The following is a 144,179-nucleotide window of genomic DNA, read 5'->3' on the forward strand; positions in this document are numbered from 1 at the left end:
GCCGTGTTCACAGGCACATGCACATGCACAGGCTGATGGAGGCGATGGCCGCACTGTGATGAGGGCTGTACGGCTGTGTAGCAGGGAAGGTGCCCAGTGCAAGTTTGGGGTCTAACTGAACAAAGGGCGTCCCTCAGGGCGTCCCTTAGAGACACAGCCCTTCGTCTGGGACACAGCCTAACAACCCAAGGTGTGGGGAGGATGGAGAGATCAGAAGTACACAAAGAACGTTAAATAAAAGGTTTTGCTTTTATTTAAAATAAAATGCATTTATACAGTCTTTAAATCATGGATCACTGCACAATCCTGGTAAGTCCAGCTCTCCCTGGCGCCCTCCCGGGCGCGTGAGCTAGGGACTGCCTAACTAGCACCAATGGCAGATGGAACAGCGCAGCAGACTACAACACAGGCGGTCCAGGCTGTAGAGTTAAGGGCATCATGGCAAGTCACGACCTTCATGAAGTCATTCTTCATTTAGCAGATACTGAAACTGCATATTAATTACATACTTTAAAAGCATTTAATTAATGCAAGGACGCTACATTTAAGCCATTTCCTAGTTGTGAATAGTTAAAAAAAAAAAACTGTACAATTTTATAAAATTTGTGTTTGTACATTAGTTACACAAAAACGCATACTTCATAGATCTTCATATTGTAACACAAAGGCTGCATATTTTTAGGCAGACAGTGAATATGCTGGTGAACACTAAGTGTTGTAATACAGTTTGGTGTAGAAGTAAACACACAACAACGTACAACATGCTTAACCAAGGACGAAACCCACCCAAGCCCAACAGGTTAACAGTGTTTCCTTCAAGGTCAATGACATCATCGAATACCGAGCATCCACCGCAGACCTGACTTTATGGGAGAAGGGGTTAACTGGCTCCCAGAAGTAAGGTATTTTAAAAGAGGGCATCGAATTAAACATACATTAAACACATGCATTATACATGATAAAACAGACTCCGTAAAGGTTACGGTCGCCCTGGGTAACCTGGTAGTAGATGGCTTGTTGAGCTGTTTCCTGGTTCACCCACTACTTCAGCTTTCAGTTCGTGGCCCTAAGGAACGTGCGGTGCTCCACAGGCCACGTACTGTATCAAGGCAGGCAGCAGATTAATAACCGGGCTTGTTAGTGCACATACTAACTGGTATGGTAAGGCAAGACATTTTTCAGGATAAAATGGTAAATTTCAAGCTCACTTTATTAAGCAGCATATAGGAAATAGCCTTGAAGTTAAATATGGCTGCGGGGCTCCTTCACCCAGGCCCCGCTCACACCCAGCCACTGGTGAGCTTGTAGAACATTTCCTCATCTAAACTCTCGTTTTGGTCTTTCGCACGAGTAGAGAGGAAGATGTAGCCACCGATGAACTCATGGACGACCTTGCAGTCTACTTCAGTACAGATGAAGGACAGCCGGACCTCGTCTGCAAACTCCACAGTCACCTGGGTCAAAGACAAAAGACCCATGGTCTAAACGGTAAGGAAAGCGTGTCAGCCCACCCCGCCCCGCACTCTGCAAATTCTCAAGGGGCCTAAGTCACAAAGGTCCCAAGTGGTCTCTGCTGATACAATTAATGAGAGCGTCTCTGTTCAGGTCCTGGGACAAAAACCTACTTCCTGTGTTTTATTTAACATTTGTTTCAGCATCTAGCCTTTAGGTATCACGCTTAAATATTTCAGAAAGATGGGTTTTTCTGATAGCAAGTGATACGCAATGAATCCATTACATGCCAAACCAAACAGCCTGCTGGCAAGGCGGTTTTATACGATGCCCATGTAACAGAGAAAAGGGTCCCAAGCCACACAGTGGTGCATGCGCCAGGGTTTAGAGACCCCCAACTACTGTTGTGAATGCTGAGCCAGTCACTAAGTGTGTGGGCACGGACAGTAATCTGAGCATAAGCTTCCAAGCAGGAGTATCCCACTTGTGAAGCGCAGGCAGCCTGTCTGCGGTAGAGAGGAGCGCGAAAGCGGCCTAGACACAAACCCCGAGTGCTGTTATGAGAAGGGAGTTAGCTACTGCAGAAAGATAAGCTTACCACTTCATGGTTAAGGGTGAGTGAGAAGTGAGCAGCCCACCCCCGAGTCTACACTTTAATCCTAAAGATTATTTTTCACTATTTATCTTTAGACAGTCTTCTGTGACCCAGGCTGGTCTCTTAATGCCTTGCATTTCTGCTCCTCCCCAAGTGCTGAGGTGACGGGCGTGCTACACAACAGGGCTCAGGAATGTCAGGTAGGCACTCTGCAAGCTACAGCCGTGGCTGTTTGTATGGACGGAGATGACTATTTGGGGTGCCGCGAGTGCTAGCTCACCATTTTGATCTCCCAGTTGACGTTCCACTGTTTCATGTTGCTGAACCGCCATGTCTTGATGGCGTCCCCCGTGCTGGCGTCCATCCGGATCAGTCTGTTGTATGCGATTCCAATAAGCTCCTCTCTCTTGCCGCCTTGAAACCTGTGGTGTCAAGGGGAAGACGCTCAGAACGGGCGGAGGGGTTTCCTCTAACTCTCAAGAGCAACTGAACACCCTGTCATCTTTTAAGCCGAGACAGAAAGTCAGCCACTGCGAGCTGTTAATGAGAACTGGGAGTCTAGGGTACTGTTGTTTCCGGTTAGTGTGGCCAAGCTGGACACGCGTGGACACGGCAGCACACTGACCTCGCGATGAAGTGCGTGATGCCAAACTCGGGCAGAGACTGCCAGGCTTGAATGAATCTCATCTTGGCTTCGATCAGACTCATCTGGGCTACATTCTGATGGGCCTCCAAGATTCTTGCTGTGATCTAAACACAATTAAATGTTTTATTAAACAATCAGACACTATAGATTTTGTGATAGAATCGAGATTTAAAAAAAAAAAAAAGCAAAAATTTTATTATGTGCCCTGTTTAAAAAAAAACTGGAATTAAAAAAACGAAAAACAAACAAACAAACAAACAAACTGGAATTAAAAACTATCTAAAGCTTTGTTTGGGAATACCAATAAAAGCGACAATGTTACTTTCACTTGTTTTTTTGTATCACACAAGAAGCATTGCTGGGATTCTAGTGTCTGGCTGCGGAGTGACGATAAAGTAACACATCCCAATGGAGACACAGATGCCAGTTCAAGTTCAGCAACAATATGCTAGGGTCCCAGTCCAGAGACCCAAACACAAAGAAACAGTCTCATCCATGTGTCTGTGGCAAACAGAACTGAAATAATTTACTTATATTCACTTTAGGATGAATTCTCCCATGGCAGGGCTAACAGGTTGGAGTAGGGGTGGCTACAGATCATGGCTCTGCAATGTTTAATTTCTTTCTCTTTGTAAATATGGAAAACTTACCAAGTCTCTTATATAGCCTGGCTGCAGATGGCAATGCGAGGAGAGAAAAAGGAAGCAGAAAGAAAAAAAAAAAAAAAAAAAAAAAAAAAAAAAAAAAAAAAAAAAAGAAAAAGAGAAAAGGCGATCAGAAAAACTGCAATGAAGCAAAGAAAAGACAAGACTGGTACCTGCAACCCAAAGTTCCAGCAGAAAACCATGCAGAACAAAAGGCCACGCAGGAGGAAATGAAAGCCAACACAAGGGTGAGAACGGAGCCGAGGAAGCAGCAGGTACTGTCCATTTGGAATACACTGCAGATGCCAAGTGTCACTCAGACTGAAGGTGGAAGCTCGGAGAAGGAACCGGGAAGGGGCACATCCCTCCCCTGTGTCAGCTCTCACAGTGAGGGTAAAGCTAATTATTTTAGTAGCAAAATAAGGAATGACTAATCCAAAGCCATTACAGCGTTCTCAGATTTAGTCGATGGCAGGGTGCATGCACTCCCTTTCAGAAGGGAGCTAAGATTGCACATGAGCTCAGGGCTACACTGTGCCTTTGTTTGCACAAAGAGGCAGCAGGCCCTTCAATTACCATCTGCTTTTTGCATCCTTTTTCCTGGAAGGAGAAACAAAAGGTTGCCGTACAGGTCCCTGGGAGCTGCTAAGTTTAGCTAGCATGTGTATAATTTGGGGGGATTGAAACAGATTAAACATGAAGCTATGCTGATGGGTTCCGCGCCCTGGCAAGCGTCACTGCAGGGAACCTTGTGCCTATGAGCACTCAATAGGGACCAGGGCAGCAATGCAAAGGGAACAAGCCTCAGAGGCCACTTGAGAGAGGTGTCTATTGTACTCAGTAAGACCAAGGCCCCAGAACGGTGCTTAACCACAGGCCCACACACTGCTTTCTTGTCTCCGAAGTCAGACCTGAGGATTTTACATCACGTTTTTGTCTACAACTCAAAGACAGGTGCCTGGCACCTGATCTGGAAGTCATCAAAGCACTCAGGTTTGAGAGCTGAAGGCAAATGCGTTCAGTTTTGGAAACTAGCCTCCTCGCAGTCAGCTCTTGGGTGAGGAGGAAGAGTCAGCGCCTCCTCCCTTTCCCTACTTGTCTGCATTCCACAGGGCTCCACAGGGCAGCACTTCCGCCATTCCTGACCACTCACTCCCACTGCCTATCACGCGGGCATAAACAACATGCCTGTCCCTGACACAGCCTCTGAGCTGCACAGCACGGACAGGCCATTCCCGAGGAAAGCAAAACTGTTTCAGACTTGTTTAATAAAGCTGTGTTTAAAATCAAGGAAGGAAATGTTCTGTCTGGACTTTAATGTTTTAAAATTATTCTTGAAAGATAAAAATGAAACTCGATAAAAATGATTTGTTTATTTTAGAGGTCTTCTCTGCTCCCCCACTTGATCTGAATCGCTCCTTTTATGGCGTGCTGTTCAGTGGAGAGAATCCTGGGGGCTCCCAAGTCAAAATTCCCCTGCAAAGGACCTTTCAGGATGTATCAAAGAGCCACTTTCCTGAATAGCAAGCCTTTTATGGTATTAATTTCCAGGACAGGAATTGTAAAGAGAGTGGACAAAGGCAGTGGATTCTAAGTTAAAATCCATCAAGCTTTGTAACCGGGTAAGAGTCTGTTATGGTCTATTAATGGTAAGACACAGATCGAGGACAAACTCCCTCCACCACTTAAGAGAAAATCTTCTGGAAAGGGCTGACTGTGCTTTTCTGTTCTGTTTCCACAGGGGACAAAAGAATCGGACCTTTAAGAGTGACTCCTTGGGCTGGGTAGGACAGGCAGGCAGCACGGCATCCCAGGACCCATCCGACCAGCTTCGCAGACGATCTAACAGGTAGTTTGAAGTGACCCACGCACCCCCCGGCCCCCAACCCCCATTTCCTCTTTTATATTCTACTAAAGCTGGTCTCATTTCATAGGAGCACTTAAAGTGAGTGCACACAATTACAAAACCAGCGGAGCGAGCGCGACGGAGTACCTGTTTACTCTTATATTTCTTCAGGTAGCGAGGGGACACCAGGCACTCGGGATTGATGTCGGTTGTGATCTGCTCAGGAATCAACTGGGGGTCTGGGTTCATATGCTGCATCTTCAGGAAGGATAGAATGTTCTGGACTTCTAGGTTGTAGGAGCTGTCGGCCATGGTCTTGCCTTTGGAGGCTAGTCTGCAAGCTGCCATCCAGTGTGCGTACTGCTTCTCCTGTAGAAGAGAAACGCTGAGGGAAGAAGTCACCAGGAGCTTGGGACCCAGGGTCAGACTGCAGGGACAGCTGGTCAACTCACACAGGAATCGGAGTCAGAGAAAGGTGAGGCTCATGATTAACTGGAAAACTTACATTGTCACAACGAAGCCAGATTTCATTCATGCCTTCTGCAACTGGAATTAGGAGTTTTATGTTGAATTTCTGGCCTGAAATGTTTACATCGGGGGTAACTTCACATCCTGTAATAATAAATTTAATTATAGAAGTGCATAGAGGAAATCCTGAGCCAATATAAGCGCCTCCTTTTGTGGGGTCTTAATATGTTGAATTCTGACACAACATTTTAAGAACACCTCTATTTAGTGGATGGTGACCTGACACAGCTTTGGCACTCAAACGTGACACACTAGACTCAACAGTTCAGAATTACGTACCTTCATGAGATATAATAATCCAAATGGCTTCTCTAGAATCCAAGAGGCATCTCCACCCCTGAGTAAATGTTTATTAAAGGAAAGGGCACTTTAGGAAAAGTCCGCTGTTCTTTCCAGGAACATCATTACCTAGAGTCACCTTGTAAGTCCTTTTGTAGAACTTTCCAAACAAAGGAAAAGTTGTGTGGTGGAATTAAAACAAATGTGTGAGTATGCGCAAGGTGATTTAGAGTTCATAACTCTGTAATTGGTCCTTAAAAAAAAAATCAAGAACTAAAACCAGTGAGCCAACCATAGCAAGTGCTTGCGTTTCCCACATCAGTACCTGTAGCACGGATCCCCTGGATTCATTCTCCACAATCTAACTATTTGCTCTCCAATCTCCTTATCCCCTTCTCTGCCCAAAGGACCCTGCATGGGAGTTTCTCCAGCGCCTGCCTTCGCTCCACAGGCCTCCCAGGCTTGATTTAATTTGGCGTTCAGGGGGAAAAGGGAGCTCTCCCAGGGTTCCTCTCTGCGCCTTGAGCGAGACCCCATGTACACCATGACATCCACACCCTCACGGCACAATAATCACAGGCAACCTCCACCACCTCTTCCCCCTGAGCCAGTGCACCCATCAGGACAAAGAAGTGAAGAAGCAGAGGCCACCAAAATGACAAATGAAGACACATAACTCCATCCATAGCCCAAGTGAATCAAAGATACAGCTAGGGGCTGGAGGGGACATGGCTCAGCAGTTAAGAACGCAAAAGGACAGGAGTTCAGTTCCTGACTCACAACTGCCTCTCATTCCAGCTCTGACACCTCAACTCCTCAGATACCTGTACACACACAGACACACTTCAAAATGAGATTAAGCTTTAATAAAGCTTAAAAAAAATAAAGCTGAGCCCTCAGCAAGGGTGGCTCAGGCTGCAGTTGCAAGCCCACAGGTGCTCAGTAAGAAGGCATGGAGGACTGACAGAGACATCTCGGCTTCCCTCAGGAGCTCGGGAAGAGCAAAAGTGGTGCACGCCTTTAATCCCAGCTCTCAGGGAGTTTGAGAACTCTGTGAGTTTGAGGCCAGCCTGGTCTACACAGCGAGTCCAGAATAGCCAAGGCTACACAGAGAAACCCTGTCTCAAAAAACAACATCAACAACAACAGTAAACAAACAAACAAAAAACCAAAACAACGGAACACCTGGGTGAGGGAGGGTGGGGCTGTACCCCCAGAGGCTATGGCCAGGGACACAGGCGCAGCAAGCTGACCAGGGCCAGCCTGTGATCACAGGTGAAGAACAAGCAGGATGCCAGTGACCAAGGGAGAGAGCGGAAACGCAGCCGTGGTGACTCCCTACCTCTGAGGTTCATCTGATGTGCGGGTGTGCCACTGGACTCCTCTCGGCTCTTATAGCAGGAGATGGATGTGTCTTTGAAAGTGCACCAGTACTGCTTGTACCCTTTTAAGGTCAGCTTTTTGGGCCTATATGACAAACAGAATTGAGACAATACCACTTTGAAGTAACTCTGTCAGGGCTACATTTTAGCAGCTAAATTTCTCAAGTGTTGAAAAACCCAAGGCCAATTTTACAGGGCTGACATCATCTTGCTTTGGCCAGTCTTTGCTGGTCAAGATTGCAGGTGAGCACCCCACCCTTGTCAGTCTACTCCAGAGGATCCCACACAGCGAGAGTTGGAGAGCCCACAGCCCCGAACTTCTCACTTAAGGCTGTCCACCTGGAAAGGGCCCTGTGGACCAATATGTAAACAGCATGACACGGATGTGCCACCTCAGTGCCGCACACAGAAGATGACACTGAGGGTAAAGTGTGGAAGGAGGAGGAGGGTGGAGACAGTGATGTTCTGAACTCTTTTTTTGTTTGTTTTTTGAGACAGCATTTCTCTGTGTAGCCTTGGCTGTCCTGGACTCCCTTTGTAGACCAGGCTGGCTTCGAACTCACAGCGATCTGCCTGCTTCTGCCTCCCGAGTGCTGGGATTAAAGGCGTGCACCACCACTGCCCTGCTGACATTCTGAACTCTTGCCCTTGTCTTAGACGTGTTGCCTGCCGCGAACTATGGGATTATACGCGACGGTTTCGCCCAGCACACAGCAGGAAGCTCCACATCTTTGTTTCCCATCTGCCTTGCTGCTCAGCTGTAAATTTTGAAGATTAAAGGTGGACTGCTTAAAGTCTAGAAAGATTCACTGGCACCTTAGAGGAAAGGGTCCAGGAGCACATGAGCCTAAGGGGTCTAGAGCTCTGAGTGAGGAGCTAATGCCGGCAGTCACAGGGCACTGTGTGAACCCACTGGGGCCAGCCACTATCTCCAACTATATGATACAATCAGCCTTGATCATTTTATGATCAAGTAAAGCAACGATTGCTGTGGTTTTAATGTAATGAACATGATTATTTTAATTTCAAGTATTTAACTGGTAAATCTTACAGAGTTGTTTTACAAATAAATTTGACAAACTTACTGCAGGCTTTAGAATACTATGAACATGACTGTACAACTGATAGATTTTCGTACTCACTTGAAAACTTTAATATAGTCAGCAAGTTCTGGAATTGAAGTAATGTCACCCTAGGGAAAGAATTGAAAGATACACTCCGGTTATATGGTATCACAGAACTAACAGACATTTGAACAAAATGACAACTTGTACAACCCCAAGACCTGGTTGCTGCTTCTAAACACAGCTGAAACGGTCGCGGCAACACAGGGAGAGAGTAAAAACGCAACGGCAGTGAGGAGAGTGTGTTTTTCAGTGATAAGTCATTCATTAGCTTTAAAAGTAAGCAGTATTGCTGTACGTGGTGGTGCAGGCCCTTAATCCCAGCACTTGGGAGGCAGAGGCAGGTGGATTTGTAAGTTTGAGTTGGTCTACAAGGCGAGTTCAGGACAACGGGCTGCACAGACAAACCCTGTCTTGAAAAACCAAAAATAAGTTATTGTGAGACCTATACCTCCAAGTAAGCAGACTACCATATGAATCTTTTTGTTTGTTTGTTTCAAGACAGGGTTTCTCTGTTTAGCCCTGGCTGGCCTCAAACTCACAGATCCACTTGCCTCTGCCTCCCAAGTGCTAAGATTATAAAGGTGTACGCTACCACACCTGGCTTTCTGTGACATGATTATGCTTTCCCCTGTAGAAATGCCTTCCTACCATTTGCAGAACTAGTGGAGGGATGGGATTGGGGGGGGGGGTATGGGGAGAGAGATACAGAGAAAGATATCTTCAGTGCTGGAAGCTCTAGCTACTGGTAACACTATTTCCTCAGAAAAGGTTTCCTGGGCTGAACAGTGAGACCCAGGAGTTGCTCCTCCCACCACAGAAAACACCCCTGAAACTTCCTGGTACTCTATGACTGACTTCTGTGAAGGAGCTACCTTCCAGGTACCTCATCTGGCAATGGGAAACCCACACAGAGGCAAGCCTCGGCTAGATCCACCCTACCAGAGGCAAGCCTCGGCTAGATCCACCCTACCAGAGGCAAGCCTCGGCTAGATCCACCCTACCAGAGGCAAGCCTCGGCTAGATCCACCCTACCAGAGGCAAGCCTCGGCTAGATCCACCCTACCAGAGGCAAGCCTCGGCTAGATCCACCCTACCAGAGGCAAGCCTCGGCTAGATCCACCCTACCAGAGGCAAGCCTCGGCTAGATCCACCCTACCAGAATGGTTGTCGTTCTCCCGCCTTCCAAGGTGATCTCCAGGTCGGAAAGGGCAGCATCAACTTCGTCAACTTCTTTGTCACTGTTGTTTAAATGATTTTCTGATGTCATGATTGACAGCTTATTGATATGATACTGAAACCACAATAACATGTTGTTGAAATGGCTGTTTAGTTGCAGAACTTTAAGATGAAATTACTACTTGACTCTATATTGGATTTTTTTTTTTTTTTTAATCATCTGATTTGCAAAAATAAAGTGTCAGGGCAAGAGGGCTGGAGAGGATGGCTCAGGGGTTAAAAGCACTTGCTGCTCTCACAGAGGACCCAGGCTTGGTTTCCAGCACCCTACATGGCAGCTCATAACTGTCACTGTCCTCTGGTCTCCACGGATACTGCACGTACATGTGCACAGACAGAACTGCTGATGAAATACCCATACACGGAAAAGTCAGCAAGGAGAAAGGGCACGGGCTACCGCAGCTGGCCTCAGTGTGGCCTCCCTGCTCTCGAACACTGAACCAAAGCAAACACAGGCCCCGCACGCACACAAATGGCTCCTTGGTGCAAAGGGGATTTGCAGTTCTGTGGGAAGCCATGTCAAATTCTGCCATGTCAGAAATCCTGTGCTTAGGCTGTATGCTGTGACCTTCAAGTTGCTGACCTTTACCTCATGAGGTCTTGTGTTCTAGGTTATCCTTGGACCTTTGAAAGAAGGAGGGAAGTCCCAACTTGGAACCACCCAGAGGGTCAAGTAAGTTCTCACAAGGAACTACTCAGAAAACTAGGGAGTTCTACAGGGAGCGATTCAGGCTATTGTATTCTTGCCCGGGGGCTAGGGTGAGTGGGATTAGAACAGATCCTATTGACCTTGCTCTCTCTCTATATTCTTACTAGCAGGACATTAAAGCGAATCTTTATCAGAAATTTCCTGACTTGATTCGTGATTTCTCGCGTCTCTGTATCCTACTCTCAATCCCCACTCCCTCTTTCAGGTGAACCCTGATTCGATTTTCCCCGCGGGCTGGACCCGACACAGCTCCACACCACATTTGCATGAGCAGAGTCTGAGTCGCCTCTGTTGTTGGTTGCTTGGTTTCCAGGGCCCGGAACAGGGCCTTGGACACATGCACGTCCTGTGAAGGTCCAGGCCATGCACGAAGTCTTCTGGGGGGTGAACGAACTCGCTTGCCTTACATCACTGGAGAAATCCACCCTCACTGCCCTACAACCCCAATCACTCTGGATAAAGGTGCCGCCATTATAGCCGCAGGAGAGGGCGGAAGCTAGCTCCACTTTCCTTGGTTCCAGATTCAATGTTTCAGTCTCGGCTACCTAAGAATAGGAAACTGTTTCCATGTGTGATCAGACAGTGTGCGGTGCAGAGAGGCCGCCCTTCTAGCTAGCGAGGAACAGTCTCCGGTTTAGAATTTTCTAAGATGTAATATAGTGGATTCTAAGTACACTCAGTGGCTCCGAATACTAAGTCTGCTAAGTTTTGATTCAAGCTTGAGACTTTGCACAGAGATCAAAACATCTGGCGTAGCTGCAAGTCAAAGCGTAAGCAGCTCTGAACTTGTGAAGAACCGATTTGCCTGATGAAGTCTGTGAGGACAGTCAGTGCATGGGCCAAAGCCTATCACCAGTGCCCTGCATTTCAGGGCTCGGGAGCAAACTTTCTGGTTATACGAGGTCTGCAGACACTGTGAGGCATGGCCCCAGATGTTGAGAATCATGTGTTTAAAACGCAGACACCCAGAGACCCCGACTGAACTACTGTGGCTTAGCCTGCAGTCCGCATTTTACAAAGCACTCTGGCTGTTTTGGACACAAAAGCCCTTCAGAGTCCACTGGAGGAGTCTTGGCTAAGAGCAGACCACAGAGTCTAACTTTGCTTCTGGAGGCAACTACAATTCATGCATGTATCTAAAGGTTTCAAAAACTATCTTATTAACTTTGTAACTTTTTAGTCTACAGTTTATCCTGAATTTTCTTTTTTTCTTGCTAGGGTAAGCTTATTTTACAGAGGATCTGGGTGGCCCAAGGGCAGAACAATTCAGGGTGTGGGCTATAGGCTCCTCACCATACTTTCTTTATACTGTGTTTTCAATGGTAAAACATTAGCAGAAACGCGAGTCCTTCCGAGCACGGTCTCAATGGGGAAGAGCCTGCCTTCCTCTTCCCAAAGTTTGCTCCTTCCACAGCCTGCATGTCAGTCTTTTGGATTTGTACTCCAAAACTCCATTATATCTGGACTCTAAGATGGTCCAAGAGGGCTGTGCTTTGAGGCCCTTCACCTACCGTGACTACACTCTAACTAGATCCTGCTGTGATGTTTGTCAGCGGTAGAATGCTTGCGAAGGCTTTTGGGCACAAACTCTAGTACAATACTAAAACAACAGAACTATAGAAGATCAATGCCATACAGTAAAATCTACAGCCATTAACAGATGTCTTATGCTTATTTTTGGCACACAGAGGTGAGTCTGTGTCCAAAGTGCAAAAGATAAATTTAAAGTGTCACTGAAGTGAGAGATGACCAATGAACTGTACAGACTTAGCTCAGGAAATTCTCCAGAAACTTTAAGATTCTTCATCTCTCTAGAACAAATGATGAATTCATCCGTTGGCAAAAAATATGCCTTACGCTGTTCTGCCTTCCAACAGAGACTCCGGGTTGTCACTGCGAACTTCCTGAAGCTTTGGTACATTTGGAAGGCTGAGAGCGTTTTTGTGTTCTGAGAAAATAAGTAAAGTCTTTACAGTGAGAGAGCTTCTTCACTGAGGTCAGGCTTGCCTCTCTTGCTTCTATTGAAAGAATATCAATTGCCCTGGGACCTTAGGGAGGACTAGCATCCCATCATAAGGCAGGGACACTTGCCAAAGCCCCACTCAGACATACTGAAATCAAAGAGAAGCAATCTGGTGACAAAGGACCTCATTGCTTCTAAGAACTCTGATTTGTCTAAAGCCATTTCGCTAGAGGGTGAATCAGTAATGGGAGTGTAGATTATTAATTTTTTAATAAGTACCAGTATAATTTGGAAGCATGTGGTATCCAAGGCTCACATTTGGAAAAATACTAGTTTAAAGTAATATTAGCTTTCATTTGATTATTAATATTTTTAAAAATTATGTTTATCCTAGTCTCTTGAACTCTTATTACTTAAAAATCATTACTTCTGACACAGCCAGGGTGAAATGTGCCTCACCATCAATTTAATATTGTTAGTATTCTATTTCCAAGAGAAAACTGAGTTAACTTCAAGTTAGTGTATAGAGAGAGGGAAAAGAGCAATTCCCCCACAAGGTTCAGGAAAATAACCAAAAGTATCATTCATTCTTAAATATTTTAAAGCAAAACAAAAGTCATGTTTTACTTTCCTAAGTGTCCACTTTCAATGTTTAAATTTTTCATTCACTTATTGTGTCTGCAAGCATGTACCACACAGTTTTGCACATGGAGGTGAGAGGACAACCTCGAAAACAAAGAAACAAACAAAAACAAGCAAGCGAGCAAGCAAACAAACAAGGGCAGTGGCAGCACACACCTTTAGTCCCAGCACTTAGAGGGCAGAGGCAGGCTTGCTCTGTGAATTAAAGGCCAGCCAGGTCTATAGCAGTAGTTTCAGGACAGCAGGGCTACACAGAGACTCACAGAAGCCCCCTGCCTCTGCCTCCTGAGTCCTGGGATGAAAAGTGCCACTATGTCCAACCTCAGAGGACAGCTTGGGAGCTGGTTCCCTCCTTCCACCAAGCAGGACCCTGAATATCAAACTCAGGTTAGCGCCCTTGGTAGCAAGCACCTACCTGTTGAGCCATCTTGCCAACCCAAAAAAGTGCTACTTTCTACATAGCAAACAAACAAACGCTCGGACAATTACCACACCACTCTCCTCCCCCCGCCCCCTGCAGAGTCAATGGGTTCTTCCGTCTACCTGCAAGGCTGCGAACATCATCATCTCTTCTTCCGTGCACTCAATCTCTTCCAGGAGCAGAGCCCATTTGGCCTGCTCGTACAGCTGATTGATTCTGATGGCGTCATACTGCAGAACAAAGGAAACATGGTCTGTAACATGGTGCCTTCAACAGCAGGAAGTTCCCGACGACAGGTGGCTCAGCAGTTCAGAGCGCACTGTGCTATGCGGGAGAACCGAGCTCAGCTCCAGCCTCCGTGTGAGACGGCTCACAATTTTGCTCGTGATTCTAGCTCCAGGGGGTTCAGATAGCTCTGGCCTCTAGGGCCACCTACAATTACATACATCTAAATTTTAAAGTAATACATCTTTTAAAAAAGTATTCCATGAGCGTTTTACTCTGGGTATGTGTGTACACTAACTGCACGCCTGGTGCCTGTTGGGTTGCCTGGAACGGTTATTATAGACAGCAGTGAGCTGACATGTGGGTGCTGAGAAGTGAGCCCCTGTGCTCTGCAAGTGCTCTCAACCCTGACCCATCACTCTGCCACCGCGTCCCACGTTTCAGAGACAAGGGTCTCATTATGTAGCCTTGGATGGCTTGCTATCTAGACAGACTAATCCTGAACTCAGAGAACTCCTGCCTCTGCCTCCTGGTAGTTGCCATTAAAGGCACACGCCACCACACCCAGTTAAATACTTTTATTCTGCCCACATGTGTGCCTGCAGGCCAGAAGAGGGCACCAGATCTCATTATAGATGGTTGTGAGCCACCATGTGGTTGCTGGGAATTGAACTCAGGACTTTGGAAGAACAGACAGTGCTCTTAACCTCTGAGCCATCTCTCCAGCCCCCTAAATACTCACTTTTAAAGCATGGCAAAAGTGAATGTAATAGTTTTTTTAGTCTTTCATTATCAAAATAATTAATTCTAAAAAAGGAAGATATCTATTAGTGTTGTATATAACTATAGATACATCTAATTTTCCAAGGAACAAAAGGGGGTCACGTAGCAACTGTCTGCTACAGTTTCAATGTAAGAAATCTAACCTGAAGCGGGGTGTGGGCACACGCCTGTTATCCTGGCACATGGAAGGCTAAGGCAGGAGGATCCTTGATTTCTGGGCCATCCCAGACTGCACAGCAAGATCTTGTCTCAAAAACAAACAAACCCTACAAAACTGAGTACTGATACACCCTTGTAATCAGCACCCAGAGCCTAAGGGACTCACAAGTTTGAAGCCAGCCCAGGAAAAAAATTCAAACAAGGTACAAATAGAATGCTTTTTTGTTTTGTTTTGTTTTTCAAGACAGGTTTTCTCTGTTACACAGAGTCCTGCTGTCCTGAAATCACTTTGTAGACCAGGTTGGCCTCGAACTCACAGCGATCAGCCTGCTTCCGCCTCCCAAGTGCTGGGATTAAAGGCCTGCACCACAACCCCCTGACTAGAGGTTGTTTTTAACAATGTTGTTTTTGACTTGCTACAATAAAACCCAGTGATAACAAACTAACTATTTTGGGAAATACTTTGCTCATGGAAGAGAAGCCCTGAAGAGGTAGGTCCTTGGAAGGAGGAGCTATTTTAAGTATCCAAAGCCGACAGTGCATACACATGTTTGAAAAGTATGTTTATCTATGTTATTAGACTGTCCACTTAATTATATTAGCAAAAAGTAATACTCTTAAAATGTTAATCAAACATTCCACTCCCAACCTACAAGTTAAAGTAGATAAAATGGGGCCAGAAAATATGTCTTTTATAGTTCTATTACATATAGTTTGCTTTATATGTGTTATGTAAAGGATTATACAAGCAAATAATGAAAGACACTAGATTAGAGGTTCTCAACCTGTGGGTCACAACTCTGGTGTGTGTGTCAAATGACCCTTTCACAGGGGTCACCTGAGATGATTGAAAAACAGATACAGTCTATATAGAGAATAGAGAGTTCCAGGACACCCAGGGCTACATAGAAAGAAAAACAAAAACAAAACCAAAAAAAAAAACCAAAAAACAACAACAACAAAAACCCACATAGAGCAATCTATGTATCTACCTCCCTACCTACCACCAATCATACTGGTGTTTTGCCTGCATGTATGTCCGTGTAAAGATGTTAGATTCTCTGGAACAAGAGTTACTGTGAGCTGCCATGTGGGAGCTGGGAATTGAACCCCAGTCCTCTGGAAGAGCAGTACTTTTAACCACTAAGCTATCTCTCCAGCCTCAGAAAATTATTCTTTACTTTACAATATAGTTGCAGGAGGTAACCTTTTTTTTTTTTTAAATCATCAGTATCTTTGAAACACACATCAAAGAAAATATAATTACTTAACAAAGAGAGAGAAGAAAAAGTTTAAACATGGTTTCCAACCTAGGAAAACACCAGATTTATTCAGAACACAAACACCTTTGCCTAAAGGGCTGGGTTTTGAGTGTTGTTCAAAACTAGCTACAGTCTCTTAACACTCAATATGAGAAGAGGAATAGAGGCTGAAAAGATCCTTTAAGTCCTCGGTACCTTTGGATTCAAATCAAAAAAGCTGTAGTACTTGAAGCGGAGCAGCAGCGCCTCGTTCTCCTTCACGTCTTGCTCCATGAGGGACCTGGAGGAGTCAAGCCACCTGCACAAAGTGGACACGGGCACTGAGGAGCGGGGAGAGCACAACCAGCCAGCCCCACCCCACCCCCGCCAGGGGCGCCTGCACTCCCACCCGGCCGGGCCTGCTGCTGCATGCCTTTTTAAGACTAATCCCAAAACTCGGAAGGCAGAGGCAGGTGGATCTCTGTGAGTTTGAGGCCAGCCTGGTCTCCACAGAGATTTCCAGGTCAGCCAGGGCTACACAGAGATGCCCTGTCTCAAAAACAAACAAAACCAACACCAACCCAAACAACCCAAAACTTACCCTTGGTTGGTTTTTGCTTTATCAAGAAGAGCTTGAGGCTTGAACATTTTTGCCAGTATTTCTGGTGATGGTACTGGCTGACTGACAGCAAGTATCCCAGGATTGCCTTCTGACAGGGCACTGTCGCCAAACCAGGCAGAGGTTGGTGACAAGGGGCTCCCATCGTGAGCATCGTACGTGGGCGTCATTGTCTTGCTGTAAAGCCCCGGGCTTGAGTATATGCTTCCTGGTAAGCGAGAAGAGGTGGCCGTGAGGAGCTGGCCAGAATCTTAGTGCGGCAGCGACACACACCACGGCAGGAAGCACACTGAGCCACAAGCTTAAATCTGGAAGGAAAGCGTCTCTGTGCATTATTTACCTGCCTCAAAACACGGAAGAACTCCGCTCGCACACTAGAACACACAGTACCAAAGCGTGACAGTGTAATTAAGTTGGCAGAAACTCTGAGGAAAAAGCCACTTGAGGGAACTAGGAAGTAGGGCTACAGCTGAAGCGCGCAGACCGACACTGTGTGTCACTGCGGTGAGGCTCACCTTTCAGAGGTCCAATGTAAAGGACATCGGTGCCTACAGGAAAGGAAAGACAGCGTTCAGAAGGCAAAGGGAAGGCTACAGCAGAAGACGAGAGAATGAAAAGGCAGCGGGAAAACAGGAAGACAGAACCGTGAGGAAACGCATCCAAACCTCGGGAGCTCCAACATAAATACAACGTCTTGTCCAACTGGAAGCGACACTGCGCTTTAACCAAGAACAGCGTGACTTGTGTATGTACAGATGGACTAGGAGAGTCAGGGCGCCACAGCGTGACATGTCTATGTACAGCTGAACTAGGAGAGTCAAGGCGCCACCTCACTGATCTCAGGACCCGTCGGTGACAGGTACAGTAGAGGCTACGTAGATAAAACAAAGAAGTCAATAGAAGCACTGTTCTGTGGTACATCTGGTCCTGTCCTGGCTGGTTGGTTTGTTTGATCTTGGTCCGGGCTGTCTCAAACTTACGGTGATGGATCCTCTTGACTCAATCCCTCGCTATAGTCACGATTTTTATAAAGAAAATGTGGAATTGCTATGACATTGTTACTGGATGGGAAAAGAAGAGTGGCTCCCACTCTCCCCGCAGCTACCTAACTGAAGACGTGCTTAGGAGTCCTCTTCCCTCCCAGCCCCACACTGTGAAGAAGCTACTCGGAAGGACTTTCACTGAATATGAGCGAGTCTTGTCGGTCATCCACAGCGACCTGTGCCTTGTGTTGTGATCAAACCACCTGTGGATCTGAGTGCTGGGAGGCAGAGGTCTGAACTCTGCTCCGGCCTTTAGAGCAGACACTGGGACACAGCTTGAGGCATGGTTCACTAGGGAAGTCATTTTCAAACTTAAAATCATGTCGCTTCTGGGTAACGGTGACTCACACTTACGAAAGCCGGGGATCACTCCTGCCCCCCAAACCTGGGCTGAGATTGGCTCTGCTGTGGGAGTCCACAGAAATGCAGGCCAGGGAAATACTAGCTTCTAGGCAGAAGCTTGTTTATTTAAAATAATTGTTGAATAAGCCTTTCCCCAAGAATGTCAGAATTTTGACCTTTTCCACTCCCCTTAGTACGACGCACCTGAATTACTTAGAACTGAGTAGAGTTACAGTCGACCATTCCTCATGGCGCTTCCAATACAGAAAGTATGTTTAACAGCGTCCACCCAGGCTGCTTCACTGTTGTCTGTATTTTACATATCACAGTCCTATTTGTCTGATGGATACTACAGGATTGTTAATTGGTGTCCCAACAAATCTGTTTTCACCCTGGAGAATAAGCTGAGGCACTGAGGCTAAAGGGCTTGGTCACAGCCAAGAGCTGGCAAGCTGCAGAGCCATGCCAGGCACCAGCCGTCTCGGCTGCCTGCACGCAGTACAGCTCACACCATTCCTGACTCCTCTGTGTCTGACTGCTCAGGACCTTGGTGCCCTGGCGAGCGAAGCTTCAGCAAATAGTTTTGTGCTTATTTCCCAATTCTGGTTGCACTGCTGGGTCAGAGGCACACATAGTTTAAATTCCTTCAGGCCCAGCTCAAAGGCTAACTCAGCTATCTTGTTTTCCTATTTGTTTGTTTTCTATCTATTTCAGGCAGAAATCAAATGCAGAGTAAGATGAAGTAGCAGATGTAGCCAGCAACAAAATATGGAAAGATAACTTAAAAACTACGTAGAAGTGGCCCAGACATCACCGCATTCTAGGCTGTCACGCTCAGTCCTCTACAGATACTGAAGGCCTCACATGGCTCCTGCGAGGATTGCTGTATTAAGACACAGTAAAAGGGCCAAAAGCAAATGTGCAGGTGAGACCGGCTGAGGTAAGCATAATATCACTAAAGGCCAAGTTATCAATAAGAGCCAACAGTCTAGACATGTGAAAACCAATGGACTAAGAAGCACTGATGGCTAAAATAGGAAATATTCTACTACCACAGTGTTTATAGTGTTTATCAAGGAAATGAGATACTATTTGTTGTCAAAATGGTAAGAATGTAGAAAGATGTACAATGTAAGAATGCGGAAACAATGTAGAAAGATGTGGGGGCTGGAGAGATGGCTCAGAGGTTAAGAGCATTGCCTGTTCTTCCAAAGGTCCTGAGTTCAATTCCCAGCAACCACATGGTGGCTCACAACCATCCATACTGAGATCTGGTGCCCTCTTCTGGACTGTAGGTGTACATGCAGGCAGAACACTGTATACTTAATAAATAAATAAATCTTAAAAAAAAAAAAAAAAGAAAGAAAGAAAGATGTACAATGTAAGAATGCGGAAACAGTGCAGAAAGATGTACAGTGCCGAACGCTGGGCAGAGTGAGGGAAGGGGGCATAGTCACATACTACTGATGGGAGGAAATGTGAGCTCCAGCAGCTTCCTGCGTCTATACTACACAGGTAGAGAAACCGTTTCTCTGAAAGCCTTTAGAAGGACTTAGAAGAACTCTCTTCTCTGCTGCAGAAAAAGCATCAAAATCCTGGTTAGGGGTGGGGGTGAGGAATGGGGGTAGGGGGAACCGAGTTTGAGGGCTCCACAGCAAGTCCCAGGCTAGCCAGCTTTGGGCCTTGACATATATTCTCTCTCCCTCTCTCTCTCTCTCTCTCTCACACACACACACACACACACAGTACCGTCACCTTGTATTACACAGTGTTACAATGTGGTTATCAAGAAATGGCTGATTTCAGGGCTGAAGCGATGGCTCAGTAGTAGTGGCTAGGAGCATCAGCAGCTCTTCTACAGGACGGAGTTCAGTTCCCAGCACCCATGTCAGTCAGGAAGCTCTTAACTGCCTGGGACAGCAGCTCCAAGGGACCCAAAGTTTAAAAGCAACTTTCAGCATTAGCTTAGCATATTTTCTGTATTATTTGAGTTTATAAGAGTGAAATTATATTCAGTGTGTTTCTGTAACAAAATATAAGGTTCATTAGGATATATTACTGATTGAAGGAAACTATATCTGTATCTATATATATAAAATCCCATTTTAGTTGGCAAAATAAATTGAGGAAAATTTTAACCTTTAATATACATACACATATATTCTTTTGTTCTTTAAAGAATAGGTTTTGATACTTTAAAGAATATTTTGATACTTAAAGTCGTAAATATACAATTAGGAAAAAAACTGCTTCCTACACAAATACTTTTCCTAATAAAGTGAAATAGAATATTTATTATATTCTGTATTAATGTAGAACCTAGATTTTTTTTCCTTTCCTAGATGCCTTCCTGCCTTTTTTTTTTCCCAAGAAAAGTTTTTAATAAGATAATTTCCACTTGTGTAATAAATTCGGCCATTGGGTTTTTAGAAAATCGGTGACTACACTACAGAAAGTGTTCTTAGCTTGAAAAGCTGCTTTGGGTCTGATGTGGTAGTGCACAGCGCTGGTCCCAGACTGGGCAGGCAGGAAGGCTGTGCAGAGTTCATCCGTCCAGAGGCCATCTCTGGCAGCACAGTGAATTCACACCAAGCAGGGTGATGTAGCTGTCAGAATTTACAGTGTATGTGTGTACAGCTGTTGGCCAGGCAGAGTGGACTCTGACACACAGGTTATGCACACACAGTCTCCATAAAAACCACATGCTAGCCAGTGCAAATCAGAGAGCTACGAGGGGAGGAGCCTGCAGGCTGCCTCAGGGATGCCGATTCCTCTACCAAACCAGGGAATCTTCTAAAAGGGATTAGCCATTAACCCAACCATGACAGCCCAAAGCCCAGGAGCCAGTGAAAGCGAGTCGTGTGTGGGCGCAGGGGGCCTCCTTCCACGGTCACTATCACAACTCAGGGAGTGGGAGGGGGAGGGAGAGGTGGGGGGGAGCCCAGATAAGAAGCCACAACCAGATCACCCAACGCTTCGACTCTGCTCGCATCCACACACACAGTTTTCCTGTGCTTCTCAGACCCGGAAGCTATTCCTACTCATTTCTGGGTCTCCGATACCTCTGCACGCTGAGAGGCACCATTGGTTTCTGGGCTCCTGAGGTCACTCAGCTTCCCAGACTCTAGTGCCCGAGACTGACAAGACCTTCCATGTTGCGGCTTCTAGTGTGGATGACCTCACACTGCTCGATCACTGCACACACAGTGTACAGCAGAAAGATTCCTTGCGGAATTGAAATTTATTTCTTTTTCTTTAATAATCAAAGTTGGCGGGGGGGACCAGCAAAAGCTGGATTCTGGCCTTTGGACACTGGAGCTTTGGTAAGATTAAGGGTCTTTGTGTCCTCGGAAAGTGGGTAGGGGCGTGTGGCTCGATGGTCAGAGCTTGAGCCTCGGGAAGGACAGACTTGACAGACCTTAGCTACCCTTTACTGGTTGCCTGGCTGCAGGCAGCTGACTCAGCCTGGGTCCTTCGTGCTGCCTACTAGTCAGGGCTGGGTGAGATGGAAACATTAGCATTGCACGTCCAGGAAGTTCAGTTGCTCAAGGAATGCGGCCTCTGGCAGCAGCAGTCTTTCATTACAACCCTGAGGTCCATTCTTTAAAAGGTATGATGGAGCTGGAGATGGCTCAGTGGGTAAGAATGCTCTTCCAGAAGAGCAGGAAGATTCCCAACGTCCACACAGCAGTTCACAACCGTCTCTAACTCCAATTCTAGGGGCTCTGACACCCTCGTCCAGCCTCTGTGGGCACTGCACACACATGGTATGCACACATGCAAAACACCCACAAACATAAAATCAAATTTCCAAATGAAAAAAAAAAAAAAGAAAAGAAAAAGATCCCTTGCAAAGCTGTCCAGTAGTATCCTTAGGACACTCAGAGCTGCCGGAAAACCAGGCCTGAGAGAAGAACTGAGGAAAGACACAGAAATAAATAGCAACTCTGAGTGAAAAGGAACTAGCCAGAAACTAGACAGAGAAGGGGAAGATCCTGAGTTCCGAGCAAGAGTGAAACCCTCATCTCCGCCCCAGGAAAAACCCCATCAGGTGTGGTGGCGGCGCAGGCCTGCAGGCAGCGGGTGTGAGGGCCACCACCCTCTGTGTGGGAGGTCAGAACTATGAGCACAGGTAGCGGGCCACACCACCAGGCTCCATTCAACTGAAAACCAAAACCGAGCTGCTGAGTTTAGTGAGGACCAGTAATTAGAAAAGAGCACGAGGGAAGAGATGTAAGGACTGGGCCTTGGCAACTGGGCAGATAGCTTCCTGTGGACCGGAGCTCTGTTCCCAGCCCCCATGGTGGGCGGCTCACAATCGCCAGGAGATCTGACGGTGTTTTGGCATCTTCTGACACTGCACACATATGTACGCCTCTCCCTACATATACTTATATAAAAAGATTGGGAACTCTGGCCAGCAGACACACACTTTTAGTCCTACATAAAGTGAGAAAAAGCGTACGTATGTATTTATGTTTTTAAGACATTATTGGCTCCTCATGGCTGAAAGAGACCTTCCACTGCTTTCAGTTAACACTGGGAGACTTCTGGGGCCAGGGGTAGTCCGTGTGCTCAGCTGAGCTCCTAATGCTGGCTGTACAGAGCTCCAACTGTCTTCAAAATTTGCTAGAGTGGCTGACAGAATTCAGAAACTATGTCATTAGTCCCTAAGAGGCACAACCTGATGGGAGAAAGGCACAGTACATGGGGTATTTCCATCCGCTCCGGCGGCCATGCTCAGCACCGGGATAAGCCGCTAACCTGGAAGCTGCAGCTCACTTTCTTTTGGGTAGTGGTGGAGGCTTAACTACAGAGACAAGATGGTTCCTGGTTGTCACTATGGCTTAGCTGGGACTGTCTTCCAGGGACAAAGGGGTGAAGTCTGGCTCTAGTGTGGCAGCATGGAGGAGGAGACAGACAGCCCCCGGTCACTGGAGCAGTGCCTTCAGAAGGGGATGAGCTAATGCGTGGAGAACTCCGAGTAAGTTCTCTTGAGGGGTTTTGTTTTAAAGGTCTGGCCTCTGAGTCTTCCTCTGGTGTCCTCTCCTTCATGCATGGCAATGCACGTCATCAGCTACAAGATCTTTAACCACGCTGGCATCATGCCCTGGAGCCAGGACACTATCAGCTAAGTAAAATGGAGCTCCCAGCCACAGCCATGTCCCAACTGTAGCAGTGACCAACACGGCGTCCAGCCCTTCTCCCCGGGAAGTGCGGGAGGTACCAAGTCTCTAATCATATAGTTGGTTTCTCAGACAACCAGTCCCATCCTTCAGAGCTTTCCAAAAGTTACCTCATTAACATAGACTCGGGTGTGGCTAGAAGGTCCTTGTGAGCAACAACCTCCTTCATGGCTTTTATTATTATTACAAGAGGTTTAGAGCCTGGGTCAGTACCACTGAAGGACAATAAAATGTCCTTTTAAAAATTATGTCACACCGGGCATGGTGGTGTACACCTTTAATCCCAGCGCTCTGGAGGCAGAGGCAGAGGCAGGCAGATCGCTGTGAGTTCAAGGCCAGCCTAGTCTACAAAGTAAGTCCAGGACAGCCAAGGCTACACAGAGAAATCCTGTCTTAAAGAACAAAAAAAAAAAAAAAAACAAACAAACAACAACAAAAAAAAGTCACAACTATTCTTTTTAAAGTGTGTGAGAGCTTTCTACCATCCACTTCCTCCTCCAAAATTACTGATTAGAAGTAAATTCAATAATCTTTCTAAAATAGTTTTCTCTGTAAATAATTCAGAAACCCACTGCTCTGTAATGCACTGATAACTTCAACTTGCCGTCAGATACCCTCCACTGTGGTCTTGAACCACTCTGGAGGCTTCTCCCCCGCGAACTGGCTCCAACATGATCTTCGTCAGTTATGCTTTCTGCCTTTTTTTTTTTTTTAAACAATAAAACTATGACCTCTGGCACACCTTTTTTTTTTTTTGGTTTTTCGAGACAGGGTTTCCTCTGTGTAGCCTTGGCCATCCTGGACTCACTTTGTAGACCAGTCTGGCCTCGAACTCACAGCGATCCGCCTGCCTCTGCCTCCCGAGTGCTAGGATTAAAGGCGTGCGCCACCACGCCCGGCTCTCTGGCACACCTTTAATGCTAGCATTCAGGAGGCAGAGGCAGGTAGATCTCTGTGAGTTCAAGGACAGCCTGGTATACAAAGAGAGACCCTGCCTCAAAAACCAAACAAACTTAATTCACAAACTAAATTCCTGAATATACCCCAATTGAGGCGAGTAATATTGGCCCCTGAATTCCTAGCACACTTTCTAATTCAGTTAGCATGTATGTGTAACTTCTTTAAATATAAAAACTGCTTTTCAACTAGCCTGAAAGCAGCCTAAGTAGTGAGTGTATCATCTTGTCTGCATTTCCCAGAGCACCAGCACTACATGAGCATTAGCAGAACACATGCTTTCCTAACTCTCTTGTGCCATAATTCTATCCTCCTTGAAATGCGAGTAGTGACACATCCACCCCAAAGGACAGGGTGGGATTCCAGTTTCCACAGGTAAAGTGCATTACGTGGCTGTGGACACTGCATGGCTTGCAGCACCGTTGCACCAACAGGCTTTCCCCATCACCATGCCAGAATTTAAATGGCCAGACATGAATTACATCAGCAAACTGAGTTCAGACATGTGCAGCATGGGTGGCCAACGGAAACATGGCCGACACGATGTTGACAGGGCTGAGTCCAGGACTACAGGACTATTAACCTATTTAGTCTTCCAGTGACAAATAATTACCTCACTGCCTGATGTATGCCATAGGCTGAGCAGGTCTTAGTTTAAAAAAAAAAAAAAAAGGTGAGAGACTCCCTTTGTGCAGGGAATGTACAATTATTAGAGGACACAAGTCAGTATAGAGACAGAAAGTCTTAAGATGGGAGGAGACCTAGTTCAGCTGGGAAAGGAATGGGTGGGAACGAGAGATAGCTTCTCAAAGGACTCCTAAGGAGAAAAGTAGGGAGCCAAAGAGACCAGGATATGCAAAACACAGAAAAGCCTTATGTAACTAAGTAAGGTTTTAGGTATACTGTTATCAACAAAACAGTGATTTCCCACCCCCACCCCCCAGGTCTACCTATCAAAAAGCTTTCAATTTCTGCCAACTAAAGCGCTAAGTCCAATCCTGGGACTAATAACGTGTCCAGACTTTGAGCAAAGGACCAGGCTCCGTCTTCACTGATTCAACGATCAGCATATGAAACGATGACCAGCAGGTCCTTCATGGCACTATGACTGGAAAGGGGCTGATGGGGACCAGACCACCCTCCTCCTGACCTACAGTATGAGCCCTGTACCCCTAAGGAAAGACACACAGTTCAGGCTCTGGGCCTCACCTGATCCAGGAGTGATAAGAGGTCCTTCCAACTCAAGCGCTTCGTCTTCAGAATGGTCATCTAGCTTTTTCTTTTTTTTCTTTGTGGGATCTCTGGGTTTTTTTAAGAGAGAAAGTTCTTCAGGGTGTCTTATATCTGTTAAGGAACGGATTAGATGAAGTTAGCACAATGAGTTTACTTAACCTATTTCAAGGTATGAATTTGTCACTTCCTTCTGTGTTCGCGGCTGTCAGCTTCTGCCCAGCACTGCTACCACACTGACGTTTGACATGCTAAAACTCCCCAAAACTGTATATAGCTCACACACATCTTCCATTCTCACACTAGAAAAGAAATCCATCAAAGCTCTCTTAATTCATTATTAGCTAATAAATATAACGGCCTCAAAGCTGTCAGAGAATCGACAGGACACAGATGGGAACTCCACTGGAACTGGTGGCACACGGCTTCAATCTCAGGCAGGTGGATCTACGTGACTTGTAGGCCAGCCTGGTTTACACGGGTTCCAGGATAGCCAGGGCTACATAATTGGATGCTAGAACTCTTATCTGGTACCAATCACTCTCTATGTCATAAAGTACATATGGTACATGAAGCATATGTAATGATTATCTTATTAACAGGCATTTTCCTCTAACTTCTTAGCTGTGAGTGTTTTGTCTGCGTGTATGCCTGTGTGCTGCTTAGGGTTGTGAGCTACCATGTGGGTGCTGGGTGCTGAATCCTAGTCCTCTGAGAAAGCAGCCAGTGCTCTCAGTTTCTGAGCTATTTGCCAGATCTTATGCACCAGCACGCCTCCAGAGGGACTGGCGTGGGGATGCACGGAGGAGAGAGCTGCTGAGGTAGTGGGTGCTGAGGTAGCGGGGGCTGACGGTAGCGGGGGCTGACGGTAGCCGGGGCTGACGGTAGCCGGGGCTGAGGAAGCGCGGCTGCATTCTGGCCATTGTCAACTGACTATTGCCCGCACCCTCTGCCATTAGCATGGTGGCTTAACCAACGGGCTGTAACACTGCAGTTGTCACCGCCGGCTTTGCAACTCCGAGTTTCCGCTGCCACCTGGTACTGGCAATCTCTAAAAAGAGCTAACTGTAATGCAGTGGAAAAACACTCTTCCACGTCTCTGGTGATGTCATGAGTCTTGCGCATGGACCTTGCTCCGGGCACTCCAGCAGTTCCTGAAGGAATCCCACCTGGAAGCCGGTGATGCTCGGAACCATCCCACGAGAGAAGCGTACACTTCCGGTGCTGTGCTTGGCAACCCGGCGGTGAGAAATGCAGAGCCACACAGACCCAAGCAAATATTTCTTACATGTTAGATGCAATACATACTATGTCCTGAATTGCAAGACTCAATATTATCCCTCCCACAAAATTAGTGGGACCTTAGTCAGCTCTCCCTTAGTTGATAAGCAGGTTCAAAAAGCGTGGGTGTGTATGTGTGTGTGTGCAGGCATGTGTGTGTGCCCATGAGAGCATGTGTAGAAACCAGCAGTCAGTCAACATCAGGTATCTTCCTCAATTGTTCCCAACATTATTTTTTAAGATAAGGCCTAGCACTGAACTCGGAGGGTAGTGACTGGCTAGGCTGGCCACCCAGTGAACCCTCGCGCCCTTCAGCTCCCTGCACGGGTGTTACAAGTGCACGCCATCATGCTTGGCCTTTTACATGGATGTAAGGGACCCAAACTCAGGTCCTCACACTTATGCAACAAGCCAACTGCCCACCCTCACAGAGTCTATGAAAAACAAAACAATCCGTAAGAGACATTTTCTTTGAAAATAATAAAATGGAAAAAAAGAAAAAGAAAATAGTAAAATGGGTGAACTAAACTAATTGATCTCGAGTCATCATAAAGTTACAGCGCAAACTGAGGAAAGCACCAAAGCCGTTCAAACGGAAGGGAATGCCTCCCACAAACACCGCTAAACAATGAGTGATTCGCAGAGGCTTTCAAAGGAAACATTAGCATTTACCTAACTCCATGTGTTAAAAATTAATTCTTAATGAATTGTGGGCCTGCATCCAACAGTAAAACTGGAAGACACAGGCAGGACAGAGGCAGTCTGAGGAGAATGTACCCGCTCCTCCCCTGAAGCTCACGTGTGTGGTCACTTGGCTTCCACTGGTGGCACTGTCTGAGGCGGCTGCGGAGCCTGGGTGAAGGACTACATCACTCTGAGCGTTTATAGCTTTGCCCCACTTCCGCTTCACGTGCGTGTGAAGAGGGGTGCTCATCGGTTCCAGCTCCTCCCACCCCGCCTGCTGCTGGCTGCCATGCCTCCCTCATGATGGACTCTTATCTTCTCAAGCCATGGGCCAAAATAAGTGCTTTCCTCTGCAAGTTGCTTTTGGTCAGGGGCACTTTGCCAGAGCAACAGAAACATAACCAATACAGATGCAAACCCTCCCACCCCACAAACTGCCTTTGGGGCTGGAGAGCAGTTGGGAGCTCCTGTTATTCTTGCAGAAGACCCATGTTTAGTTCCCAGCACCCATTCTAGGTGGCTTACAACCAACTCTAACTCTAGTTCCTGAAGGTCTAGTGCCCTCTACTGGCCTCTGCTGGCACAGGCACACATATGGTACACACATGCAGGCAGGCATTCACATATAAAATAACAATACATAAACCCTCTAAAAATTGCCTCTTTCTTAAAACAAATTAGCCAAGGGGGCTGGAAATAAGGCTCAGTGGTTAAGAGCACTGCTGTTCTTCCAGAGGACCCAGGTCTGAGTCCCAACACTACATGGAGGCTCACAAACCTCTGTAATTCCCTTTCCAGGGGAATCCAATACTCTCTTCTCACCTCTTGAGGGCATTTGGCACACAGATCTACACACAGGCAAAACATACATACACATAAAATAGAAATAAATAAAAAATTTAAATTAACCAACCTGCATTTTGAAAGGCACTGTTCAGAAAATTAAGAGAGAAGCAATATATTGGTATCAAATGTTTGCAAGCACACCTAAAAGACTTGTATTTAAAATATGTAAAGAATATTTACTATTCAAGAAGAATAAAGCCACTGGGACTAAAGACTGGGACAAACTTTTCATCAATGAATGGCCCAGAAGATAATGGATTACCACTCATCAAAGAAATGTGAATTAAATTATAATGAGATAGCACTCTAATACCCCACCCACCATACCCACCCACCCTCCCCCACACATACACATCAAAGCACCTTCAAAGATGCACAGGTGGGAACTATGAGAGGAGGTGAGAGCCATCTGCAGCTCTCATACGCAGCTGGATGGGCTGGGAAATGAGGGACTACGTGGAACAGTCCCCCAGTTTCTTACAGTTTAGACATGCAGCTGGCACACAGCTTGGATACCCTCCTGTACACCCAACAAAGTGAAAAGCACATCTACAGCAGCTTTATTCATAAGTTCCAAACTGGGAGTAACTCAAATGGATTTTTTTTTTTAATGTGCAATTTGCATATTATTAGAAACAATGCTCATACAATGAGGCCCATTCACCAGGAGGAAGAAACAACCTATTGACACATACAGCACAGTGAACGGGTCTAAATTAAGTGGAAGAAGCTAATCCAAAAGGAGAAAAATCCATGATTAATACCTATGATTCCACTAATAAAATTTCAAGAAGCCAACAGATCTCAGTGACGGACAGCAGCTGAGTGGTACCAACAGGGAAAATTGACAGAAGATGGAAAACAGTTTGTTTTTAAACTGTGGTGAGTTTGCAGGTGTAGACACAGCCCTCAAAATTCAAACTGAATGTTGAACCAGGAAGACGGATGTTTAGTCCTTAGAGCAAGCTCCAGCGCAAGGCCGTCTCACAATCCAAACCAAACACTTCACAGTTTTACAGTTTAAATGGGTATGGACAGTTGTGTATTGGTCACATCCCAATCTACTTAATTAAGGGCCAGGTATGGGGGTGCAGGCCTTTACTCATCACCGAGGAGACAGAGACCTCTGTGAGTTCAAGTCCAGCCTGGTCTACTATAGTGAGTTCGAGGCCACCTAGTGAAACACTATCTTAAGAAAAGAAAAAGTGCAGAGAGATAGAAAAGCCAAAAATAAGGAAGAGGGAAAAGAGCTGCACAAAGCAGGCTGTGACAGAAGCTCACTCACAGCACCACGGTCCTTTAAGTGGCAGCCTTCTAGCTCACATCTGACCCACTAGGAAGCTCTTTGTTTCAAGGAAACCCGAAACTAAGATCTGCCATCTGGCTAAAGGGCCAAGAGACACAATTTAAGGTAAGAAAACACAGCCAAATTACCTGAACTCAAACGAAAGACCTTTGTTTACCAGAACTCAGGCAGGCTACCCAGTCTGCCAAGGCCTGAGCTTCCTCATTAACTGCTGTGAAAAGTAAAGGATAAGAACTGTTTTGTCTTATTTACAAGTTTCCTTTTGTCCATGAGACATACATTCTCCTACCCCCAATGGGTGCCCAGCAACCTCCGATGGTAGCAAACTCTACAGTGGTTCTTGTATATACATAGCTATAAGAAAGCTCACAGCACAGATTAAATGGCAACCAATAATTAAAGGACAATCTCTACATAGACTCTAACAAACAAAAGTTACATAAATAAAATATTGCCAATTTCACGCTTGTTCTTCCTGTGGTATCTTAGACGTCCTCGAGGGCACTTTTAGGCTTCTTTGCAGACCCACTCCTGCACTCTGAGACCACTCAGGGCTAAACACAAACCACGAGAGCTGATGTGCTAACTTGACGGCAACTTGGTGGCTAAGGGCAGTGTGTGTGTGCGCAACTGAGCAAAGGGTGAGGCAAGGGGAGGCTTCACCATCCTGCTTAGAAGGCTACAAAACTTATAGCTGTCTATTTCTGGAAATTTCCATTCAATATTATAGAACTGTGTCTGACCAGTGGTAAATGGAATCTTGGGGGGTGAAACCACAGGCACAGTGGGAGTACCATCTCATGTAGTGTTTTCTTCTAATTGTTAAAAAAAAAAAAAATACAGTTGTGGTAAAAATAGAAAAAAAGTATGATTTATAAATGTTTTGGGTTTTTTGGGGGGGGGGCAGAGACAAGATCATACTATGTAGCCTTGGCTGTCCTAGAACTCACTATGTACACCAGGCAGGTCTTGAACACAGGGCATAGAGATCCGCCTGTCTCTGCCTCCCTTTAAGTGCTTCCTTACTGAAGCATAACCATGTAGATAATAATTTTAACACCTACACAGTCCTCTGTAAATATAATGACCATTTCTTCTAATACTGATGCCATTACTAAATTCTTCTACAAACACCTGGGTTCATCTTTCTTTATGCCACATTTCTCTTGCGAATGACTGATTCCCCCAAAGGCCATGACAATCTTAAGGCAAAAGTGGAGCAAGAAGACCTGTGTCTTCCTATTAAAAAGCTGGCTGTGAACTCTGTGTGTCGCTCAGGATGACCCCAGGTCGTCTTGCATTCACTACCTTCCAAACACAGGGACGACACATATGACGGCTAGTTAGGACAGGGATGACACATATGACGGCTAGTTAGGACAGGGATGACACATACGATGGCTAGTTAGGACAGGGATGACACATATGATGGCTAGTTAGGACAGGGATGACACATGTGACGGCTAGTTAGGACAGGATGACACATATGACGGCTAGTTAGGACAGGATGACACATATGACGGCTAGTTAGGACAGGGATGACACATGTGACGGCTAGTTAGGACAGGACGACACATATGATGGCTAGTTAGGACAGGATGACACATATGACGGCTAGTTAGGACAGGGATGACACATACGACGGCTAGTTAGGACAGGGATGACACATATGACGGCTAGTTAGGACAGGATGACACATATGACGGCTAGTTAGGACAGGATGACACATATGACGGCTAGTTAGGACAGGGATGACACATATGACGGCTAGTTAGGACAGGGATGACACATACGATGGCTAGTTAGGACAGGATGACACATACGATGGCTAGTTAGGACAGGGATGACACATACGATGGCTAGTTAGGACAGGGATGACACATATGATGGCTAGTTAGGACAGGGATGACACATACGATGGCTAGTTAGGACAGGGATGACACATATGATGGCTAGTTAGGACAGGGATGACACATACAATAGCTAGCTGTAACTGTTAACTGGGCACAATCTAAAAGTGTCTGGGAACACTCTGGTCTCTGCAGATCATATAAATCTTTTTCTTTTCTTTTCTTTTTGTCTTTTTAAAACTACCTGAGAAAAGGGTCTCAGTGAACGACTGTCTAGATCATGGTGATCTATTGGTACGTCTGTGGGGATGGCCATGATTTATACGTCTGCAGGGATGGCCATTGCTTACATGGGAAGATGCAGGCCACTGTGGCCAGCACGCTCCCTGGGTTTGGGTTCTGGAAAGTCTCATCTGGCAGGAAATTAATATGTAGAATATGTTTTTTAAAAAACTCAAAACATTAAATCCTTCCCCATACACCATCCAATCAAAAATGGGCAAAGAATTTCCACTGAACACACACAGAGAGGCTGGAGAGGTGGCTCTGTGGTCAGGCTGCTTTTCCGAGAGCCGAGGTTTGAGCACCTCATGACGGCTCACAACTGTCTGAACTTCAGTCCCACAGGATCCAATGTCCTCTTCTGATCTCTAACAGACAAACATAATAAAAATAAAGATGAAAAATTCTAAAGGAGAGGAAACACAGAGAGCCAATAAGTATTTATGTATTTTTTGGTTTTTCAAGACAAGGTTTCTCTGTGTAACAGCTCTGGCTGTCCTAGAACTCGCTCTGTAGTCCAAGCTGTCCTCGAACTCACGGAGATCCACCTACCTCTCTCTCCCAAGTGCTAGGATTAAAGGCATGCGCCACCACTGCCAAGCGGCCAGTAAGTATTTAAAACAAAACATTTCACATCATCAGTAGTCAAAGAAACACAAATAAAAAACTTCACTGAAACCTCATTTCAACCCAGTGAGAATATCTATCATCAAAAAGTCCAGTGTGGGACTGGAGAAGTGGCTGAACAACTGAAGAGCACTGGCTGCTCTTCCAGAGGACCCAGGTTCAAATCCCAGCACCGACACGGTAGTTCCTGTCTATATAAACTCTAGTCTCTCTAGCTTCCTTGGGTACCAGGCACAGACATACACGCAAGCAAACACTCACATCCACAAAATGAAATAACAGGAACCTTTATTACTAGTGAGTGTGGAATAGTGCAGCTGCTCTGGAAATTTGTGTGGGGCTGTCTCTGAAAACTGACAAATGGAGCTACCATCTGTTCCAGCTCTAACAGGCTGCGCAGACACTCGGGGCCTTTGGTAAGTCAGCATGCCACAGGGGTCTGGGCATGTAATGTTCATTGCTACACTATTCATGAAGATAACCATGTTAAGTGAAATAAGCTAGTCGAAGACAAACATTCCACGTTTTCTCTCATAATCAGACTCTCTCTTCCCTTTCTCCCCACAGATGAATGTAATCATATGTGTGTTGAACATGAAGGTAAAAGCGGATTATATGGGAGAAGAAGGGACCAAAAGATATGCAAGAGAAAATAAGAGGTGACGGAGGAGGAAGAGACCAACACTGCATTTAGTGGAATCTGGATTCATCAATATACATATAGATGACCTACATAGAGAGAGAAAGTATGAAAATAGAAGAAAGAGACTATTGGGGAGGAGAAACAATGGGGCGGAACATGAGTAAAGTACACTAATACATATTTAGGAAGATGTCATATGGGGCCCGATATTTTATACAACTAGTGATACCAACAAAAAGGATATGCATATTTTAGTTACATAACCAAGAAGCAAGGGTTTCTTTCCTTTTTGAGATAGTGTCTCCCTCACTGTGCAGCCTTGGCTAGCCTGGAACTCATTACGTGGACTAGGCTAGCCTTGAACCCATAACAATCAGCCTGCCTCTGCCTCCACGTGCTGTGATTAAAGGTGTGCACCACCACGGCTGGCTCTTCACTCTTGTATACTCAAGAGTTAACAGGAACTCCCCCTTACCTGTGGCTTTTGGGTCTGGTGCCTCATTACGATGACTGGGTATGTCCGGAAACCCAGGAGATATTTCAGGGGAGCTTTCTGACCTGAACTCACCTGACAACCGAGTCACTGTTCCCCCAGGTTTTTCCAACTTCATACAAATGCGTGGTGTGTATTATCTGTGCTCACGTGTGTGGGGGGTGCATGGTGTGTGTGCACAGGCAGCGAGGAGGCCCTAAGTTGTTGTGGGGAATCTTCCCCCATCATTTTTCTACTTACCTATGCAGGAGAGTTTTTACATCAAACTCAGAAATGCAGCGAGTCTCACTAGCCAGCTTGCTCCCAATCCCCGGTCTCTGCCTTCCCTGGCTTGTACAGGCGGGTCGCCAGGCCCACCCGGAGTGCAGGTGGGCTCTGTAGGGCTCTGTAGGCCCTCTTGCTAGTGCCGAAAATGCTTTCCGCTGCTGGGCTATACCCACAGCCCCACACAGAGTACTTTCTAAATGATCGAATTTAACATCCGAGGGACCTTATATGGTGGCTCTCACGAGTTGCAATTTTGGCTTGAAAGCTTAGCACAAGGGAGTAGCAGAGCACTCCTCTGGTCTGTGTGGGAGAGCAGTTCTGGGGAGGATAACTCAGGAGGGAGTGACTGCCCAGGAGGTTGGCAGCCTGGGGCCCAAATGGAACAAGATGCAAAGAAGAAAGTCCACCGCACACGCGCTCTCTGCTTCCTCGTGGCGGAGTTGTAAGCTGCTCTGCTCCCCCGCGCCCTCCCTGCCACAATAAGCCTCTAAAACTGATGCCAAGCTGCTTCTCCTGGGTATGTGTCACAGTGACTCTCAGCACACATAGGTATTTATGAACTGTATTATTTTCCCCCAAGACAGGGTTTCTCTGTGTAGCCTTGGCTGTCCTGAACTTGCTTTGTAGACCAGGCTGGCCTCGAACTCACAGCAATCCGGCTGCCTCCGCCTCCCGAGTGCGGGGACTAAAGGCGTGCGCCACCACGCCCGGCTTGAACTGCACTTTTAACTCTCAGCCGGCACTGTCATGTTTGGACAAGAGAGGGGGATAAGGAAATGCCATGCTGGGCTGGAGAGACGGTCCAGCAGTTAAGATGGCACACTGCTCTTACAGAGGAGCCACGTTTAGTTCCCAGCACCCACACCAGGCAGCATGTAATCACCTTTAACTCCAGTTCCAGGGGAATCTGACATGTCTGGCCTTGGAGGGAACCACACTCCCAAAACAAACAGCCAATGCGTGTTCCTTCAAGCTTCCATCATGTGTCAGTACTAAGTGGGGGCAGGCTGGAAGCAATCTCTCCCCCCTCCAACAGTTGTTTCCACTTAGATAAATTACATTAGCAGACAGTTAAAAAAAAAAAAAATCCAAAATACTGGAGGACACAAAATGAGTCACAGGTGAGCTATGACACAATTCCACCACTTCTGTGTCACTGTCCAGCTGAGAGATTGGAAATCAACCATGTGTCATCTGAAGTCTTCTCAAGTGTTTTTGGCATGTTTCCTGGGTCCTGAGAATTTCTGCACTGCACAATTCATACATTGAGAATTTTGTTCCTAAGTCATTTCCTGTCCAGCTCACAGCCTATGAATGTAACTAAAATAGCAACAATATTAACTACTATTAACTACTCAGTGGGTCATAAACAGACAAGTACTTTTGAACGAGCTAGGCCAATGCAAGCTGCTTGTCAAGTCAAAATGGTGGACAGAATGCTTGGAGACCTTCTTGCTCCAGCATTCTTGTTCTTATAAAACTTCTATAAAGTTAAGTTTTATTCCTGCTTCTTACAAAGTAACTAGAAGTTCAGAAGAGCTCGTCTCAGTTTCCTAGTGGTGCGAAGTCCCATCTGTGGTCTGCACAAGCCACTGGATGCACATGCAGTAAGACTAATCGGTTTTCCTTTTATTATAGTGACAACAAAAAGTAAACCTAATCATTCATGTAGGAGACTGCTTTACTAATGAAAGGATTTAGAATGAACTGATTTGTGGGCTGGAGAGAGAACTCAGGGACCAAGAGCTCACACCGCTCTTGCGGAGGGACAAGATTTCACTCCCCCGTGTGTCAGATAGCTCACAACCGCCCTTAACTCTAGTTTCAAGGGACCCATCACCCTCTTCTGGCCCCCACAGCACTGCCCTCACGGGTGTAAACCCGCACACAGACACGCATCTACATATTCAATTTTTAAAAATAAAAGTATAGTCTACTGACTTTGTGCCTCTCATCAGGAACTAGTAAATTTTTAAAAACCTAAACTAACTATAAGAGTGGGACTGGAGCAGCCGGGTGTGGTGGTGCACGCCTTTAATCCCAGCACTCGGGAGGCAGAGGCAGGCGAATCGCTGTGAGTTCGAGGCCAGGCTGGTCTACAAAGTGAGTCCAGGACAGCCAAGGCTACACAGAGAGACCCTGTCTCGAAAAACCCGAAAAACCAAAAAGAGTGGGACTGGAGAACACTATGGGACTCCGTGACATGAAAATGTCAGACATAAAACATACTGTCTTATTGAATAATAAACATAGCTGGCATTCGTGAGGCCCTACATGGAGCAATGTCCTTGTACTTTTGTCACTATATAAACCTCTATATAACGCTGGCATTTAATGCTTATGAAATCAGATTTATCAAACTAATGTAGATGGACTACATCAATACTGTATGTGTGTATATAACACACTTGTGTTGTACACATACACACACACATAAAATTATAGGGGACCTAGAGATAGAGGAACTAAGAATTAGTATACTGAGGCTGTTTGAGGAAAATCATTTTAGATTTTCTCGAAAACATTTCTTGTGAGTTTCTGGTTTAGTAAGTATAATGCGCCCCTGCATTTGTTTTTACTTTTCCAGAATGACACACAAACACACACCTGCCTGTAAAGAGTTTTCAAAGGGGGAAGCACAACAGCAGGAAAGAGTGTCAGGCAGATGGGGATGGGACACACTTATAATCCCAGCGCTCAGAAGCTGGGGCAGCAGGATGTCTACAAGTTCAAAGCCAGCCTGGGCCACAAAGCAACCTTGCCTCAAAGAAACAAAAACACAAAGAAATACAACAACAAGTCAAATGGAACAGCAGGATCGGGCTGACCACTGTGGACAGTATCAACAGGAGAGAGCAGTGAGGGCCAGATGCTGGCAGTGAGGAGGCAGCAAACCAAAGCGCAGTAGATGGAAACACACTTTGCACTGGTCTCCTGCTCCGTTACTCTGTTAAATTCACCTAACCCACCATCAGGATGCTGTCAACAGAGAACTGTAACAGTCCAGGATTACGTCCTTGAGCTGCTGAGCACCAAAAGGCTCCGTGTGGGGACTGCAGAGGACAGTGAGCTAAGCCCCACCCAGTGCTCCCTGTTCGGGATCTAGGGTGTGTCATCGCTGAACTATGAACAGACATATGAGAAGAACTTCCAGGACAGAAACTCTAGAGATGCCCTAAGGTTCCTGTCCCTGCCTCTACAGTTCAACAGTGTGGGACACTGCCATGAAGTTAGTAAGCAACTGAGCTTAGGAGAGAGAATTCTGGGTTATCTGGATGGGTCCAATATCACGTCATCCTTTATAAACAAGAGATGCTGGAAAAGAGACACAAGAGAGGTGAATGAAGAAAGGTCAGATAAACTTGAGGAGAAGTCAGGAGCTCTCTAGAAATGGTGGGAAAAATCATTCCTACGACTACAAGGAACCAGACTGTACCCTGACTCTCAGAGTCGCAAGGAGAGCCAAAGGTCTAAGCAGACCAAGTGAGCCACGCTGCTGTACCCGACTTTCGGCCTACAAGGTAAAAACTCATTGTTGTTTTCAGTTGCTAAACTTATGATCCTTCCTTATGGTGGCAACAAAACGCTAACAGTTTCAAATATGGAAGTCAGGGACAGAGCTCGGTGTTGGAGTTCTTGTTAGTATGCTCAAAACAACACAGGACGAGAAAAAGACTTCCAGGAGCAAGGAACAGGGCATCAAAGAAGCCAAGACTAAGAGGCTTTAAGACATCAGCAACAGGGGAGGTGTTCTGCGTGTGCTCACTAGTCCACTGAGGCGCAACTGTATTAAAAAAGCCAACAGCCTTAAACTTATTGGTCATCTATACAACAAACACTCTGGGGAAACACAAAGCAATAAAAATTAAAATGTGCCACAGTGAAAAAACCCAACAGGAAAGATGTAGTCGGGAAGAGGGTCAACCCAAGAATATGACCCAATGGCAACGCACCAAAGGCAAATGATGACATGCCACGGAGAAGAATGAGCAAGGAAACAGTAACATTTCACATAAGAAGCAGGCCCTGGTCAGGAGTCTCCAGAAGAAGGTATGGAAATAAGTCCCTAACCAGAGAGCATCGCTATAAAAGTTCAAAATGCAACAGAAAAAGTCGCACAAGTTTCCAAGGAGAAAAAGCAGTCCACAAAGGAAAGATGAAAATGAAAATTCAGAGCACTGATGACAGAGATGGCTCAGCAGGTAAGAGCACTGGCTGTTCTTCAAGAGGACCCAGGTTCAATTCCCAGCACCCAAATAGCAGCTCACAATTGTCTGTAGCTCCAGTTCCAGATGATCCAACACCCTCACAGACACACCAATGCATATAAAAATAAAATTAATTAACTAATTAATTAAAAGAAAAAGTTTGAGACCTGCCTGCTCTACAGAGTGAGTTCCAGGACAGAACAGGGGTACACAGAGAAACAAACAAACAAACAACCCATTTTAATTAAAAGAAAAAAAATTGAAAACATTATCAAGATTTAATAACAACACTGGAACCCATCAGACCTCTGAGCAGTGACTTCCAAACTCTTAAGAGGGAAACTTTCAATCTAATAATTCTATAAAAAGCAGAATAAAGACAGTTTCAATAAACATCTTAAAATTATTTACCCTTTGACACTTTCTCATACTTTCCTTACTTCATGGAAGCTCTATTTCTCCATCCCAGGAAAATAAAAGAGAAAAACGTAGGGATCAAATGTGACAAAAAGACATTTTCAATGTATGTGTTCATGAGTGCATATGTGTATATGCATGAAGTTATATGTACAGGCTTGCACAGGCTAGAGGGTGACCAGTCTCTGGAACTGGAATTACAGTTGGTTGTGAGCCACCAACTGTGGGTGCTGGAAACCAAACCCCAGCTCTCCCTAAGAGCAGGGAGCAGTCTCAACCACTGACTCATCTCTTCAGTCTCTTGAGAAAATGTTTAAAATGTTTCTGCTTAAGGAGTGTACCAAATGGAACAAGAATGGACAGAAAACGAACACCTAAGAAGCTGCCTGAAATAACCCTCGAGGAGATAGAGGCAAGTGGGTTTCAGCGCAGTGCAGGTGGATCCACAGGCAAGGTTAGTATTTACATGTAATGAGTTATTTTCTAATTCTGCAACAAAATACTGCACAACTGGCAACAAAGAATGGCTTCTTTTTGGCTCACATTTAGAGGATGCAACCGCCATGACAGGAAGCTGCGGCAACAAGGGCCAGAAGCAACATTGTAGCTACAGTCACTGGAGGGGGGGGGGCAGGGACGGGAGTGGGGGGACGAGGGGGGCAAGAGGCGCCAGACTGGATGTTTGTGTTGTCTCCGTTACTCCTTTTTGCTTAGTATTCGGCTTGGGTCTTCCCACCTCAGTATAGACAACCCCTCAGAGACACGCCCACAGACTTGCTTCCGCGGTGACCTAAAGCCCAACAAGCTGACAAGATTAGTAGTGCTAAGGGTGACCACCCTGTTCTCAGTACATGTGTGTCTGGGTGGCTGAGGGAGCCTTTTACTTTCTGGGAAGCTGGAAAGACAGAACCTGGAAGGGACACCATGAACATGGCCTTGAACATGGTCAATTTGAAACCCCAGTGAAAGAATGATTTTGCACCTAAAGTGCTTTATTGAATAACAATGGCTTTATGAAGCAATAAACAGAGCTAAGACAAAATCCTAGGATAAATTAAGAACGGAGGGTCTAATGACGATGGAGTGTCAGGAACTTGGATTTACTACACTTTATTTAAACACTAATAAAGAAAAGGCCAAAGGGATGGATTTGGCTTTACCTATGCCAATCTACTAATTAAAGGCAGCTGGGGCTGGGAGAGGCGGAGAGAGCAAGCTCTTGCTGGGTCGAGACCCTTGAGGTGAGGGAGGGGAAGCTGGCTAGATGGGGCAGATAGAGAAGGGAGCTCTACTTACAGAGAGCTCTCCCAAAGTCTGCAGCGCTGTTTTCTAGAGTCTGGCTGAACTGTGACCTGTGTCTGTGAGCAAACACCACTCAAGACCTTAAGAAAACGGGAAAGGACCCACAACAGAAACCATGTTCCCACCAGGAAGAGTAGAAGGAGTCCCAAAAGACATCACCTTAGGACATGCCTACCTCTATGACATTGTTGTCACCTACAAAATTCCTGCTCAAGAGCTGCACAAATCCAGTTACATAAAAAGTAAAAATCAAAGGAAAAAAACCCTGATAATGTTTTAAGTAAGGTGAAGATTTTGGTCGAGCTGTGCTCACACCCATCCTGAACACAGAGCTGAAGCGTCAAGACGAAAGGTGGACATAGCTTACAAGTCACCACTGGAGACGACTACAGCCACAAAGGATGACTAAAAACCCTTTAACAGAGAGGAAGGAAGGGAGAAAAGAGAAAATAGAGGTCACAGATTGCTTTTCACAAACATTAAAACTTTTCTATTTCAGTAACATTTTTAAAAAGGTTAGCCACACACTAAGAAACTCTTAAAAACACGCCCAATAAAGCTTCTACATGATCGTAGGGTCTACCAGATGGCCCATCTTCTAAGAGCAGGGCAAAGAATTCAAGCACAGGTTGCTTCTGTGTTGCTTTGAGCGCAGTGGCAGAAAGAAAGAACGCAAAGGAGGAAAGACTTAGCTCTGCTCATGGTTTCAGACCGTCAGGGTGGGTAAGCACAGTGGCAGGAGCCTGTGTAGGGTCTACGCTAATGGTGCCAGAAGGGCCCTGTGAATCAGGCTTGTTCCTCGTGACCTGCTTCTATCAGTTAGTTCCACAGTTTCTTAAATTAGTATCACAAGCTGGGAAACAAGCTTCAAAACATCAGCTGCGGGAGACATTTCAGATTCAGATCATAACGTTGCCCAAGAAAATAGACATGCGCAACTATACTCAACTGGACTCTCGTCCACCAGAATGCTCACGTCTCAAAGGTCTTACTCACTGCTCTACTGCTGTAAGAGACGCCATGATTGAGCCAGGCATGGTGGCGCACACCTTTAATCCCAGCACTCAGGAGGCAGAGGCAGGTGGATCAATGTGAGTTTGAGGCCAGCCTGGTCTACAAAGCAAGTCCAGGACAGCCAAGGCTACAGAGAAACCCTGTCTTGAAAAAACAAAAACAAAAAAGAGACACCATGACTGAGGAAACTCCTATGAAAGAACGCATTTCATTTGGGGGATTGCTTCTAGTTTCAGTAGTTAGTCCATTGTCATAATGGAGGGTAGCACAGCAGCAGCTGGAGTGGTAGTGATAGCTACACCCTGATCCTTAAGTGGGGACACACACACACACACACACACACACACACACAGAGAGAGAGAGAGAGAGAGAGAGAGAGAGAGAGAGAGAGAGAGAGAGAGAGAGAGAGAGAGAGAGAGAGAGAGAGAACACACACACCTGGGCCTGGCATGGTCTTCTTTCAAGGCTCTCCCCCAGTGACTCACTTCCTCCAGCAAGGCCACACTTTCTAATCCTTTCAAATAGTTACCTGGTGACTAAGCACTCAAATATATGAGCCCATTGGAGGATATTCTTATTTAAACCACCACAGCAGGCACCTGGAACTCTCAAGGACCGCTGGGTCAGAACACAAAATAGCAATGGGTGGTTGGCAGTGGAGCTGGAGCAGTTCATTCTTTTAAACGTCCTGTGCCTTGTGACCCAGAATTCCTGTAAGGACTATAAGTGGATGGTTTTTGCAGCTTTATTTACATTTTTTATTCTGGTTTACTTACTGTGTGTTTGCATGTGTATGCGTGGGCTTGTATATAGGGGGCCAGATGACAACTTGCAAAATTAGTTTTCTCCTAACACAGTAAGAGTCTCAGAAATTGAACTCAGGTCTTCAGGCTACGGTGGCAAGCACGTTTACCTGCTGGGCTATGTCACCGGTCCAGAGTCCACCGTACCCTTAGACTGGTGATGTATTACTACCTTTTTGTTGCTGTGATAAAATACCATGGCCAAAAGCAACTTACAGAAGAAGTTTATTTTGGTTTTTAATTTCAGAAAAGTAAGAGTCTATAATTGATGAGAAACCATGGCAATAAGCAGCAGGCATGGCAGCAGGAGCAGGAAGTGGAAAACAGACAAGGCGAACTGGAAGTCGGGGGAGGTTACATCTCAAGGCCTGGTCCCAGCGACATACTTCCTCCGGCAAGACTGTGCAACCCAAAGCTTCCCAAACAGTGTCGCCAACTGGGGACCAAATGTGCACAGCCCTGAGCCTAAGGGGAACATTTCCCATTCAAACCACCACAGGTAAATACACATGAAGGACAGAAAAGCCATATATAGGGAAGGCCACATACTCTATGTTTATGCTTAAAAGACATTTGAGAAAAGGCTGCCCTTATAGTGACAGAAGACAGAGCAGTTGGTGGGGTCAGAGTTGCACAGGGACTGAGCAAAGTCCAGGGTGATGAGACCTCCCTGTCCCTCTGCTGTGCATGTGCCAAGCTGCACTCAACATTACCTGTACGGTTACCTCAAGCCAGCCAGAGAGTTAAGTGAGGGATGGAGACATTGTTCAGCTGTTAAAAGCACTGGCTGTATTCCCAGAAGACCCAGCTTGGATTCCCAGTACCCATAGATGCTCAAAAGCCATCTATAATTCCAGTTCCTGGGAATCTAACACCCTCTTCTGGCCTCAATGGGCACCAGTTACACATATGGTACACAGGCATACATGCAGACAAAATACCCCCACACAAAATAAATTTTAAAAGTTAAGGGAAATCAATAGTTTTTAATAAACCCTTAGTTACTTTAACGTGATTTGATGCCAGGCGTGGTGGCATACATCTGCAGTTTCAGCACTCAGGAGGCAGAGGCAGGCAGATCTGTGAGCTTGAGGCCAGCCTGATCTACAAAGGAAACCCAGAACAGCCAAGGCTAAACAGAGAAAGCCAAAGCCTGTCTCAAAAGAACAAGCAAACAAAAACCATGACTTGATCTTTACATTTTGCTTAGTTTGGCTCCTTACGGGCTTAAGAAAGAAGCATTTGGCAGACCTGCTTGACCAGCAAATCTCCTGAGCGCTGCTTAACCATTTTCTCTGCTTGCCTCTAACACGGGGAGATTGCAAACACTCATACCTCTCTGTTTCTCTGGTCTCTCTCGAAGCTAAGACTAGCCGCGTGGTCCAGGTGGGCAACGAGATGTGAGGGAAGAAGAATCTGGGAAATTTCTGCTCCACCCAGGCAAGTTTGGAAGAGAGCCCAAAAGTACCTCCCCCAAAGGGGGCCTGTCCTGATTCATTTCTAAATCAACCTGACAACACTGACTTCCCTGGGCAACGGAGCAGAGAGCCGTGAGCTCAAATAACCCTTTTCTCCCAAGTTGCTTTCGGCTGGGGTGGTCACCGCTGCAACAGACAACCCAACTAAGGCAGAGCCTTGTCCTTGAAGACATGTCACTTGTCACTCTAGTTCTCCCGTGTGACCTCTCGCCATGGAACATATAAACCCTGACTTAGAACACAGCTGAGTTAGGATTTCAGCCTACAGCCAAAAATGAACTTATAAAGAACAAAATATACGAGAAAAATGATTTGAAAATAAAGTAACAAGCGCTAAACAATTTTTAGACTAAAACAAATTCTTCGAGGGTACAAATAAGCAGAAAGTATTGTCGTTATTATTATTATTTCCTTTTCATCTTTGCAGGAAACCCTCTCATCTGCTCTATTCTCACTGTACGTATGTCTCTACCAAATACAGGTGCCCTCCCCAGGGGCAGGCCAGAAGAGGAAAACAGGAACGGATTAGCAGTGGCCTAAGTCATCTCACTATGGGAAGACGGAGCTCAAGTCCGTAAACACCAACCTAAGACACTGTCAGCACAGAGCACTGTCAAACACTGGGAGGAGACTGTCCATGTCACTGACCTGGCCTGACCTTTGTGACGTCTGCATGCCAGCATACAGGTTGGATAAAGAAGATTCTCTGACAGCAATGCTTGTTTTAAAAAGGCAGAGGCAAGAAAGTTGATCTCATTGAATCATTAAACAGCAATGACTTTTTTCTTTAACCAATTTCCTTTTTTCTTTCTTTCTTTTTGGTTTTTCAAGTCAGGGTTTCTCTGTGTAGCCTTGACTGTCCTGGACTCACTTTGTAGACCAGGCTGGTCTGAACTCACAGTGATCCACCTGCCTCTGCCTCTCAAGTGCTGGGATTAAAGGCGTGTGCCACCACCGCCCAGCTCTTTAACCAATTTTCAAAACAAAAATTTTAAAAACCTTGGAAAGATTGTTGGTATTCTGCAAAATTAGGTAATTTCCCATCCAGTTGGCTGTCAGTGTGTCCGCTGACCTTCCAGCACCTACCAACACCTACCCGTCACGTGTCCCTGGGCCCTGATGTTAATTACACGGTAGCAGCACTGGCCACGCCATCTTTCTTCCTGTTGTCTCTACTCTCACAGCAATCAAGAGCCACGAAAAGAGCCCAGAAGAGCTCAGCTAATGAAACCACAGTGACCAGCACTTAAACAAGTCACTTAATTTGAGGAAAATCGCTTGGCTTGAATATTAAATGACTTAACAGGGGAAGATAGTGCCAGGGAGCAGCGACAGAGTCACGTCAGCATCGGGCGCTCAGTGGAGGGAGGATGAGCAGGGTGTCCCCAGGTTAAGGGCAGGGTTAGCAAGCTTTTCCTACACGGGGCAGACAGCGAGAGAGAGTGTTGTCTGCCTACAGCGCCTCAACTTTGCCTTGTAATGCAAAAGTGACCAGCCAGCCAGGGCAGCATGGCTGGGCTCCACACAAGCTTGCTCATGGACAGGGGCGTTTAGATTCCTGTCAGTCTCATGTGTCTCAAACACTCCTTAGCTTTTAAAAACCATTAAAGCATACAAAAGCCTAAGCACACTTCACTCATGAATGATTCACACACGGGCAGGGTCACTGCCAAATGGATTTAACAACCCTGTGAAGCAAACACGCGCACTCTCCTTCCAACACTAGCGTCTTCTGGTACTTACGCACTCTCCTTCCAACACTAGCATCTTCTGGTACTTACGCACTCTCCTTCCAACACTAGCATCTTCTGGTACTTACGCACTCTCCTTCCAACACTAGCATCTTCTGGTACTTACGCACTCTCCTTCCAACACTAGCATCTTCTGGTACTTACATAGACTATTTTTCAGCAAGAAGACGTTCAACTACTATTAACTAAGTAAGTTAAGAATGGCCGGGAGTACCGAGACAGCACTGCGGGAAGCGAGTAAGTAGTGGAGTTATGGGGGAGAAAGAAGTGAGAAAGCAGGTAGTAGAGAGAAGATGGAAGGCGGAGAAGCCTAGGGGTTTGTGCTATGAGGAGAGGCAGGACCGGAGACTAGGAGACTGTTGCTGCTCTTGCTCCTTGGGAAATGGTGAACCACACTGCCCACCAAGAGAACCAATAACAAAGGCAAGTGCCAGTGGGCCTACGCCTTCTTCCCTCGAGAAAACCGATCACCGTGTGAGTCGCTGTGATGCCCAGGAAGAGAAGCAGACCTGCAGAGCAGAGCCCCACGACTGCCTGACATGCCGTGCTGTGTTCACTTCCTATCACCAGCCTATCTGCTAATCTCTCTAGTTGACTCTGGTGGTTCAGCGTGAGACTGGACAACTCTATGCTGAATTACAGTTTCTCTGTGCCGTGTTTGACTTTGGCCAGGGGTTTATTTCCTTTGTAATCTCTGGGTTGGACAAACATGTAAAGGCACTCAGAGGGCCCGCCCACCACGCGGCCAGCACCGAAGCAGGAGCCAGTACGATGTGCAAGTCTGTGATAGAGAACTGAGCCGTGCATGAGAGAGAAGCTGGAAGGGTTGAGCGCTGTGAAGAGAGGTGGCTCTGGAGGGCGAAGGGAAAAGAGCAACAGCCTGGTGTGAGCCGCCTGTCCCGTCACCTGAGGCCATCCATGGTGAAGTCCCAGCCTGCACTGCCACTGAGGGCTATGTCTGGGTCTGTGACATGATCCATGGTCCATGTAAAGGCATCCTGGGTATGAGCTGATCTCTAGGACCATGCTGCTATCCAAGGGCTGTGAAGAGCTGGCCCTGTCTCTCACTGACTGCAGCACTCTAGAGAGACGCCTGCACTGCATCCTGCCTCCCTGGGCAGCACAGTAGAGATGGCCCTAGTGGCAAAGAGAGGAACGAGCTGACATTGCCACTCATCTGCCATGAGGTGATGTGGGCACAGGAGAGATATCTTCTCCCCCTTGACCCTTGTCACCTGCAGCAGGCTGGAGCTGGCCCTGCCCCCTCACTGGGTGCAACACTCAGGACAGCGGGCCCTGCATCGAGGTAGCAAATAGAGTGTGTGTATGTGTGTATGTGTGTGTGTGTGTGTAGTGTACATGTATGCACAAGGCTGAGTTGGCACAGAGGCATGAGAGCTGGCCCTGCCCTTGCTGTCTGTGGCACTGGGTAAGCTAGCCGGGACCAGGCTGGAGCACTCACCACCCAGGAGGTGTGGGTGTGGGAGAGTTAGTGGGCTGACCATCTCAGCTTCCACCCAGGCCCAGATTTGGGGCTTTGGTTTAGCTCACCCCAACACACACCCCATCTATGAACCACTGGCGCACGTGAAGGGCTAGTCATCCAGATCCAAAGCTGAAGGACCTTCATGACACAGGGCAACAACAGGGTATCTGAAAGGAGTCCAGTGAGATCCAGTATTGATGGTGTAGCAGAAGCCAGAGGTCTCGAACCAGACCAATGACTCGTAATGAACATTTGCAAGTCAAACTATGTGGACAAAAGGTACACTATGTGACACACTACAGCTTCTACGGTGAGATCTCTGTGTGTGTTTATTTTAGGGGGATTGCAAGGGCGGAGGGCAGATAGGAAGACACAGGGGAATGGATCACTGAATCACTTAAGGCCACGTCTCCACCTTAGTTCTTTCTTTCTTTCTTTTTTAAAAATCTTTTATTTACTTATTTATTATTTATACAGTGCTCTGCCTGCATGGACACCTGCAGGCCAGAGGAGGGCATTATATCACATTACAGATGGTTGTGAGCCATTGTGTGGTTGTTGGAAATTGAACTCATGACCTCTGGAAGAGCAGTCAGTGCCTCTTAAACTCTGAGCCATCTCTCCAGGCACCTGCTTTGGTTATCTCCATAAGCAATCCTCCACTCCAGACTTACTTAATTACACCTTTAAGTCCTGTTTTTTTTCTGCGGCCCTCCAAGCCTGCGGATGCTATGGCTTAAATATGGGAAGTCCCCCACACTCGGGTTCTGGAAGCCTGTTCTCCAGCTGGTAGTGCTAAACACAGGATGTAGAACCTTCCAGAGCCGGGGCCAAGCCGCCAGGCCTTGTCTCATCCCAGAGCTCTAGGGAGTTGAAATTCTAAAACACAAGGCCAACAAGACAGACGCATAGGAGGCTGAGATGGCACAGTATTAGCAGTCGTAAAGACAGTTACAACAACGCACACATGCACACAGCTGTACTTAGGAAGTGGAGAAATGTAAGTACAGAAACTTAAACACCCCCCACCTTGCGCATTTACATTCTCTCACAAGAGAATGTGGAAGGAAAGACATCTTACAGAGGTTTAAAAAAAAAAAAGTTTGCAAGATTTAGTGACAGCACACGGATGGTAGAAGTGGGGACTATGAACTATGCTACAGTATTTAGAGTTCTAAAGTTAATGAGGGCACACAGATCCTTCCCTTTGTTCTAGGTGTAAGACTGGCTCCTCCATCTCCATGTAAGTACATTTCATGTGTTTTCATGAGTTAAGGTATTAGGAATAAAATATAGGTGAATAGTTCCTAAACACAACAAAATGTAAGCTCGAAGTAAAATTTTCAGAAACAATGCAACAGTATTGTCACAGTTCTTGGTCAACATGACCAAAGGTCTAATTGTTACCGTAAGACAAGGTGAGGGACAAGGTATATAAATGAGAAGGAAAGTAAATGATTCATTTATAAGAGGTGTGATTATACAGAAAGTGAAAGACTATGTAGCTTACTAAGATGTAAGACAGAGCGATTAGAGCCACTTCAAGAAATCTACAGCAGCACCTCTAGCTGCGGCAACTAACAAGGCAGAAACATAGGGCCAGGGGGGTGGAGGGTGGGCTACGGTGGGGGGTGGAGAGGGGGTGGGGAGGGCGACGGCTCGGTGGGTGGTGCATGCGGAAGCTGCTGAACTCAGCCCTGAGCTGGGCACACTCACAGTCTCAGCACCCGAGGATGTCCCAAAGAAAGAAGCAGACCGGCACACCAACACTACACTGAACTACAAAGCTCCTAAGAAATACAGAAAAGCATTTTCAGAGCTTAGCATCAGCAATGATTATTCAGAAAAGACAAGACAGAGAAAACACTAAACATAAAATGAAAGACCTGGGCTGGGAAACGGCTCAGCGTAGAAGCTGAAGACCAGGGCTCAATGCCCAGAACCCACTCAGAAGAACACTACCAGTCCCCGAAAGCTGTCCTTTGACCTCCACGTGTACAGCATCACGACGTCTGCTCCACTGCCACACACAAGCAATAAACAGCCACAAAAAATAGGGTTGGAGAGATGGCTCAGAGGTTAAGAACATGGGCTGCTCCTCCAGAGGTCCTGAGTTCAATTCTCAGCACCCACACAGTGACTCACAACCATCTGTAAATGGAATCTGATTCCCCCTTCTGGTGTGCATGGAGACAGAGCACTCACATACAATATATATATATTTAATTCTTAAAAGGCCTAAAGTAGATACTGACTTGATCAAAAGAGATCCTGTCAGAACCACAAATATGACATGGAGAATCCATGAGACAAACCTAGAAACTGAGGGAGCAAAGGGAGCCTGTGCTAAGGCACCACAGTCCCATCCCAGTCTCCCTTCCAGGGCCTGAGACAGCACAGGGCGAGGATCTATCTGGCTCTAGCAGGTGACTGTAGCTGCTGAGGAGCTAGCGGGAGGCAGTCCTGAAGCTATCCCAACTGAAAACTTGTCAACAATATGCTAACCAGAACCAAAACCTCAGTACATATTTGCTCTAAGAGTGAAACAACCGGGGGCTGGAGAGATGGCTCAGTGGTTAAGAGCACTTGACTGCTCTTGCAGAGGTACTGAGTTCAATTCCCAGCAACCGCATGGTGGCTCACAACCATCTATAATGTGATCAGATGCATACTGTATACATTAAAAAAAAAAAGAGTGAAACAACCCAAATGTCCACTAACAGGGAACTCTGGGAATGGGGAATTAATACTAGTGCGACTGTACACAATTATTGTGAAACAGCAAAACAAAAACAACAAACAAACAAAAAACCCAACAGTAAATTGTATTAAACAAACATATACTTGGGGCCTGGGAGATAGGTCTGTGGGTAAGAGTACTTGCTGTGCAAGCATGAGGACATGAGTTCGAATCCCCAGTATCCACCTAAACAGCTGGCCCATGACTGTAACCCCATGTAGTGGAGGGCTGCTGAGGCTTGCTGGCTAACAGCCCAGTTCCAGAGACGCCCTGTTTAGAGGAATTAGTGCTGAAACAAAGTAGGACAGACACCTGCAAGGGCTCCCATACCTGCGTAGACATGTGCATACCCACACATAAACACACAGCACAGAAAACGGTCTGCACAAGCCGATGTGTAGTAGATCACACTGTAAGGGGCCAATATATTTATGAATTACTAGTATCATCTGAAAATGTAGCCTATGTATGAAAGAGGTCTAATTCTAGTTGGAACTAAAATCTGGAGAATCATTAACTGTATCTAAGAACTTTGTGCTGGCCGTAATGACAGCAGCTCACATTTTCTCTGATGACCGAACGCTTCCTGTCTTACACCATAACCAGGTCAGCCAACGTAAAAGGCGATCCACATATTGTCTCTGAAGGCACAGAGAGAGCTGTGCCCTCACACTGGGGCTTCCTTAGCAGTGAGCAGGACTTCATCAAAGGAAATGACACCAGCTCTTGGAATTACTAAAATCAAAGTGACTTATGTAAAGGAAATACTGAAAACCAGGACCCTCTGAAAACAGTGCCTGCTCCCTTCCCCTCTCTCTGACAAACAATGCTGCTGGGGCTTAGGGTGTAGCTCAGTGGAAACTCGCTTGTTTTGCATGCGCTCAGTCCCAAGGTTCAACACCCCACTACTACCAAGTAATAAAGTCATCATAAAAAAGTTTTATGTATGATCCTAGTTAGTTGGGGGGGGGGGGGAATCTAAATTTTCTTGCCCCCATCTTAACCCAAATACTTATCTTAAATTAACATTAAAAACTGTAAATAATAACTTCAAATACAGGTGCATACAGGGATCATCCCAACCCATTCCCCTAGGCCGAGCTCCGTGTGCCGGTCCTACGCGCAGCACCCCTAGGCCGAGCTCCGTGTGCTGGTCCTACGCGCAGCACCCCTAGGCCGAGCTCCGTGTGCCGGTCCTACATGAAGCACCCCTAGGCCGAGCTCCGTGCGCCGGTCCTACGCGCAGCACCCCTAGGCCGAGCTCCGTGCGCCGGTCCTACGCGCAGCACCCCTAGGCCGAGCTCCGTGCGTCGGTCCTATGTGCAGCACCCCTAGGCCGAGCTCCGTGCGTCGGTCCTACGCGCAGCACCCCTAGGCCGAGCTCCGTGCGCCGGTCCTACGCGCAGCACCCCTTGCTGAAGGGCGGATACTCACTGAACGTCTTGCAGATGTCAGACACAGCTTTGAAGACTCGGTCAGAGAAGTTTACCTTCACCTTCACGTACTTCATGTTGGGGAGCTGCAGGCGGAGCAGTTTGTGCTGGGGGGTGAACTGCAGCCTGGCGTCGGCCTGGACCCCGTACTTATCCAGGGTCCAGTGTGTCTTGAGCAGCCAGGTTCGCTTCTTCTCCCACCAGAGGGCGTGGTCTGACCAGTCTTTTTTTACATCTGTAGACAACAAACAGTAAACAAGAAAAACCCACTTAAAAATCATCCAGAACACCTGGAGAGAAAGTAAATACAGAAAACAAAAACCTAGTACTTAAAGACAAACAATAGACATTAGAAAGCAAAACCGGGTGCTGAGGAGAAACAAAAGACCATTAAGAGATAGGTGCAAGGGGGGGGGGGAACTGTGGAGAAAACACTTTCTCAGCACTCAAAACCCAGTGCACACAGAGCCCAGAAAAATACCCAGGGTCCACAAACAAACCTGACCTTGGAAGTCAAACAGCCCTGGGATTGGAATAGGAAGGACTAATAAAAACTGAGTGGTGGATTCTGAATTTAGCTTTAAAGAATGGACAACAGCATGTCCATGAAGTATATAAAAAGGCTCATTTCTGGGGCTACCTCCACACGGTGGGGGATGGAGAGGCAGCTCAATGGTTAACCGCACGGCCGCTCCTGCACATGAGGTGACTCATGAGCACCCTTAGCCCAGCTCCAGGGGGAATTTAATACCTCCGGCTTCCACGGACACCGGCACTCAAGTGCGCACCCGCCCAGCCACCCCCCATATAATTAAAAGTCTTAAGAAGAAGAAATAAAAATAATGTGCTATGGTAGGTAAGGGTTAGGAACACAGACTGAGAATCACAGCGAATGGACATTTTAGGTGAAGAAAGGCGTGTGGAAAGACCCCGGAACAAACAGCCTGTAGCTTAGACATGCTTCCTCCCAAGAGCGTCCTGAGGAAGGCAATCCAGAGAACTGTCTAGTTAGCGTTTCTGTTGCTGTGGGAAGATAAACATCCTGACCAAAATGGGGGAGGAAAGGGTTTACTTCAGCTCACAACTCTCAGGTCACACTCCATCACTGAGGGAAGTCAGGGCAGGAAATCGAGGCAGGAACTAAAGTAGAGGGCGCAGAAGAAGGCTGCTGAGTGGCCTGCTCTCCATGGCTTGCTCACTTTGCTTTCTTACACAAGTCAGGACCACCTGCCCAGGGGAAGCGCCGTCCACACTTGAGTTGGGCCCTCCAACACCAACCAACAAATCAAGAAAATGCTCTATAAGGCCAATCTGACAAATAAATTTTCTCAATTAGGATTTCCTATTCCCAGATATGTCTAGGTTTGTATCAAGTTGACAAAAACCAACCAGGACAAGGATCACAGAGACCAAGTTTATTCTTTGGACATATTCTGATACAAGCTTATAGAAAACATTAACATCTATAAAATGTTTTAGCAGCTTTAGAAACCAGATACACAAGATTTGGCTACAATCAGATCAGGCATACGGGGACAATAAACTTGTAACAGGAAGATATACAACCAACTTCAGCCAGTATTTATAGTAGTACTAAATGAAAAAAAACTTCTTGGGTCAATTGCATATTAAGCTTACTAAGGGCCAAAAGGGGAAGAGATGACTTAAAAGCAAGAAAACAGCCCAAAAAATACTCCAAAGGAAGAAAAAGCCAAACGGAAGAGAACTCACTCCACCAACAGCAAAAGAAACTATGATGAACAACATCCTTAAGGATAAAAATGGCTGAGACGCTCAGAGCAGCTCTTGGCAGCACGCAGCAGAGCGCATGTACGGGGAAGGGCACAGCTGCAGGGGCCAGCTCCTGTCCCCTTTCTAAGAATCCAGCCGCACTGTGAACAGCGGAGACTCTTGTTTATGGCAGCTGATAAATGGTAGAATCTTATCTGAAGCAAAGATGATTCTCCAAGTGGCTTTCTCACAGAACTGTATAAACCGTGGTGCTGGGAGTGCATCTTGCAAACACACGTGGAACCAATATTTTGCAGCTACTCTGTTAAATGTGTAGTGTTCGCGTCTCATTTTCCAGCACATAATTTGACAACTTTTGGAAGTCCTGAGTTCTGGATTAGTTTGCTGCAGACAGCTGCAGCTGGGGTTTTTTATAGGAGCGTAATTGGGCACACCTGCTGCTTTTCTCTCTAGATTAGAGATTAAAACATTCAGCGGGAGGCTGGGCTCAACTGCTTTACCTCCCCACACCTCCACCCAGGCACTTCAGTTAGGACTCTTGTGACAGCAACACCATTGAGAAAATGAAATCAGGGCCGGAGAGATGGCTCAGGGGTTAAGAGCACTGGCTGCTCCTCCAGAGGTCCTGAGTTTAATTCCCAGCAACCACATGGTGGCTCACAACCATCTATAATGAGATCTGATGCCCTCTTCTGGCCTGCAGGTGTACATGCAGACAGAGCACTGTATACATAATAATAAATACGTTTAAAAAAAGAAAGAAAATGTATTTTAAAAATTAAAAAAAAAAAAAGAAATAAAGAAAATGAAGCCAGCTGGGTAGTGGTGGCACATGCCTTTAATCCCAGCACTCAGGAGGCAGAGGCAGACGGATCTCTGTGAGGCAGATCTCTGTTGAGTTCGAGGCCAGCCTGGTCTACACAGCAGTTACAGTCAGAGTTACACACAAAGAAACCCTGTCTTGAAAAGAAAAGAAAACAAAACAAAAGAAAAGAAAAGAAAAGAAAACAAAACAAAACAAAACAAAACAAGAGCGGGGCGTGGTGGTACACAACTTCAATCCCAGTGCCGGGAGGCAGAGGCAGGCGGGTCTCTGAGTTCGAGGCCAGCTTGGTCTACAAAGCAAGACCAGGACAGCCAAAGCTACACAGAGAAACCCTATCTCGAAAAACAAAAAAAACAAAACAAAACAAAAAGTCACTCTGGGGACTTAAGAAATGGCTCCACTGTTAAAAGCACTTGCTGCTTCTTGCAGAGGATGTGAGTTTGGTTCCCAGCACCTACACAACAGCTCACGGTTATCTGTAATTACAGTTCCAAGGGATGCGGGGCCCTCTCTTCTGGCCTCTGCGTGGACCAGGAAGGCCTGCGGTATGCACACATACTCACAGGCAACACATCCGTACCTTTTTTAAGGTATGGATAAATAAATAGAAACCTTTTTTTTTTTTTTTTTGGGTAAGGTCACTCTGAGCCAGGCAGTGGTGATGCAAGCCTTTAATCATAGCACTTGGGATGCAGAGGCAGGAGGATCACTGTGAGTTCGACAGCTTAGTCTACAGATCCAGTTCCAAGACATCCCACTTGGGTCTATGCAGAGAAACCCACTCTTAATAAACAACAACAAATCAATAAATAAATAAAAATTTAAAACCCCAGAAGAGTTGGGTTGCCCCCAAAGTAACTCTGAGATGGAACTCTGAGTGGCTCACTTGAAGAACAGGGATTGGGCATAGGAGGTCCCAGGAAGTCGCTGGAGAGGGGGCAAGGCCACTGAGCTCAGTATCGGATGTCAACAACTGCAGTCCATTTCTCCTCAGAGCTGATGCAACAAGACAAAACAAAGGCTGGGGCTGGGCATTTCTCCACTTCCTAGTTTAAGCATTAAAAGCCTAGCACTTCCGGGCTGCCTCTCAAGTGGCCTAGGGCCATGCATGCACTCCACAGGCTCACAGCAAGTCCAGAAATCCCTATGCTTTAGCAAAGGACGCTGCAGGAACGTTAGGAATCTGCCCACACAGCTGAAGGTGGACTGGGGGTGGGGGGCGGTCCCCTAGCACCTGTCCCAGCCTGAAGTAAATGCTGCTTGACGAGAAAAGCAGCTGCTTAACAGACAGGGCAGCAGGACAGAAGCAGAGCTTTAGGACGCAACAAAGGCCCGAGGAGAAACCTGAAATAGAAGCCATGCATAAATTTTGACAGAGACAACTTGTTCCAGACCACATAAGTTACAAGTGGTCCAAAAAAATTGCATTTTTGAAGTTAAAAAGACAAAAACAAAAAACACCCCAAATAAGATGGAAAGCTAAGGGTGGCAAACTAGGCGTGGCTGAAGGACCTAATACACCTTCTGGGGTTTTTAGCAACCCCAAGAGCTAAAAACAGGTTTCGGACCCGTAAGGGGTTTTGTAGCACAAGGCCACACTCATCTCTCTGCCCAGAGGCTGTGACTGCGTCTGCTCTCAACATCAGCGTCATCCTGACAAACGCGCTGTGGCCCTCCTTGCCTGAAATACAGCACTGTTTGGACTCAAGGCTCCATCGATAAACTGTGCAATGAAATCTCATCTTTTCTTGTTTCTGCCACCATGACTCCCTGTCCCCTGTCCCCAAGGACTGTACCCTGAAACGGAGAGTCCCAAAAAAAAAAAAAAACCAGCCTCTTAAAAAAAAAAAAAGGCAAAAACTTCACCACAGACCCCTCAACTTTCCATCAACCAGCATTCAAGTGACCCCGACACAGACTTTCCCCGATGTCCATTTTCCTGGTTTCCCATCAGACACCCAGCACACAGTGACAAGGTTTGAAAAAAACAGCACAGCTCCCACGGTAGCACGAAAACTCGGCCCGCCAGTGTGTTTATAAACCACAAGTGGATGGCTGCTCCTCTCTTTTAAAGCCTGATTTCCAGCCAAGGCCATTCCTTGAAGCAGCAGCCAGCCTGCAAGGATAAACACGGACGAGAACAAGGACTCGAAATCCCCGCTGCTCACCCACTGTTAGGACAGGAGTTCTCTCATCAGGCGGAGTCATCCACAAGGAAAGGACCTGAGCACAGAGCCTTAGCTCTGTGGGGGAGGGGAGGTCAAATGTAGCAAACCTGATGTCACACTGTGGGGGGCAGAAACAGATCTCTGGAGCTCCCTGGCTAGCCAGTCTCAGAGAGAGGCTGTGAAGAAAGGAAGGTGAGGAGAAATAAGAACGCGCACCTTTGCTCCTGGGGCTAGGGCTACACAGAGCCTGTGTGAGTTAAGAGCTACCACTGCTGTGATCACACTATGACCAAAAGCAAGGCGGGAAGGAAAGGGTTATTTGTCTTATGCTTCCACACCCACAGTCCATCCCCGAAGGAAGTCAGGACAGGAACCACAAAAAGCCCGTAACCTGGAGGCAGGAGCTGATGCAGAGGCCATGGAGGGTGTGGCTTCAGACTGCTTTCTTACAGAACCCAGGACCACCAGCCCAGGGTGGCTCCACCCACAACGAGCTGGGCCCTCCCCCATCAGTCACTAATTAAAACGTCCTACAGGATTGTCTGCCGCCTGAACTTATGGAGGCTTCTTATTTTTTTTTTTTTTTTTTTCATTTGAGGCTCCCTCCTCTCTGACAATTTTAGCTTGTGTCAAAGGGTGGCACAACACTAGCCAGCACAGAAACCCTGTCTCAAAAACAAAACAAAACAAACAAACAAAACATGCTAGAAGACACTTGTGCCGGCATCTGGTGTGCATGCAACATCTAGCATGCACACACAACAGGTACACATGTGCATACCCACACACACACTACAAGAAGAAAAATGGTGTTGGGAGTTGGACATTAGAGGGATTGTGGCACCTGTAGTCTATGGTAAGACAGTGGACACTCTGGTACTATTACAGCTGTGCATCTGCATCTGCGTAGAACTCAGAAGACAGCTTCTGGAATGAAGGACCTGCCTTTCTGTGGGCTTCCAGGCTCACACAGCACGTTTACCCAGGGAGCCATCTCCCTAGACCATCCACTAGTACTTTTTTTGTTTGTTTTTTGTTTTCTTCAGACAGGGTTTCCCTGTGTAGCCTTGGTTGTCCTAGACTCTCTCTGTAGACCAGGCAAGCCTCGAACTCACAGCGATCAGCCTGCACCTGCTTCTCGAGTGCTGGGATTATAGGCGTGTGCCACAAAGTCTGGCTCTAGTAGCACTCTTAAAGACAACAGACCACCAACCTAGTCCACAGTATTTATCACTATTGCTACAGATTGTCAAACAGCGCCTGTAAAACAATTCATTGACAAATTATCTGTTAAACAATGAGTCAACCTCACTGTCCCAATGCTGGAGATGGCACTGGATGAACAAAGCTGTGGCACCTGAAGGAGGCTGTGTCACCAGGTGAAGACTCCAGAGCAGGCAGCAGCCTTGTCTGCTGTAAAAAAGTTGTCTAGATTTTATTGTATGAGATAAGCCACTTGGTCAGTGACTTCCAATCTGATCAGCATTCTAACTGCCTGAATAGCATTTAATTTAGTTAATTTTGGTTTTGAGACAGGGTTTCTCTGTGTAGCCCTGGCTATCCTGGACTTTGTAGACCAGGCTGGCCTCGAACACACACAGATCTGCTAGCATCTGCCTCCCTGAGTTCTGGGATCACAAGCCTGCGTCACCTCACTTGGCTTTAACTTTTTTAACTCTAAGCAATATTTCTAAAACATTGATGCGTAGCCCCGTCTGCAAATCAGAGGTATTTTGCTGTGGACAGGTATCTGTATTTGGTTGGGGTTTTGTTTGGGGATGGGCAGATAAAGGTGAGTCTCTCCCACCCACCACCTTAGATTAACTATATCAATAGGGCTGGAACTGGTTTTTTAAAAGAGTGTGATTTGTGTCTCACAATAGTCCCTGAGAGTGTTCACCAAGAGAGTGCAAAGTGAAAAAAGCCCAGAACCACCTGAAGGCCTATGGCTGGGCGAGGGTACAGCAACCCCTAACCCTAACCCTGAGAAACACACAGCGGCTTTGATATTTTGCCCCGGGACGAGCAGCACAACAGGGTGGGGGCGGGTGGGTGGGGGCACAGATGGTCAGAAAAGGGATGGCAGGTCTCACTGTGCTGAAAAAACGCCTGTGTGACCTGTATATATCCAGCTCTCAGAGGACGTGCTTTATCCAGAACCATCTTTTGGGTCCTCAGGCTCTTCCCCTTGGCTTGCTTCCCTGCTGCGAATTCCTTATTACAAATGAACGTTTGTTATGCTGACAGCTTTCCAGGCGTTGATTTGCTATGGCTCAAAGGCTGGAGTCTACTCCAGCTGTTAACTGCTTATTCCACGACGGCGATCATGCCAATATTGTATGTATGCATTTCGCATGTGTACGTGTACACACACACACACACACAGAGTCTCAGAAGATTCCCACTCTGTTGACAGACAACATCCAGGAATCGAGTGCAGACCCCACCAGACAGCCCTAATCACACTGAAAGACAGCGTGAACCAGTCCAGTCAATGTGATCGCGCTCTGTCTTCAGGCGTGGTCAGCAAATCAGATGATTCTGATGGAATTTCCACACGTCTCCTGCCATTACCTGACTCCCTTCCCCCTCCCTCCCTTTGTCCAGCATTCTAGTCCTTCTGGACCTCGGCAGCCGTTGGGCTGTCAGAGATTATCCAAGATTATCCCTTAGGCAACAAAAGGCAGGAGCCTCCCGCCCAGAGGAAAGTCCAAGAACTTGTGGCTACTGAGGGACCGAGGCAGCCCAGAGGTTAACGATGACTCTGACGGTCTGATGTACACCACAGGTGTATATCAATGAGGAGCTATATATGTCCCTGATGCCAGAGGTAAGGGAACGACTCCTTTGGGGTGAGGGAAGTCTGTTTCACAAGTTCCTGAGGAATGCTAGCTTTTCCCTAACCACCAGAAATCTTTCTGTAGTATAGTGTGAATTGGGCGAAGACTGCCATCCCTGAACACATGCACTGGCCTCTGGAGTTAATGGAGCTGGAGTTTCCTTTGGGCCTGACACCCGGGTATATAGCTAGCTGCAGGAGAACCACACTCTCCCAGGTTGACTGATGATACACTTGAATATTTCCAACAAAAATCAGGAGTCACTCAGGAATGAGAAAGAAAATAGACTGGATTGCCTCAGAGGAAAAAAGGCTGTTAAGTAAAGTCTGCAACTAAGAGCAGCAGTTTGCCTGCAAGATGTAACCGCTCACCAGTGACCACATTATTCTAGAAATAGCGACTCAAAATGAACTCCAAAACTAATCTTGCTCTAGAAGAATGCCCCTGAAAGGAACAGAACTCAGCAGTACATCCTCTAGAGCCTAAGTTTTTATAATATAGTCCTATGAATGTACCAAAAACAGCAGGGGGTAAAAACAAACAAACAAAACCCTTTAACTCCTGGATTCTGCTGAAACTTAGCCTAGCACACTGCATTGTTATTTAGCAATAAAATGAAAGGCTCGCCGCTGGGCAACGTGGACCCGAACCTAGGTCCACCTCACCTGCAGAAGGTTCTCTTATCTTCATGCGTTGTGTAATATACACATTAACTCATCCTTCCTGCTTGAAACCTGACATCTCTTTTAATGTCTCTTTCGGTTCTGTTCTGTCCAAGTACGACCAGGGCACATTAGCAGCTGGGTCTGTCCCGTCCTCGCCTTCCGACACTTCCTACTTCACTCAATACTTCAGCTCTACTCTCAGAACTGGAGACTGGCCTACGGAGGGGACAGCCTCAAGGGACAGGAGGACAGTCTGCTACTCCGAGCTATAACACAGCCCCTTTCAATGCTCCAGAAAGATCCTTTTAGGCCGCTCCAGTTGGCCTTGAACTCACCCCCTATGGCTCTAGCAGTCGTTGGACTTTCAAATATTTGAACAACTTTCCAGTAGCTAGGGATTACAAGTTTGCACCACACCAAGGCCCAGTTTGGAGACCTATTTTTATAGTCTCCCTTTGTTAACTTTTTAAAAAAAGATTTATTTAATTATTATTTATACATATTCTGCCTGCATGTGAGCCAACAGGCCAGAAGAGGGCACAGGACCTCATTGTAGATGGTTGTGAGCCACCATGTGGTTATGGGAATTGAACTCAGAACATTTGGAAGAACACACAGTACTCTTAACCTCAGAGCCATCTCTCCAGCCCCTCTTTGTTAACTTTTACAATGAAGATATCACTTTACTTCTAATGAAAAACTCTGAAGTCTCGGCTGCAATACCTAACCCTCTTCATGAGTTACATCTTACTCGGCACCAGGGCCCTCCCACTCCAGCCCTCTGGCGGGGTTTATGAAACCAGGCGGTCTGGGTTTCCCTGACTTGACACTTTTCCCTTCATCTCTATCCCCAACCAGTCAGTGCCTTAGCATCCCAGTTTTCCCCATGACTCGTCTTGTCGGGGCGGCCAAGGTCAGCTTAGCGTCCTGAAACACTTCGAGTCACTCCAGTGTAGGCATGTCTGTATGAACGCACACGCCTGTGAAGTCAAGAGTCCAGTACTCAAAGTTGTCTGGCTCAAGTGCTCGTGTGTGTGTGTGTGTGTGTGTGTGTGTGTGTGTGCGCGCGCGCGCGCGCGCGCGCGCAGGCCTGTGGATGCGCTTTGCACACGCGCACTCATGCTATATGGAAGTGGAATGACAACTCTGAGGACTGGGCTCCCTCCTTCCACCATGGGTTTCAGGGATTAAATGAGCAGCTCGAGGTGTCAGCCAAGACTGCTCATCCACCAAGTCCCAGGGGCGCCCCTGAAGTATAGGCACGCCTCCGACACAGGCCCCGCTTTATATGAGCTCCAGGGATTTGAACTTGGGCTCTCATGACTGTCCAGCAAGCACTTCACTGAGCCACCTCCTCAGCCCAGACCAGTTAACTGAGGCCCGGAAACAGCTTCTTGTTTGTTTGTTTTTCAAGACAGCATCTCTCTGTGTAGCCTTGGCTGTCCTGGACTCGCTTTGTAGACCAGGCTGGCCTCGAACTCACAGAGCTCTGCCTGCCTCTGCCTCCCGAGTGCTGGGATTAGAGGCGTGCGCCACCACCAGCCGGCTCGAAACAGCATCTTTTATGCTTTCTAAATCTAGATCGACATTTCACTCTTTATATTCTTGTTGCTGTTTGAGGAGGAGAAGGAGGTGTTTGTGTTTTTCCGGGACAGGGTCTCACTGTGCAGCCCTGGCTGGACCGGGTCTTGCTTTGTAGGTCAGGCTAGCCTGAACACAGAAGTCGGCCTGCCTCTGCCTCCTGAGTGCTGCTCTTTGTACTGTCAATGCCATTCGGAGCCAGGTGGCACAGACCTGCAATCCCTGCTACTTGGAGGCTGAGGGAGAAGAATCACAAACTCAAGGCCTGCCCGCATGACTCAATCTGTCAAAATGTAACGTGTTTTTAAAGAGCTGTAGCTCAGAGGAGGGGTGCTTGCTTAGCAGTCAGAGGTCATGGGTTCACTCCCTAGGGCGCTGGGATCAGTATCAGGAAACATTTGAGACCATCTTCTACATATAAGGAGGTTTTGCTTGGGTGTTGTTTCCATGGCAACATCTTCACCCTGTCACGCTGTCTTCTCTTTGTTGTTGTTTTGTGTTTGGTTTTTTGAGACAGGGTTTCTCTGTGTAGCCTTGGCTGTCCTGGACTCACTTTGTAGACCAGGCTGGCCTCGAACTCACAGAGATCTGTCTGCCTCTGCCTCCCGAGTGCTGGGACTAAGGGCGTGCGCCACCACCGCCCAGCCCCACGCTGTCTTCTCTTTATGGCAGTACATTTGGTCTTTACCAAGGTGTGTCAAGTTCCGCCGCCGGACCTGAGTCTTCGCGATGGCAACAGGATGCAGGCTGCCAGGCTGAGCCACCTCTGCAGACCGGTGCAGACTGGTGCAGACCAGGTTCGGACCTTGCACCAGCACATCCCTATCACTACTGGTTGCGCTTTTATCTTCATTAACCAATCTCCTCTTTCAATTATCCATTCTTATAAAATATCATAGAAGTTTATCTCCTGCAGACAAGAGGCAGCACGTGTACACACTTTGTTGACTCCAGGGGGCAGAGGTACAGCAGCCAATGGCACTTTAGAATGTGAGTAAGTGCTGGGACGGATGTCACTCAGTTACCAGGACTAAGAGCTGGTGGCACAAACTGTGCTTCACACATCAGTGACAGGTCGGGCAGAAGTAAGTAAAACGTGGGTTGTGTGGTTGGGCAACTGGTCCAACTGCAGTTACAGTAACAAATGAGTATCCTGATGGTAGAAGCGTTGTTTTGAAAAACCTGTTAAAATATTAACTTGTTAACAGGAACATGAACAGCCTCAAACAGTTATAGCTCAAGACACTGTTTGTTTACATCAAGACTTCTGAGGTTAACTGATGGGGTCTGTCTCCGATAATGGAAACATTTAGAAACTGCCATGGAACAAGGATCTGGACCCTCTCGTGCTAACACATGGAAACCCTACTCCCCGGCGCCATGGGGCTTCAGGGAAGACAGTAGAGTGGAGGGTCCAGCTCCAGTCAGAGGGGTCCGGGGCCCCAGGAGGCAAAGCTGGAAGCCCCTCCCATCAGCAGAAAGCAACCAGGCTGACTCAGAATTCTCAGTCACCAGAGCTGTGAAGGCTAAATCTTGTTAAAAACACACAACAGAAGCCGGGTGTGGTGGTGCACGCCTTTAATCCCAGCACTTGGGAGGCAAAGGCAGGTGGATCTCTGAGTTTGAGGCCAGCCTGGTCTACAAAACGAGTCTAGAATAGCCAAGGCTACACAGAGAAACCCTGTCTCAAAAAACCAAAACCCAAACAAAACACACAACAGAGGATATCTTACGACAAACTAACAAAAAACACAACTTCTTTTTAAATTTTTTTATTTTATGTTCATTGGTGTTTCACTGCATGTGTGTTTATGTGAGGGTGTCAGATCCCCTGGAACAGGAGTTACAGACAGTTGTGAGCCACCATGTGATGCTGGGAATTGAACCCAGGGCCTCTGGAAGAACAGTCAATGCTCTTAACCACTTAGCCATCTCTCTAGGCTAAAACTAAGCTTTAAAACTAATTATTATTTCTTCTACATAACCAACAAAAATTTGGAATTCACTCTTCAAAACAAAACAAAAGTTAGGAATGGTGGTACAAATTTGTAATCCCACCACTTGAAATTAAAAGCTGGAGGCCAGGGGGCTGGAGAGATGGCTCAGCGGTTAAGAGCACTGGCTGCTCTTCCAGAGGTCCTGAGTTCAATTCCCAGCAACCACATGGTGGCTCACAGCCATCTACACTAGTATCTGATGCCCTCTTCTGACCTGCAGGTGTACATGCAGATAGAGCACTCTTTTTTTTTTTTTTTTTTTTTTTTTTTTTTTACTCTTATACACAGAATAAATACATACTAAAAAAGAAAGCTGGAGGCCGGCTGCCCTAGTTATCATGTTGCCCCCAACCCTCCCAAACTTAATGCGGAACTGGAGTGATCTAAGAGTAAACCACAACTGAGAAAGTGTTTCCAAAAGACTGACCTGTGGGCAAGACTGTGGCGTATGTTCTTCATTGGTGATAATGTGGGAGGTCCAGTGCACGGTGAGGAGTGCCAGGCAGGGCTGGTCGTCCCCAGTCCACGGTGAGTGGTGCCCCTCCGGGGCTGGTGGTCCCCAGTGCTTTAACAAAATAAGCTGACATCCCAAGAGGCAGAGACAAGTGCATCTCTGAGTTTTTTTTTTTTTTAAAATATTTTATTTAATTTTAATCTATGTGCATTGGTGTGAGAGTGTCAGATCTTGGAGTCACAGACAGTTGTGAGCTGCCATGTGGGTGCTGGGAACTGAACCCAGGACCTATGGAAGAGTAGGCAGTGCTCTTAACCACTGAGCCATCTCTCCAGCTTCCCGCATCTCTGAGTTTGAGGTCAGACTCATAGTAAGTTCCAGGACAGCCAGAGCTACATAGTGAGACCCTGTCTCAAAAACCAAAGGGTGGGAAAAAGTATTCTATGGGACTTAGAGGCAATTAAGCACACTGGCTGTGCGAGGTATGGTAGCACACACCTTAAATCTCAGCACTCGGGAGGCAGAGGCAGGTGGATCTCTGTGAGTTCAAGGCCAGCCTGGTCTACAAAGAGGAGAGCCTGTCTTGAAAAAACAGAAAGGAAAAGGAAAAAACACTGGCTGCTCTGCCACAGTTCAATTCTCAGCACCCACATGGCAGGCAAAACATCAATGCACACTTTAAATTAAAAAAAAAAAAAGGCAGGCTGAGTCAGGCTCGGAGAACAAGCTGGGTGCCTGCTTCCGCTCCTGCCTTCAGGTTCCTGCCTTGACTTCCCTCAATTATGGACTCTGATGTGGACTCTAGGCTGAAATAAACCCTTTCCTCTTCAGGCTGTTTTTTGGTCATGGTGTTTTATCATGCAACAAAAACCTAACTAAAAAACCAGCCTGGGCTATATAGTGAGTTCTAGGCTAGCCCTATAGTATGGCAAGACCCTGTCTAAAAACAAACAGAGCTAGCCAACAGAAACCAAGTCACAAATAACCTTTTGAAGTACAAATACAAAATTATGTCCGCTGACTTCTACTGACCTAGTTTCTCTGTGTGTAAGTATATACGAGCTCAAGCCAGTTTGTTGAGAAGTTTATCGGACCGAATGGACCGTGCAGCCACCAAGTGCACACAGTAGGCTCCACACAACTATTATTCCTAGAGGGCGGGAAGCCAACGCTGACGGTTTACTGCTAGTTTGCTCACCTGGCTTTGGTGCCTAGAAGCCAGGGCGCAGATCACAGGCAGGGTAAACACCCTACACTTCTCAAAGAGTACCACCAAGTGTACACACTAGACACTCCACCCACACAGGAAACAACCGCATCTGTCCTTTTAAAAGTGGTCAAAGGCCTGATGCCTTCAAATGGTAACTTGGTAAGACTCCTGGGCTTTGGCACTTTAAATTTCTCCCAGAAGAAAACACTAACAAATCCTAAGGCGTCAGGCCTGAGCCTGCAGGTCACTTCCCTCCACGAATCTGGCCTGTACTCTGGGGCAGGCTCTCAGCCCACCTTACTTACACTGACTTCTGCTACGTTTTAGTCATTACCATGTAAAGACCATGTTTCCTCATGACTACAAACGGAAGGAGAGTAAAATGTGAGCTGATTTTGTTCACACAACAGTTCTTACTTACAGATCGGTGCGCAAGTGAAGAATAAACAGTGTAAAATGCACTTTAAGTTCAGTAGGCTTTTAGGCCAATAAGCCCCGCCTCTCTAGGACAGCGCAACTCACCACCGCAGTGTCTAGCTCTTCCCTGGGCCCTCCCCACCTAAGGTCGGCCGCTAGCTATGCTTCCACTCTCTGCCATCGTCCTGTGTGATGGCATGAGTTACGGGGCAAGTCCTCCTTAGCCGGTCTACCGACTCAGAACCCAAAGGGACCCTGCTCCGTTTTGCTACTAGAAAGCCACTCACAGTGACAACAGGCAGGACACATGAAAGGAGCACTAAGCCCTCCACCCTCGCTACTGTTCCCAGGAAAGATGAATTCGCGCCCCCTCTTCACCAGTTTCATGCTGCACCTCCATCTCACCCTAACGCCCCTGTTTTGCGATCATCATTTAAGACATGTATTCCCCAAATCATACAGTGAAAACTAACAGTGGATCTCAGGAGGAGCCTGAGAGGCTTGTAACCAACCCTGGGAACTGTTACTTGACTGTATGCCAAAACTGCTCTACCCTGAAGGAGGTGGCGCATGCCACCATCCCCACTTCGCTTATGTGACAGCTAAGGCACAAACAAGGACACTGAGAAACTTAGCACAAGGCTGTGAAACATCAGTGTGGCCAAGCTACTGTTCAAACAGGCATGCTCTCACCTCAGGGAAGGGAATGGGATGTCACACTAATAGGCTGAATTGGTGGGAAAAAAAGAAAAATCTTCCGAAGTGGTTCTGACAAACAACGTAATCAAAGGCTTCTGACTAAACACTATGGTTAGAATATTTTAAATTAGCCAGACATGGTGGCACATGCCTGTAATCCCAGCACTCAAGAAGGCAGAGACAGGCACATTGCTGTGAGTTTGAGACCAGCCTGATCTACAAAAAAAGTGAGTCCAGGGCAGCCATGGCTACACAGAGAAACCCTGTCTCAAATAACAACAACAACAGGCCATTTAAAATTATTTCTCACATTTATGTTTTAGGTATTTAAAGGATTTTTTTTTTTTTTTTTTTTTTTTTTTTTTTTTTTGAGAGGTCTTACTATTAAATTTTCAACCCCGGGACAAATGGCTGAGCACCAATGCCTATTTAACATACCAAAGCGTAGCCAGCCTCCAGGTTCTCCCGGCATCCTTCAGTCCCTATTGATGACAGTGTGCGGCTGGCATTCCCCACTCCCTCCCTGGAACCTCTCCAGCCCAGAAGCTGGACTGCCCCCTCCTATTTAACCCAAGCATTTTGGTCCCCGCTTTTTGGTACCTCTGCGCCTCCTGGTTGCTGCACCTGGTTCCCCTCTTCCCACCCGGCCCAGCTCGGGGTCACGTCCACTCTGAACTCTCCCAGATGTCCCTGCTCTGGCTGTGTGTGTGTGTGTGTGTGTTCTCTCTCTCTCTCTCTCTCTCTCTCTCTCTCTCTCTCTCTCTCTCTCTCTCTCTCTCTCATACCTATGATAAACCTTCTCCTCCCTGTACCTAGGAGCAGTAGTGTTCCTTTCCTTTTCTTTTTATTTATTTTTTCATTCATCTGGTACCAAAACCCGGAATCAGTCATGTTCCTTTACTTTTCCTTTATTTTTGTCACTCAGTTACTATGTAGCCCTGGCTACATGGTAAGATATACTTTTTGTTTGTTTTTGGTTTTGTTTGTTGTTTGTTTTTTTGAGACAGGATTTCTCTGTGTAGTGCTGGCTGTTCCGGACTCTCTTTGTAGACCAGGCTGGGCTCGAACTCACAGAGATCTATTGTTTTTAAAATTACATGTATTACCAGTAGGCCCAGCTAGCAATCATTCAAGACACAGACACTTGTTATATTTTAAAATAGCCTTAGTTAACCTGAGGCAGGGCAGATATCAATCCTCTAAACTACCTCCCATAGTGGGGCAGGCATGGGATCCCTGTCTCAATCCCATGCCATCTGCTTCTAGTAACTTCTATCACGCTACCTCCCATCCATAATCCCAAATACTTCTTAACGTTCTTTATCTGGGCTGGATTCTCTACCCATGCGCCAGCCATGTGCTTCTCCTCCGGCTAACCCATGGCGGCCTTCCTCTCTTCACTTTAGGTCTTTCTCCTCCTTCCTCCTGGCCGTCCTTTTTCTTCCCAGAATTCCTCTCTCTCCTAGCCCCACCTATCTCCTCTGCCCTGCCCAGGCGGGATGGCTTTTTATTAAGCAAAAGGTGGGTCACAGACAGAAAGCAGTAATTAACATCAAAATACATCAGACCATTCCCCTAACAGAGATCTGCCTGCCTCTGCCTCCCAAGTGCTGGGATTAAAGGTGTGCACCACACCACCAGGCAGTAAGATATACTTTATAGTAAGGATGACCTTTTTTTTTGAGAGGTCTTGCTATGTAGCCCTGGCTGGCTTTGAGCTTGGTACGTAGAGTAAGCTGACCTAAAACCCGGGTATCTGCTGGCCTCTATCTCCCAAATGTAGAAATAAGGTTATGTGCCAACAAATCTGACGGAAAGATGTTTTTACTGACTTTCTACTGACGGCCTGAGATGTTTAGTGAAAATACTAACTTTAAGAAACAGATGGAGCCGGCCGTGGTGGCACATGCCTTTAATCCCAGCACTCAGGAGGCAGAGGCAGGCAGATCGCTGTGAGTTCGAGTCCAGCCTGGTCTACAAAGAGAGTCCAGGACAGCCAAGGTTACACAGAGAAACCCTGTCTGGAAAAGAAAGAAACAAAGAAACAAAGAAAGAAAGAAACAAACAAACAAACAGATGGTCAAACCAGGCCTGGTAACGCATGTCTTTAATCCCAGCACTGGGGAGGCAAAGGCAGGCGGATTGATATGAGTTCAAGGCTAGCCTGGTCTACAAAATGAGTCCATGACAGCCAAGGCTAACAGAGAGAGAACCTGTCTTGGGGGCGGGGGGAGAAAGAAGAGAAACAGGTGGTCTAGAGATGGTGCAGTGGTTAAGAACACCAACTGCTCTTCCAGAGGACCCAGGTTCAATTCCCAGCACCCACACTGCAGCTTACAACTGTGTGTAATTCCAGTTCCAGGGGATCTGATGTCCTCATACAGACATATATGCAGGAAAAACACCAATGCACAGAAAATAAAAAAAATAAATTATAAAAACAAGCAAAATTACTGCTGGGTGCTGGTGGCACACACCTTTAATCAATCCCAGCACTCAGGAGTGAGAGGCAGGAGGATCTCTGTGAGTTGAAGGCCAGCCTGGTCTAAAGAGTGAGTCCAGAACAGCCAAGGCTACACAGAGAAATCCTGTCTTTTTGTTTTTGTTTTTTTAAGATGAGAGTTTCTCTGTGCTTGGCTGCCCTAGATTCACTCTGTAGACCAGGTTGCCTCGAACTCAGAGGGATCCGCCTGCCTCTGCCTCCCAAGTGCTGGGATTAAAGGCCTGTGTCATCACTTCTGGCTGAGAAAAAACAAAACACAAATAAAGGTAAAGGACCTAAGTTAAATTTGAATAAATAAAGCTAGTCTACAAATCACACAACTCTGGCCATGTTTGAAACTAAATTCTTATATGCTAGCAAAAATGCCACTTGTCTAACCAGAATGCTAAATTTACACAAACCCTCTATGGCAGTACCTGCTGTACTGAAGCGTTACATTTACTGCTTGTAAAACACCTTCCTACTTAACTCTTCGTGATAGCACTAATAGTAATACAAGCAGTACAGAAGGTCACTGTATCTCTAACATGGTAGAAAATGAATGAGCACTAGGTTGGCTTAACCTCATAAAAGACATTTTTTAAAAAGATTTTTTATTACATATACGGTGCTCTGCCTGCGTGTATGCCTGCGCACCAGATCTCACAAGAGATGGTTGTTGAGTCACCATGTGGTTGCTGGGAATTGAACTCAGGACTTCTGGAAGAGCAGACGGTGCTCTTAACTGCTGAGCCACCTCTCCAGGCCATAAAAGACATGTTTAACCAGTTACAAAATACCATTTGCCTAGTTCGACTTGAGAAAGCTGTGCAAACCACTGCCGGTGTCTGAACTGGGGTAATGCTATCACCATCGCCAATGCCCTAACGCTTCGCCTGTGTTTGCTGGTGTAGACCTTCTAATCTGTTAGTAAGGCTACAGATCAACCCCATTCCACAGATGTGGGGTGCAGCCCAACGTCGCACAGCGAGTGTACGGCACAGTCAGGATAGAGATCACCCCATCCCACAGATGTGGGGTGCAGCCCAATGTCGCACAGCAAGTCCTGGTCGAGGCAGCTTCCCGAGCAACAGAATTTATCACCACACTGTCTAAAAACAAACACCCCATTTTAAAACGAACACAGCAATCGCTTGCCTTTTACAAGTTATTTTTAATTTTAAGCCTTATAAAATTTTTAAGTCGGATCCCAAAAATTACATTAAGGCACATTCCACCAGAAGGCACGTGTCCAACAGAAAACGACCATCGATTAACCCAGCACTTTGTTGGTGTTTTACTCAAAACTCTGGGTGTTCTGTTATAAAAATGGTATCAAAGACATCATTAGACTGAAACTTGAAAATGCCAGCTTTTAAAGTACCTGATATATTTTGAAATTACAGCCTAAGATGCAGAGCTAAGAAAAGATCGTACAGTTTAGAGCTGCTATTCATGCCCGGTGCTGCTTTTCAGACGGGTAACCTAGAAAGTTAAGGTCATCGGGGCTGGTCCTCATGTACCTTAGCCAGGAGACACATCTCAATCCCGAACCGCCTAGGCTTCCCACAGCCCTAACCCCAGCGCTTGGAAAGCTAAGGCAGGAGGGTTTCCATGCACTCAAATCCGACCTGAGCTGTGGACCAGGCATCAGATCAACCTGGGTTACAGAGTGAAATACTGATGTAAAATATTCTCACTCAAGGAGGTTGGAGAGGTGGCTCAGAGTTTAAGAGCAATGGCTACTCTTCCAGAGGACCGGGCTCTCAGCACCCACATGGTAGCTCTTGCAGAGGACCCAAGTGCTGTTCCCAGCATCCATGCTAGATGATCTCAATGGCCTGCAAATCCAAGCCAGAGGATCAGACATCCTCCTCAGGGCCCCGCAGCGATCTGCATTTACACAAGCACGTGCTCACACATAGATATTTATGTATAGTTATATTTAATTAAAGGAAAGCTTAAAAAAACAAAAAACGAAAAACGAGCTGGGAAGACAGCTCACTCAGTAAAATGTTTGCTAGGCACGCCACAGCACTTAAAAAGCTGGTGTCTCCACACTAGCTTGTCATCCTAGCTCTGGCCAGGCCGAGTCAGGATCTCTGGGCCCGGAAGGCCAGTCAGCTTCATTTGAATATACACACAACAGCAACTAAACACTTGAAAAGCACACCAAGATTATCACTCATTCCAGACTCATGACCCCCGAAAGCAAGATGACTTAGCTATCAGACCAGAGAAGCTGGGAACAGATATAACAAGCCCTGACAACAGCTGAGTGCAAGCACACTGGGTGCAGGCACGCTGGGTGCAGGCGCGCTGGGTGCAGGCGCACTGGGTGCAGATACGCTGGGTGCAGGCACGCTGGGTGCAGATACGCTGGGTGCAGATACGCTGGGTGCAGGCACGCTGGGTGAAGGCACGCTGGGTGCAGGCGTGCTGGGACGCGCTGGGTGCAGACACGCTGGGTGCAGGCGCGCTGGGTGCAGGCACGCTGGGTGCAGACACACTGGGTGCAGACACACTGGGTGCAGACACACTGGGTGCAGGCGCGCTGGGTGCAGGCACGCTGGGTGCAGGCGCGCTGGGTGCAGGCGCACTGGGTGCAGGCACACTAGGACCAACCGGAACTCTCAAACAATGCCGGCTGGACGATGACAATGACTGGACAAGCTTGCCCATTTCCTTCTAACTTCAGGCTCACGTTTTCGGCCCAGCGACCCCACTCTTAATAGTTCTCAGGGAGACGGAAACTGTCCTCACATGTTCACAGCACCATTACTCACAGTCTCGGAGAACTGAAAACAGCTCGCATGTCTTCAATCACTGACCAAACGACAGTACGCAGCAGGCTGGGCGGTGGCGGCACACACCCTTAACCTCAGCACCTGGCAGGGGCAGAGGCTGGCGGCTCTCTGAGTTTTGAGGGCAGCCTGGTCTACAGAGCTCCAGGACAGCCAGGGCTGCCCAAGGAACTGTCGCGAACCTCCCCCTCCAAACACACACACCGACTACTACGACACACATCCACTCCACAGACTCCCACTCCGCAGTAAGAACACCAACCAGCTCAGACGGACCTGAGAGCCTAATTGTACCAAGAAACCAGGTTCCAAGAGATCCATCAAAATGCTCCCCTTACAAGGCTCCCCAGAAAAGGCAAACCAGCCTCACACACGGAAGCCTGAGTCTGGTCACCAGCACTGCATAATCTGGAAACGCTGATGCACGCCTGTGACCCCACATTTGGGAGACAGAGGGTAGGGGGTCAATAGTCCAAGGTCATCCTCATGAGACACTGTCTAAAAGTAACAAAAACAGTAGCAGTATGAAGAAGTGCCAGTGTACATGTAGTGATTACAGACTAATACGGTAACTGGGGGTAGTGGTAGTAAGGACAGGGTCTCTCTGTGTAGCCCTGGCTGTCCGGAACTTGCTTTGTAGACCAAGCTGGCCTCTAACTCAGAGATAGACCTGCCTCAGTCTCCTGAGTGCTGGGATTAAAGGTGCAGGCCACCACACCCAGCTAATAATGTAATTTTAATAACAAACTATATGTGTTTCAAAAATGAACAGCGATAGGAATTTTTAAAATATTTTGTTAATTTATTCATATTACATCTCAATTCTTATCCCATCCCTTGTATCTTCCCATTCCTTCCTTCCCTCCCGCTTCCCCCCTACTCCCCTCCCCTATGTCTGTGACTGAGGGGGACCTCCTCCCCCTGTATATGCTCATAGGGTATCAAGTCTCTTCTTGGTGACCTGTTATCCTTCCTCTGAGTGCCACCAGGCCTCCCCATCCAGGGGACGTGATCAAAAATGGGGCACCAGAGTTTGTATGAAAGTCAGTCCCCACTCTCCACTCAACGGTGGAGAATGTCTTGTCAGCGATAGGAATTTATAATCACAAATCCAAGTCTTATTTTAGAATAAAAGCGTGATGCTTGAGAGGTGGCTCAGAAGTTAAGAGCGCTGGCTGCTCTTCCAGCACACCAGGGCTCAATTCCCTGCACCCACACGAGGGCTCAGCACCCGCACGGTGGCTCACAACTGTCCCTAACTCCAGTTCTAGGAGACCCAAGTACATACATGGTGCACTTATGTGCATAAAACCAAAACACCATATGCATACAAATCTTTTAAAGAGATAATAAAAGGGTGATTGAAAAATGCCTTACAGAGCAGGGAGCCGTGGCTCATGCCTTTAATCCCAGCACTTGGTAGGCAGAGGCAGGTGGACTGCTGTGAGTTCGAGGCCAGCCTGGTCTACAAAAGCGACAGCCAAGGCTACAGAGAGAGACACTGTCTCAAAAAAAAAAAAAAAAAAAAAAAAAAAGGAAAGAAAGAAAGAAAAACCAATAAATAATAAATAAATAAATCCTTGTAGAATATTTAGCTCATACCAGGCATTAATACTTTTATTTGGATAAAATTATTAAATAAAAGTACCCGTAACTGAGGGTCTGGTTCGGTGGCAGAGTGCCTGCCCAGCTTGCATCTGTAAGGCCATGATCTTGAGGCTCGGTGTCAAAAATAAACAAGGATTCCGAATGCAATAGCTTTTTTTCTCAAAGTACTTTTCCTTGAGTTTCCAAATAGGCTCATCTTTTCATGTGCCAAGAAATAATCTTACTTCACTCCTTTATTATAAATGAATACAAAACACCGCTATTATAAAAACAGATTAAGTAGGGAATTAATTTACCCCTGGCTATAAATTTTTCAAATCTCTGAAATACCAGCATCCACTTACTGGTCAATTGCACTTCAGAAATCTCAGGGAGACAGCGGTTAAATAGCTCTTTGTTACATTACAGAGGCAGGTGTGCGTTTCCAAGTGAGGGAATGAGAGTTGCTTCTCTCGTGGTCTAGGGGGTGGGGACACAAGGCAATCCCAATCTGAGCTCCTTTTGAGGCGCACAACTTTCCACTCACAGGTATGAAACAGGACCCTCCATTGTACCCTTCCTCCGCCAGCACATACACAGCCAGAGAGCTTCAATGCTGACAGCGTGGAGTCACTCATCTGTAGAGCACTAATAGCTTACATTAAGCACCTCGTGCTTGTCTTTTCTTTTTTTTTTTTTTTTTTTTTTTTTTTTTGGTTTTTCGAGACAGGGTTTCTCTGTGTAGCCTTGGCCATCATGGACTCGCTTTGTAGACCAGGCTGGCCTCGAACTCACAGCGATCCGCCTGCCTCTGCCTCCCAAGTGCTGGGATTAAAGGCATGCGCCACCACGCTTGTCTTTTCAATGTTGTATTTCGTCTATCCTTGAGAATGCGCACCTGTGTGTCTAACCCTGACTCTCTGAGTATGTGTGTGTTGTGAGCTTGTGTGTGTGAGTCAGAGGACAGCTCGCAAGACTCCTTTCTTTCCTTCTACCATATAAGTCCTGGGGACTGAACTCAGAACCTCAGGCTTGGCAGCAGGTCTTTACATGCCTAGCTGTGTCACTGGCCCTGCGTACTGTTTAGAGACAAGGTCTCATGGAACCCAAAGTGGCTTCAAACTCACTGCATAGCCAACTCTGGGCTTGGTTACAGGAACGCACCATGATGCTGGCTTAAGGACTTTTTGTCAAGTCAAGACCCACTCAGAAGGTTGGGATCATTGTTCAAGGATCACACAAATCAGGAAGTGGCAGCGTCAGAAGCTGAAATCAGATCTGCCGGCAAACAGACAGCATATTCTTTACTTACTGATCTGTGTATCCATTAGCACCTAAAGCAATCTGAGGACAGCTGACATTAGGGCAACCCACAGCCAATGACGTCTAAGAAAGTCACTAATACAGCTGGGTGCACTGCGCACAACCGTAATCCCTGAGCATGGGAAGTCAAGGCAAAAGGGTCATTTAAGCCCAGGAATCTCAGGCTAGCCTGAGCAAAATAAGGAAAACTGACCCCATACACACACACACACACACACACACACACACACACACACACACACACACACACAAAATAATATTAAAATAAAAACATTCCCAACAGTCTAAGGAATCTAAGAGTTAAATTGAACTTAAAGATAACATCTGTGAGCCAGGTCGTAGTGGCGCACACCTTTAATTCTAGCACTCAGAAAGGCAGAGGCAGGAGGATTTCTGTGAGTTAGAGGCCAGCCTGGTCTACAGAGAGAGTTCCAGGACAGCCAAGGCTAGACAGAGAAACCCTGTCCTGAAACAAAACAAACGACAAACAGACGGATACACTCTGTGAAAGAGAACTTACAAAACGCTGAGTACCACAGTGACAGCTATGCTTTCGGAAGTCTGGAAACAGACACTGCTGTTTTACATGTATCTCAATTACATGCTCTTTCAACTGTGCACTTAGATATTTTGTATATTAAAACAAGTAAGAGGCCAGTTTGGCTACAATCAACACTACTGGGACAACTGTAAAATCTGAATATATTTGAATATGTATTTGTAGCAGATGACACACTGTTAATCAATATTAAATTTCCTAAATTTGGTAAAAACATATTCCAATTGTTTAAGAGAGGAGCCTTCATTTTCAGGCAGCGTGTGTTTGAGTATTTAAGGGCAAAGGGCTACAGTGGCAACATGAAAGCTGTATTTTCCAGCAATGAAATCAAACAACAAAAATGACCGAGCTGCACGACTCAACTTAGTGTGAAGTTTTAAAGATGAGCTGAAGATTCAAGTCAAAACTTTACAGTATTTTCTTTCAAATGACAAAAAGGCATTTCTATCAATGTCTTTTGTAAGTAACTGAATAAACACAAATGTAACCTTTGCCCCGATAATTAAGTTAGTTCTTGTTGGAATCTAACAGACTATTTTGTAGAAAATTGGGGCATAAAACAGAGCAGAGGGAAAAAACAGCACCAAAGGCACCAACCTTTAATCCTAGCACTCAGGAACACAGAGGCAGGAGGACTTCCCTGAGGGGACCAGGCCAGCCTGGTCTACCTGGTGAAAGTCTGTCCTTTTTTTTTTTTTTAAAGGAACAAATACCACATAATACACCCCCCCCCCAAAAAAAAACAGCTCATATTTATTAAGAGTATTGTTAAACTTATATTGTCCTTTATTCCTTTTTTTTTGGTTTTTCGAGACAGCGTTTCTCTGTGTAGCCTTTACTGTCCTGGACTCGCTTTGTAGACCAGGTTGGCCTCGAACGCACAGCGATCCGCCTGCCTCTGCCTCCCGAGTGCTGGGATTAAAGGCGTGCACCACCATCACCCGGCTTGTCCTGTATTCTTAAGGAGCCAAAAATTGACTGTATATATATTATATATATGATTATATATATAAAATCTTGTTTTGAGGTGTGTGCCTACCACAGTACACGTGCGAAAGTCAAAGGATAGCGTGCAGGAGTTCTCTCCTTGTAACACCTAAGTACCATTAATTGAACTCTGGCTGTGGCTGTCAGGCTTGGTAGCAGGTGCCTTCCCCTACTATGAACCATCTCTCTTGACCAGACAACTTTTAAGTTTTGAGAAACAGATAAAAGTCAACACTGAAGTCCTGCGGGTCAGTCACAGTACAGCAACACTGAGGAAACTTGCTATCAGACCTCTAGGACTCAGCTCACTTCGGTGACTGCCTGGCTGCTCCTCTACCAACCCAAAGCCCTACAGGCATGCCTCAGACCCTTTCACACTTCAGCTGGAGTCTGTGACAAGGGGACATTTAATGCCCACAAAGTCACTTGTAAGCCTTCAAAGAAGGAGACAGGATTTTCCCAGCATGGATACTGTTCTACAAAGTACGCCTCCCTCCCTCCCTCAGGAGTCTATGACGGAGGCTGGGAGGAGCACTGTGCAGCTGGGGGTGGGGGGAGAGTGTGGGGGGGATGGGGGTGGGGGGATGGGGTATGGGGGGTTGGGGTTGTGTGCATCCTCTGGCCTCAGAGTTTAATACTCGGCATCACAAAGCCCCTAATGTGCACCAACGCCTTCGTCTGTACTCATCTTAGATTTATTACTTTAGTTCAAACATCCAAGAAGCCTCTTATACAGTTACTTTTACTGTTCCTGGAGTTAATAGCTATTTGCAGTTCTGGGAGGTGCAATAAATGCACACTTTAAAAAATAGTTATCACTGAGTGATTTGTGAATAACTTTACTAAAAGCTTGGTTTAGGTCATACGTGCTAACTTCACAACCTAATTGGGTCCCCACCCTCATCGGCCTCATGAGACCAGGCCTCACTACGCAGGCTTGGCTGGCCTGGAAACCACTGTATAGACCAGGCTGGCTTCAAACTCACCAGCCTCTGTCCCGCCCCCCTCCACCCCCTAGGGCTGAGATTGAGGGTGTGCACTAGCAGGGCTGGGGATTTTCAGAATTTTCAAGTCAACTCCATTCACTTCTTTGCTGTAACTGAATCCCACAACTTACATTTTGGGTTATTTGTCTGTATTATCTGATGATTTCACTTCAAACTCAGAGCTGGCAGAAACCAGTGGCGTAGGTGGATGCCTCCCTCCCAGGTCACAGTGCTGGCTGCTAAGACCTGCAGTCCCGGAGCCCCACAGCTTTGCTCAACACTGAAAGTGAGTATTCTTAGAGAGGTGCAAACGAAAACGTCAGAAGTCGTCTAAAAAGGGCTTTTGTGAAGTGACTCTAAACCTTAGTGACCAAAAACTCATGCAAGGATTAGCTCAGAGTACCTAGAAAGAAAAGTAAAACCAAACATCGGTTAAGCATCTCTTTGGTCCCCAGAATCCTCAACGTTGATGGAGTGTGGACTCCCACAGGTCTCATGTCCTGTAATTGCTTCCTGGTGATCTCCAGAGAGATCCCATCCAATCAGGCCTTCCTTCAAAATGAATTTTTAGATATAATTATTTTATTTGTTCATTTATTTATTTGGGTTTTTTTTTTTTTTTTTTTTGAGACAGGTTTTTCGGTGTAACTAGGCTGGCCTCGAACTCACAGGGTCTGCCTCTGCCTCCCTGAGCACTGGGATTAAAGGCAGGCACCACCACGCACGGGTAGATATAATTATTTTAGATTATATTCTCTTTTATCTTATTTTTATAATCTTTAGCCTTGATATAGTTTAATTTCTTAAAAACAAACAAACAAACCTCAAAAAAGCAAACAAACAAACAAAACTACTATATATGCCAGACATGGTAGTGTATGCATAGATTTAGGTAGCCCTGGCTGTCCTGGAACTCCCTCTGTAGACCAGACTGGCCTCTGCCTCCCGAGTGCTGGGATTAAAGGCGTGCACCATCATGCCTAGCCCTTTAAAAAGGATTGCAGTAGTATTTAAAGCGCTTTACGTGGCTTTTAAAGATAGATGGAAAAACAAAACCACTTTCCATATACACTGAGGTGTACAATAATGAAATGAGACTGCCTAGGCTCACCCCACACAAGGTCAGTAACACAAGTTCCACGCCCCTAAAGCCCACATCACATGCACAGCACACAGCCCTTGTTCTCTCTTTAACATCTAATGCAGAATGACAAATATACTCTACACTAAGATATGAGAGACTTTTCAGATGTTTGAACTAAAGTAGTAAATCTCAGAGTCAGGTTTTAATGACATTCCCTGAAATGCAAATGATCTTTATTTTAAAAAATAAAAACAAAAACAACTGAAACCAAACGCAAAGATGCTGCTGACACCTACTTAGAAAGCATCCTTTTTACTTCTGTCTCCGTCTGTTCTAGGAGGAACGCTGTAGCTATACAGTGACTAAAGCCTACTGTATGGCTCTTCCCTCTTCCGCTCCCAGAGCTTCCACACTCAATGCATGAAGGGGAGGGTCAACCCAGGGAATCGTGGGGTGCACGAATGCGGTAGGGATCATGAAGCTTCTGGTTATCACGTACCTCCCTGACGAGGTTGAAAAGGGTCCCATGCAGTCAGTGGGAGCTGAAGACACAGGTTAAGCTGCCTGCAATGCAGTGTTGCTCCACATGCACACGGCATGCACACGGCCTGTACATAGCCTGCTTCTGCTCCATGCCCCTGGACAGCTGTGCAATCGAAGGCTCCAAACACTGGACCACCTCACACCAAAAGTGACCTGTGCAGGCTACTTTGATGGAGTTAGCCCCTGTCGGCAGGTACGCGTCACGTCAGCCCTTTAGACCTCTGGTGTTAACAGGCAGGGCTTAGAAGGCAGCCCACTCCAACTTAAGACAAACCTGAAAAACTACAAAATTCTTTCCTAACGTGACTGGCCGGATTTGTGGACGTTTGAAATGGCACCCTACCCTATGTATTGTCAAAAGTTTGCTGGAAAATGCCTCCTATTTGAGTTTGGAACACAAGAGTATTGGTTCAACTGATAAAAGGTAGAAAATTCTCAGATGCAAAGCTGTTCCTGCCTCTCTAAGCTGTTTTCTTTTTCCTATGTAATTAATCTGCATCAGCACTATATTTAAGATCAGTTGCTCAAAAAGAACCTCAATCCTGTCTACAAACAGCTCATTCCCTACAATTCTATTTATAATTGTGATTTCATAACACAGTCAATCAAAGTGATGCAAATATAGTAGAAATCATTATTTATTCATTAAGGCCAGTTTTTTGAGAATTCCAACTTGTCTAAGTCACCTTTGACAGATCCTTTATTTTTATTATTTCTTTAAAAATTACAATGGGCAGGGCACCCCTTTAATCCCAGGACTCAGAGGCAAACAGGCAGATCTTTGAGATTTTCCGGCCAGCCAGGGCTACATAGTAAGACTCTGCCTCAAATAACAAAAACAAAAATTAACTAAAGTAAAAACTACAATGTATTGGTAAGGCCCCACAACCTGGGGCAATCTGATACAATTCACTGTTTCCTTGTCAAAGAGGAACCATATTGGATAGTTTTCACCCCCCAGTGGAGCTAGACAGGAAAGGTTGGTAAATATTTTGCCAACAGTGATTGATTTACTTGAATCAAATAAAAGCTGTAAACTGACAGTTACTTGGTTAAACCAGCAAAATCGAGTTCTCAAAGGGCACCTCGGGGGCTCTTTCTCTGGCTGTCTGTGGTGCCAAGCAATGGACAGTGCTGAGAAGGCCCCTGCAAGGGAACCTCCTTTAGTCCTTCAATAATTAAACTCCCTGCAGGAGTATAAAGCAGCTCCACCTTTCCGAATTCAGTCTAATTCCCAAATTGTATCAGATTGCTGTTTCATTTACATTTATATGGTAAATATACAGTGGCCTCCCACTTGATAAGAAATGCATTTCCTGGAAGACGAATATTCCTTTTCCAGGATGGCCTGAAGCGAGTGCTGATTAAAACCAACTAACCCTGCCAAAGAAGACACCCCCACACCAAATACTTCATTAACAGGCAGAGCACTTTCCAGACCAGCAGGTCCTCCCCGGATAAAGGCTCTCCCGATAAAATCACCCATCTTATCTAGTCGGTTCATTCTGCCAGGTGAAAACGGTTTGACTTATCACAACGTGTGGCTAAGTTTTCTCGAATATCCTGCGTGATACCCCCTACTTACAAGCACGTCAGAATCAATCCAGTATCTATGTGTACTCAAATACTTTCAACCTCAAATTAGTTTAATGTCTGGAAAACAAACAAACAAGCAAACAACTAAGTTCTTTCATTGGCTTCTCAATGCTTGAAACAGCTTACTTTCAACTCAGAATATAGACACCAAGTGTGTCAAGCACGGCCCCACCCCTCGCAAGAGCGGATGAGTGGAACATTTCACTGCACTCCATCACGTAGCAGCGCAGCTAGATAAACTTCATACGGACGGGCGCCAGTTGCACACTCTGCCTCAATAAACACCGTCATCAACACCCAGGTTCAATGAGGATAAGACGCACGTACACAGACCCGTAATATCACATTCGCAACTCTCACCGGCTTACTTTCCCCCTTGCTTTCAACAAGTAGTCCCGGGAATCCACAGTTAAGAACTTGGTAGGCTCGAATTACTCACTACTTTATGCAAAATCAAAATAACAAAACAGGAGGCAAAGGGGAGCAAGTCTACGCGCCCTAACATTAACAAATTGAGCATTTTGCGCTCAGCACACGCCGGGTGCTGGGATCTCCCAATTCCACCCCTCCCCCCGCAGTCTTTCCTCCCCACCCCACCCCCTCATTCTGGGAAGTCTTTATTGGAGGCATCTGGGGTGCTACTCACCGAGTTTCTCCACCAACTTCAGCATCACCCCTCCGATGTGCACCTCCCCGGTCACTCTCAGGGTGACATCACGGTTCAGGTCCGTGACATGGACGCTCAGCTCCCACGTCCCGTCCGCGTAGCAGCCATCTGGCATCCTTATCCCGTCCAGAGCCATGGCTCCTTCCTGCGAGCGCGGAGGAAATGGCTCTCCTCAGCGTCACTCCCCCAAAGGAAGACAAACCCCACCGACTCCGCTGCGCCGGCCGCGGCGAGGGAGAAGGCAGAGGAGGCGCGGCGGAGCGCGCACCCCCCGAGGGCGCGGGCGCCGCGGCACCCACAGACCGTGGCCTCCGCCGGCCGCGCCCGCCTAGCGGACGCAGGGCGCCTTCACCTGCCGCCGCTGCCCCCGGGCCCGGCTCGCCCCGCGCCTCCCCAACCGCGCGTCCCGGTCCAGGGGACCGCGCTGCGCCCTCCCCGCGCCCCGCTCCTCCCGCTGCGCCCCTCACCGTGCTCCTCCCGCCCGGCTCCCGCGGCAAAAGGCGAGGCCAGTGGCGCCCGCGTAGCTGTTCTGAGAGGAGCGGAGCCTCCCGCCGGGGCTAATGGAGTCCCGGCGCCGCGGCCCCCGCCCCACCCCCTCTCCCCGCCCCGGCCCCCGCCCCGCAGCACCGCCCGCTGCCGGCCTCCGCCCCCTCCTCTCGGCTCTCCTCGGGCCGCGCTCCCGCGGGGGAAAGGGGGTGGAGGGAGGCGCGCTCTGGAGGGGCCGGGGCGGCGCGCGCCTCGGGGGAGCACCGCGGGGGGAGGCGGCGGCCGCAATCTCGGCCCTTCGGAGCCGCTGTCCTTTTATGGAAATGAAGGACCGGGCACAGGGATGGAATCCAACATCCGGGCTCTCAGCTGCGGAGCTGGGGAGGGGGGCGGGGGCGCGCGCCAGGCCAAGGCGGCGCCTGCAGTCGGGGGTCTGGGGGTTCTGGCGTGAGAAGCTGCGGCGGGGAGTTCCCAGGCCCGGGACGTGTGCGGGGGAAACCTGGGCCCGGCATCGGGGACTCCACGCCGGGGAGCTTGGGAGAGGAGTTGGGATGCAGAAACTTTACGATGTCTGCCTTGATCATCCCACAAAAGCATGAAATGCTAAAGGGGCGATGAGCCACAAAAGTTGCCTGGCCAACAGGGTCCCGCACCAATCCTGCTGGACCCCTGGGCGCTGGCGAGCGTTACTAACCCCTCCAGCGCCTGCCAGAAGTGAGAGCGCGGCCTCTTTGCTCCTGCTGGAAAAGAGGGGAAAGTCCCCCGTGTCAGTAGTTTACCGGAGACCGCTTCTCCACGCTGGCCAACTCTTTGCGCGTACTGGCGACTTTTCATCCGCAATTTAGAGGACTCTGATTTGGATGCGCGCACCTTTTCTTCTTTCCCCTCTGACACACTAAGGAGAGATTTAAGTTGCTTTGAGCCGGTGCTCAGAAAGGGAGGAATTTTACCTCTTGAAGAACTGACTAGCAATGGAGAACGGTCTCCGATGGCCCACCTCCACGGTCCCCGTTAACTGTTGGAGTCTTGTCGAAGGGAACTGTTCAGAATCTGCAAGCCAGGGAAATCGCCTCTCCTAGCAATCCATGACTCAAGATTATTTAGGTCAGCAAGACTCAGCTAAGACACCGTAAAAGATCTTGGTTTTAATCCTCATGGACTTCTTGAAAGGCCTCAGGCAATCTCCCTGGCAAATAACCCCTGTTCATCAACTCAACCACAGCCTCCAGAAAAGGGTGGACACCCAGAAGGGAGTGAAAGCAGGAAAACTTAGTCAAATGCCGGAGGTTTGAGTGGGGGTGGGGGGGAACCACCCCACTGACAGCAGACAGTCTCCAGGAGCCTCTCTCCAGGCTTGCCACTCTCCAGTTATTTCATGTTGCAAGTAGTTCACTTAGAAGCAGTGTTGTTCAAGGTGGAAACAGTGTTGATGAAATTATGGTGTTGGGGAGCTGGAAAGATGGCTCAGTGGTTAAGGGCACTCACTGCCTGCTCTCCCAAAGGAAACGGGTTCAATTCCCAGCACCCCACATGGCAGCTCACAATGTCTGTAACCCCAAGATCTGACACTTTCACACCAATGCACATAGATTAAAACAAAATAAAATATTTTTTAAAAAAGAAGGAAATTATGGTGTTGGAAAAAATATAGGATAACACTTTTATTTTTAATAATGTAGAGAGTTAGTTGTATGGGTTTTTAAAAAAATCTGTATAAGCCAAGCATAGTGGCTGATGCCTTTAATCCCAGCACTCCAGAGGCTTACCAAGTCCGGCCTGGTCTATATAGTGAGTTCTAGGACAGCCAGAACTATTAGACTCTGACTCAAAAAGGCAAACAAACAAACAAACAAACAAAATCTGTAGAAAATGGTAGGTGCAGCTGTAAAAATAAAAAACTCAGCCATTTAAAAATATTCAGATTAAAAAAAAAAAAAAAAAGACTAGAAGGAAATTTCCCAAATGTTATTTATCTAGTGCTGTGGTTATGAGGGGTTTTGTTTTGTTGGTTTTAGTCTCTCTTTTTCTACCAATTCAAAACCTGTCACATCGTGGACTTTTCTGTCACCACTAAGAACTGCATTCAGTGTCACAATTCTTCTGTGTGATGGACAGATTGGCTAGAGCAGCTACCATATTCTTGAACAGGATTTTCAGATATTCTCTCTCTCTCTCTCTCTCTCTCTCTCTCTCTGTGTGTGTGTGTGTGTGTGTGTGTGTGTGTGTCGCGTATCTCCAATGTTATCGATCCATCTGTTATGTTATCTATACGTTTACAAATATGTTGGTGCAAAAGATATAGAAAACATACTGGTACCAATTAAGAGCAAATGTCAAAGTATCAGTGCTCTGTCCCATAGAGAAATCTCATTATTAAAGAAATCCCTGCATGAACATATTATGAATGTTTGTTTCCTTACCTTATCTCCAAAAGATTTGAGGCCATGTAAAAGGATGCGTAAGCTGGTGGGAGGTAGCAGACGTTGGACATGGCACAAAACAAGAAAAAGATGTTTATATGCTTGAGCTTTAGGAGGGTGGGGTAGAGAATTAAAAAAAAATCAGGAATGAGCCTGGAATTGCTCTTAACGACCTGTGCGTGTATTCCAGTAAACCCAGAGTGACCAGCTTCTCCAACATGCCTCTAGCACCAAAAATATCCATGTCCGTATTCCTTTTCCTCAGACAAACTTGTTGAAGCCAAGTGTGGTGGTTCACAGCCCTGTTGAGCCACAGCCTTCACATTGCAACTATTTCCCAGTGAGCCACTTTCTGAACAACCTTCCACTATAGCGTCTGCCGCTCGGAGGACCATGTTTGTCCCTACAATTATCATTTTCTTTACTATTGTAAATAACTGCCCCACTTAAATTATACTTTTGAAAGAGACTTTATGCTACCTTAAAAAGCCAGCAGGCTGTTTGAGTGGCATAGAGCACCGGGAGGCAGAGACCCTGAGTTAAATACCTTTGGAAGAATAATTAGAGTGGGTGCAGCCTTGAGTATTTCAAGCTGTTGCTGCTTTGAAGATTAAAGAGGAGCCAAAACTCAAAGCTTTGAAACTAGGATATATTTTTTTCCCCTTCCTAGTTTATCAAGTGAGGCCTTCAAGAGCATTTCTTAAATATTTACTTGTACCTAATGTTTTCTAGTGTATTTAAATGTAGACTCTTATCTGAAACCCCCACTAGAGCCTCTAAGACTTGTGGTGCTGACGTCATGCTGAAAAGCAGCCGAGAACTCCAGTGTTTGGAAGAACAGTTCAGGCTCTGGAAGCAACAACATCCAAATAAGGTACCAAGTACTGAACGTAGATTTAGACCAAATGATACCTCACAGATCAGTCACCGGACGCAGCCCTGGGCTCGGTAGCCCTCAGGTTCGCTTCAGCTCTGTCCCCGGAGCTGCCTATGGTGTCCTTTAAAAGTTATTCCAAAACACGAATATAAAACACAATCAAGGGGTTGAAAGGAGCGAGGTTTACAAGCGTGGATATGTAAGATGGGGCGTAGGAGTTTAAATGAGGCCAGCAAGATGACATAGAATGAATTACTCCTACCAAATACAGGTAAGCAGGCGGCCAGGGATGAAAAGCTACCAACGGGACAGAAATCAAGGAAAAAGTGATACAGCCAGCCACTGTTTTGGTTAGGGCCTGTGAGGTGTGTGTGGGGGGGGGGGGTGCCGACACACAGCCACCGCTTTAGTTAGGCCCTTTGAGGTGGGGAGAGGGTTGAGGGGAAGATGATAAATGACTGTTAAGCTATGAAACCAAGAAAAATGTATAAGCAAAAAAATAGGTCTGTTTTCACAAAAGACCAGACGAAGGGCTCTGGGGTAACTGCTCCAGGAAACATGGATTCCTTGCACTTACTGCTTTTATTTCAGAAAGTTTTTTTTTTTTTTTTAATGTATGTAACCATGGCAGGTGGCTCTCTGAGTTTAAGGGCAGTCTGGTCTACAGAGAGCGTTTTAGACAGCCAGGGCTACTACATAGAGAAGCCCTGTCATGAAAAAAAACCAGAAAGGAAAAAAAAGGGCGGGGAGAAGAAAAGAAAAAGCTAGAGTATTTGAGCTTTAGGATTGGTCATGAACTTTGACAGAAATATTTAAGGCTCGAAAATACTCATAACAGCCAGGCAGTGGTGGCACACACCTTTAATCCCAGCACTCGGGAGGCAGAGGCAGGTGGATTGCTGTGAGTTCAAGGCCAGCCTGGTCTACAAAGTGAGTACAGGACAGTCAAGGCTACACAGAGAAACCCTGTCTCAAAAAACAAAAAACAAAAAAAAGAAAAGAAAAAGAAAAAGAAAAAAAAAAAGAAAATACTCATAACAGCATGGTCTTAATTGTGTGGGTATCATTATTGCTTGCATTTATGCCTGTGAGAGGGTGTCAGATCCTCTGGAACTGGAGTTACAGACAGTTGTGAACTGCCATGTGGTTGCTGGGAATTAAACTCAGGACCTCTGGAAGAGCAGACAGTGCTCTTAACCACTGAGCCATCTCTCCAGCCCCATATCACAACCTATTAAGGTAGCAGGCTTATATTTAAAACATCAAAAAGCTTATGCACCCAAGAATAAAGTTAGACCCATACCTCATACTATACACAAAGTGTGAACTGAAATGAATGGTAGATATGAAATTTACATCCCAACACTATAACATTCTTAGAGGAACCTAGCACTAGCCTCCCAAAACGCTGGATAAGGTGGCAGCTTGTTGGGTAAGACATAAAAGCATAAGTCACAAAGGAAATTAGGTGGGATGGGTTTTATCGCAATGCAAGGGACATGCCGATATAAGTCAGCAAAAGCTCATTTGCTTAGTGTGTGCTCCAACACAGGTTCAGTTCCCAGCACCCACCACATGGCGGCGCACAACCACCTGCAACTCTGCTTCCAGGGAATCCAACGCCATCTTCTGGCCTCTGTGAGCACCAGGTACACACATGGTCAACAGACCTATATGTAAGCACATAAAATAACTTTTTTTAATGTAGGGGACAAACTATAGAATAAGAAATATATTTGCAAATGATGTCTGTTAAGGAATTTGTATCTAAAATATACAAAAACAAAACAAAACAAAACAAAAAAACCCTGTTATACAATAATAGGAGATAAGCAGATTTATATTATTATTAATTTTGTTTTTTAGACAAGGTCTCACTATGTAGCCTTGGCTGGCCTGGAACTCTCTATGTAGATCAGGCTGGCCTTGAGCTCATAAAGAGCCACCAGCCGCTGCCTCCTGAGTGCTGGAATTAAAGGTGTGCTCCATCACCCCTGGCAAGATACAGTTTCTAATAGGCACAGGGTACTAATAAACAAGAGGGCTACAGATAGCCATTAAGTATCTAAGAAGATGCTAGTGTAGTTAGTCGCCATAGAAATGCAAAGCGGAGCTAAAAAGTGTCACTATGTCATACCTACTACAATAGCTACATAGTTACGACTTTAAAAGATGGCGGAGCTCAGAGTGGTGGCCCACGCCTTTAATCCCAGCAGTCGGGAACCAGAGGCAGGTGGATCGCTGTGAGTTCTAGGCCAGCCTGGTCTACAAAGCGAGTCTAGGGCAGCCAAGGCTACACAGAGAAACCCTGTCTCGGGAAAAAAAAAAAAAAAAAAAAAAAAAAAGGCCATAGGCGGTGCTGGCTAGGATCTGGAGACATCACAATGCCTTTGTCTGTGTATATGACACCCTTTGATTATATCCACCCCATTTTCTTCTCTTAGCTCCCACAACTCCCTCTGAAATTCTTCCTTTCTAACACCACCACTACCACCCCCCCCCCCCCCCCCCCCCACCTACTCTCTGAGTGAGTTTAAGTAGCATTGCTGGCATGCACACACAGTGTGGCATTATTTCTTGGGTCACAGGCAATTTGTCAGTAGCTACACCCCGAAGGAGAATAAGTCTTCCTCCGCAGGAACCTTTCCCTGCCAATGGGTTCTTAGCTTACTGTTCCACACCCCATCGCTGGTGGCTGTTGGTGGCTCAGCCCTCGCAGGTGACCACAACTGCTGCGGTCATGACAGTCGCAGAGGCATCACGTCCAGATCAGTTCACAGCGCTCCACCCTCTGATTTCTATGGAAACTTCACTTCACTCATATTGCTGAAAAGAATGCAAAACGGCCAGTTGCTTCTAAACAACTTGGCAATTCTTCAGAAAGCTAAACATGGGTTTCCTGTAAGCTAGCCAACAAATTCTTAAGTTGAAACCCGAACCTCCAAAGTAGTAGTACTGAAATGTGGGGCCTCTGATTAGACCACAAGGGTTCCCTGATTAGATCAGTGGCTCTTATATGTGGGCATAGTGAGAAACGCCATCTCTGAAACAAAGAGGGTTCTCACCAGACACAAAGCTACTTCCCAGCATCCAGAAACTTAAAAAAAAAAAAAAAGTCGTTTCATAGGTTGCCTCTTTTGTGGTACTTTGTAGTCCATATAGACTAAGACACTATATAAACCAGGAAGTCTACCCCTGGGTATATTACACAATATTTACTACATAAACAACTGTATACCATAGCTAGGAGTGCATAGCTCAGCATCAGAGTACTTGTCTTTGCATTTTCTGAGCTCTGGATTCAATCCCTAGCACTGTGAAATGAAACAAAATGGGTGGGGGATAATCCTGAAAACCCTAAAAGCCTGTATATGAATACTCATAATGTCTAAAAGATTAAAATAACCTGAATGTCTTACGAGTAATGAATGTACAGATAAGGTATGGTATATCCAGGCAATGAGATGTTTTTAATGCTTTCTTTAGCATATGTTAGTTATATATGTTACATATATATGTTATATATGTTAGTTATAGTTATGGGTTGACATATTTTCTTCTTTAAGATTTTTTTATTATGGGCTGGAGAGATGGCTCAGCGGTCAGAAGCATTGACTGTTCTTTCGGAGGACCCGGGTTCAATTCCTAGCACCCACATGGCAGCTCACAACTGTCTGTAACTCCAAAATCTGACACCCACAGACATATAATGCACATAAAATAAAAATAAATAAATTATTTAAAAAAAAGGATTTTTTATTATCATGTATACAATGCTCTGTCTGCATGTACACATGCACACCAGAAGAGGGCATCACATCTCATTATAGGTGGTTGTGAGCCCCCATGTGGTTGGTGGGAATTGAACTCAGGACCTCTGGAAGAGCAGCCAGTGCCCTTAGCCTCTGAGCCACCTCTGCAGCCCTGGGTCGACAGTTTCATGCATGTCCACAATGCATTCTGGTCATATTCATGCTCCCATTACTCCTCTATCCCTTTCACTCCAGACACTCCTTCCTCTTTACAACTTCTCTACTTTTGTGTTTCTGTGTCTGTGACCCAAGGAGTTCACAGGACACAGGGTCATTTACAGAAGCATGGACAAGGGGTTATTTGTGGGATGATGGGCAACTCGCTGTGCCTACTCCTCAGAAAAAAAATCTCTCTCTCTCTCTCTCTCTCTCTCTCTCTCTCTCTCTCTCTCTCTCTCTCCTCTTCCTCCTCCTCCCTCCCCACCCCCATCTGTCTCTTTCTGTCTGTCTGTCTGTCTCTCCCTCTCTCCCTCCTCCTCCTCCCTCCCCACCCTCATCTGTCTCTTTCTTTCTGTCTGTCTGTCTGTCCGTCTGTCTCTCTCTCTCTGCCATCATAATACATTAACTTGTATAATGAATCTTCAGGAATGGGAGTGACCCCATGAACTCGTCTCTTCCATGACAGGATGTTGCCCCCTGGCCCATGCAGAGGAATCTTGTAGGCTTCGCCTCTTCCAGACCTACTTTATTTGAGGTTCTTTATTTCTTACACCTCCCTTCCAACCCACCTACCCTACATAGGAGAGAAAAGAGGTTCATGGGAACAGGAGAAGTAGACCTTTTTGGACTCAGTTCCTGGGAGCGACTCCCCTGGCGTAGTCAGCAGGATTTCAGCAGACCAGCAATTCCACCAAAGTTGCTGCTGGAACCTGGAACAGCAGCTGGAACCTGGAGCCCTGAGGCGTTCTCTGGAGCAGTTCTCTCTAGGAGCAATCAACAGCCAAACAACACCAAGACCCAAAAAGCCCCACCGCCTGTTTCGGGCTCATATATATTAATATCTCCTCTCGGAGTCTGTACTAAGATGTGTTTCAGCTGGCAAAAGCCAAGCCCCTGCAGGAGGTAGTTCATCTTCTAGTGGATAAACATCACCTGCTCTCTCACAAGTCTGCACTCCATCCCACGCTTGGGATCAAAACAAAAACATGTTTACATCCGCTAAGGAATATGCCTCAGCCTAAGGGAAAAAAAGAAAAACACCACCACCAAAGAAACAGAAACACTTCACCTGTCATGTTGAGGCCCTGGGATTGATCCTGTTGTGGCTTAAATATGTGCCCTGTGGGCTCACTTGTTTGAATACTTGATTACCTGCTGGTGGCACTGTTTTGGGAGGCTGTGGAACCTCGGGGATATGGTGTCTGACTAGCCATTGTAAGCCACTAAGGGTGGACCTGCAAACATACAGGCCCAGCCTGTTTTCATCCTCTCTCTGCGTTCTGGTCCATGCTCCACACAGGTGTGAGGGATCTCACCTGCACCAAACACTGCTCCCTACTTTACAACCTCCATGGAGACTTCCCCACACTTCCAAACTCTGATCAAAATGGATATTTCCTGGGGCTGGAGAGATGGCCCACCATGGGCTGGCTTTCTAGAGGACCAGGGTTCAATTCCCAGTGCCTACACTGAGACCCACAACAATCTGTAACTCCAGTTCCAGAAGATCTGATGTCCTCTTCTGGCCTCTCCCAGCACCAGGCATGCTTGTGGTGCACAGATAAACATGCAGGCAAAACACTCACACACATACAATTTAAAATATAAAAATAAAGCCAGGTGCGGTAGTGCATGCCTTTAATTCCAGCACTTGGAAGGCAGAGGCTGGCTTATTGTTGTGAGTTTGAGGCCAGCCTGGTCTACAAAGTGAGTCCAGGACAGCCAAGGCTACACAGAGAAACCCTGTCTCAAAAAACAAAAATAAAAAAACAAACAAAATATATAAAAGCTTAAGTTGGACATGTGACTAACATCTTTAATTCCTGCACTTGAGAGGCAGAGGCAGGTGGATCTTTGTGAGTCTGAGGCCAGCCTGGTCTACAAAGAGAGTCCAGGACAGCCAAGGCTACACAGAGAAACCCTGTCTCAAAAGACCAAAAAAAAAAAAAAAAAAAAAAAAAAATTAAATTCTGTTATATATTTTGGACACATTGACATAAAAGTAACTAATACAACCCTGGACACTAGACATATACATGGAAAACTGATACATGTTACTTTGAAATCATGATGAGTGAATGAAGCCAAATACATACAAAGGACAATTATGTGGCTCCATTTGTATGAAGTATCCAGAATAGGGGCAAATCCAGAGACAAAAACTCAGTGGCTGTCAGGGTAAGAGTGAGGTGTAGAGCCGGGCGTGGTGGCGCACGCCTATAATCCCAGCACTCGGGAGGCAGAGGCAGGTGGATCTATGTGAGTTCGAGGCCAGCCTGGTCTACAAAGCGGGTCCAGGACAGCCAAGGCTACACAGAGAGACCCTGTCTACACAGAGAGACCCTGTCTACACAGAGAGACCCTGTCTACACAGAGAGACCCTGTCTACACAGAGAGACCCTGTCTCAAAAAAAAAAAAAAGTGAGGTGTAGCGAGTGCTGTGCACTGATGGGCAGAGTTCTTGTTTATTTAATTAGTTGGGTTTTTTTGTTTTGTTTTTTTCAGACAGGGCCTCTCTATATAGCCCTGGCTGTCCTAGAACTCACTATCTAAACCAGGCTGGTTTTGAATTTACAGTAATCCAATTGCCCCTCTCCCCAGCCCCTGAGTGCTGGGATTAAAGGTATGCACCACCATGCCTGGCTGCAGCTCATATTTAAGGATTAGAAGTTAATTGTGATGTCTGCACAGTTCTCTGTCCTACTGAATCGTACTCTTCAAAAGAGTAAAATATGGTGGCTGGAGAGATGGCTTAGAGGTTAAAAGAATGGACTGCTTTTCTGAAGGTCCTGAGTTCAATTCCCAGCAACCACTTGGTGGCTCACAACCATCTATAATGAGGTCTGGTGCCCTCTTCTGGCATGCAGGAGTAATGCAGGCAGAACACTGTATTCATAGTAAATACATCTTTAAAAAAAAAAAGTAAACTTTAAAATGTTAGTTATATCTTACTAAAGCTACTGTTTTTTCCAAAATGAGAGTGAGAAAAAAAACTTGAAAGGCTAAATTGTGAGGCAAGTACATTTTGAGGGCAGTGACAATGAAGACCCAGCATAAAGGCCGGTCAGCTGCGGTCATCTTAGGGTGACCCGAAGCATTGCAGAGACAGGCTGTCCTGGGAAGGAGTGAGCGGGTATAGAAGAGGGAGCAGTGGGTTGGCACGCTTCCCACCAGGAGGAGACAGGCAGAAAACACTGGACAACGCTGCAGGGGAGTTAGCGGAATGAGGTCATCAGATCAAGGACAGAGCCAAGACTCTGAGGTGGAAACCAGAGCTATTTAAAGGTCAGCACACGCCCCAGTGTCACGAAAGCAATGCTGGAATAAAATCGGCCTGGCAAGAACATGCGTGAGAAAGTGAAAGAGGTAACCGCTAGAACCAGAGTGTACTAGATCCGTCCATGGCTTAAGTGTGGGAAGGGCAGTGAAACAAAACTGAAAGGGCATCTTGACTTTGGCTGGTGGGTCGAGTAATAGGTAGTGGAGAGTGCAGGGAATGTAAAAAGACGTGTTGTCAACCCCTCTCCCCCCAAATATCCTAAGCATTTCTGATGTCCTAGGTACTGTGCAGGACATTAAAAGTGTTCTTCCAAGTGACCTGGCTCCCCCCACCCCCACCCCCATACTGAGGATTGAACTTGGAGTTTCAGACATGCTACACAAGGACTTTTTTAGTGAGCTACACCCCCAGTCTTCCTTTTGCCCTTGCTGTTTTCATAACTTAGAGTCAGAACCTCACTAAACTGCCCAGGCTGGCCTTGAACTTGTTCTGTGGCCCAGGGAGAACTTGAGTTCAACATCTTCCTAGTGGGTAGAATGAAAAGATAGGCCCTTATCCTTAATGACCCAGTATGTTACCTGGTTACACAACTCATCTTGAACCACATAGCTACCAGCGAGAGAACTGAGAATGGGTGTTAGGTTTGAAAACACTAGAAAAGCTTCAAAGCATTCACGCACAGCTGACAAGAAAAGCAGTGGCGTCTGGAGTCACTATATGGGCAAAGAGATGCTGAGAGAGACTTCAGGGTGCTGGGGAAAGCTGAAGAGATTTTGTTTAAAAAAAAAAAAACGGTAAACTTGGGGGCTCACGCAGTGGCTCACTGGGTAAGAGCTGCTCTTGCAGAGGACTTTGGGGTTTGATTCCCAGCCCTCTGCAGGCATCAGGCACATATCTGGTGCAAGTCATACATACAGACAATATATACACACAAAGCAATTATACACACACACACAGAATGTTGGGCTTTGGGGGGGGGGTAAAAGCACTCTATCCAAGCCGGGCGTGGTGGCACACGCCTTTAATCCCAGCACTCGGGAGGCAGAGGCAGGCGGATCGCTGTGAGTTCGAGGCCAGTCCAGGATAGCCAAGGCTACACAGAGAAACCCTGTCTCGGGGGAAAAAAAAAAAAAAGCACTCTATCCAGCAGGAAATTCTGCAGGGCAGCTTAGATAAGTAAGCCTAGCCATCCTGAGAGAGGATCGGCTCACAGAAGGAATTCAGTAGGGTAGAGGTGAACACTGGGCACGTCAGCCTTCCCAAATGACACTGCTCCTTGAATACCAGTCTCCCGAAGACAGAAGCCAGAAAAGTAGAAGAATCATGCAAGGTGACCGAGGACGGAGAAGAAAGGACCAAAAGAGTTGTGGGAAATGAGGTCAGTCTAACGCCAGGCATGGGAGTGGTGAGGAGAAAGTAGAAGGAGAGCGTCCATTTCATGAAAGGCAAGGCAAGGCCACCAGCAGTATCAAATGATGGTGAAAGTGGTCCACTGCCCAGGGCCGACTCTAGAGCCACAAAGAAAGGTAAAGGTGTTAAAGGGAGATTTGTTGGGAAATGCTTGAGCAAGATAATAAGATGGAGATTTGGGGGAGGGAGAGTAGGAGTAAAAATACTGTTTAAGGGGAAGCCTGCGTTTGAGTCAAGGCTCAGGGGAGTATACGGGAGGTCCCGGCAAGCCAGAGGTAGCATACAAACTACAAGACTGGGTAGCTGGAGGCCTCTGAACAACCTAGGACAGTGGAAAGGCGCTGTGGGTTGGACTGAGCAAACCAGGGTATAAACACATTTAAACAGACACAGTGGCTACTGGCCAATGGGAGGGTGGGGCTGCCTGGGCTATTGTGCGGCTCAGATGGACTTCCTCCACGAGGTCAGAGCTGGGCCGGGATGTCAGAAGGGAAGGAAGGATGTGATTGAAAGATTATTTCAGTACCACTAGGACAGAGGCCTGGAAAGGAAAGCCGGCAGTGATGTCACGCATGCAAATGTGCCTGGCCTCCGGAAGCTGGCCTGAGCACAGTGAGGAGGGCCCCTACTTGTGAGTGATTAGGAGCTTGGGGAGCTGTCTTCACACTACAACAGGAGCTCCACCTCAGTCCTCGAGATGCTTGTTAGTAAGTGTGCTAGGCTCCACCCTGATTTCCCAGTGTTATTCATTGTCTGGTTTCTCCCAGTTTGGGTGGCAGGCCCAAGCCTCCATTCTGAGAAAATGGTCTCCGGTTTTGTCCTTTGTATCACCATGTCCTTTGCAGACACACACGCCCTTTGTTAGTCCCAAAGCAGGATTTGCCGGGCAACCGAAAGCCGAGCCAGAAAAGTCACCTCCAATTCCAACTGCCCTGAGGCCAGTTTACAAGGACAAAAGTGTTTTGTTCCTGAGGAGACCGCTCAGGTGACAGAGAACGTCCCGGCAGCTGAACAGCGCCATCTGGTGTCTGGGAGGTGTCATTTTGAAGCTTTTCTCTCCTTTGACCTAATCTCAACAAACTATTAAGGTTCACTACAGACTGTAAGGCCAGTTCTAGCGGATCAGAGGATGCCCTCTTCAGGCTTCCGTGGGCATCAGGCATGCATGTGCACGGACATACATGCAGAAAAAGTACTCAACATAAAACTAAAAACAAACAACGACTTTAGCCAGTGCTTGGACATAGTGACATGGCCTTTAAGCCCAGCACTTGGGAGGCAGAGGACGGCCCAGCCTGGTCTACATAGAGAGTTCCAAGCCAGCCATGGCTCCATAGTGAGACTATTTCACACACACACACACACACACACACACACACACACACACACAATGATAATGATGATAATAATAATAATAATAATAATAATAATAATAATAATAATAATAATAATAATAAAATACAATTTTTTTTTCAGCCTGGGACTGGTGAGATGGCTCAGCAAGTAAAGACCCTTGCTATGCAGTCTCATGACCTGACTTCCAAGCACAGGGCCCACACGATGGGAGGAAAGAACTGATTTTTACAAGTTGCTCTCTGGCCTCTGTATGCTGCCGTGGCAAGTACAACCTTCCCCCCTCCTCCCCAAATAAATGTAATATAAGAGCAGATAAGATGGGCATTTTGTTACATTTGGTATAGATGGAATTTGCCCGTAAGAAAGACTGGGAAAAGACGAGCCTCTCCCTGAGGTGACACCCTATTTAGGATGGCCCACCCTGAGGTGACACCCTGTTTAGGATGGCCCGCTGTGACATGATTGGCGGTTCCTACTTCAGGCCATCCCCGTTGGTATGTGTGCACAGTCTGTTATCTGCGCCTCAAGAACAGAGAGGAAAGCTGTGACTCGACCTCCCCCATGTGTCCAGTGCCCGTTCATAGAGAATGGTCCCTTGAGTTTGAAATCGTTTGCAGGACATGATTGAATGCAATGTCGCTACCTTCTCAATCCTTTAAGAATTATCTATCTTCTTTTTCCGGTTCTCACCACTGGAGCAGCCGTGAGCAGCAAAGTCTCCTGCACGGAAACCAGCACAAACGCCGCAAGTTTCTGGAGACAGTGGAGTTGCGGATCAGCCTGAAGAATTGTGACCCTCAGAAGGACAAACACTTCTCGGGTACTGTCAGGCTCAAGTCCTCTCCTCGCCCCAAGTTCTTGGATGTGTCCTGGGGGGACCAGCAGCGCGGTGATGAGGCCAAGCCTGTGGATATGCCCCACATGGCCATCGAGGCGCTGAAGAAACTGAACAAGAACAAGAAGCTGGCCAAGAAGTATGATGCCTTTTTGCCTCAGAGTCTCTGATCAAGCAGATCCCACGGATCCCAGGCCCAGGCCTGAACCAGGCTGGCAAGCTCCCTCCCCTGCTGACACACAATGAAAACATGGTGGCCAGAGCTGAGGAGGTGAAATCCACCATCAAGTTCCAGATGAAGAAGGTGCTGTGTCCGGCTGTTGCTGTTGGCCACGTGAAGATGACTGATGATGAGCTGGTCTACAGCATCCACCTGGCTGCCAATTTCTTGGTGGCCTTGCTCAAGAAGAACTGGCAAAACGTCCGGGCTTTGTGCATTAAGAGCACCACGGAAGCCGGGCGTGGTGGCGCACGCCTTTAATCCCAGCACTCGGGAGACAGAGGCAGGCAGATCGCTGTGAGTTCGAGGCCAGCCTGGTCTACAAAGCGAGTCCATGATGGCCAAGGCTACACAGAGAAACCCTGTCTCGAAAAACAAAAAAACAAAAAACAAAACAACAAAAAAAAAGAGCACCACGGGCAAGCCCCGGCGTCTGTACTAGGACACCCCAATAAACCTTAGCGCTACCACGCAAAAAAAAAAAAAAAAAATCTATCTTACATTGTGTCCCCCTCTCACCTGCAGGTGTGCATGCACCTGCCCTCTGTACTTCCTTCAGAGGAAAACCAGTGGGAAGTTGGCCCTCTCTTTCCGTTCTGTGATTCCCAGGGCTGGGACTCAGGACCTCAGGCTTGGCAGCAAGTGCCTTTACCTGCTGAGCCGTTGAAGGCCCCTCAGAATCAATTCTGCTACGTTCCGAAGAAACAGAAACAAACTATCATCTCTGACTCAAAGTTTGCTTTTGAGCTGAAGGCAAAGGAGAAAAGCGGTGAGCAGAGGAAAGGCCCGGCCTGTTGTCTTTTCTCCTGAGACAGGACACTATGAGGGTACCAATTTCCTCTCCAGGAGCCAACTCTAGGTTGGAAACAGAAGAATGTGCAAATGTGTTTCATCTGTTCATTTTCTTCTCATCATTTCCGGCCCTTGGAAGCCCAGCGTTGTTCTCCTTCCATTTTCTTGCTGTTTCTTTTTTCACTTGGCAGTGCTGGGGATTGAGGCCAGGCACTGGGAATGGTAGCAGGTGTTCTGCCACTGAGCTCAACTCTCAGCCCTGTAACATTGTTTATTTTATTTGATGTGTGTGAGTGTTTTGCCTACATACACGTCTGTGTGCTGTGTGTGTGTGTGTGTGTGTGTGTGTGTGTGTGTGTGTGTGTGTGTGTCTGGCCCATGAAAGCTGGAAGAGGGAGTCAGGTCCCCTAAGTTGGATGTGTGTGTGTGTGTGTGTGTGTGTGTGTGTGTGTGTGTGTGTGTGTGTGTGTCTGGCCCATGAAAGCTGGAAGAGGGAGTCAGGCCCCCTAAGTTGGATGTGTGTGTGTGTGTGTGTGTGTGTGTGTGTGTGTGTGTGTGTGTGCACTTATATATATGTAAGTCCCCTATAGCTAGAGTTATAAACAGTTCTGAGACACTTTGTGGGTGTTGGGATTTAAGTGTAGTCCTCCGGAAGAGCGGCCACAGCTGTAATGGCGGAAATGTCTCTCCAGCCCTATTAGAAAAGGTCTGGCTACGTAGCCCTGGTTGTTCTGTAGCTCACAATCCCCCTGCACTGTGCCTAGAATGGTACACACCATCCCTCCATGCCTGCAGGCTGGGATTACAAGTATACGCCACCACGCCTGGCGCTGACTTCTTGTTCTTACCTGAAGATCCTGTCGAGCTCTCAGCTCTGAACTCCTGCCTTGAATTGTTTCCTATGAGGCTTCTATGTGATGCTAATTATTAACAACCATGCTCTTTGGTTCCAGTTTCAGCCATAAGAACTACAACGTTTACAAAAAAATTCCTTCCCCTCTGACCTCCATTCCAGTCATCCCGAGCACACTGTTTAATGTCACTGGTCCCCACCGTGTTGCCAGGCCAATGGTTCCTTTGGCTTTCTTCAGCTCTTTGACATTGTCCTTTCTCTCTTCCGGAAGTTGCCTTCCTCCTGGAACTCAGATGCTGGCATGTTTTGCATGCAGCTTTCCTCACTGGCTCCTTCTTCTGCTCACTGTAAAGTCAGTTTGCTATGGAGCTCCATCCAGGATCATACAGGGTTTCTCTGTGCAGCTCTGGCTGTCTTGGAACTCATTTTGTAGACCAGGCTGGCCTCGAACTCACAGAGATCCACCTGCCTCTGTCTCCCGAGTGCTGGGATCAAAGGTGTGCACCACCTCACCTGGCGACTTTCCTAGGTTTTTAAAAAATATATTTTATTAATTTATTCATATTACATCTCAATGGTTATCCCATCCCTTGTATCCTCCCATTCCTCCCTCCCTCTCATTTTCCCCTTACTCCCCTCCCCCATGACTGTGACTGAGGGGGACCTCCTCCCCCTGTATATGCTCATAGGGTATCAAGTCTCTTCTTGACTATCCTAGTTTTGAGGCTTACAATTTCCATGCTGATGAGCCCTCATCTAAACCTGGCCTTGCTGCTCCTGAACCATGGGCCTCTGTGAGACACTTCAGAGTGAGTGCCACACCCAGTGTGAGACACTTCAGAGTGAGTGCCACACCCAGTGTGAGACACTTCAGAGTGAGTGCCACACCCACTGTGAGACTTCAGAGTGAGCGCCACATCCCGTGTGAGACTCTCGAGGTTTTCTCCAACGTCTGCATCGTTTGTATCATCAAACAGTACTGAACACTCACTTGTGTATCTTAACCATGAGGAGTCATTTCTCCCATGCCCTGCCTTTCTCCAGTGGCTGACACTGATTCCTGCTAGTCTGTGTCTGCAATAGATCCCAGCTGGACCATCCCTTTTCCATCTCCATCATCTGGCTATAGTCTAAGCTATGGTCATCCCACTGGGATGATGGACTCAGTAGCCGCCTGTGTGCTCTCTCCACTGCCCCTCCACTTTACTCTCTACCCAGTGGCCGGAATGATCCTCCCGAGCTGTAACTCTCATGGTGCCTTTCTACTGTGCTTCAGATGAGAGCCATAGTTGCAAGGGATTCACATGATCTGGCCTGACCTGACCCCTGACCTCTTGTTCTCTGTGTCCTGTCACACAAGCATCCTTGCCTTTCTGTCTTGCCACACACATGCCCTTGGCTGCAGGCTTTCCCTGGATCCTCGTGGGTATCAGCTCCGAGAGGCTCTCGCGACCGCACACTCCACAGGAGCCTCACGCCCTTTCCGTTCACCCTTCAGTTCCCCATCTGCTTCCGTTGTCCTAGAAGACACGGGTAGCAGAAAACACAACTATCATACATTTGTTTGTTTGCTCACTCATCTCCACACCACTTGGGTCACCTCTGAATCCAGAGTGTGAGCTCCTTAAAGCGAGGAATCTCCTGGATCCATCCCATGGGCGCCATTCCTGTCTTGTTCACAGCCACACCCCAACCGAGTACAGTGCCTCGCACATGCCTGGTACTCAATAAATATTTACTGCACAGGTGGAATATTGAAGGAGAGAAAGTAAAAGAACTGCGGCTGTATGCTTTGCCTTGGTTCTATGCTTCCAGAAACTTAAACTCTCTTAGGAGGCCATTAGAACCAATAATAAACACCACAAGGAAATATTAATGTGTTTCCCCAGCCACATGGATATTCAGTAGTGTGATGCTTCTGATGGCAGTGCTGGTCACAAGCTGTGTACACAGATACTGCCTCTGCATAGGTATTGTGCCCCCCCCACCAGTGCCTTTCAATAGTCAACCTTGGCCCCTGCCAGCCTAGCCTTATTGCTCCTCCTCCATGATATCTGTGCCTCACTGATACGGAAGCCTTCAGGGTGTGGCCCTCCTGCCTTACTCTGTCAACTCACTTTCTTTTTCTTTTCTTTTCTTTTCTTTCTTTCTTTCTTTCTTTTTTCTGAGACAGGGTTTCTCTGTGTAGCCTTGGCTGTCCTGGACTCTCTGTAGACCAGGCTGGCTTCGAACTCACAGGGATCTGCCTGCCTCTGCCTCCCGAGTGCTGGGATTAAATACCAACTCACTTTCAAGCCCCTTGGCAGGATCACAACGAAGAGGTGGCCATGACTTCATCAGAGGTTAATGCGCCTGCATCTGTATTCCATTCATGGGGTGTTCTTCAGGGGCTTCAGATACCCCCCTAATCCCGGGTTAAATCACATAATTTAATATGATCAAGTCTTCCCTTGAAAGGCCTGAAAAACAAGGCCAAGCTGACCCCTGGCCTAGTTCCAAGAAACCACCACCTGAAGCTTTAGGAAAACACCCCGAGCAGAAAGCCCCCACACGGCCTGCTCTCTGACCTCCGGTTAACTCGGCCCGAGCCAATCATCCTGCTCACATACCTCAGATACAGCAGCCCAACCAATCAGTTTAAAGGTCAGGTCCTCCCCCTGGCTTGCGGTTTTAGCCTTTATAAGCAGTCTGTAACAGCTACTCCGGGTCCTTTGCCTCTCGAGTATTGAAAGACCCTGACACATCAACAATTGGGACTTCTGGTGTGTCAGTAATAAATCTTACCTATATCTCTCAGCTGGTGTGATTTGAGCGGTTTCTCGCGGTGACCCCCTTACCGAATTGGACTCCCAGGGTCCAACATTTTGGGCCAGGGTCCAACATTTGGGGGCTTGTCCGGGATTTGGAGGTTGTTCCAGGACCACCGACTCACCTTACTGAAGGCCCTTTTTGGCCCAGGCCACTGACAAACGACAGAGACATGAGTTACTTTTGTTTTGTATTTGTCTGTGTTTCTGTCTCTTGGTAGCACACAATCTGTATTGGGACGAGAAGGGGGACAGACATGTCCGGCACCTTCTCCTCTTCGCCCTGGAGGACGCTCCAGGTGGTCTGGTTTCACCCTGGAGGACGCTCTGGTGGTGGTCTGGCTGTACTTTTGGTTTGGCACCGATCCTTCGCCGCGCGGCTTGTGTCTTCCTGTCTGCTAATTCTGTTTGTGTGTGTTATCGACCTTTTTGTGTTGACTGAGACGACCAACACTGACATGGTACTGACTGTGACCACCCCCTTGACTCTAACCCTTGACCATTTCAAGGATGTGCGTGGCCGAGCGCACAAACCTCTCTGTGGGTGACCACAAAGGACACTGGCAGACTTTCTGCTCCTTGGAGTGGCCCACCTTCATTGTGGAATGGCCACCCGAGGGGACCTTTAACCCTCTCATCATCTCCAAAGTTTTTAGCCCAGGCCCACATGGCCCCCAGCCAGGTACCCTATGTTTTGACATGAGAGAACCTGGTCTCCATCCTCTTCCTTGGGTCCACCCTTTCCTGCCACCTAAGCCGCCGATGAGACCTGAATCTACGCTTCTCCCGGTGACCTCATCAACTGCCCAGGACCAGACTCCAACTACTGGGGACACTGATTCCTGACAAAATCAGAAGCCCGTCCTGCCCCCGGATTCTGCCCAGGACCTTCTCCTCCTGGATCCTCCTCTTCCTTACCCCTCCTACCTAACGAGATCGATGCAGGAATCCCCCTCACACGCCCATACTGGGATTATGAAACCCCTGCAGGTAAGGAGAGTCTCCCTGTCTATTGCCAGGCTCTGTTGGCAGGTCTCAAAGGGGCTAGACGGTGCCCCACCAATTTGGCCAAGGTAAAAACTATTACCCAGGGAAAAGACGAGAGCCCCGCTGCCTTTATGGAAAGGCTTCTGGAGGGATTCCATATGTATACCCTGTTTGACCCCGAGGCACTTGAACATAGGCAACGGTGGCCATGTCCTTCATAGATTAGTCAGCACCAGACATTAAAGAAAAATTACAGAGACTAGATAGCATTCAGACATACTCCTTACAGGATTTAGTCAGGGAAGCAGAAAAGAGAGAGACACCTGAGAAAAAAAAAGAGGCTAGGTTACAGGAGGAATGAGAGGACTGTAGAGACTGGAAAAGGGATAGAAACTTAAGCAAAATCTTGGCCGCAGTGGTAATAGATAACTCTAGACCAAGAAGACAGGACAGAGAGGGGGGAGAACGGAGGTGGCCCAGAGTAGACAAGGACCAATGTGCCTACTGAAAGGAACGCAAACTCTGGCTAAAAGAGTGCCCAAAGTGCCCTAAGGACCAGCAAAAGCCAGTCCTGGTCCTAGCCTTAAATGAGGAAAGCGTTGAGGGTGTCAGGACTCCAAGGCCCCCCCCCAAGGCCCGGCTAACTCACTATCGAGGGGCAACGTACCACCTTCTTGGTAGACACAGGTGCCCAGCACTCAGTCCTGACCCAGCCGGCTGGACCAATGTCATCAAAAACTTCCTGAGTCCAAGGACCAACCGGGGGTAAATTACATCGATGGACTAATAAATGGACTGTAAACCTCGGTACAGGTACTGTGACCCACTCCTTCCTAGTAGTTCCTGAATGCCCCTACCCCCTGCTAAGAAGAGATTTATTAACCAAGTTGGGGGTCCAGATACACTTCTCAGAAGAAGGGCCACAAGTACGTAATGCCATGGCAACACCCGTGCAGATTCTGTTAAACTGCAAGATGAGTACAGGTTATTTGAGCCCACCTCTCAAGAGCCCCTCTCAGAAGACAACCCTTGGCTCCAGAAATTCCCTCAGACATGGGCTGAGACCGGAGGGCTCGGACTAGCCCATACACAGCCACCTATTATTGTGACTCTTAAATCCTCAGCTGTACCAGTCTCAGTTAGATAGTACCTGATGAGCCGAGATGCCTGGCTGGGCATTAAAAAACACATCCACTGATTCCTACAGCTGGGAGTCTTAAAGCCTTGTCAGTCCCCCTGGAATACTCCACTCTTGCCTGTTAAGAAACCAGGGACGCAGGACTATAGGCCTGTACAGGACCTCAGAGAGGTCAATAAAAGAGTGATGGACATTTACCCTACAGTGCCCAACCCATACAATCTACTGAGCACTCTGAGGCTGGATTTCACTTGGTATACTGTTTTAGACCTAAAAGATGCTTTCTTTAGCTTACAGTTGGCACCCCAAAGCCAATCGTACTTTGCCTTCGAATGGAAGGACCCTGAGCTAGGACTCTCAGGACAGGTAACCTGGACACGCCTCCATCAAGGTTTCAAGAATTCTCCAACTTTGTTTGATGAGGCCCTACACCAGGACTTAACCGACTTCCGCACTCAGAACCCTGAGGTAATAGTCCTGCGGTATGTGGATGACCTCCTCCTGGCCGCTCCCACCAGAGAAGCCTGCACCATTGCCACCGACACTTACTCCAAGAATCAGGTCCAAGGGCTATCGGGCCTCAGCCAGGAAGGCCCAGATCTGCTCATAAGAGGTAACATATCTGGGCTATGTCATGTGTGAAGGAAAAAGATGGCTTACCAAGAGCCGAATCGACATGGTGGCCAAGATTTCCCCACCTCCGAACCCCAGACAATTAAGAGAGTTCCTGGGGGACAGCAGGCTTCTGCCGATTGTAGATACCGGGTTTTGCAGAACTAGCCGCCCCCTTATATCCCCTAACAAGGGGTACTGACTCTTTCCAATGGGGAGCCCCCCCAACAACAGGCCTTTAAAGCCATAAAAAAAGGCCCTCCTGTCCACCCCGGCCCTGGGATTACCCAACACCATAAAGCCATTCACCTTCTATGTGGATAAAAGGCAAGGGATTGCCAAAGGGGTGTTGGCTCAAACTTTGGGGCCTTGAAAACGGCCAGTAGCCTACCTGTCTAAACAACTAGACACCGTAGCTGCCGGATGGCCTCCCTGTCTACGCATCATGGCTGCCACTGCATTTCTGGTCAAGGATGCCAATAAGTTGACCTTGAGGCAGCCCCTGACCATAGTCACACCTCATGCATTAGAGGCAGTGATACGCCAACACTCCTGATAGATGTGTCACTAACGGCCATCTCACTCACTACCAAGCTCTGCTTAGACTCCGACCGCATTACCTTCGGACCCACAGCTACTCTCAACCCTGCCACACTGCTGCCAGCGCCCCAGATCACGAACAAAAGACTCCACCTGCCACCAGGTGCTGGCCGAGACACACGGAACTGGAGAAGACCTCCAAGACCATGAGCTTCCAGAGGCTGAACACACTTGGTATACGGACAACAGCAGCTACTTGGACTCAGGTACCAGGCGGGCCGGGGCAGCTGGTGTGACTTGAGTGGTTTCTCGTGGCGACCCCCTTACCGAATTGGACTCCCAGGGTCCAACATTTTGGGCCAGGGTCCAACACCCTCTTGTCTTCACCTGGGTGAAGGACAGTTGAGAACGCCGCACTCCTGCCCATTTTGCTTACAGCTGTCCTTTCCTTCAAAGTCAGGACATTTATGGCTGGTTTATGTACCCACACTTCCATTTCCTTACCTCCGTGTTAGTGCAAGTGAATCGGGTTGCTTCTTAGTCCACAGATGGAGCTCATATGTGGACTGAGAATTGCCTAAAAGCCACTATGAAGAAGAAGAGGAGGAGGAGGAGAGGGGGAGGAGGAGGAGGAAGAGGAGGAGGTGAGGGGGAGGAGGAAGAGAGGGGGAGGAGGGGTTGGGGAGGAGGAAGAAGAAGGAAGGAAGAGAGGACAACTTTAATTACTGGCATGGAGGGTGGTGCAGAGAATATCTTACCACTAAGGTAAAATGGTAAAGCAGTTAGCATTTCGGGGCCTAGGCACAGGTACTTACTCTGCATATGAGGAAATGGGCAAACAGGTTTGAGCTTGTGAAGCAATGTTTATGGCAAGCCATTGTTTGAACTGACCAAACCGGAGTGGAGTTACTGGAACTGGTGTCATGCAATCAAGCTGAAAATGGACCAGCTTCCTAAAAACAGGACACTCACAGCAGTAACCGTCCATGGACATCAGCTAGCATAAACATTCCCTGTGAGTTAACTCTGTATAGGCAGCTGTGGGACTGGGGCATTTTTCATTGGTAGAACATCCTGGGTCCAATCCTCTGCACTGACAACGACAACGTTATTGAGGTATAACATTAAAATCTTTTTGAAGCCAGGTGTGGTGGCACATGCCTGAAATCCCAGCATTCAGGAGGCAGAAGTAGGAGGATGGCTGTGAGTTCGAGGCCAGCCTGGTCTACAAAGAGTGTCCAGGACAGCCAGGGCTACACAGAGAAACCCTGTCTTGAAAAACCAAGAAAAAAATTTTTTTTGAAATGATTCTAGAAAAAAGATAAGGTTTTTGTGATGACTACTCTTCGATGTTAACATGATTACCTCTGGAATGAACTACAATCCAGAAATGGAGGGCACACCTGCGAAGAATTTTTTGCTTGATCTGAAGTGGGTGAATCCACTTCCAGGCCAGACCTTTGAGGTAGGAACACATGTAGCTGGTGTTGGTACTTTGTGGGTTCTCATTTTTTTCCATCCTTTATTCCCCCAGTTTCGCCCCCTATCACTAGATAGGAAAGAAAGAAAAATAGAGGGAACAGAGAAAGAGATCCTTGAATCTAATTTTTTTCTTTCGTTTCTTTGAGCACAACTACTAATAACTGTAAGCAACACCACTAAATGACCAACAACCTTCTACCCTGCCCATTGGGGCTCTTGCATTTATATACCCTCTGAAAAGTTCCCAGAATTCTAAATGTCACTGCAGAACTGTGGGGAACCGCAGTTGTGCTGGTACTGACCATTACTTGTTTTTCTCTGTAGTTGAAACATTACTTGTTTTTCTCTGCAGTTGAAACATTGTGCTCCACTGGTTGCCTTCATTTTCCTTGTTTTGAGTCTCATTATTTGGCCCTTGGTTTGCTTCCTCTTGGAGACTTTCCACAGTGCTGTTCCATTGCTGGTTCCTCCCCTACATAAGCAGTTCTGTTACTCCCAATAAATGGGATTCTCTTAGCACGAATGACCCATTGTTGTGTCGTCTTTTCAATCCGCAGACCCTCACCACTGTAGGCTAGACCAGCAGCATGGGCACTGCAAATGGAGGTCTCACCGAAATACAGAAAGCAGGGAAAGTCCTACTCTGCCTACTGGGGCTCTTCCATTTATATACCCTCTGAAAAGTTCCCAGAATTCCCAGTGTCACACACTGCACAAACTATTTGCAGCTGGCAAAACCACACCCCTGCTAGAGCACGAGGCAAATCTCAGTCAGCTGCTTCAGACAGCCTCACATCCCCACACCTGGGATTAAAATGAAAGCACCTTTTTATAATCTATATCTCTCTCTCTCTCTCTCTCTCTCTCTCTCTCTCTCTCTCTCTTCTCTCTCCCTCTCTCTCCCTCTCTCTCTCTGTTTGTTTAAGAAACAAAATTCTGGAATTTTCACTACAAAAACAAATGTCTTTAACTTGGATTTTGAGGCAGAAAGACCTTTAGCCTGGGCCACACCTGGTGGTAAAAACCTATGTGGACGTGGAAGAAGGAAGCTTTTGCTCTTCGCTTGCTCTAGCCATGCTAGCAAGTCCATCCCTTCACTGGCATTAAAGCCTGCTTCCTCAGGATCCCAGCATCTGCTGAAGACCAGCTGAGACACCAGTCATGTGGACTGAGCAACTTCCGGATTCTTAGACTTTCTGTTCATAGCCCATCACTGTTGGATTAGTTGGACCATAGCCTGTAAGTGATTCTAATAAATTCTCTTTGTGTGTATGTGTGTGTGTGTACATGTATACACACACACGTGGAGATTTATTCTGTAAGTTCTGTTACTCACAGGAATCCCGGCTAGTACAATTTTTAACCATTTGTTTGCTTGGTTGGTTGGTTGGCTTCTCAAGACAGGGTTTCTCTGTGTAGCCCTGGCTGTCCTGGACTCACTTTGTAGACCAGGTTGGCTTTGAACTCACAGAGATCCTCCTGCCTCTGCCTCCCGAGTGCTGGGATTACAGGCGTGCGCCACCACGCCCGGCTCCTTCAACATCTTCTAATGACGTTGTATCTTTGGATGAGTAGCAGCTATGGAAACAATTGGATAAAGGAAGGCGAGGACTGCGTTACTCATGTGTCCTGTGTGCCTGTCCCACTTCCTGTAGCGTGACGGACACAGAACATTCTCCCTGCACCTGTTAACACCCAGTCACCGTTATTTCAAACAGTTCTGACGCCACACATTTTGGGGTGGTATATTCTGATCCCTCAGAGTTCAGACACACCATGGCAGCAGTGAACCTGAAGTAAATAGCCAACAGCTTAAATATCATAATTTCGATGAATATTGTCCTGCAGTGTCCCCCGCTACCCCGGCTGCCCCAGTGTCACCACTTTCGCAGTATACTTGCACACGCTCAGTGCAGACTTACTGCCAGTGTCAGCATCAATGCCATGGTGACTTTTCCAGGGCATGTCAAAGGGAGTTTTCAACTTAGGTTTTTCTGGATCTTTTGGCAACTTTTGGTACTAAGAGCTATCCCCCCCCAACACACATCAGTCCCGTTGGCACCAGGATCCATGTGTTCCCCTGGCCTTCCCTCGATTCTTCTCCGACCCTGTTCCTCATCGTGACAAAGTTGCTGGAGTCCTGGAACCACTGTCTGAAGCTCCCTGCTCTTGTCACTCAAGGGTGGGTGGGTGGGTCTCTTTCTAGGGGTGTCATCTCATGGTATGGCATGTTAACCATCCCTCAAAGTAAGCCACCAGGTAAGATTAACCACACACACACACACACACACACACACACATACACGACACACATGCACATATACACACTCACAGACACACACAGACAGATACACATGTGCGCACACACATGCACACACACTCACATGCGCACACACACATACACACACATACACACACATGCACACACATGCACACACACATACACACACACACACACACACACACACACACATGCGCAGTTCCTTACTGGAGTCTGTGCTTGTTGTCCTACGTGAGCCTCAGATGCAACACACACACACACACACACACACACACACACACACACACGGCTGAGCCCTGGGTCAGAGGCACTGAGGAGTTGTTCTTGATACAATCTGCACCTCTTTCCCCTTTTCACTTCATTCTTTTTTTCTCTCCTACATTTTTACCAAATCCATGCCCCCCCACTTTCTCTCTACCACCTAGTGCATTTGCCAAGAAGCCAGATGGCCACCCCCACTCGCCCTGAGGCTTTCTAATGCTCTCAACACTGTAGCCTAATAAACAGGTCAACAACAACTCTACAGTCTCTCGGGGCTGAGAGCAGAGCCTTAGCATGCCCTGGGGCCCGAATCCACGCACTGCGTCCTGTTCTGGTCCTTCCCTCCCCCAGCATTCCTTAGTCCCTCTCATGCCCCAGGGCCCCAATCCACGTGCTGCGTCCTGTTCTGGGTCCTTCCCTACTCCCAGCATTCCTTAGTCCCTCTCATCGGACTTCTTCCTCTCTCGGGGCCCCTGAGGGTTCTTGCTGTCCGACAGCTCTTTTCCTTCTGATCTTTGCTCTTTTTAACCGCCCCCTCCTCATCCAGACTTACTTTTTTTCTATTTTGTGTTAGTGTTCTGCCTTTATCTATGTATGTGCACCATGCATGTTCCTGGTACCCACTGAAGTCGGAAGAGGTCTGGGATCCCTCGCGACAGGAGTGAGCTACCACGTGGGTGCTGGGCACCAAACCCAGGTCCTCTGAAAGAACAGCAATTGCTCTTAACCTGGAGCTCTCTCCAGCCCCAAGGGGTTACCTTGTAAAGTATCTCCTCCTTAACCCAAACATTTGTCTTTTAAGTCTAACTATAGAAAAGTTTCAAATAAGGACTCAGGTCGCAGAGGCAGGAAGATTGCTACAAGTTCAAGGTCAGCCTGTCTTTTAAAAATCAAGTCTTAGCCAGGCATGGTGGCGCATGCCTTTAATCCCAGCACTTGAGGGGCAGAGGCAGGCGGATCACTGTGAGTTCGAGGCCAGCCTGGTCTACATAGTGAATCCAGGACAGCCAAGGCTACATAGAGAAACTCTGTCTCAAAAAAAAAAAATCAAGTCTTTTTCTAAAAAAAAAAAAAAGTGTGTGTGTGTGTGTGTGTGTGTGTGTGTGTGTGTGTGTGTGTGTGTGTACACCTCCATGATGTGCATCACATGAATTCAGGAGCCAGAACAGGGTGTTGGATCTCCTGGAACTAGAGTCACAGGTGTGTTGGTGTGATCTTTCTGTGCACGTGTAAAGGCTGCCTTTGCATTATTCAAATACTGGCTTCTGTGCCAGCGGAGAGCTGAGGACTGTTGTTTTTATGAAGCATCGTCACCTGTCTCAGCTAGGCAGGAAGGAAACGTGGGTCTTCCCAGCAGGGGTAGGAACTGCGGGAAGAGTTGAGAGGCCCCAGAGAGTCACCTGCCAGACTTGGAAGACATTGAACACACAAGGACTGAGGAGAGGTAGCCGGCCCCGAGGCTAATGTGGCTGGGATAAATGCGTTGATTAAGTTATACAAGCGAGTTGGGAAATAGCTTACGGCCTGAGCAGCAGCAGCAGCAGCAGCAGCAACAAGTCTCTGTGTCACTATTGAGTGGCTGGTGCGTCGAGACTGTCCGGTGATCCAGCTGCCTGTGAGGCACCCGGTGAACGCTTGGGACCTGAACACCAGGGCCTCAGCAAGCGCACTGACTGGGTGGGCGCTCTTAACCGCTGAGCCGTCTCTCCAGCCCCTTACCCACTCTTTAGTATTCAAACTATATCTCAGTTTTTATTGGTGATTTAGGGAAAAATGGGTAAAGAAGGAGGAAAACAATTTTAGGAAAAATAACAACGTACTCAGCTATGTTCTCATGGTGTGAAGCGCTGGCCTTTGATGGAGCTGCTGAGCCGCGACAAGCACCTAGTTGCTCTTTTGGACACATCTAATCCCCGAGGTCCTAACAATGTATTCATTTCTTTGAATATAATATTTTTAAAGTCTCTTCTTTGAAAAAGACATTTTTATTTTACTCCAATATGCCTTAACATCCATCTTCAAAGTGTATGGAGTCCTTTAGTCAGGTTGCTAAGGAGGTGACTGTGACGAATGACAAACAACATTGCCTGTCTGAGAACACAGCAGAAATCTCAGGGTCAGTGAGCTGCGCCTTCCTGGGGCGCCAAAAATGCAGCCCAGAGCGCATGCGCAGCCTCTCAGCCCTTGGCTTTTCAGGAGCTCTGACTGGTGACTTCGGAGCTTCCACCCTATGCGTTTTGCTTCTTGGCAAAACCTTTAAAATAAATAATAGAAAGGCCCCAGTCGGTCTTCCAGTCTGTCTCCCCAAAACCAGAACAGGATCATTTCCTACATTAGGCCCGGCTAATGTTTTATCTGATTTAATTTTTAATATTTTGGATGGTGACTCTCACGACTTTCCTGAGGAGGCCATTTCATAATTCAATATTTCTCTCCCAGATAGGGAGTGTTTCCAGTAATCAATCCAAATGTTTAAATTTATTTTGTTCTCTTGGAGATGAAGTGCTTCCTCTCAGTGAAAGCGAAACATTCCCAAATATGGTATTAGTATACAACATTTCCCCAAGGGACAACCTGTTTCCTTAGTCTGCGAAAAGAAATTAATATTCCCCCCCAAAAAAAGAAATTAATATTCCCAATTGATGGGTTTCATTGCGTTTCTGCGAGCCTATAATTTTCTTCTAGTCTCTTATTATCTTCAAAAACTTGTTTCTTACTTAAAAAAAAAAAAAAAAGATGGCTATGAGCCAGAAAGAAGGTTTAGCAGATAATACTGGCTTCTCTCATAATAATAATAATGATAATAATAGAAGAAGGAGGAAAAGTTACGCACAAAAAGTTGGCTATGCTTTACAGCCAGGCGTGGTGGTGCACGCCTTTAACACCAGCACTTGGAAGGCAGAGGCAGGTAAATCTCTGTAAGTCTGAGGCCAGCCTGGTTTATAGAGTGAGTCCAGGACAGCCAGGGCTACACAGAGAAACCCTGTCTGGCGCGGGAGGCGGGAGGCAGGCACGGGGGCAGGGGAGGTAAAGTTGGCTGTGTTTTTAAATAGTGGATTGGGATATGCAAATGTGGAAGCATCAAAGAAGGCTGAAGGGCTGGATGGAGAGAAGGGGGTGCAGCACTAACGTGGGGGCGCAGTGGCCACGCGCATTCAAACGCCCCGTGAGGTTGCTGGGTGAATGGGGTCTTGGCAGCACCCACAGATGACCTGTGGCGGTAGACTGCTGGAAACCCAGATGGATGATGGTTGTACAAAAGAGACAAGATGGCGTCCGGGGCAGAGGCTCTATGATCTCTGTGTGGCTTCGAGGACCGGTACAAGGCCAGCATGACATCGTCAGGTCTGCCCGTGACTCCAGCTCCAGGAGCTCTGACGCCATCTTCTGGCCTCCAAGGGCGATGGCACACATGTAACGTACACTCACAGGTACATATGCATATGCATATACACATATACACAAAACGAAGCTTTAAAAAATGTGGAAAGGTACAAAACCACCTGAGCTTTCAGCATGGATAGCCGGGTGAGTGGTAATAGGGCCTACACTAGGTTGTGAGAAAGAAATGGCTTGAATTCAGCTTTGATATGCTGAATCTGGGCGGCGACTTTGAGGCACCCAGATCCCTGTGGGTTAAGACAGCTTTGAGACAGAGGCTTCTCCCAAATGCCAAGCCGGCCTGCTTTTTTTTGAGTTCTAACTCAAAAGAGGAAATATTTCCTTTCCGCCTTTCTACCCCTTTTGTAGATACTGGCCTAGACCCTAAGCAAGCTTGCGCTGATGGTCGAGGCTGAGGCATCCTCACTCTCCCTCGCCCCGTGCAGCTGTCTGCAGACCTTCCTCGCCAGCCTGCCAGCTCCCTTGGACCCCTAACCGATAGCTGAGTGAACGGATGGAACAAACTAATGATGAGATAAAGTTATGCTATATAAATGCAGGTTTGTTGGAAGCAGCTCTCAGTCACCAAGAAGGGCGGTGGGGGGGGGGGGGAGGGGGAGGAGGGAGGAGAAGAAAAGGAGGAGAGAGAGGAGGAGGAGGAGAAAGGAGAGAAAGTGGAACCAAAATGGCTGGATTCTGTAGTGAAGGGAAGGCCCGCCCCTGGGCTGTGAAATTCAGGGTAGAGTGCAGAGTATGCCAGCCACGCCCTGCAGCAGGGAGGGAAGGAGGGATGCCTGAAACCAAACAGTAGGTGTGGGTCTCAGTCTCTTCCGTGTATCCACTTCCCTCCCCTCAGCAGCTTGCCTGCCCTGTTAGTTTTCTCTTCATAAAATGACCTTCAAGTTTCAGAACAAAAGGAGGCATTGTCTTTGTAGGTCCAGCTCGAGGGCTGCGACTCCCGCACTTGTGAGTCGTACATACATATACACATCTGTGCAACCATATGATGTAGACATGTAATTTGCCAAATATTAATATTATGCATATAAGTGAAACAAGAGAATGCTTTGAGATCAGCCAGGCAGAAAGAGTAGCTACGTGGAAAAGAGCCGTGGGGTTCTGCAACAAGTAAAGAACGGATCAGAGGATCCACCCCGGGAACAGACAGAGAAACAGGAGGTGTGAAGGAGCCCAAGAAGCGAGGCTTCCAGAGTGCATGTGCACCAAACACAGCTGGGCACCATTCCTCTGGCTTTTCAGCCTTTTGGAAAGTCCAGTTTCCAGGGGTTGCTCTGAGCTCTGCTTTCTGTGTTAGCACATTCCAGGTGCGCCACCAAAGCTTCTTATGCGGAGTAATTTACTACACTCAGGAGCTGATTGCCTGTGGCTTGGAAAGCTGGGAGTCCAAGCTCAGTGCGGCAGCAGAAGTGGTGTCTGGTCAGGTCCCCATTCTTCACAGATGGGGCTGTGACCAGGCAAGCCATATTGAGGAAGCCCCCTGGGACTTCATTTTACAAGCCACTAAACCTCATCTGTGAAGATGGGGCCCTTAATGACCTAATTGGTTTGCTTGTTTGTTTGTTTTCGAGACAGGGTCTCTCTGTGTAGCCTTAGCTGTCCTGGACTCGCTTTGTAGACCAGGCTAGCCTTGAACTCACAGAGGTCTGCCTGCCTCTGCCTCCCGAGGCTAGGATTAAAGGCGTGCGCCACCACACCCGGCTGACCTAATCGCTTTCTAAAGGCATTTTTGACGATGTCATACTGTGGATTACTTTTCAACACACAGGTCAAAACCTTATCTGAAATGTCTAAGACCAAAATTTTTTATTTTTTGCTCCTCTCCCTCCTCCTCTTCCCCCTTCTCTCCCCCTTCCCCCTCCTCCTCTCCCCTCCCCCTCCCCTCCCCTCCCTCTCCTCTCCCCCTCCTGTTCCCCCTCCTCTCCCCCCTCCTCTCCTATCTTCTCTTCCTTCTCCTCCTCCGCCTCTCCCCTCCTCCACACCCTCTTCCTTTAGACTTTGACATATTCACTTCCAAGTTGGTTATCCTATATGACACCCACCCCCAAGACCTAGAATACTTGGTTTTGAGATGAAATTTCAGGCTGCAGAGCATTTTTCATCTTATATTCTTAGATGGTTGGTGCTAACCCTGTATGAACGGGGCCTTACAGACATCCAGGGCACAGCATTACTGTGCTGGAAAATATTCTGTTTCACACTGCGTGTGCTCAGCGCTCACCAATGCCAAATTTAGGTAAAGGTCCTGGTGTTTATTTAGCTCAGCCTCCCACACTGTTGGAAAGTGTCCCAGTGAGCTTTTCTGTCTCTGTGATAAAACACTGGCTGAAAACAACTTGAGGAGGACGGCTTATTTTACTTAACAGGTTAGTCCATTGTTGAGAGTAGGCAGGGCAGGAACGCAGGCAGGAGCCTGGAGGCAGCTGGTGAAGAAGAGACCCCAGAAAAACGCTGTGGATGGAAGCACCGAGGCATTGCTCTCAGAGGCTGGCTCAGCTTGCTTTCTTCCACAGTCTAGGACATGTGGCCTTGGGTGGCACTGCCCAAAGGGGGCTGGGACTTCCCACTTACATCATAACTGATGATGATGATACCTGCTGGCCAATGAGGCGTTTTCTCAGTTGAGCTTCCTGCTTTCCAGCTCACTCTGGTTCATGTCAAGCTGACGTAACTGAACAGCACGTAGAGTGAGCTGCGGGGCACAGGCGCAGCGTCCCTTGGTAAATAACAGGACAACAAACACAGGGAGCTGCGCCAGCCTAACTGAACGGGAGTGGTGAAGGAAAATGGCTTGTGAATGTCCTTTGGGTTGCATTTTGGAGTTTGCACTGCGTGTGGTGATTCAGCCATGTGATGCCGTAACCCACAGTGAGTGCTGATGTAACCCACACAGTCCATGACGTGACCAGCAGGGGGAGCTAGCTGGGGATAGGCCTGGGTCGTGAGCCGCTGTTACGGTGTGACAGAAGCCTGTCCAGAGGGCAGTGGGTAGCATGGCACTCGCTCACTCTTTCTTAGTGTCTCGGGATGTGCTGGGAACCGGTTCAGCTCTGCTCTGTCGCTTTATCCACTTCCTTGGTCGTTCAGAGGTCTCATGTAGCCAGGCTGACGTCAGATTTGCTGTGTAGCTGAGACTGACCTTGGCTTTCTGACCCTCCTGCTCCCACCGCCTAAGTGCTGGGGTTACTGGTGTGCGCTGCTTGGTGTGTGTGGCGCTTGGGATGGATCTGGGGCTCTCTGTATGCTAGGCACACACTCTACCAGCTGAGCAACATCTCCTGCCCCTGTTTTTGCTACTTTTGGTCCTAAATTAGTCTGTTTGTTGAGATAGGGTCCTGTTATGCAGGCTGGCAAGAATGTGTGATTCCCCTCTACCTCCTGGGATTACAGGGATTAAAAGTGGTGGCGCATGTCTTTAATGCCAGCACTCTCGGGAGGCAGAGGCAGATGGATTGCTGTGAGTTCCAGGGCAGTCTGGTCTACAAAGCGAGTCCAGGGCAGCCGAGGCTACACAGGGAAACTCGTATCGAAAAACAACACAAAACAAAACACAACAACAACAAAGTCAGCCACCAATGCTCTCATTGTAGTTACTTTCAGATATTAAATCGAAGATTATAAAAACAAGGTGACGGATCAGCTTCAGAGGATCTGGAGGCTGGCACTCAGTTTAGTTCACAGTGGCTTTGCAGGCAGGTGCTCAGCTGCCAAGGAGACAGGGGGAGATGCCGTCCACTGAAAAGGGCCGCTGAAGTTGCCCTCCCAATCAGGACACAAACGTGCAATCAATCAATCAAAGAGCCTGCTCGTCCCCTTCGCTCCGGTTTGTCTGCCTCTCAAAGCCCCAGAGAAGGCAGGCCTCATGCAGAGAGCCCCTGCTGCGCCAGCTGGCTTTGTCGCCAGTGGTTTCAACAGGAAGTGCTTTTTCCTCACAGATCTGAGGAGCACCGGAGGAAGCACTTGCTGCCTGATTTGATTCATCCAGACACCAGATAAGAAAGCTGCTCTGCTGTCCGCTCCCAGGCTGCTTCTGAGGAGGCGGACCTGGAAAAGGGCCACTTCCCATCCGCCTGAATGAAGGGAAGACCTTTCGCATTCTCAGGCTTGCAGAAACACCTTGAAGAGCAGTGCAATGACTCAGCAAGCACGCGGCTCAGTGCAGGGCTTCAAAATCAATGCTAAGGAGATGCAGATGCTGACACAAAGGAAAGGGAACAATAAATAAAACATTTCCTAAAAAAAAAAAAAAAAAAAAAACCTACCCCAAACTTCCATTTTGTCTTGTATTGCAATTTTAAACGAGAGGAACATAATGCAGGCAGATACATGAGCAGGTTTAAGTTCTAAGGGAAATCATTGCCAATCGCCTAAGTACTTAGAGAGTTCGAGCACAGCGCCCTCTATTGGGATCATATTTACTAGGAAGCCTGGGGTCCGGGTGGGGCAAGGGGGACCTCACTGGAGAGTGCGTTTGTGGGGCTGGTTCCAGACACTCATGATACCACCCTGAACAAAACAACTAAAATCCTTACCGCGTAGACTAACAGAGACATGAGCTAGTGCTATGTATGGAGAAGGGGAAAAGGATGGATGGACACTTTCGGTGTTTTGTGTACAGGCAGAACCTGATTGGGAGGGATCGAGGCCAGAGATGTGGTAAGGTCTGATGGTGACAGTTTTCTGGTTGGGAGACTGACTGCAGAAAGAAAGGGACGGGGCGGCGGGACGGGGCGGCGGGGCGGGGCGGTGGGACGGGGGCGGCGGCGGGGGGTGGGGCGGAATATTTACCCACTGAGGCCTTAATGTGTGTCAGATGTATCTGATACAGCCTTCTCCAGAACAGGCGTTCCCTAGGGCTAGAAGCCAGGCAAATAGCAGCAAGAGCTCAGTAAACTGTTGGTCACTGGACGTCGCTCTCCCTCACACCATCCTTCCACGTGGAAATTGGCAGAACCATATATTTTTTGGCTTTGCTCCTGGCTCTGCCCCCAACAGAAGTGGCACTGGTGCACTCTCGGAAAAGGCTTGGGCAGGAAGAAGCACACGTGAGAATGGCACTGTCATTCAAAAATTCACCAGAAATGTTCATCTCAAAGCGATCCGCCTGCCTCTGCCTCCCCAGTGCTGGAATTAAAGGCGTGCGCCAACTCCGCCCGGTCCCACTTTAGAGTTTCTAAACTAGTGGCTGGTGAAATGGGAAGAAGCCACGTGGGTGTACTGGAGAGCCTTCTGGAAGTCCACAAAAGACACAGACACCATTACCAGAAACTCGGAATGGGTTAGAAAGGCTGAGGATCAAAACAGCTCTCCTCCCCCCTCCTCCACTCTTCTGTCTCTTTTCTCTTGCCGCTTTTGCGTCCCCTCCTCACTGAGCATGCTCAGTGGGGCCCACCCCTGAGAGGATGAGGTCTAGCTTTTCTGATGGCAGATCCTCTCTTCTAGGTTCTGTTTTGAGTCTGGGCCCTGTTAAAAGCTGTACGGCCGGAAGTTAGGGGTGAACGGCGGAGCTGTACAGAGGGGTAGAATCACACCACGCAACAGATCCACTTAAGAGATTCAACAAGGAGTTACAGAAACCGTCTCTGGAGACACACGTGGGAGGGAGGGAGGGAGGGAGGGAGGGAGAGAGAGAGAGAGAGAGAGAGAGAGAGAGAGAGAGAGAGAGAGAGAGAGAGAGAGAGAGAGAGAGAGATGGTGGGAGAGGAGGTCCCCTCTGTCACAGACCTAGGGGAGGGGGAAGATACAAGTGAGGGGACAATTGAGATCTAATCTGAATAAATTATTTAAATTAAAAAAAAAAAAAGCTTTCGTAAGTCCCTTTGGGTTAAGCGGGCCCCTTCCACCCGGGCCTTTGGCAATGGTAGCTCAGGCGATGCCTGAGAGGTCTCCCCACTAGGCACCCCGCCAACCAAGCTTCCTGGGAGGGGACAGCTGGGTGGAATTTCCCCTTGGGCCAGATGGAGCGCCAGCCATCCCAGCAGCAGATAATGTGCGGGCTAAACTCAAAGGATCCCACGCATTTTCTTCTGGGCCAGGAGGACGCTGAGGAGGGGCGTGTTTTGAGACTGGGGCTCGCGGGCCAAGCGGAAATGACTGTGTAGCCCATGTGACCTTGAGCTCGGGATCTCCCCTCTCCACCTCCCGAGTGCTGAGATTTTTGTTGATGGTTTACCGAGTCCCAGCTTAACTGAGCCCTTCTCAGAGCACCCTCGGTTCTCTGGGGACAGGGAGGCCTGCTGAGCCCCTGTGCCTTGTACACACTATGCTGCATTAGCATTTAGGTAAGAGTAAAATTATTCTTGCTGCTTAGAAAGACCAGAACGATTGAATTTGTTCCCTGAGGGGGGCGGGGCGGACTCCAGAATTGCCTCGTCCAAATGACCTCGGTGGACCCTGCCGCGTCTACACTTACTGCCTTCTCAGTTGAAATGAACTCATATTTTGCTATTATCAGCCAGTATTCTTATGAATCCATGCCCAGAAATGAACTCATAAAGTTGAATAATTTTTTAAGCTGTTGATCTATGGTCTAACATCAATTTTTTTTTCTCCACTGTTCAAGTTTATTTGGTGTTCCCGTTGGCATGACACTTGGATAGTTGGTTACATCATCCATGTGTAGATCTCACTTTTTACATATGATTGCAGTGTACACTGACACATATAATACACAAAATAGTATCCTTTAGACATTTATGCACAGGTATGCACAATGGACTTACACACTGGAGCCAGGTTATGACTGATTGGGAACTCGCTGGCCTAGGCATGTTTGGTGAGGGTTCGCAGCAGTGACCAGCAGGCCCCCAGGGTTGTTGAAGCCTGCACACAATTGGCAGTGTGTCTTGGAGACAGTGGGACTGTCACACTAACCAGGTTACCACAACACAAGTACCACTTCGCATCGGGGTAGAGCTGTGGGAACTGAGGTTTTCCCCAGTCCACCTCAACCCAACCACACCTCAGATGAGGAGGAGACAGAGTGTGGTCTCCACGGAAACCCTGAAGCAGCCTGGACAGTGACGTGTTAGGACATGGGGACACTTTACAGCTAAAGGGAGAGATGATGGACCCCCAGCATGGCGGCTTCTTCCTGAGAAGGTCTAACATTAATTAGAAAATATCACTTATTGGGGCTGCAGATATGGCTCAGTGGTTCAGAGCACCGCCTGCTCTTCCAAAGGTCCTGAGTTCAATTCCCAGCAACCACGTGGTGGCTCACAACCATCTATAATGTGATCTGGTGCCCTCTTCTGGCCTGCAGGTACACAAGCAGACAACACTGTATACATAATAATAAAATAAATCTTAAAAAAAAAAAAAAAAAAAGAAGAAAGAAAATATTGGTTGACTTAGAGATGAAAACTTCTTTGAAATGAAGTATCTAGAATTTAAAAGAAATATATGTCGGATCATATAACACTATATGAAACTAAATCACCAAAGATTTATTTATTTATTTATTTATTTATTTATTGTTTTTTGAAACAGGGTTTCTCTGTGTAGCCCTGACTAAGATTTATTTTTAAAGCACTGAAAAGAATTCAAATGCCTTTCAATAAATTTGATTGAATAAATTATGTTATATCCACAAGCCGTAATACTATACCGATGAACAAAGAATGAGAAAACAGCAGGAAAGAGAGTAAACAGGTGAGGAAAGATGTCTAAAACATAGTAATAAAAAAAAAAAAAGCAAAATTCAGAAAACTATTCTGTGCTTTGATAAAGGAGGAAGAAATGGGAGGTGCATGTTTGTAATTTGCATATCTGTTAATTTGGGAAATAAGTATATTTAAAAAAAAAAAAACAGAAAACAGTGGTTACCTATGGAACTGGAAAAGCTGGAGAAAAATTTGGTGCAGGTGTTGTCATATACATTTTAAAACATGATCGTTTTTTAACCTGAAAGAATGCAGTACTTATTTAAAACTCTAAAAAAAGTTACCTGTATCTCAGAGCCAGGCCCGAATCAGGCCTTCAAGACCCCTCCCGTGTCCTTCTATAGGGAGACATATTTATTGCGGGTCCCCATTGGGTACAGCAGTCAGGAGGCATGGCAATTGTTGTTGACTTTACATGGAAGGATTACAGTGAGGAAAGTGAACAGACCACAGCCAGCCTGCCTGGAAAGTCCTTCCTCTGAGCTCTTCCAATGACCAGCTCCATCTTGTCACCTCAGCGTCGCCTCCTGTGGACTCTACTTCTGACCACTTAATGTAAAGCCACACCTGCCACTGGCAGTTGTGTTTCTCACTAACTATTCCTTATAGTTTGCACTGTTACTTGAGAGCATCTCTTAAGTTTTAACTACTAATTAACATTTAAGAATAAAATAAAATTCACCCCACCCTGCCCTTCTCTTTCAGATTCCCTCCAGACCCTTGGATGTCCTTCCCTTCAACTTATACCATGTGTCCCCCCGCCCCCAACTACTCTCAAATTGGTGGCTTCTTTTTTTATTACTATTACTATTTTACACACACACACACAACCTACCAAGTACATTTTTGTTGTTTGTGTCTATATGATTTCAGGGCTAGATAACCAGTCAGGGGGCTCGTTTGTGGGAGAGGCTAACTTTCCATCTCCTGGCTCTCATTAGTTGCCTGTAGCTCTTTGTCTAGGGTGGGGCCCTGTGAGATCCCCTTCCCTCTTAGCATCTTTCCTGACATTGTCATCCTTTCTCCCTCTTGTTTATGCAGCTCTGTCTAGGACAGGTGGTCTCCCAGCACACTTCCTGGTCCTCTGGCTCTTACAGTCTTTCTGCCCCCTCTTCCTCTATATTCACTGAGCCATAGTTGCAGGGGGTGAAGTACTGGAAAAAATAAGGTTTCCTTGAGCCAGGTGAATGGACACACAGACGAAAAGCATGTGTAGCAGAGATGGGCAACCACAGCAGCAGCCTGTGGGATGCAAGCTCAGGCACCTACGACAGGAGCTTAGTGAATCCAGATACAACTCACTTAAAAAAAAAAAAAAAAAGATTTATACAGTGCTCTGCCTGCATGTACACCTGCTGGCCAGAAGAGACCATCAGATTACAACCATTATGGTTGTGAGGTACCATGTGGTTGGCAGGAATTGAACTCCACAAGTCACTTCTGATGGCCTGCTCATCAGAGGACAATTATAAGGTCTTAAACATTTAATAAAATTATAAAACATTTTAAATGAGTGTAGTGGTTTAAATAAGAATGACCTACCCCCCCTCCCCTGCCGCCGCCATAGGCTCATATATTTAAATGTTTAGGCACCAAAGAGTGGCACTATTTGAAAGGATTAGAAGGATTATGAACCGTGGCCTTGTGGGAGTGGGTGTGGCCTTGTAGGAGGAAGTATGTCACTGGGGGTGGGCTTTGAGGTTTCAAAGGCCCAAGCCAGGCCCAGTGTCTCTGTCTTTGTCTCTGGATCAGGATGTAGAACTCTTGACTGGAGGCATGTGTGTGGGCATGCGCCCTGCTGCCATGATCCCAGCCGTAACAATAATGGACTAAGCCTCTGAAACTGTAAGCAAGCCCGCAATAAATGCTTTCTTTTATGAGATCTGCCTTGGTCATGGTGTCTCTCCACAGCAATAGAACAGTTACTAAGACAACGACGAACCTGGGAGGCGTGACTAGCCTGACAAACAAAGTTGATAATTCGTATCTCCAAAGATGAGCGTTGCGTGTATGCAAGCAAATATTGTTGAAGGCACACTGAATGAACAAGATTGGTTATGATGGGTCAAACACTAGCCTCACACAATCTTATGAGGTACGTGTTGCTTCTTCGTTTTGAGGATGGTGACTGAGGCACAGAGCGATGAACCAACCGTTCAAGTTCTGCTGTGACTGGGACGTGGAGCTGGATGGAACCAAACTTTTGGTCTACACTGAATGCTGCACTGTGGAGACAGGGATTCCATAGCTTTTAAAGCAGATTATATTTAGATTCATTTATTTAGTGTTTCTACTTTTGTATCAACATTTCTAAGGAATGATTGAGCTTTTTGGTGAAATAATTATCTATATAGAAATGTACTTATGAAACTTTTATTATTAGTAAAAGCAAGGCATAATAATTTTTAAAAGATTTTATGTGATTGTACATAAAAGATCCAGGACCTAGTGATGGGGATTTTGTGGTGGGTTGTGACGTTCAGGCCGGAGTGCCATTCATTCTGTGTGGAGAGGGAGTTAGGGGGTTCTGGAAAAGAACAAGCAGCCCTCCTCTCCCACATCCGTGGCTCTTTTGGGAAGACAATGAGCAGTGCTGATATGTGTCCTCTCCTTGCCTCATCTTTACCTTCATCCCTGTGGGGACTGCAGGGCACCTTGAGATTTCAATAAAAGCCTGAAACCACTAGACTCTAGTGACTAGAGACTACATTCAACAAGCATTTACAAAGTACATAGACTGAGACTGGACATTGAAATACATGCTGGAGGTGGTGGTGCATGCCTGTAGTCCAGCCCTGGGGTGGTGGTGCATGCCTGTAGTCCAGCCCTGGGGTGGTGGTACATGCCTGTAGTCTCAGCTCTGGGGTTGTGGTGCATGCCTGTAGTCCAGCCCTGGGGTGGTGGTGCATGCCTGTAGTCTCAGCCCTGGGGTTGTGGTGCATGCCTGTAGTCTCAGCTCTGGGGTTGTGGTGCATGCCTGTAGTCCAGCCCTGGGGTGGTGGTGCATGCCTGTAGTCCAGCCCTGGGGTTGTGGTGCATGCCTGTAGTCTCAGCTCTGGGGTTGTGGTGCATGCCTGTAGTCTCAGGCCTGGGGTGGTGGTGCATGCTTGTAATCCCAGCATTTTGGAGAAGCAGCTTTGTGTGATCTTTTTCTGGTGAGACATGGACCAGTGACAGACCACAGAAATGACTTTGCCTACATCCAGCGAGGTGAACCAATGAACTCAACCGCAGCTACTTACAGGAGCATTGATGACAGATGCCTACAGAAGTGTGAGCAATTCAGAGGCGGCTATACCACCACAGGGGAAACTCCTCCTAGCAACCGTCAGCTGCTGGCGGATCCTCAGAGAGGGGAGAGACCTGGTGTGATCCGTGCTTGAGCCCCTCATGTGCCGTGTGAGCACTTGCTCGCCAGCACCCCCGACCCCTACCCCATGAACTTTTCAAACTCTCTCCCATGAAGCAATATTATGGGGTCAGTCTTGTGGGGCCCTTGTGACTAATCACAGTAACCACGACACCAATGGGCATGTCACATCCAGTGGACAGTGTTCTACAACCTTTAGGCCGGAGGAGCCCACAGATCAACCTGGGCTGCACAGTGACACTCTGTCTCTGCATAAGTGAATAAAAGGCGAGCTTGGATGCCCAGAGCACTACGGCCCAGAAGTCAAGAGCAGGAGACGAGTGAGTTAGCAGGGTAGACACAACACCCCCATGTGGGTACAGAGATGGATGCCAGCCTAGGGAGGCGGGTAGCCGTGGGTGGGGGATGCAGATGTCAAAGAATGGGCCAAGTTTTGAAAGGCTACCAAGAGTTAAGTGAAAAGGAAGATAGACAGAGACTCCAGAGAGAGGACCACAGCGTCCCTGTGGCATCTGAGATAGATGAGGAGAAAGAGAGAGCGCCGAGAGCTATGGATGGGCAGTGGTGGTGCGGGAAAGCCGACAGAGGGCTTTGAACTCAGGGCGGCAGAGCTGAGTCTGACGGAAGGTTGGGGGGTCCAGCATTAGGTTTGGGTGGTGGGGAGAGTTGAAGTTGGAGCTGCTGGGAACCCCCCAGCTACCATTAGAGGAGCCGCCTGAGTTGGCTTTGACCTATGACGTGCAAATGGTATTGATAGCTCTAAATGCACAACCACTCATTGGGGTGTGGAAATAACAGCACTCGCTGCTGTTGCTTGTGAGCCCAAAGACAAAACAACATTGCTTCCTCCGGACCAGGAAGTGGGTGGTGACTCTCAAAGGATGATGATTCCAGGAGTGTTCACTTGAGAAAGACAGTACAAAGTTATGGGTTTAGTGTCTCTGCTGTAGCAACCTGGGCCTGGTAGTGGCAAACTGACACTGCACTCCAGGTGCCTCAGACAATGGCAGGGGATGGAGATTGGAGTCCAGAGTAGAGGGAGCCATATTAGGCAAGTCCGGAGGAAAAGAGGGTTAGGAAAGCGAGGCAGAAAGAAAGCCACCAGAGAGTGTGGTGGCTTGCACCTGTAATTCCAGCACTCAGGAGGCTGAGGCAGGAGGACCATGTGTGTGAGGGCAGCCTGGGCTACATAACAAGTCCTCGTGTTAACCGGCCAACCAAAGGACAGGTTGTCCCTCCTTATGATGCTGCAGGGAGACCCAGAACTGGGAGGTCCATGAAATACGTCAGTGTTCAGAGAGCAGACGCCAGAGGCTGAGCTCAGAAGGGCAAATGAAAGAGATCTGGTACAAATATTACAGCTAAGTTTCCTTGATGTATCCTCTCCTGTTTATCCTCCCCAAAGATGCTGAAGAGAAAGAGTTTACTAGGAGACATGAATTAGAAACATTGTCACCACTGTCACCAATTGACCTCACAATGTACGATGCCTCAAACACCATGGGCTCTGTTTCTTACTCACATGGCAGTCCCAGGGAAGCCCACAGGTCAGTGGGGTAGGGTGGGGTGGGGTGGGGTGCCGCCTTCATGTAGTCGCTCGGGCATCTGGGCCGATGGGGACTCTGTTTTGGTTCTGTTGTGGGGGGTGGGGGCTCATCTCTAGTCCATGAGACTCAAGATAAGTGGGTCCGGCAGGAGGAGGCCCCTGCCAGCTGAGCTCACTCTGCTGTCTGGATGTGGTTACACACTTACCTCTCTGCAGCGGGGTTGGAGATGTGCGGGCGAACCAAGTGCCTGAAGCAGCCAGCACCTCATCCTCTTTTAGCGCAATTGGTTTGTTCTAAGTAAGAAACATAATGCTTTTACATTTTTATTTATTTATTTTAATTTACCCTTTTTATTTATGTGAGCTTGTGTGTATTCATGTGTGGGGGCACGCAGAAGAGGGCATTAGATCCCCTGCAACTAGAATTAACAGGCATTGAGAGCTGCCTGACACAAGTGCTGAGAACTGAATGTGGGTTTTATGCAAGGAGCATAGATCTTAGTTGGACTGAGTGACTCTGAGCCGTCTTGTGAGCTGTGTGTAAGTCCTAAGAGTAGTGAAATGCCTGTAGCACATCACTGAAGGTATGTGTTAGCTGTGAGTGTGTGTGCGAGCCTGTGTAAGGAGGCTGTGAGCTATGCATGGGGCACAGTATGCATTAGCTGTGAGTGTGTGTGCGAGCCTGTGAAGGAAGCTGTGGGCTATGCATGGGGCACAGTCCAAATGGTCTTCCCACAAGGTGGTTTTCTGGAAAGAACTGCATGGACTATGGTGAGTGCAAGGACATGAAGGAAAAAACTCTGGCCTGTCCATATTATCTCTGCGGGAAATGCAAAGGCCTGGGAGGAAAATTCTAGGCTCTTTTCACATGACCAAAGGTCATAACTCGAGGTGCACTCCCTTGCTGTACTTGCAATTGCTTAAGCTAACTGTAAACGTCATTTCATGCTTTGCTTGCTTTAATAATAAAAATGAGAAACGCTCTGTTCGCACTGCTCTTGAGCTCCAAATGCCTGAAGGGCCCTGGTACCCCATGCAGATACTTAGAATCATCTTCAATCATGGGGACCTAGCTGTTGCTGGCCATACGGCTGGTTGACAAGAGTACAGTCCTATAGTCCATTTTTATAGCCCTCTTCTTTCTCTTTCCTCACAGTGAAAACGCTGCTCCCGGTTGCGTCCTCTCTTTGGCTCGCTGGCCTCTGTAAGATGTGGGATAAGCCCAGTCACGTCTTTGAAAGTGGCTGCTGATAGTGGCCGGGAAAAGGGGACAAGGTAGGAGGGAAGACTAGGCTGCTTAGACGGCCTGCAGCCCCAGCCAGAGATCGCCTCTCTGCCCCCACTCCTCAGCTCTAGATGCGCCCACAGTTCCTTTCCTGTGGGCCCTGTGGGCTGTTCTTGTGCCCATGAGAGTGACTCACACAGGGACACTCCCACACAGTTCTTGTCCACCATGACAGCATCTTCCCTGCATTATGGACTTTTCCCACGAAGGCCAGAATTTGAATGAAAGGAAGAGCGAACAGTTACGTTTGCAGCTTTAGCTCGAGTCCCCCAAATTGTTTCCTGGCAGAGAAATAATCAGCTTTAAGCTGGCAATCATGCAGGAACCTGCTTCGGAGATGATGTCTAGGAAGAAAAAAGCCAAAAACCCGAACAAACCCTTTCTTAGTCACTGCCGCTGTTGCTGTGTAAAAATGAATGGAAGACAAAACTCTAAGGGAAGAAGGGCTTGTTTTGGATTGGAGTTTGAGGGGTACACTCCATCTTGGTGGGGAAGCGGGAGGGTGAGGCAGCTGGTGACATTGCAGAGGCAGTAAGGCAGCCTGGCTAGAACCGGGGCCCAGAGGCTCAGTCCCTTCTGGCCTTTCGTTGGTCAAGGAGGCTCCATGTCTAAAAGGCTCACGGTGTCACAGCTGGGGACCAACTGTTTAAACATGATGTCCATGTCCGTGAGAGACAGTTCACCTTCAAACCATAGCGGTGCTCAGATGTGTCCTGGTGCCACTGTCCACCCCTCTTCCTTTTTTTATTTTTTATTTTTAAAGAATGTACTTATACCATTAATTATAATAGTGTGCCTTCTTTTCAGTGCTGGGAATCACACTAAGGGTCTTGTGCATGCTGGCCAGGCAATCTGTCACTGAGGGACACCCCTAGCCTGTCTTTTTTGTTTTGGTTTGGTTTTTTTGAGATGGAGTCTCACTATGAGCTGGCTGGCTTAGAACTCACTTTGGACCAGGATGCCTTGAACTCACAAAGACCTGCCGGTTTCTGCCTCCTGAGTGCTACGTCACCATGTCCAACATCTTCGTCTTCATTCACTCATACTAAAGAAGAGGGGGAGCCCTACAGCTATTTAACAAAAAGTAAACATGTGGAGAAGGAATAATTGGATTTGCATCCAAATTTCCAGTAGTAGTAACATAATACAACTCTCAGATCTCACAAGTAATAAGTCTCAAGACTTATCAGCAAATCAAAATTTCATTCTCATGATGTGGCTGTCGGTGAGAAGATGGCGCCCTGTAGATGTGGAAGCCACACCACCGTGGACAGCGCGAGCAGCAGCATCTGTTGGTTTTCTCCTGTACTGTGTTTTGTTTGTTTTTGTTTTGTTTTTTGTTTTTGAGACAGGTTTTCTCTATGTAGCCTTGGCTGTCCTGGACTCACTTTGTAGACCAGGCTGGCCTTGAACTCACATCGATCCACCTGCCTCTGCCTCCTGAGTGCTGGGATTAAAGGTGTGCGCCGCCACCACCCGCTGTACTGTGTTTTTAGAAAGGAATGGCCAAGGCTTAACGCTCATACGGGGCGGGGCGGGTGGGAGGGCTCGGTGGACAAAGGCTCTTGCCACTGAGGCTGCTGTCCTGAGCTGAGGCCCCAGGGCCACCTCATGGAAGGAGAGAACCGCTCTCCATAAGTTTTCCTTTAACCTCTGTGTGCACACCATGACACACCCCTCCACACAGTAAGTAGATATGATTTTAAAAAGTCTCTCACAGGGGGAACTGATGTTTTGAGAACCCGCCCTCCTATATCCCCATAAACCTTGATTTTGCCAAACCAAACACAAAATAAAAACCCTGCTGAGCACAAAAAAGAAACATTTTTTTTTTATTTCCATACCTTTGTTCCTTTACTCTTTTCCCTCTCCCCAAAACCATGAAATGATGTTTTCTTGGATATTTTCAACTTAGAGCTCTAAGTACATAGAAATAGTTTTTAAAAAATAATATACCTATTGCTGGGCATGGTGGTGCACACCTTTAATCCCAGCACTTGGGAGGCAGACACAGGAGGATCTCTGAGTTCAAGACCAGTGAGTACCAGGACAGCCAGGGCTACACAGGGAAATCCTGTCTTGAAACACAAAACAAACAAACAAAAATCTGCCTATGTAGTTAGGAACATGGCGGTCAGGAGTTTCTCAGCCTTGTGGGATCATCAAGAATACTGGAGCCACTATACTAGGGGACCATGGCATCAGCACCAGGCTCACCCCCAAGCCAGTGCGAGAATCCACGGCTGACAGCGGCACTGAGCTGCTCGGTCTGTCCTGCTTCCAGAGGCCGGGAACACGAAGTCACAGGGTTGTCATAAAGATGCATTCTCTAGGGCAGCCTGGAGAGCAGGCCCTCCCTTGCCCCTTGCAGTTTCTGGTGGCCTGAGCCTTTTGCTTGGCCGCACAGATCCAAGGTGTCTGCCCCCGTCCTCCTGGATCACCCTCTCTTTGTGTGAGTCTGTTTCAAAGCTCTCTCTTCTGACAAGACGCTGGCCATTGGCCTTAGTGTTCACTTGTCATCTTATCTCAGCGCCGGGAAAACAGGAAAAGCTGTTCCAGCCAGTGACCCAGCCTCCCCTGCTCTTGATGCTCACTTCAAAGCAGTACTCCACGCTTGGCCTGAGGTACAAGTCTCCCCCCTTTACTTCTCACCAGCAGAAGCAGACTAGTAAGGACGGACCACTTAAGGCTTATTTTATTTTATTTTTTTGTTTTCTGAGACAGGGTTTCTCTGTGTAGCCTTGACTGTCCTGGACTCGCTTTGTAGACCAGGCTGGCCTCGAACTCACGGCAATCCACCTGCCTCTGCCTCCCGAGTGCTGGGATTAAAGGCGTGCGCCACCACGCCCCCCACTTAAGGCTTTTAGTAACAATATCAAGCATAGACAACAGAACTAGGAACGGAAGCAAAAACCATCCCGACGCAGTGTTTTCTGCTGCCTTCTAGTCTAGCAATGGGTTAAAAAAAAATTAGTCTTGGCTGGGTGTGGTGGTGAGTGCATTGGGAGGCAGAGGCAGGCAGATCGCTGTGAGTTTGAGGCCAGCCTGGTCTACAAAGCGAGTCCAGGACAGCCAAGGCTACACAGAGAAACCCTGTCTTGAAAAACAAACAAACACTCAGCCAGTCATTTATTTACCCAGAATACCACCTTGATTTCAGTTATATCTAAAACATCCTAAAGGCCTTTGGAAATCACGACAAGATGAATTTCAAGTGTTTTGGCTTGATGCTCATCTGCTCCTGCTGCGGAGCCTCTGCTGCATCCCGCCCCCAGCCCTCTCTGGCGCATCAACAGAGCTTTCATGAAAGAGGTGCCTGACTCCTGATTCCCAACCCAGCCACAGGGTCAGGACTGGAGAAAGCCAGATTTATAGGATGACCACACACTCGTCTTCGAGCAGAAAATGTTATGGGGATATTTTCACACTTGTAAGAAAAATCTTATCTAAATGCTAAACTCTCTAGATGCCAATGTGGGGGCCCAAAGACTGGTACCCCAGAGTGTGGTGCCATCAGAGTTAACAAAAGTATAAGCGAGGACCTTGGCTTTTTCCTTTGCAGTGTGGTGAAGGAAGGTCTGCACTGTAAGTTTCCCTGTCGGCTGTTAGATGGGATCCTCCGTGGTGAGGAAGTCTACACCCTTCCTAGGAATCTCACCATCTGGGCAGACTACCTCATTTCACGTGAAGAAGACCAAAGAAGACCTAACAGACAGCAGTTCCCGCCTGTCAATTAGTATTAAAAACTATTCTCTGCAAAGTCATCAGAGAAGACAAACCTGTAATTTCCTTTTAAAAAATTAAACATTTCTTATTTTTTACATATACACTTATATTATTACATATATACAATAAACTACCTGTAGTAAGAAAAACCATGACACAATCAGGAATTATATAAATGTTGCATTCTTAGTGTTTTGGCTATTTGTATTTGACAGCCTTGAAGAAAACATCTTTCCTATCTTGTTGTGCCTAAAATTCTGAATGTAAATCAATCTCCATCACATCTTGTCATTATTAACTCAAAACATCTATCTAGACCTAGAAACATCTTAACCCCTAAACAACTAAGCTTCACTGTAAAACTAAGCTACCTGGTCTTCAACTCTATCAGAGAGGTGAGAAGGAATAAACTTGATTAAAATCTGTAAGTTCTTAGGTTATTGGGCAGTCACTTTTCTTCCCTGTGGTCCCATGCCTGGAAGTGTGGATGGGTTTTCTCCTACTCTCTGCTGTCAGTTTACGCCGTAGAGTCAATTTTACCAAGCTCTGGAGAGTGAAAGAAAGATTATCCTGCTGTGTGCTAAGAATGAAAAGACGAACTCAATAGCATAAAACTAAAAAGACTTCCGTGCAGAAAGTAGTGTGTAAAGGAGTAACAACAGCAACAACAACAACAACAGCAGCAGCAACAACACCACCAACAACACAACAACACCAACACTCCTCTAAGCCGGGCACGGTGGTATAAGGCTTTCATCACTCAGGGAGGCAGAGGCAGGCAGATTGTTGTGACTTAGAGGCCAGCTTGGTCTACAGAGTGAGTCCAGGACAGCCACAGCTACACAGAGAAAACTTGTCTTCAAAAGCAAGCACACAAGCAAAAAACAAAAACAAAAAACAAAAAACCCTAAAACAAAAAACTAGAAAAAATTCAAATATAGCTATTGACAAAAGGTTATTGCCTTAATATATAGGAAAGCAAAATAACTTAGGCAAAACCCATGTCTAACAGGATAGAAGGCACAAATAACTCTCAAATTTAGGTAAGAGTGTATGGCCATATATGAAGCCAAGTAAATGGGCTGGAGAGATGGCTCAGAGGTTAAGCACACTGTCTGCTCTTCCAAAGGTCCTGAGTTCAATTCCCAGCAACCACATGAGGGCTCACAGCCATCTATTGTGTGATCTGATGCCCTCTTCTGGCCTGCAGATGTACAGGCAGGCAGAGCACTGTATATATAATAATAAATAAACAAATCTTTAAAAAAAAAAAAAAAAAAAAAAAAAAGAAGCCAAGTAAAACTGCAATAAAATATATCTTAACATCAAAAATTACATTTACTCATATTGTGGTCTCTCTGTGCCGTGTGTATGTATGTATGTGTATATATGTGTGTGTGTGCATGTGTGTATATGTGTGTGTGTGTGTGTGCATGTTTGTGCATGCATGTATGTGTATATGTGTGCACGTGTGCATGGCAATCTTGTGGAGGGCAGAGGATAGCTTGTAGGACAAGGTCTTGTCTTTCCACCACATGGAGCCCAGTGACTGGAACCCAGATTTCAAATGGAAGCTGGCAGCAAGCTGCTTACACTTTCTTTCTTTCTTTCTTTCTTTCTTTCTTTCTTTCTTTCTTTCTTTCTTTTTGAGACAGGGTTTCTCTGTGTAGTCTTAGCTGTCCTAGAACTCACTCTGTAGACCAGGTTGGCAAACTCATAGAGACCTGCCTACTGATGGCCCCCAAGTGCTGGGTGTATGATATGAAATTCAATAATAATAATGATGATACTGATGATGCTGATGGTAAGCACGTGCCACCACTGCCAGGCCCTGTTGTCATGCTTTTGAGACCAGCTTGTACTAGATAGCAAACACCAGGCCAGCTGGGGGGACATATTACAAGATCTTGTGGAAAATAACAACACAAGCCAAAGAGTTAACATTTGCATAGCAACCTCCCTGCCCCACCCCCAAGGGTATCCCCGTGCATAATATATGCTCAGCCAGGAGAGGCACACACTGTCCAGCCCTACGACCTGAGCTCTATGCCCGGCACGCACCTGCTCCCCAACAAAACACGCTGAAGCACAGGTTATAACGGGGGAAGGCTAAACATTACAGACACGTAAACAAGGTCCTGTCAAACGAACGAACAAGCGAGGCAATCCAGTTTGTACAGACGGGTGTTTTCAAAGATGGTTTGTGTGTGAATGAGTGTGTGTGTGTGTATGTTTAGGAGGCAACACGTGTAATATTTTTGGAATTTGCACAAAAACCTTACACACTGTAGCCTTGTTTGCATACTCAGTATTTCTGTAAAAGCAGATGAGAAACTAGGAGGCGCCATGTTTGCTCCCAGGACAGGGGTCTAGACGGCATGAGTTGGTAGACTCGAGGTGGGTGCTTATTTCTTATTTTACGGTGTTTTGACTATTGTGGGTGAATGAATCCTCTGTTATGAATGAATCCTCTGTTCACAATTCTTAATAAAAGTGGGTAATATTTTGCCACCCAAACTCTCTAGAACTTCAAAAGAGGGCAGGCACAGGCAGTGAATGGTCCTCTGTCGTTAGAAGAGCAGAGAACCTGCCCCCTGCATTTTTAAAATGCATCTTAAAATAGCGCATTGCTCGGCTCTGAGCTCGGCCCTGACGACTGCTGCTTAGAATACTGTCAGGGATTGTTTTCCAAAAGCCAATTTGCAATTTGCAACCCTCTATAATCCAGAAGTTTGTGTTTCCTGTGCAGATGTTTAAGAGCCAGAGAATGTGGCAGCCTAGGGGGCTGGCAGCCCCACAGAGAGCTTCTGGGATGTTCCGAGCTGCGGTTTTGTCCACTCTCCTCCTTCTGCGTCCAGCTTGCAGGAGGGGGGTGGGGGTGGTTGCGAGGGTTCCGCAGCTGTGTGCACTGACAACCCCGCCCCTTCCCTGTAAGTCTAGACCAGCCCTTGCTGGCAACCTCCGCAGCTGTGGCTCATTGCAAATGCTCAGCATTCCGGGACGCTCTGCTGGGTTTTGGGATCGCCCCCGTGGCTGGAAGCACCAAGTAAACTGAAAGGGAGGAGAAACACAGGCCCTAAAGCTGCCAAAACATTGCAGGGGTGAGGGGAAACTGTTAGGAAAGCTGCAAAGAGTTTGTGCAGGCCAGTCCAGCAGGTTCCCTCCATCCCGTGGTCAGCTGGTAACTAGAGCCTGGAGCTGAGTTGGGGAGGCTGTTCCCACCCAGTGAAGCCCCTTTCACACATCCAGAGCCCCACCCTCACCTGGAGACGGTCTCTTGATGAAGCTGGTCTAGGAGACAGAAATGTGAGCCTCCTTCACGGTGCAAACATCCTCCACCGCTTTGGTGCTGGGGAGAAAACCCAGAGCCTGGAGCAAGCTAAGTATGCGCTCACCCCAGCCCCGTCAAAGTCTCTCACGCACGGGAAGGCTTTTTTTGCCCTACAGCTCACCATAGACATCATAGATGGGAGTCAGGACAGCAACGCAAGCCGACCCGTGCATGAGTATTTTTTCACAGTGTGTCCTGTAGGGTTATGTCCAACTAGCTGCCTCGCTTATTTTTTTTGTTGTTGTTGTTTGTTTTGTTTTTTGAGACAAGGTTTCTCTGTGTAGCCTTGGCTGTCCTGGACTCACTTTGTAGACCAGGCTGGCCTTGAAGTCACAGTGATCCACCTGCCTCTGCCTCACAAGTGCTGGGATTAAAGGCGTGTGCCACCACCGCTCGGCCTTTTCTTATTTTTTAAATTTTATCTATTTGGGTGTTTTGCCTGCACACACACACACACACACACACACACACACACACACACACACACATTTTGGTGTGTGTGGGGTACCACATAATTACAATTCCCTCCAGGGTGAGAAGAGGGTATTCGATCTCTCTGGGCCTGGAGTTACAGAGGATTGTGAGGTACCATGTGGCTGCTGGAAAGGGAAGGAACCCTTGTTCTCTGGAAGAGCAAGCTGTGCTCTTAATTTCTGTCAGCCATCTTTCTTATACGTCTCAGGACCATCTGCCCAGGGATGGTACCACCCACAGTGGGCGAGGACCTTCTCCATCTGTCATTAATCAGCAAAATGTCCCAGAAGAAACCAGCCTACAGGCTACCATGAGGGAGGAACCTTCTCAGGTGTGGCTCCCTCTTCCAGATGACTCTAGCTTGTGTCAAACTGACAAAACCTAGCCAGCCCATCTGAGGTCTGTTTTGCCCTCAGAACTTAGGTTTGCACACTGGCCCCAGGGGGACGCCATCAGCATCGCTCCTGCCTTTTCCTGCTTTTGAATTCCAGTAGGCTCTACCAAGATATGCCTCGACACCGAGTGCACCACAGCGACCTTACAGTTTTTATCGTGTGTGTGTGTACATGCATGGACATACATGCCATGATATGCACGAGAAGATCAGGAAGGTGTTTGTGTGTCTCTTCTGCCTTTCCAAGATCTGGAATTTGAAATCATGTCCCCAGGTTGGCATGGCACAGTTCCTTTATCCATTGAACCATCTGGCCTGCCGTTTAAAACAAATTTTTTGTTGTTGTTGTTGTTGAGACACTATATAGCCTAGGTTGGCCTTGAACTCATAATCTCCCTGCTTCTAACTCATAGGATATATGCTATTTTTCAGATATGGTCTAGCTGTGTAGCTTGGGCTGGCCTGACTTGAAGATATTATTGCCTCAGCCCCTTGAGTGCTGGGTTTACGGATGTGGAACACCATGCCTGGCAAACAATGTGTTCTTTATTTCTGCAGATTCTCCTGCCTGTTTCAGGGATTAGATTTGTCTGTTTCCATTGCTGCTAAACCAACCAACCAAACCAAAACCAAAACCAAAACCGAAAACCCTAAGTGTGCAGAACATAAGGAAAAAGGGTTTATTTTAGCTCACGGTTCTGGAAGTTCAAGGGTGTGATGGTGACACTGACTCAGGGCAGACACAGGGCGATGCTGGGACACAAGATGGAAGAGGCTGTGTGGCAAGGCAGGGAGCTGGAGTGAGGGGAGGGCTGCCCTCACTCTTTCTATAGCCTAACCACCTGTGAGGGCTAATCTTAGCCATCAACTTGCCAACATCTGGAATCTGGGCACACCCGGGAGGGATTTTCTAGATCAGATTATTTCAGGTGGAAAGAAGCACCCTAAGCCCTAAATCTGAGGCATGCCTTCTGGTTGCAACCCACATAAAAGGCCATGATAGGTTTTGTTTTTTGTCTGCTGGCAAGTCCACCCGTCCTGTTAGAGAGCCATTCCTTTCCCAACATTAGCACCTATTGCTTTAGGGCTCCATCGCAGCGGCTCTTTAGGGATCCTCTGGACTCCAGCACCAGACTGCGACTGCTGAGACATCCATTGTCATCGGCTGAACAATAGGATTCATGTCAGGAGACAGCCATTGTTGGACTACCTGGATTACCCATCCCCCAATCAGTTCTGTTTCTTTTAACAAAGACTTATTTATTTATTTTGTATGTGAGTGCTCTATCTGCATGTACACCTGCAGGCCAGAAGAGGGCATCAGATAACATTATAGATGGTTGTGAGCCACCATGTGGTTGCCAGGAATCGAACCCAGGACCTCTGAAAGAGCAGACAGTGCTCTTCTGAGCTATCTCTCCAGCCCCCTCAGTTCTGTTTCTTTGAGAACACTGACCTGACCTGACTAATATACCACTCTATTCTTAGAACTACCTTAACCGATTCTGAGGGCAGGCCCGTCATGAAGGACACCTCCGCACGCACTTCTTAGAGGCCCCATTCTACAACGTAAACCGAATGTCCCTCACATGAACTGCTAGGAGACAAATGGTCTCCACCCCATAGCAGGATATCTTCCTGAATGCTTGGGAGGAAAACGCCTTTTGAACCCTTCACAGTTCTTAGTTGGGGCAGACACGTAGACAGAAGGCAGAAGAGCAAGGGCAGAACAGCCCACAGTCAAAACCTACGTGCCTAATGTATGAGACTGACTCAGATGGATGAGGAGCTCTGGAAACCAGGCTTGGATTCCGGGCTTAAATAAAACCACCTACGTTAACAGAGTGGAGAAAGCCTGCTGTGTGTGTGTGTGTGTGTGTGTCAGTGAACAGAGGTGAGGTTTGTCTCATAAATTTTAGTTGATTTTTCTTTTTTCTTTCTTCCTTTTCTTTCTTTCTTTCTTTTCTTTTTCTTTTTCTTTTTCTTTTCTTTTTTTTTTAAGACAGGGTTTCTCTGTGTAGCCCTGGCTGTCCTAGAACTCACTCTGTAGACCAGACTGGCCTGGAAACTCAGAAATCAGCCTGCCGCTGCCTCCCAAGTGCTGGGATTAAAGGTATGTGCCACCACCCACTGTTTAGAAAATATTCATTTGTTTTATTATTATGTGTGTGTCTGCAGCTTGAGGCACGGGCGTCTGTGAGGCACCTGACGCAGGTGCTGAGAAGGGAACTCTGCAAGGTCACGGTCCACTGCAAGAACAGAATGTGCTCTGAGCCCTCTCTCCAGCCCCAGAGGTGGCTTTTCTAGTCTTTAGAATTTCCAGAGATTTAGGTCGGCTCTGCTGCAGGGAGATGTCCTCCAGACAATGAAAGCCCCAGAACACGTAAGCTCTGCTGCTTTTGAACTTACTGTTGTGCTCGCTCTTACTAAAAAATCATCAAAGGATATCTTTGTAAAGTTGCCTTGTGTTGTGTTTTCCAGTTGGCCGACGCGGTAGTTGATTTTCTACTTTCTAACCTGTTGACTCTGGATCCTTGTCCTTCTAGAAATGTTTTAGATTGGTTTAGACTGGTTTCTTCTGGTTTGTCATGAAGATGAGATATTTTGTGTTCCCATGTTTCTTCTACCTGTGGCACATCGGGATTAGGCAGGTTTTGAAGGAAAGTTGGAGATTTTTAGTAAAGATTTTAATGAAGGGTTAAGCATGAACATTAGGAGAGGGGTGGTCGGAAGAGAGGAGAGCACCTCTGAGCACACAGACTTGGGGTTCTCTACAGCCATAGCTCCCCGACTTTACAACAGCCACGTAAGACGTCTGTGGGTCTTGACCCAGGGTCACTGCCCAGGGTCCAGGGTCACTGTCTCTGGGTGGTTCCTGAAGGCCTCCTGATAGGGTTTCAACCCACAGGTGAAAAGAGGAAGGCAGCCCATCTCTACTGTGATGTTCTGTGAACAGGCTAAGTGTTGTTTAAGAGAGTCAGGTGAAGTCTGGGGAAGGACTGAGGCCCAACCCAAGGCCATATACATTCAGACCCTAAACTCTCTTCTGAGCCTGGAGCTCACTTCGTTCTGTCTCTGTTGGCAGGCATCAGGCCCCACCAGACTTTTGCTCTCTGCCCTGCTCAGGCTGGGCTTGCAGGCGTGTGCGGCACCACACCTGGCTTTCCTCTGGGTGCTGGGATCTGAACTCCTAACCTTGAGCCATCTTTCTAGTCAGATTATTTCAACAGACTCAAATCCCAACCTTTGAAGAGTGTAGGGCAAGTTGCCTTCGCTTCCTTCCACAGGGGATACCTTCAACAGAAGGAATGGATGGCCAGGACGCCCGGCTAGACCCCCGGCCAGAAAGCTGTAGCCAGGATCTGAAGGAGAGAGTGCAGAGGTCTTGGTTCCAAGGTGAACTGGGCCACAGTTAGCTCCTGCTCCCAGGGAGGTCCTAATGCCCCGTGTACTGCTTCACACAGCCTTTCAAGGTTAAAGTGTGAAGGCCCTGGACACAGAACAGGTGAAATGTCAGTCCATTTTGAAAATCTCCTGATATAAAGTGAGGCAGATGGAAAATAGCAGCCAGCTTGGTGAGTCAGACTTTGGCCAGTATTACAGAAGCAGCTATGGAGTTCTTTGAAAACAGGAAGAAAAAAAAAAAAAGAATTAAAATCAGTATCTCTTGCCTAGAAAATGGAGCATTTACAGACAGACACAAAAGCACGACCCTAAGAGGAAGTTGACACATGACACTGCCGTCTGCAGAGCCTCCTCCGCCGGTGTCTGTTCATCTGCACATGTAATAAATACTCCAGGACACTGGGGAAACAGGAAAGTTATAAGATGACCCCACCCTGCCCCAGGCTCCAGCACTCTCCAGACCCCAGGACTCGGCCTAGACTGCTCTACTTCTGTGAGACAATATCTCCTTAACTGAAGGGGTCGCCTGAGCTCAGATTACCTCAGAACCGATCTCTTGCACATCTTCTGAAGGATCTGGAACAGGCACAGTTCTCAGAGGACCTGTCTGTGATTCTCTCCGCCCGCCTCTGCATCCTCGGGTCTTTTCTCTCCCATTGCACCTTTCTGGTTCCTGAATCCTTACCCGCACATCTTCTAGAAGAATGGTAACGTGCATGTCAGCACACTGTGTGATAAGGAAGGTGTGTTTTCAGTTCTCTGCTCTGAGAACAAACCTGAAAATGTGTTTCTTTGTCCGATGAAGACTTGTCTTGATTTAAAACCTACCCAAGACTGACGCAGCCTTCCTGGATGTCCTTTCTTATCTCTGGGTCTCACATGCACATGAGGTTCCCTTTCCCTATCAGCAGCAGGAGAGGGGATGGGAGGGGAGGGGAGGGGAGGGGAGGGGAGGGGAGGTTGTCATCACACGGGCAGAACGCTCTTCCCTATGTCCCATCCTCCAGTGCAACCAGCAGGTTAAGAAAGAGAAGAAAACTGATTCAGACAGAAATCAAACCTGTCAATTTGCACAAGTTCATTTGTGAGTCCTTGCCGTCCCATAGTCCCTAATGCAGTCACGCTGTCCCCTTCACGCCCGTTGACACAGAAGGCTAACAGCAGTTGCTTTCTGAAATTTTATTTTATTGACTTAGGCTTAGGCTTGCCTCAGACTCTCTAGGCAGCCAAGGAAGACCGTGAGCTCCTATCCTCCTGCCTCCGACTCCTGAGTGCTAGACTACAGGTATGCATTACTATGCCGCTCATCTGTCTGTGTAGTGCTGCTGAGTAAAATCAGGGGCTCCTGGATGCCGGACAAGCACTCTAGTGACCGACGTGCACTCCCAGCTCCACTGGGCTCTGACTCAGTTTCTGTGTGCATTCAGAATGAAAGGGAGCCAGCATGCACTCAGTGCACTTCAGAAGGTGTGTTTGCCAAGGGGTCTAAGTCTCACACCCTCCAGGCTTGCCTGAAGACCCGTCTTGCACAGTGTGCAGATGACCTCTTACTCTGAGAAACTTGGAAGGCAGAGTAGGTGATTGGAGACCTGTGGGTGTCGGGGAGGCCTTACAATCCCAGCAGACTGAGAGCTAGCCCTCTGAGTGGATAAGCAATGCTTTTGCCCATCCTCTACCTTTCATGGTGTATTCTGAGGCATGAATGCCCAGGGTGTGCTAACAGACAGACACCCCCTTCACCTCGCTGAACAGCACCTCACTGTCTGTCTAAATTTCTTTTTTAATCTCGAGTGTGTGTTGAGATAGACTCTCACATATATATATGCTGTTATGCATATGTATGTATGGATATATATGCATATGGAGATCTATAGGATAGAATGGTTTCCTTTCTATATTTTTGCATTTTTTTACTTTATGTATATGGGCGTTTTGCCTGCATGCATGTCTGTGCACCATGTATGTGCCTGGGGCTTGCAGAAGAGGGAAGAGGGTGTCTGATCCCTTGGGACTAGAGTTAACAGATAGTTATGAGCCACCATATGGTTTCTGAGAATTGGACCTGGGTCCTCTGGAAGAGCAGCCAGTTCTCTGAACCCGCCAGCCGCCTCTCCACTCCCCTGAGAATGTATGAGGCTATCTCACTTTAATGTAGCTACAACAGCTGAGGCCCATCTGAGAGGCTGAGAGTCCCATAGGTCCTGCAGCTGGTGCCTCAGCAGTGCGAGTAGTCCTACAGGAGCTCTCACTGGAGAGGCTGACCATCTTACAGTCTACAAGGCTGTCCCAGTCTGGTGCCCAAAACCTGCAAGGTCACTGGGGAGCTGCTGGTCCTTGGTCCATGATGGGAACCCAGAAACACTGGTTCTGACACCAACAAAGAAACCAGCTCCTCAGCAAAGGGAGGCCAAGTAAGCAAAAGGCCAGCAGGCCTTCTTCGGCCACACCCTTTTACCTGGGCTGTGGTCAGAAGATGCTGCTCACTAACTGGCTGAGTCTTGGCCAGTTCTTCAGCTCAGGGTTCCTACTCAGTGATTCCAGTTTGTGTCACGTTGACACTAACACCAAGAGTAACAGGGGGCATAGTCTTCCAGAACACATGCCCCAGAGGAAGCAGAGAAAACGGGAGGCCCCGAAGCTCAGTGAGGTGCATCTTTAAGCAGACAATTCTCTGGAAACAAGGGGTGACTGAGTGGTCCTCTAAACTGCTCATTGCTGGTCCCTTGATTAACAGGAGATTCTGAAAAACATCTATGCATGTGGTGGCATCAAGGGGAAAATGTGATGGCTGCAGCAGAGGAGATTCTTGAAAAGTAAATGAAGTTGTAGCTCAGAGGGTAAAGGTTAGGAACCTACTTATTTCAGGTCAACTAACATGAATTATACGGCACTGGCTACATGGCAGAAAGGATGTTAGGAAAAAAAAAACCCTATCAAGAAAGTAGAGTGGCTGGGCGTGGTGGCACACACCTTTACTCCTAGCACTAGGGAGGCAGAAGCAGGTGGATTGCTGTGAGTTCGAGGCCAGTTTGGTCCACAAAGTGAGTCCAGGACAGCCAGGGCTACACAGAGAGGCCCTGTCTCAAAAAAAAAAAAAAAAAAAAAAAAAGTAGAGTACCTACACAACTCACTGAACACAGAGAAGTCAATCAACCAAGCCGGTGCCTACCTTGAGCCTTCACCCCTAAGGGCTAGTGTCCAGGGTACTGGACAGGTAAGTACCAACCCAGCTACAAGCCCTTTGATCTATAATGGTGACCTGTCTGTAAGATACCATGGTGCAATAGTGGCACAAAATCTTATAGAAGTAGCCAAGCGCTATCTGATTGAATTCAAGGGCACTCCCATGGAGCCCATGCCTGGCACTGCTTAGGTGGCCAGAGACCCAATAGGCCATGGACCCAGGGGAAAACCACTACAGCTGCTCTGCTAAAGGAACGTAGCAATAAAATGACAAATAGTGACATTCTGCTACACTCGTAGACCACTGCCTTGCTCCGCCATCAGCAGAGAAGTTTCCTCTAGAGTAGATGGGAACAAAACCAGAGACCCAAAACTGGACAATGTGCAGAAAGAGGCCTTGAAACACTCACCCTTGAATGGGATATCACCACTAAATCCATCCCTTCAAGGGATCGGGGAACTGTGGAAGAGGAGGCAGAAAGACTGCAAGGAGCCAGAGGGGACAGAGGACACCAAAGAAACAAGGCCTTCTAAACACAGTATGACCAACACACACACATGAACTCACAGGACCTGTGCAGGTCTGCACCAGATGGAGTCCCAGTGCAGAGGGAAGTGGACAAATGCCCCACCCCTGGCCCAGCAGCTCTCTCCAAATGATAGCCACCTGCAAATGAAAAGTCAGTGCTCCCCACTGGAGTCTCAGGGGGTGTACATCACTCTCATCTGCAGCCCAGCAGTAGATGACTGACACCGAATGAACTCAATGGCATCTCTGGGGGGTCTTTGTTTTGTCAAGGCTTCATTCATTCATTCATTCATTCATTCAAGACAGGGTTTCTCTGTGTAGCTCTGGCTGTCCTGGAACTCACTTTGTAGACCAGGCAGGCATTTAACTCAGAGATCTGACTACTTCTGCCTCCCAAATACTGGAATTAAAGGTGTGTGGTACCACCATTGTCTTGACTGTTTTTTTTTTAAGATGTCTGTTTTCTAGTGAGAGAGATAAGGATTGTGGATTTCAATGCGGGGAGAAGTCAGGGAAGATCTGGAATGAGTTGGGGGTGGAGAAACCATAATCAGAATACACATGAAAAAAATATATTTTCCATTAAAAAAAAAGTGAAGTGGGTTGGGCCATGTGGGGCAACCCAACTATGAAGGAGGGTTAAAAAAAAAAAAAAGAGGATTACAGGTTTGAGGCCAGCCTGGGGTCAAGAAACTGTCTCAAGTGAAATAAAAAGTTGGGGATGTAGCTCCGTGAGAGAGCGCTCAGGCAGCATGTGTAAGGTCCTGGGTCCAGTCCCTAGAACGTCAAACTGAAATGGCCAGAAGCACTCCCTCTGGCTACTGTGAAAACCTGTCCTTTTGTAGGATTTTGCTTGTTTTTACTTTTTTCTTTGTGGTGCTGAGGGCTGAACCCAGAGCTACACACGTGCTAGGAATGTGTTCTACCCCAGCGCAGATGATAGTGTGTCTTTGGACAGTGTGCATACATACCACCTACGTTTCTTTCTCCCATCTTCTATGTGGGATATGGACATGGAAATGAAGAGTATTTTGCATTTTTAAGAAACCAAACCCTCTGAAGGTAACTAAATCCTTTGGCTGCAACTCTCAGCGTCCCCCAGGATCAAGAATTGGGGGCATGTAGGGAAAGGGAGGCCTCTTACCTTTAATGCTCTTTGGCCAAGGACCAAGGCTCTCCCTGGGAAATCCAATCTGGAGGCTGAGTGAGTCCTGGCAGGATTTAGACCCAAACAAGAGCATCATTCAAGCTAATGAGAGCTGGAGCAAGTAACTGTGAGGCCCTGACTACTGAGCAGGCATATTAATCAGATCGATTTGTTTCTTGTTTTTTGCTGTTGTGGGAAGTGAAGTGGGTTAAGTCATTCTCCTTCGACACACATTATCTGCAGTCTGAGGCTGGAGGAGTTGTAGGCTCCTATGCAGGGGTAGCAAGATCAGAGGAGGAAAGCTCGGCTTACAGAGAGCTTCCCCCTCCAGCATGTAGGAGGGCAATGGAATCCATCCACCAGAGAATAGAACTGCTTTGTAACACCAGGGCCACCTACGAACAAGGAATGCTGCTATATAGTCAGACAAATGAATGGATTAGGTACAATCTTGGTGGGAGATATATGCATTTTCTTGATCTTCATGTTATAGTTTGAACCACTATATAAAAACTAAGGAAAAAAAAATCAACAAAAAGGAATTAAAAAAAAACTTGTTAGAGGGATTCTTTTTTTTTTTTTTTTTTTTTTTTTTTGAGACAAGGTTTCTCTGCATAGCCCTGGCTGTCCTGGAATTCTGTAGACAAGGCTGGCCTCAAACTCAGAGATCCATCTGCCTTTGCCTCCCATGTGCTGGAAGTAAAGGCGTGCACCACCATATCTGGCCAATTTAAAAAAAATCTTTGAAGTTATTGTTTATGATTATTATCGCTACTGAGTGTGCACACACACACAGGCCAGACGTTGACATTGGTGTCTTCCTTTATTGAATCTGGGTTTTCATGTAACCATATAGCTTAACGACTCTTCCACAACTGCGTGTATATGACAAGCTGCTTTAATGGTTTCTAACATTGAAGTTGCCAGAGGTTGTCTGTGGTTGTCCAGAGGCTGATGTTGAGTGCCTTCCTCTGTCACCCTTAGCCTAAAGGGGTGGGTGGGTACATTGTGGGGTACTGGTAAGAATATGGAGGGGCTAAGGAAACAAGACATTGCATTGCAGCAAAATCTATTGATGGCTACTCAACTTGCTGCTGTCTTTCCTTTCCAGTAAGCCAAGGTCTTGGTACAGAAGACAAGGCTAGCCTCCATTACCTTACCTTTATAGGGGAAATTAGAATTCACGCATGATTTTTATGAACGCCAATAAAAACCATGGTTTGATCAGCAACAGATGATCAAATAAGCAGCATCCTCTCACTCTACATCCCAACAAGATGAGCACGGACCAAGGCATGGAGGGTATACAAACCAATTCATAAGTGTAAGACTTTGAGTAAATGCTCATGAAGTTCTTTGGGAAAAGAATTTAGGAAGGTCTTTGGTGGCGCCTAGGGACTGGAGAGCGACAGCAGCACAGTGACATACACACATCCTACTACTACTAATGGCAATGGAAGCCCTACTTACTTAAAAATGATTTTGTCTGGGTGTTTTGCCTGCATGTCTGTCTGTGTACCACGTGAGTGCCTGCTGACTCCAGAGGCCACTGGAGCCTTTGGGAATGGAGTATGGTTATGAGGCACCATGTGGGTGCTGCAGATTGTAGCTGCTCTTAACTCCTGAGCGAGCTCTTCAGGCTGTTTACCTTTATAAAACTAATATTTGAGGAATAGTTTGGATTCAAGCCAATCTTGATATATTTTTATTGGGATAGCACCCCACTCATAACAGGGAGCTAACCACCGCCTAAGGCTTATCAATAAATGCTCTTAATTTCTTCTCTGTACCTTTTGAGTCCCATCTTCTTTGTGATTATGTCTTAATGCTTCATAGCATCTTCTAGGAACCAAACACATCAGATAGGGCTAATTCTCAAATTAAAACATCACAGAAGATCCAAATCCAGTTTTATGCCTACTATTTGGTAGTACTTCAAAGGCAGATAGTGGTTACAACTTTCCACTGAAAAAGCTACCCCAGCACAAGCACAATCCACAATGTACTTCATTACTGTGCAGTGGATTCCAGCCACGGAGCTAGCTCCCCCCAAGCTCTCAAGTCAGCAGTCTTGAATGCTACACAACAACACTCAAAGGTTTTGGCTCTCTTCCCAGATGTTTCTGGTTTGGCATCAAGTTCGGTCATGCCTGGAAATTTGCTGACCACAGGACTTGGGTCAGTGACTTCTTGAGTGTGACACTGGTTTCACTGGTCTTTGTGCATCCAAGGTCTTAAGACTATGCTCTTCAGACATATTGCAGTTGTTTTTTGTTTTGGTTTTTCGAGAGAGGGTGCATATTGCAGTTGTAAGTTCTTTTGTGGGTTGGTGCTCAGGAGGCTTCGGCAAGAAGAAACAAGGAGAGAGAAGAGCTTGTTAGCTGAGAACACAAAGATCTGGAGGGTATGTTCTGTGGAAGTTGCATATCTGGGCACACTAGAATCCCAGCCCGAAGATCCTTATCTTTACTGATGGACTGGACTGAGAAGTTATCTTCTACATCTCTGGCAAATATACTGTAAAGGCCATCCAAACTTGACAAACTGGGCATCTTCCTCAGCTACCAGGGAAGAGCTGAGTGCCTGCTTTAGTTACCAACTATTTAGGACTCAAGTATGCATTGACATAGAACTAAGGGCAATTTTGGATGACAATTTAAAAACAATTATTCTATTCATCATCTCGTTCCAGCAACACTTTTGCAGGGACATGCGCACTGAAGAGCTAATTGAAACTCTGCAGTGTGGTAGGCATTCCCAGGTAACGACTTCTGCTGCCATGTGCTGAAGAACGTTCTTTAGCTCCTCCCCTCTTTTCTGCAACAAAAGACCCTATGTTCTAAACTTGTAAGCCACACAAGAATCTGTGCAGTGTAGTGTGATGAATGCTTCCCTTGTTTAGTTCGAGCAAAAAGTAGGACAAAGGCCAAAAGCAGAAACTTGGGAGCAAGATCTAAGTAAATTAACGGCATATGAAATATTTAATCATCAAGGCGCCACAATTTGGCCAGTAAAAGGGTAAAGATGTGCAGTGCTGACCTCACTGGTTTGCAGCAGGTTGAGAATACTGCCAAAAATCGTCAGGCTACCCCGAGTGAATGAGAGAGACGCTGTGATGGTGCTGTTATCACTCCCACTATGATGGAGACACTAGAGGTACTGAGTACTAAGTGCTCAAACATGAGAAACTGACAACAGGTGGGGCGAGACCACCAGCAGAAAGAAACTATCACAGCAGGTTAAGCAGAAAGTACGTGGTTCAGAAAGCATCTTCACATCCAAGACATTTCATAATTTTCTTTATATTAAGAGAACCCATCTCAATCAAGTTGTAAACATAACATGTTTCTGTTGCTAAGATAAACATCAGGAACTAAGGCAAGTTGGAGAAGAAAAGGTTTATTTCATCTCACAGATTATGATCTATCGTGAAGGGAACTCAGGGCTGCAGCTCAAGGCAGGAGCCGAGGCACAGGCCATGGAGGAGCACTGCTTGTGGGCTTGCTCTCAGGCTCAAGTTCAGCTTCCTAATACCTCCTAGGACCACCTTCCCAGGGGCGGCAGCACTGCCCTCAGTGGCCAGGCCTTCCCTTCCACATCAATCAACAACCAATCAACCCCTCATCCAATCAAAAAAACCCACAGACATTTTCTCAGTTGTGGTTCCCTCCTATGACCTCAGCTTGTGTCTGAAGCTGTGGCTGTGCTGCACTGTAAGATCAGAATGGCACATGCCAAGGAACATGGCGGCCAGTCTTGGGTAGAACAGCATGAGGTGGCCATGGCTTATGAGCAGATACATTCCACTCTCCTTCAATTTTCATAAATGTATTAACTGAATTCTGGTTGAGAAAAGTCAGGACTGGACAATGCTGGCATAAATGCGTTAAGGTTTTTTGCTACCCAAGTTGGTCCCTGCAGAGATAAGATAGGAATTATAGATGCTTCAACAAATTGGAGTACCTGAGAAAAGCTCCCCTGCCTTGTCCAGTAGCAATGGGGAAACAAGGGCACTCAGAGCCTCCTCAGACTCTCACCACAGTAGGGTTTACTGTGACAGGCTGAGGGCCAGAAGAACAGGGTTGGATTTTTCTTTCATACATTTTGTGGAATCAGTTAATATTTTTTAGAGGTCAAGATGGGAAAGGGTGTGGTCATCTCCAGGAGAAGTGTGAGTGGCGCTCCTGGACACTCCATGTCTTCCAGGAGGTAGCACTGAGGGTGATGGACCAGGGCTTGGTCACCTACAGCACCATGGATTCAAGCGAGGATGGAAACAACTGAAAAAAATTAGCACTGAACAGCAACAGGCTGGTTTTCTTAATTTCCTAAATACAGTGGTTTGCAAAGCATGTACCGTATATTACATATTCCAAATAAACTAGAGGTGGTTCAAAGTGCACAGGGGATGCACAGGCTCAGTGTAAACTCTACGCCATGTTGTACAGCACCGAGACCCTGCAGCTGTTTGCCTTTCAGAGGGCCCTGAGCCAGGCCTTCTTGGGACTACAGTTTTTTCCTTTCTTTTTAAAATCTTACTCCAGCAGAATTCTGGTCAGGTGTTATCTTCCTAAGGGATATGTCCCAACATATCCTGACAGCTTCAGGGTGGGGAGGAATTCCAGAAGTTAGACTCTGTTACCTAGAAACAAGGTAGGAGACAATGCTAAGCATGCACCTGCCCTTGTTCAAGCAAAGGCAGAGGGAGAATTTATGCTAGCAACC

At 47.1% G+C, this 144,179-nt stretch overlaps 1 protein-coding gene across 1 annotated transcript; it reads right to left on the minus strand.

The window, feature by feature from the left end:
* Positions 1 to 1,280: 1,280 nt before the first annotated feature.
* On the minus strand, positions 1,281 to 80,004 carry Fermt2 (FERM domain containing kindlin 2). The gene is made up of 15 exons (XM_051142934.1): positions 79,861 to 80,004; positions 79,373 to 79,538; positions 50,168 to 50,401; positions 25,235 to 25,369; positions 16,480 to 16,705; positions 16,095 to 16,197; positions 13,593 to 13,700; positions 9,656 to 9,790; positions 8,515 to 8,564; positions 7,333 to 7,457; positions 5,689 to 5,795; positions 5,331 to 5,552; positions 2,673 to 2,797; positions 2,328 to 2,469; positions 1,281 to 1,454 (listed from the first exon to the last, which is right to left on the minus strand). The coding sequence occupies exons 2-15, from the start codon at positions 79,527 to 79,529 to the stop codon at positions 1,281 to 1,283; spliced, it is 2,043 nt and encodes a 680-aa protein (XP_050998891.1). The 5' UTR covers positions 79,530 to 79,538; positions 79,861 to 80,004.
* Positions 80,005 to 144,179: the final 64,175 nt, after the last annotated feature.

Source organism: Acomys russatus, chromosome 3, assembly GCF_903995435.1.
Source record: "Acomys russatus chromosome 3, mAcoRus1.1, whole genome shotgun sequence".
In the NCBI taxonomy this organism is placed as follows: Eukaryota; Metazoa; Chordata; class Mammalia; order Rodentia; family Muridae; genus Acomys; species Acomys russatus.

What these genes read in the sequence shown, in the direction of transcription:
- Fermt2 (XM_051142934.1), bottom strand. Translation starts at nt 79,529, where the DNA reads ATGGCTCTGGACGGGATAAGGATGCCAGATGGCTGCTACGCGGACGGG. An exon ending in TGACATCTGCAAGACGTTCA is followed by an intron (nt 25,370 to 50,167) that starts GTGAGTATCCGC and finishes GTTCCTTAACAG; the next exon opens with ATATAAGACACCCTGAAGAA. An exon ending in GACTATATTAAAGTTTTCAA is followed by an intron (nt 7,458 to 8,514) that starts GTGAGTACGAAA and finishes TTTGTCATATAG; the next exon opens with GCCCAAAAAGCTGACCTTAA.